The following is a 124,040-nucleotide window of genomic DNA, read 5'->3' as shown; positions in this document are numbered from 1 at the left end:
GAAATGTAATAAATACTTAAAAAAAAAAAACAGATCAGAGCAAAGTTGGATTGGATAAGTGGCAGTTAGGGAGAAAAATGAGATTCAATACACGTTGGCTTCCTTTATTTATGAGATATATCATGTTTACCACCAAAGGTCCATAATCCGTAACAAAATGCAAACGAAATTGGTTAGCAGGAGATAAAAAGGACACACAAAGGAACCTTTTGCGCAAGAATACCAGATATTCGATGCTCTTAAATCACCATTTAAATGGGTAGGCAAATTAATAGAGGACACGTTTCTCAAAAAGGCTATTAGCCATATTAGTTACCTTGGAGCCTCCATGTTTAGAAACAGGCAACAATTTCCTACTTGAGACTAGAGGCTCTTCGGAAGTGTCTGGCTGAAGGGGTGCTTGGTGTGATGCAATACAGTTCTTACTGCCCACCTAGTTCAACAGAGTTTTGTGTCTAAGCCAGAACGGGGAGGCTTGAAACTATTAAAATCAGTTGCTACAGTGTAATAAAAAGAATGTAGCTCCAGGACCTATTTTAAGCCCTGGCACGCATGCGATAGTAACAGCAGCAGCAGTTGCCTATAATAATAATTTAGAAAATGATTTGGGGCATATGCAGAATACTTTCCCTTCCGGGTTTGTAGCGACGTGGAAAAAAATTGGCGAGAGCTGCTGCGGGAAGCTTCCACCTTGCTTTAGGGGCATTGACACAAAGGGCAGCTCCTCCCTCCAGCTCTACAGCTCAGGGCCTGCTCAAGAGTCACTTGCAATCCCAGCAATTGGGACCTTCCCCACCACTGCGGGTGACCTCATATCTACAGTCCAGGCACTATGTGTATGTACAGCAGATCAAGCCTTGCTTGCTGGTCTTTAGTTCAATGGTCCAGCTTTAAATAAGCTTTTAAATAAGCAGACATGTTTGTCTGGCGAAGATGTTGTGGGTGTGTTAGGAAGTGATAACATATCACTCTGCGACAGCAACACACACTACTCCCCCCCTATCACGTAAATGCACTTTAAAAATATTCACTCCTTGGGTTCCTGTATTAAGGAAAAACATCCGCCCCCTCCCCACTCCGACTTCCCATGGCTAGACAGCTGAAATCGGCTGTCTAGCTGTGAATGCAGGGCAGTTGAAGGGAATGACCCCCTCCGCCCTGCTCCTGCCCTGCATTGGATGGGTGGTCGCCTCCAAGTTCGGAGGCGGCTGCCTATCCTGAAAGGATTGCGCCCTCCAATACACACTTGTAAAAGCTCAGACCTCAAGGCAAAGCTTTTTAAACATTAACAGACAGTCCGATAGCTTTTTGTTAATTGGTACTTTTACCAATTGGTACATTCCCCAGCCAGGATGGCTAGCTGGGCATGCTGGGAGTTGTAGGTCTTTATTCTGTCTAAACATGCATAGGATTAGTATATTTGATCAATAGGGTGCAAGATCAAGGAAATCAAGCATGGCAGAATTTATAAGTGGATTTTATGCACAATTAGGTAATGCGGTAGAATATTGTTTACATCCTAGAGATTTCAATTTCATTTCCCAAGACTGGTAAACAATCAATTTGTTCTGGCATAGCCTGTTCCCAGAATTCCTGTGGGGTAAGGAGATTAGTCAATACCTGAAGCATGTATTAGAAATGAATACATGTTCATTAGAGAGCACTAATTACAGAAATTTGTTGTTGTTGTTCAGTCATTCAGTCGTGTCCGACTCTTCGTGACCCCGTGGACCACAGCACGCCAGGCCCCCCTGTCCTGCGCTCTCTCCCGGAGCGTGCTCAGGTTCATATTCATTGCATCGGTGATGCTATCTAGCCATCTCAACCTCTGCCGTCCCCTTCTCCTTTTGCCTTCAGTCTTTCCCAGCATCAGGGTCTTTTCCAGAGAGTTTTCTCTTCGCATTAGGTGGCCAAAATAGTTGAGCTTCAGCTTCAGGATCTGTCCTTCCAATGAGCACTCAGGGTTGATTTCCTTTAGGATTGACTGATTTGACCTCCTTGCAGTCCAGGGGACTCGTAAGAGTCTTCTCCAGCACCACAGTTCGAAGGCATCAATTCTTCGGCGCTCAGCCTTCCTTATAGTCCAGCCCTCACAGCCATACATTACTACTGGGAAAACCATAGCTTTGATTATACGGACCTTTGTCGGCAGGGTGATGTCTCTGCTTCTTACTATGCTGTCTAGGTTTGCCATAGCTTTCCTCCCAAGGAGCAAGCATCTTTTAATTTCATGGCTACAGTCACCATCTGTGGTGATCTTGGAGCCCATGAAAACTAAAAATTTATTCCACTATGCTCTAAATAAAGCACAGTCCTATGAATAAAGCAGTCCTATACATATACCACACACACGCTACATTAATATGGTTATTAGACAAGATATGGTGTTTAAAAGCTTAAACACTAACTCTCAATACACGTATTCTTAAAGATGTAGTAAAGACTTGGGAAGGGTCAGCTTCTAATTTCTAATGCAAAATCTGGCAAATTGCAATATTTTTATGTTGTTTTATCGCTTACTGGTTTTACAAAGGGCAAAATATAAACAAACGAACTGCAGCTATAATAGAAAGCCATTATCTGCCCATTAGGTATTTCTGCAGGCAAGTAATCCCTACATCTAAGGGTAAAGGGGATTACAATTTATCACACATGATCACAAATTCCCGTACAACTCCTGCCATGATGTTTGAAATCCCAACAATATTTCACATGTCTGATGTCACCACTATAGAAGTTTAGCTGAGACTGAGGAGGATGGAACATGCCCTTCACCCCAAAGGTGGTGACGGGGGAGCACTACATTCAGTAACAAAATATAAAGACAAGACAGTAGGAGGTCAACATTTGGTGTGCCACAATTCATTGAATTGTTTCTCTTTATTTTTTCCATCATATTTTAATGAAGCTATACACAGTCTAATTACATTTAGATCTGATAATAAATGAGGTGTTTTAACAGTAGATTTATACAGTTCCAGAAACATTCCTGGACTTTAGAATTTCTATACATTTCTTTTAGAAATAAATGGAAACCACCACATCTATCAGTTCTTTTTGCTGGCTGAGAAGTACACAATGGCATTACTTTTCTTGCAGAACATTTTTATATGTGTTTATTACAGACAATTCCTTATGGACCCTAAGACTGCTGTAACTAAATAGACTGGACTTTAAATTAGAGATTAGTTTTGGCCTTTTTCCCAATTTGCGTGACCAAGTAATAGCAACATGGAACCAAAAAAACATTTTAACTAAAGTAAAGCAGTAAAGACTTGAGAACATGATGCTGACTTATTACCTTTCATCATTTTGCCATTCGTGCTTATAAGATCACTGATGCATATGCTGGCACACAGTTCTTCTACCCCTTGTTATGGAATATTTCCATGAAAACTAGAACTAACCATCAGGCACAAAGAAACCTTTCAGGGGCTCCCAGATCCATGTACATGGACCCAACAGGTTTGTCATGTAAAGCATACAACTGCCTTCACTGAACTCCGTGTTGTCCAAGAGCACTCCCATTCATTTCAACGGATTTTACACAGATTTTGTCTTGTTTATCCCACCAACTCTAACAACGTAAGATCATGCTGAAGTGAGGCTTTGTCTGTATACTGTACCAGATTGTCTTCAGATCACATTAAAATTAAACACAGACAGTTACCATAAGGGCTTTGAATACATAGTCAGTGGCTGCCCTAGAACTGCAAAGCTTCTTCAATATACGGCAACAGGGCTAGGAAGAATCAATAACAACCAGGAAGTGCGAAGCAGACTTATTCTTAAATTCTAGAATACAACTAGCAAGGTGCAACATACCTATTAAGAAAACACATTCAAACTCGGACTGGTGCATGCCAGCCTAGACCACGTAAGATACTGTAAAATCAGACATTAAAATGATGTCTTACCCCATTTGGGGGTGGGGGGTGGGGAATCTGACACAGCAATATTATGCTGCATTGCTTGAGCCAAAAAGCTACCTTGAGCTGCTGAAATGGTAAGCTCCCTGTTCTTAACCGCTTTCCTGATTAGTTAATAGCAACCTGGATATATTATTACTGTTCTAATAGACTTCTTGGCAAGCAAGAACACTGTCTCCCCAGCAAGTCCAGAGAATGTTATAATTCACATAACAAGCCAATACATGTTCAGCTTTCATGTTCTTTTAGCTGGTTTGGCAGTTAACTGTTTTTCTCTTTCAAGCTCTTTCTCCCGTTGCTGTTCTCGTTCTAGTTCCTCTTTCTGCCTCTTTTGCTGGAGTTTGAGAGCTCTTTTCTGAAATAATGAAAAGTCAGAAAATTATGTTACTTTTCTGAAGACAAAGAATTACATTTGACTGTACAGTAGCCATGATATTTGGCTATTATTGTCCCAGGATTCTTCAGAGAGATTCCCCCACCCCTCCATTAATATAACATTACTAGTGGGATCTTCTATAAATGTCGCAGCGTATCCTCCTTCCTAACAGGAGTCTTCCCAATTCAGTGTCTGAAACAGCCATTCCCTCCAAGTATGGTATGCCACTCTCTGCCCCCTACTTCCCGTTTTTCTTTTCCAATATTCCATGGCCACGGAGAAAGCTGTCCCCATTGGGTTATCGGGTGATGGCCCCTTTAGTTCTGTTTTTAAAGACTGTTCCATACTTCTGCAAACCTTGGAGTACCCCCAAGAATGTGGATATCTCCACTTGGTTTCTCAGTGGTGCTGTTTGGCTCACTTTCTGTCAGCACTTACCACCTGAGTTTGCTATTAGAGAGAGCGGTGTTGCTTTAGTCAAGGGAAAATTCTATGCTATAGACACTAACGCCTAAATGATTCGGAACATACATTTTGCATGTATTATAATTACCATTATCATCATTTATACTGCCTTATTTGATAAAAAGCCATCAAGGTGGTGCACTACAATTTAAAACAATAAAAAAAAGAAAAACAGTAGAACAATTGTTGTTCAGTCGTTAAGTCGTGTCCGACTCTTTGTGACTCCATGAACCATAGCACGCCAAGGCCTTCCTGTCCTCCACTCTCTCCCGGAGTGTGCTCAAGTTCATATTCATTGCATCGGTGATGCTATCTCGCCATCTCATCCTCTGCCGTCCCCTTCTCCTTTTGCCTTCAGTCTTTCCCAGCATCAGGGTCGTTTCCAGAGAGTTTTCTCTTCGCATTAGGTGGCCAAAATATTTGAGCTTCAGCTTCAGTATCTGTCCTTCCAATGAGCACTCAGAGTTGATTTCCTTTAGGATGGACTGATTTGACCTCCTTGCAGTCCAGGGGACTCGTAAGAGTCTTCTCCAGCACCACAGTTTGAAAGCATCAATTCTTCGGCGCTCAGCCTTCCTTATAGTCCAGCTCTCACAGCCATACGTTACTACTGGGAAAACCATAGCTTTGATTATGCAGACCTTTGTCGGCAAGGTGATGTCTCTGCTTCTTACTATGCTGTCTAGGTTTGCCATAGCTTTCCTCCCAAGGAGCAAGCCTCTTTTAATTTCATGGCTACAGTCACCGTCTGCGGTGATCTTGGAGCCCAAGAAAATACAATCTGTCACTGCTTCCATTTCTTCCCCTTCTATATGCCAGGAAGTGATGGGGCCAGATGCCATGATCTTAGTTGTTTTAATGCTGAGTTTCAAACCAGCTTTTGCACTCTCCTCTTTCACCCTCAACAAGAGGCTCTTTAGATCCTCTTCGCTTTCTGCCATTAGGGTGGTATCGTCTGCATATCGGAGGTTGTTGATAATTCTCCCGGCAATCTTAATTCCTACCTGTGATTTATCCAACCTGGCGTTTCTCATGATGTATTCTGCATATAAATTAAATAAGCAGGGCAAAAATATGCAGCCTTGTTGTACTCCTTTCCCAATTTTGAACCAATCGGTAGTTCCATGTCTGGTTCTTACTGTTGCTTCTTGTCCCTCGTACAGGTTTCTCAGGAGACAGGTAAGGTGGTCTGGTACTCCCATCTCTTTTAAGAATTTGCCACAGTTTGTTGTGATCCTCACAATCAAAGGCTTTAGCGTAGTCAATGAAGCAGAAATAGACATTTTTCTGGAATTCTCTTGCTTTCTCCATGATCCAGCGAATGTTGGCGATTTGGTCTCTAGTTCCTCTGCCTCTTCGGAACCCAGCTTGTACTTCCGGTAGTTCTCGGTTCACATACTGCTGAAGCCTAGCTTGTAGGATTTTGAGCATCACCTTGCTGGCATGTGAAATAAGTGCAATTGTACGGTAGTTTGAACACTCTTTGGCGTTGCCCTTCTTTGGAATTGGAATGTAAACTGACCTTTTCCAGCCTTGTGGCCACTGTTGCGTGTTCCAAATTTGTTGGCGTATTGAGTGCAGCACTTTAACAGCATCATCTTTTAGGATTTTAAATAGCTCAGCTGGAATACTGTCATCTCTGCTAGCTTTGTTGTTAGTAATGCTTCCTAAGGCCCACTTGACTTTGCTCTCTAGGATGTCCGGCTCAAGTTCAGTGACTGCACTATCATGGCTATCAGGGACTTTAAGACCTTTCCTGTATAGTTCTTCTGTGTATTCTTTCCACCTCTTCTTAATCTCATCTGTTTCTGTTAGGTCCCTGCCTTCTTCGTCCTTTATCATGCCCATCTTTGCACAAAACGTTCCCTTGAGATCTCTGATCTCTAGTCTTTCCCATTCATTTGTTTTCCTTGATTTCTTTGCATTGTTCATTTAAGAAGGCCTTCTTGTCTCTCCTTGCTATTCTCTGGAACTCTGCATTCAGTTGGATATATCTTCCCCTTTCTCCCTTGCTTTTCGCTTCCCTTCTTTCGTGAGCTACTTGTAAAGCCTCATCAGACAGCCACTTGGCTTTCTTGCATTTCTTTTTCTTTGGGATGGATTGAGGTGCTGCCTCCTGAACAATGTGACGGACCTCCATCCATAGTTCCTCAGGCACTCTATCAGGTCTAATCCCTGAAATCTATTCCTCACCTCCACTATATATTCATAAGGGATATGATTTAGGTCATACCTGAATGGTTTAGTGGTTTTCCCTACGTTCTTCAATTTAAGCCAAAATTTTGCAAGAAGAAGCTCATGATCTGAGCCACAGTCAGCTCCAGGTCTTGTTTTTACTGACTGTATAGAGCTTCTCCATCTTTGGCTGCAAAGGACATAACCAATCTGATTTCGATATTGACCATCTGGTGATGTCCATGTGTAGAGTCATCTCTTGTGCTGTTGGAAAAGCGTGTTTGCTATGATCAGCGTGGTCTCTTGACAAAACTCTATGAACCTTTGTCCTGCTTCATTTTGTACACCAAGGCCATGCCTGCCTGTTATCCCGGTGATTTCTTGACTTCCTACTTTAGCATTCCAATCCCCTATGATAAAGAGGACATCTTTTTTTGGTGTTAGTTCTAGAAGGTGTTGTAGGTCTTCATAGAACCGATCAACCTCAGCTTCTTTGGCCTCAGTGGTTGGGGCACAGACTTGAATTACTGTAATGTTGAATGGTTTGCCTTGGATTCGTACTGAGATCATTCTATCGTTTTTGAGATTGTACCCCAGTACTGCTATTCCCACCCTTTTGTTGACTTTGAGTGCTACTCCATTTCTTCTACGGGATTCTTGCCCACAGTAGCAGATATAATGGTCACCTGAATTAAACTCGCCCATGCTTGTCCATTTTAGTTCGCTGATTCCCAAGATGTTGATGTTCAATCTTGCCATCTCGTGTTTGACCACCTCCAGCTTACCTTGTTTCACTGACCTTACATTCCAGGTTCCTAAACAATATTGTTCTTTACAGCATTGGATTTTCTTTTCACCACCAGACACATCCACAGCTGAGTGTCCTTTCAGCTTTGGCCCAGCCGCTTCACTCTTTCTGGAGCTACTTGGAAATACCCTCTGCTCTTCCCCAGTAGTATATTGGACACCTTCCGACCTGAGGGGCTCATCTTCTGGCGTCATATCTTTTAGCCTTGTGATACGTTCCATGGGGTTTTCTTGGCAAGAATACTGGAATGGGTTGCCATTTCCTTCTCCAGTGGACCACATTTTGTCAGAACTCTCTGTCATGACCTGTCCGTCTTGGGTGGCCCTGCACGGCATAGCTTATGGCTTCACTGAGTTACGCAAGCCCCTTCACCACAACAATTTAAATGCTAGACTAAAATTATGTGTCCCCATAGTATTTCTAAAAGCCAAAGAGCTCCTGAGGATTGCATTCCACAGTTTGGGATCAACACAAGCCCAACTGTGCCCCCAAAATGGGCCTCTCCTGCAGATCTTAATAGCAGGGCAGGTTCTTCTCTCTCTCTCTCTCTCTCTCTCTCTCTCACATACACACACACACACACACACACACTCACACAATACATCCCGCAGCTTAAACTACACTTCCATTAGTTCCTATGTTAAGTCGTAAGAAAATTCAATATTTAGTTTCACACTTTTATTTTAATCTTAACGTTTACAGCAGAAAAGTGAAATAGGCACCATCTATAGATAACTTTGATACAGCCCAAGTCCAAGGGGACAATCCTATGGGGATAGGCGGCTGCCTCCAAACTCGGAGACGGCTGCCTATCCAATGCATGGCAGGAGTAATGCTGAGAGGATTGTCTCCTCCGTGCTCCTGCTACCCTGCATTCGTGGCTAGACAGCCAATTTTGACTGTCTAGTCATGGGATGTCAGAGCATGGGGTGGGGAGGCCAGACGACACATAGGAAGTGTCTTACTGGCACTTCCGCACTCCCCGCCCCTGGGAACAACCCCTTTTGCCCCACTCCGCACTGCTCTTACGAGCATGGGGATGATCTGCACTGCCTATGAAGTGGCAGGGGAGGGGGTGGGGAGACGGTTCTCTGGGAATTGACCCCTGAAACTGACCAATCCTATGGCCATCTAGCCACTGTCTAGCAGCCATAAGATTGTGCCCTAAGCATGCTGAATTGCAAGTAAGTCCTGCTTTGTTCAGTAGAGCCTACTTGCAGGTAAGCAAGCACAGCGTTACAGCAAGGCTGGCTGGAGAATGCTGGGAGTTGGAGGACTTTTTTCTGTCTCAACATCCATAGGATTGCACCCTTAGAATTCAAAAAGTGAAGATGTGTAGCCTGATGTTTACTAAGAAATAAGTCCCACTGAGTGCAGAGGAGCAGCCCAAGCATATTAATAAGACTGCAATACTGTAATATTAAGGAGAATCCTACTCTCTGGCAGCCATCACGCGTACAACAGAATCAGCGATGACAAGCTTTTCATAATATGAAGAGGTTAAAGTGAAGTTCAGAATAACCACAAGTTCAAACACTGGAAAATACATAATGGCAATGTAGCAAGAAGTATGTGAAAAATCAGTTTCAATTTGCAAACATCTCCCAAAGTCAGAAGAAATAAGCAGCACACACTTTTCAAACTTTGCTAGCCAAAATGAAACAAAACTCACTTTCAACTTTGATGTTTTCTCATGGAGCATCATCATCTCTTTCCTAATGTTTACCAACTTACTGTGATAATACTTTGCTTCTGAAAACTTAAAAAAGAAAAAAAATGGAATTCAGTGCAATTAAACCTAAATATATTTACCCATCTAAAACAGACACAAGTAACTTCAAAATAACAAAAAACCCAAACAACTGCCTGAAGAAACTGAAATGAGCGTAAAGCTTTAATCCTATGCATGCATACTGGGTAGTAAGTACCACTGCCTCAAGTGAGAGTTACTTCCAAGTAAGCATGCATATTATCAGGCTGTACGATGTCTCCTGTGATGGTAGGGCCCACTAAAAATGGGAGCTGTGACCCTTCCACAAATTTTGAATGGCTGTAGAATCCCAAGAGCTGCTACTGAAGGCCTTGCAATTTTCAATACATATAATCACTATTTCAGGTAGATTACTGGAGCCCAGATGCAAACTTCAGTAATCCCTTTGGGCTTGTCCTGTCAAGGTCCAAACATTTCACCCATGGATCTTATGTAGAGTTGGTTTCAGGGGCTTAGGCATGCCTAACTCTGCATAGGATCAAGCTGCTAAGGGGGCAAACAAGCCTCCCTTGCAGTCCCATCTAGGTATGCATGTTTAAATCTCTTGACCTTTATTTCAAAGCAATTTGGTTTTATAGTTTTCTTATTTGCTGCTTCTTAAGGTTTGTCTTATTATAATTGTGTTTTTTAATTTATTTTCACTTTGTACATCACCCAGAGAACTTGGGCAGCTGATAAATTGAATGAAGGAAGGAAAAAAACCCTCAAAAATAAGACCCCCTGTGTTCATTGGGGATTACTCCCAGGTTAAGTGTGCATAGGATTGCAGCTTTCAGGGAGACAACCTGAAATACGACATGTGAAGTATGAAACTTCTGAATGAGAAGCTAGGTTTTCCCTGTAACTACGTCAAGTTGGCTATCCTGTGTGTAGGGTTTCCCCACTTAGCACAGATTTTCTCCAAAGAGAAGATGCTAGTTGTAGTGTTTTGCATAAAAATGGAAGTGAAACATGTCACCTTTTAATTAAACTAAAACAAACATCTGACAGAGCACACTTACCAGCACATTGATATCAAGAACAGAATTGCATTCTTTAAACTTTGAGATTTCTTGCTGTAGAGTTTCTAACAGTACTTCTTGGTTCTGTCTGAAAGAACAGCATGATTGTTTACATGCGCTTTGAAATCAAATTACATATAGTGTTACATGTGAACATGGCCATTTCACAGACCTTGGGTGAAACACTGACCCGGTTCGCACGTAACACTGTTTAATCTATGGGTTGTCGGGGCTGCACAGGAGCACACAAGTGTGTTGCCTCCTGCCCACTTGCCGCTTCCAACTGTTGTTGAGTTAAAACTCTGGGTTGTTTGCCCCTCCGTTACCCAGAGTTCTGGGTTCATACATCATGCCAAACAACTCAGGAGCAGCGTGTTGTTTTCTAAACCAGATGCAAAGCAGAAGCGGTGAGTGGGAGGAAGCAGCATGCTCATTTGTTCCTGGGTGGCCCTGACCAACCATGGGCTCATAAATTAATGGTGCAATCCTACGCACGTTTAAACAGAAAAAAAATCCTACAGTTCCCAGCATTCCCTAACCAGCATGACTAGGTGGGGAATACTGGGAGTTGCAAGACTTTTTTTCTGTCTAAACATGCATAGGATTGCACCCTTAGTTGGTCATTATGTACAAACCAGGTCATTCTCTTTTAGTAAAACTGAATGCTGTCTGCTACTGAAGACACTGCAGCTCACTCAGGTGTGTTACTCCACCCAGTTCCATGGGCAGGGATGACCCTCATTTGGAGAAGAGTAAAGAGCAGTACAATGCTGCATATCTAGATCTACACTAAAGAGATTAAGTGTGCAAGTAGTTCTTCTGGTGACCTTTGAACAGAAATAAAAAGGGAGACTCGTTCTACTTACAAGCAATCCATTTAGGATTTGTATCAAAGACAAAAAGATACTCATGTAGGTTTTTTGTTTTACGTACGTTAGTTCTTTTAAGGCTAGTTTTGACCGTTGTAGATCAGGTAAATAATGAGAAATTAGTCCTTCAGTAAGTTGCTCCACAGTTTTCTTATCTACAACAGTGAAGTCTTCTATTAATCCTTCATCAGGAGAATCTGCAACAGACAGCAGGTTTATAAAAAACATTAAACATTTTTAGTGATTGACATCTAAACAACTATATGGAACATTAAGTTACACAATGTAAATAACTTAATTTTCAGATACCCTATAAAAAGTCTGATACTATTGGTGTGCATGTTCGTAAATGGAGAAGAATTCTGAAGATACTTATCCATCTCTTCAGAGCAGCTTGAAAAGATTAATAATAAGACAGTCTCTGCCCACAGTCTAAAAGATATGAATTTGCAATTAGTAATTACTCTCCATGTGTATTCAAATAGGAAACCTCATGTAGCTTTTTGAGCCTTGGGGCTCTTTACCATTGTAATAAAACAAGTCCCTATTTCACCAACCTACCACGAAGTCCTAGTCAACTCCTGCCTAAAAAAAAAAGAAAGGAAAAAAAAGCAAGACTTCCATACTACACAAGTATACATCATGAATGTGGATAATCCTTTACTGAAAACCCCACTAAGAACTTCTTCCATAACCTCTCTTGGTCATTTTGTTTCACTACTAAACAACTCTGATAGTATAAAATGCAGTTCTAAATTCATCTTCCTGATTTAAACTACAATCAATTTGTACCACAAAATGGGACAGTGTGTGAATGAATACCCACTATAGACACTTCCCATCAAAGGAATGCACCAGAACCTCCTTTTCATTGCCAAGAGTGAACAGGTGCAATAGAAGACAGGGTTCTTTTACTTTTAATATTAGTGTAGGAGAGAGAATTTTGGCATGTGCAGCCTGTTATGCCACAGTACTGCAATGGAGATAGAAAAGCTGTTCTGCTACAACTCCCACTTTCTGTACAAATATCAAAGGAATCTGGAGCCCTTTCTAACACTTAGGCTTGCCAGTTTTTTATTGGTCGTCCTCCTGTGTGTTAAAACACACGGCATACAGAAGTTAAGGCAGTGAAGCTTTTCTCAAAATTGACAGCAAGTAATGGGAATTTCACTTGCTTAACTTATATAGATGTACAGAACAGAAACAGGGCCAGAAGACGACTGAAAACATCCCTAGTCACAACATATTTAATGTCTAAGATTGGCATCTTTGTTCTGGCCCCCATCCCATACTTCTTAAAAATGTTTAAGGATTTATTAGACGTAACAACAATAAAGCACATTATCTGTTTGCTATTTCCAGGTACATAGTGGAGAAGGTAGTGAAGTGGTTGGACTCGATGATCTTATAAGCCCCTTCCAAACTTACTATTGTATGACTTTGGGAATACACATGCTTGTCTTTTGAGATCTGGGCATTTTACATCAAAGTTATCCATTACCATAACAATCACAATGCATCATTATCTAAACAGAACATACAAACCAAATGTCATCTAAATGTCATTTGATGGGACCAATATTTGAAGATATCACATTCGATTAGAGAATCAAAGCCATCTTGTTAAATCACAGAAACTTTACTAGTTCTGAGAATTTTATAAGCAAAATGATGTACCTAGTTTAGAAATATCCCACACTTTTAACAGCAAGCTGATCAGCAGAAGTTGAGCTGCTGCAGCTTTTCCTGAGCATGGTGACAAAGTGATTGAAAGGGAGGGGGAAATCTGTACCTACATGAAGCCCAATCCTGTGCACAGTTATTCAGAAGTAAGTCCCACTGCATTCAGTGGAACTTACTCCCAAGTATGAGTAAGCATGCATAAGGTGTTGCGGCTTCAGGCTACTGTGGATACTTTCTTGGAAGTTCAATCCCATTCAATAAAGTAGGCCTTACATCTGAGTAGTCATACTTAGGACTGCATTGTTCTTCTGCTTCTCAGTACCACTGGCCGGGGAGGGGTGGGGGTGGGGGATGGCAGCTCTACTTGCATCGAGCTATGTCTTATCCCGCCTCCCAACCCATTAACTAATGGGTTTCCTAGATACACACAGAATTCTCTGAACACCCCGCCCCAATGATCACTAGTCACATGCACTTTTGCCATTTTTAGTTGAAGAACAATGCTATTCAGCAATTAGCTGGACATTTGAAATGAAACATTAATACACACTTAACTACAGTGTAATTTGGCCAGTGTCTATGGGTGCTTCCAGACAAGGCTTTTACTGTGAAATTGCCTCGCCTCATCCATGAAATTTTATTGGGGTGTGTGTGTCCAGATGACACACAGTCTCCCATCTGTAACTCTATTTTTCCCCACCACAGCTTCTGTGGACAGGAAAGAATAGCAACAGAATGTCTTAACTGGAAGTGCTAGGAGCTGTCTGTCTGGAAGCACTCTAAGAGATTATGATTAGATCATGGAATAACATCTGAGGGACAATGAACAGCTTATGCAAACTCATCTTTGAGAAACTACCAGGCCTGTAAGTACTGAATCTTCAAATATGCGGGAACAGTGACTCCGGGCACTACCACAGTGGGCAGACGGAGCGACCGTATCTCTGTGACAGAGCACCTGTCTTGCATGCAGAAAGTCCCAGGTTCAATCCACAGCATTTCTAGGTAGGGTAGGAAGCAATCCTGCCAGAAAACGCGGAGAGCCACCACCAGGCTAAATGGACCAATGGTCTGACTAAAGCAGCGTCCTATGTACCTATGAGTCCAAGGCAGAAGCCCTACTGCTTGATTGCTGGAAGGAACTAAGCAGAGCACTTGCTCTGCATGCAAAGTATCCTGGATTCAGTCCCTGGCTTCAGCAAATATGGTTCGGAAAGACCCCTGGCTGAATCCTTGGAGAGCTACTGCCAGTCACTGTGAAAATACTGAGCTAGATGGACCACCAATCTGATTGGGTATAAGGCAACCTCATACATTCAAGTAGTTACATAAAATGAAATTGAAAGATTAGAACCAGCAGACGTTAACTGTAGAGGACCACACTGCATTCAGGAAGTTCCTTAATAGGACTGTGCAAAGCTATAGCCAAAAAGGATCAGATGCAACTAATTTTAACTTGTGCAATGGTCATTACAATATGAGTTAACATCCGGAGGGGTAGCCATGTTAGTATGTTGCAGCAAAAACAACAAAGAGTCTTGTGGCACCTTAAAGACTAATGACTTTATTCTGGCATAAACTTTTGTGGACAAGGGATGCATTTGAGTTAAAAATTAGTTAAAGGGTAATGATCGTGAAACATTTCTCCTTCTCGTTCTTTCCTTGCCTTACAGTCTGACCTATCCATATTTGTCCAGAGCGGGGAGGGTGCTCACCCTCAATCCTTAGAGAAAAGGGCAACCAAAATGATCAAAGGGCTGCAGCAATTCCCATAAAAGAATTCCCCTAAGAGAATGTCACAATGTCTGGGCCTGTTTAACTTAGACAAAAAGGCAAGTAAAGGGAGACATAATAGGGATGTACAAAATTATGGATGGTATGGAGAAAGTTGATAGGGAGGGAGACATTTTTCTCCCTTTTTGAAAATACTAGAATCCAGTGGGGTCATCCCATGAAGCCGAGTGGTGGGAGATTCAGGTCAGAAGAAAGGAAACACTTCTCCACAAAGCACATAATTAAACTGGAATTTGCTTCCACAAGATGTAGTGATGGCCACCAACTTGGATGGCTTTAAAAGGGGATTGGGCAAATTCATGGAGGAGAAGGGTATCAACGCCTACTGTCATGATGGCTATATAATATCTCCAGTATCAGAAGCATTAATAGGCCAACAAATTTGGAACACTCAACAGTGGCCACAAGACTGGTCCATGGGGTCACGAAGAGTCGGATACGACTTAACGACTGAACAACAACAGTCAGAAGCATTATGTCTCTGTATGCTGCTTGCTGGGGAAAATGGACAGGAAAGGCTCTTGCGCTCATGTCCTGCTTGTTGGTTCCCCACAGTAAGTTGGTTGGCCACTGTGTGAACACAGAATGCTGGATGGGATGGACCCTGGGTCTGATCCAGCATGGCTTTTCTTATGTTCTTACCCACATTCTCCACCGCTTTTCTGGGTTTTTGTGGGAGCAGCATCATGAGCTGAGCATTCTGGCAAGAGATGGGTTCTGTCAACAAGCCCACAGGGCCTGTGCTGATTTCTTCACCACGTTTAGGGCACGGAGAGCAAGCGGTAAGATGGTCTGCTTTCCATCACCTACCCTCGGGGCAGACAAAAGGAAGTTCTCTTTCACACGGTGCAGAACCGGTTTATGGAATTCCCTGTCGCAACGTCGGGGCCTAGACAGAGTCGTGGAGAAGGCTATGGATGGCTACTAGCCCTCATGGCTATATCCTGCCTCCAGTAATCAGAGGCAGTACGCCTATGCACACCAGTCGCTGGGGAACATGGGCGGGGGGGTGCTGTTGCCCTCAAGTCCTGCTTGCGGGTTCCCCACGGGCAGCTGGTTGGCCACGGTGCGAACAGAATGCTGGACTAGGCGGACCCTTGGTCACCATTCCACCGCCGCAATTTCCACCATTTTTTCCGGAGGAAAGACGGAGAGCGGCGGCCGGCTCGGCTCGGCTCGGCTCGGCTCGGCCCGGCCCGGCCCGCTGTCAGACTCAACCTACCTACGCCGGGATCGCTCACGGCTCGGGCCCGCAGCCCCGCCTTCCCGTCGAGCGGCTCCTCCAGGCTCATCGCTGCCTCGCGAGAAAACAGAGCACGCGCAGGCCCACCGCCCCTCTGTCCGGCCCGAAGGTGGGGAGACGCGACGCGCTCAGCCGAAGCTCTCCCCCGAGTGGGCGAGGAGGGCCGCGGCCGCGAGGCAGCTCAGATATCCTGCTTTCCTCGTCGTCGCCGGGAGCCCCTGAAGCGGCGGGGGAAAGAAAAAAGGCCCCGACTTGGGGGGAGAGTAGGCCTTCCGGTGAAGGCCGGAACACGGCTGTCGATGACAACCATAGAGATAGGGGATAGAGTAGTAACGGTTTTAAAGTTCGCCGATGGAACCCACGGGTTCTTTCAGGCCCGCCCCCCTTCCCTTCCCTTCCCTTCCCTGGGATGAACGTGAGAGCTGCCCATAGAAAGCAATGGGTAAGAACATAAGAAGAGGCTTCCTTCCTTCCTTCCTTCCTCCCCCCCCCTCCCCTTTCGTCCCTCGGGGCGAATGTGAGAGCTGCCCATAGAAAGCAATGGATTAGAACATAAGAAGAGGCTTCCTTCCTTCCTTCCTTCCCCCCTCCCCTTTCGTCCCTCGGGGCGAACGTGAGAGCTGCCCATAGAAAGCAATGGATAAGAACATAAGAAGAGGCTTCCTTCCTTCCTTCCTTCCTTCCCCCCTCCCCTTTCGTCCCTCGGGGCGAACGTGAGAGCTGCCCATAGAAAGCAATGGATAAGAACATAAGAAGAGGCTTCCTTCCTTCCTTCCTCCCCCCCTCCCCTTTCGTCCCTCGGGGCGAATGTGAGAGCTGCCCATAGAAAGCAATGGATAAGAACATAAGAAGAGGCTTCCTTCCTTCCTTCCTTCCTTCCCCCCTCCCCCCCTCCCCTTTCGTCCCTCGGGGCGAATGTGAGAGCTGCCCATAGAAAGCAATGGATAAGAACATAAGAAGAGGCTTCCTTCCTTCCTTCCCCCCTCCCCTTTCGTCCCTCGGGGCGAATGTGAGAGCTGCCCATAGAAAGCAATGGATAAGAACATAAGAAGAGGCTTCCTTCCTTCCTTCCTTCCCCCCTCCCCTTTCGTCCCTCGGGGCGAATGTGAGAGCTGCCCATAGAAAGCAATGGATAAGAACATAAGAAGAGGCTTCCTTCCTTCCTTCCTTCCCCCCTCCCCTTTCGTCCCTCGGGGCGAACGTGAGAGCTGCCCATAGAAAGCAATGGATAAGAACATAAGAAGAGGCTTCCTTCCTTCCTTCCTTCCTTCCCCCCTCCCCTTTCGTCCCTCGGGGCGAACGTGAGAGCTGCCCATAGAAAGCAATGGATAAGAACATAAGAAGAGGCTTCCTTCCTTCCTTCCTCCCCCCCTCCCCTTTCGTCCCTCGGGGCGAATGTGAGAGCTGCCCATAGAAAGCAATGGATAAGAACATAAGAAGAGGCTTCCTTCCTTCCTTCCTTCCTTCCTCCCCCCCTCCCCTTTCGTCCCTCGGGGCGAATGTGAGAGCTGCCCATAGAAAGCAATGGATAAGAACATAAGAAGAGGCTTCCTTCCTTCCTTCCCCCCTCCCCTTTCGTCCCTCGGGGCGAACGTGAGAGCTGCCCATAGAAAGCAATGGATAAGAACATAAGAAGAGGCTTCCTTCCTTCCTTCCTTCCCCCCCTCCCCTTTCGTCCCTCGGGGCGAACGTGAGAGCTGCCCATAGAAAGCAATGGATAAGAACATAAGAAGAGGCTTCCTTCCTTCCTTCCTTCCTTCCCCCCTCCCCTTTCGTCCCTCGGGGCGAACGTGAGAGCTGCCCATAGAAAGCAATGGATAAGAACATAAGAAGAGGCTTCCTTCCTTCCTTCCTCCCCCCCTCCCCTTTCGTCCCTCGGGGCGAATGTGAGAGCTGCCCATAGAAAGCAATGGATAAGAACATAAGAAGAGGCTTCCTTCCTTCCTTCCTTCCTCCCTCCCCCCCTCCCCTTTCGTCCCTCGGGGCGAACGTGAGAGCTGCCCATAGAAAGCAATGGATAAGAACATAAGAAGAGGCTTCCTTCCTTCCTTCCTTCCTTCCCCCCTCCCCTTTCGTCCCTCGGGGCGAATGTGAGAGCTGCCCATAGAAAGCAATGGATAAGAACATAAGAAGAGGCTTCCTTCCTTCCTTCCTTCCCCCCTCCCCTTTCGTCCCTCGGGGCGAATGTGAGAGCTGCCCATAGAAAGCAATGGATAAGAACATAAGAAGAGGCTTCCTTCCTTCCTTCCTTCCTTCCTCCCCCCCTCCCCTTTCGTCCCTCGGGGCGAATGTGAGAGCTGCCCATAGAAAGCAATGGATAAGAACATAAGAAGAGGCTTCCTTCCTTCCTTCCCCCCTCCCCTTTCGTCCCTCGGGGCGAACGTGAGAGCTGCCCATAGAAAGCAATGGATAAGAACATAAGAAGAGGCTTCCTTCCTTCCTTCCTTCCCCCCCCCTCCCCTTTCGTCCCTCGGGGCGAACGTGAGAGCTGCCCATAGAAAGCAATGGATAAGAACATAAGAAGAGGCTTCCTTCCTTCCTTCCTTCCTTCCCCCCTCCCCTTTCGTCCCTCGGGGCGAACGTGAGAGCTGCCCATAGAAAGCAATGGATAAGAACATAAGAAGAGGCTTCCTTCCTTCCTTCCTCCCCCCCTCCCCTTTCGTCCCTCGGGGCGAATGTGAGAGCTGCCCATAGAAAGCAATGGATAAGAACATAAGAAGAGGCTTCCTTCCTTCCTTCCTTCCTCCCTCCCCCCCTCCCCTTTCGTCCCTCGGGGCGAACGTGAGAGCTGCCCATAGAAAGCAATGGATAAGAACATAAGAAGAGGCTTCCTTCCTTCCTTCCTTCCTTCCCCCCTCCCCTTTCGTCCCTCGGGGCGAATGTGAGAGCTGCCCATAGAAAGCAATGGATAAGAACATAAGAAGAGGCTTCCTTCCTTCCCCCCTCCCCTTTCGTCCCTCGGGGCGAATGTGAGAGCTGCCCATAGAAAGCAATGGATAAGAACATAAGAAGAGGCTTCCTTCCTTCCTTCCTTCCCCCCTCCCCTTTCGTCCCTCGGGGCGAATGTGAGAGCTGCCCATAGAAAGCAATGGATAAGAACATAAGAAGAGGCTTCCTTCCTTCCTTCCTTCCCCCCTCCCCTTTCGTCCCTCGGGGCGAATGTGAGAGCTGCCCATAGAAAGCAATGGATAAGAACATAAGAAGAGTCCTTCTGGATCAGACCAAGTACGGCTATGTACACCAGTTGCTGGGGAACATGGGCGGGAGGGTGCTCTTTCACTCATGTCCTGTGCGTTTCCCTTTGACAGCCGGTTGGCCACTGTGTGAACAGGATGCTGGACTAGATGGTCCCTTGGGCTGACCCAGAAGGGCTCTTTTTATGTACATAGGCATTTTTGGTTTTAATTTTTGTGAACCGCCCAGACAGCTTCTGCTATAGGGCGGTATAGAAATAAAATATTTATTTCTAGGTGGTCCCTTGGGCTGACCCAGAAGGGCTCTTTTTATGTACATAGGCATTTTTGGTTTTAATTTTTGTGAACCGCCCAGACAGCTTCTGCTATAGGGCGGTATAGAAATAAATAAATAAATAAATACTGCCTCTGATACTGGAGGTAGCATAGAGCCGTCATGTAAATAGCTGTATGTGATTAAGTAGGGGAAAAAGACAGGAATTGTTTTCTTTTTTTTTCTAACTCAGATTTGTACACACACGCATTGTTAATGTCAGTTATACCCATATTGCAGGTTGGGAGGACTGATGCTGAGAATGGCTTATGACAGCCTTACTCCCAGGTAAATAATGTATTTTTGAATTGCCCCTGCACTCTTATTGTAACCCTTATTGTAAAAAATAAATAAATAAATAAATAAGGGTGCAATCCTATGCATGTTTAGAAAGAAAGAAGCCCTACAACTCCCAGCATGGCCCAGCCAGCATGATTGGCTGGGGAATGCTGGGAGTTGTAGACCTTTTTTTCTGTCTAAACATGCGCAGGATTGCGCCCTAAAAAATAAAATACAAAAATCACCAAAAAAAGGCTAAAACAAGGCCAATAAAATACAGAGATTAGACTAAGACAGAAGAACCTCTCAAAATCAAGGAGCAGGTCAAGAGAGAGGGAGATGGGCTTGATTTGGATTTCTAGCTTTAAATCCTCTATAGAAAATAGTTTCCTGATTGAAGCCAAAAGCCATCTACTTACATTCCCCCCCCCTTCAGAACCCTTCCCAGCCCAAATCCAGCGTTCGCAGGCGGTGTTGCACTTTGAACAGTGCAATCCTGTACACATTTACTTGGGAGCAAACGCCATTCAATACAACGGGGATTACTTCGGAATAGACGAGGATTACGCTGCAAATGTCTGGAAGCTATTATCACACGGAAGTTTCCAAAGTTTAAAAAGTGGCAAAAGGAGCTCAGAACTAAAGCGGCTGTGCGTATCTACCGTGATACATCTATACTGACCGTGAAGCTGGAGGGGACGATTGCGCACTCACTCTCACGGTGGTTTGATTGGCTGCGCACGCTCACCTGACCAAAGAAATAAAGCCAAGGAAGGGCTCCACAGAATGGCGGAAATTTACAGGCGGGAAGGCTCTTGCCTGGCACAGAGCCCGTAGAGATAGTGCCGTAGTCTTTTAACGGAAGTTCAGGCTGTTTGTTACTCTACATTTTCCTATCTCTATGGCCCAGCCTTAACCTCTATGGCACAGAAGAGTCTGGTTGCTAGGCAGGGTGGGTGGATTACCTTAGCAACAGCAGCAAAGCAAACAAAAACAAAAAACCACACCAGGGGTTTTAAAAGAGCATTGTGTCGGGTCTAGCCCATAATAGAATTGTAGAGCGCTTTCTTTCCCAGTGCTAAACTGGGTGCCCAATACAGGTGGCACATTGATGGTAGCAATCCAAGTTCTTCTCCTGGGGTCCTCCCCTGCCCACCCAGTTGAGTCTGGGTGGCTTGATAAGTTGCTTCGCCAGGGCTGCTCAGCAGAGGAGGAAAATGACTGACAGGTCAGCCAGGTCACCCTGTATCCTGCATCACATTGTCAACATCTGAAGGGTGCTGTGGACTTCACTTCTAGGGTGGTGATAAGACAAGCTGAACTTGTCCAACTTTTTAGCCATGTAGTTGTTAAAAGTAAACAATATGGTACAGGATCTATCTTTGGCTCAGGAACTAAAGCATGGTAGTTGTCTCTGGCCGTTCATAACTGTAGTGGTGCCAAAACAGCAAAAGACGCAAAGTATTGAGGCACGCTCTGCTTTTTGGCTGGCCCTTGTAGGGAGATAAAAACGTACCACAACGCAGTGTAAAAAAGTTGCCTTCTTACAGGAAGGGGGACATCTTGGTTCATCTTAAGAGACTGGACTCCTAAATCAACCTTTTAAAAAACAGTCTCTTGCCCAGAGTTGCATTGATGCTACTGGAAAAAGTGCAAATGTATGCAGGTATGTATGGGATTGTTTAACAAGGTAGGGTAGGGTGGGGAGGAACACTATGTGGGAAATAGACTCTACTGGGGGAGTTTCTCAGCGATGTACAAGGAGATGACATGTAGGACTGAAATATTTCTGCAGACCCTAGTGGTGGGACTGCCTGCATATCTGGGTGGATGGGGTCTTCTACTGTCAAAACAGGGCTTTTCCCTAACAGGATAAGTCCTGCATGCCTGTATGGGGTTGCCTTGCTGGATCAAGGCTATTATACAACACTGGTATAGGAGCCAAAGGGTTTCTAAGCCCAGTCCCTGAGTCCAAAAAAAATCTTCCAAATACCAACTCCTGGCTCACATAATGTACAGCAATGGATGCTGCATGTCATAAGTGGTGTAGTGGCAAATTTTGAAGTGCAGGGGCTCATCATGACGGTCCCCACAGCCACGCCTCCAGGAGAGTCCAAAAAATATTTTGCATTGCAACAAGCATAACTCACAACAATATATAGTTGCTGGGGAAATCAATTTCTCTCCCCCCTACTGTAAGGATTGCAGCTAAACTCACAGGGAATAGGGAAGTCTGAGGTGGGTGACAGATGATGTAATCATCCCTGCTAATCAAAAGGACCTGGTACGTTGACTCTGCCCGCCCTGGCCCCACTACACCACTGCTTGTCATACAGCAGGGGTGCAAGCCTCAGACCCAGGGTCAAATCTGACCCTCCTGCATTCCCCAGATGGCCCCACCCCCTTTCCCTCTGACCGTTTTGTGGTTTCCCAGGTTTTATCTAGTTTTTTCCCCCTCTAAAAAACCGAAATGCCTCTCCTAAGGCTTAGTTACTTGGAGCAGGAACGTTAAGCTTAAACATACTGGTATTTCTGCCATGTCTCTTTTGCCTTCCGTCCCACCCACCACTGAAATGTCCCCCACTCCTTCTCTGAAATGGAATTCAGGCTGAGAGTGGTTCAACACCTGTGTCATACAGTGATGAAAAAAGCTGAAGCTGTGTAAATTGCCTCTTTGACACACAGGAAGCCTCCTTATATCATACCATTGGTCCATCTAGCTTAGTATCTCTATACTTTGAAAAGCTTCAGCTGCTGATTTTTACATATCAAGCTGCTCTTAGGGTTGTGCTTTAAAAAGCTGCAGATGGCAGTTTCTAAGACAGCGTAATATTTACATGCCCAGTTATTTTTTTAAAAATGCGCTACAATGCTGGTTGAATAGTTGCAACCCTATATTGCTCCAGGAAGCTGTACCTAGAGAGCCAGTTGATGTACAGACATTAGGTGATGGTGTTTATTTCTATGACTTGAAAAGCTTCACCTGCTGAAAAATAACTCACAAGCATCCATATCCTGAAACCAAGCTAAAACAAACCCCTGTCCTGACATTTGAATGGATTTGGAATCAGTTATGCAGATTTGTTATGTTAATCTGCATAACAAAATTTGTACACCGCAGCCCTGTATGTCTCATGTAAAAGGAATTAGTTGTCAAAATGTTTTATGGCCTCCATGGAATGCAGAATTCCAAAAGGTTTATAAGCGAAGCATACAACCTCTCAAAAGGCTAAAGACTGCATTCACAGATTTAAGAAACCATTGTTCTGTTGGACGAGGAAATCGGGAGTTTTCATCCACCACAAATAGAAACCAAAATGAAATAAACCAAGAATGTGAAACTTTAATTAAAACATTTCCAAAATGTTTTTTTCTTCTGCTGCTGGCTCATAGCCCTACAGTGTGGTACAAAAGACATTCATGAAATTGATAGCCCAGTCCTGTTATGTAAATATAAGTTCCAATGATAGGTATAACTGAGACTTGGTGGGATGACTGGAATACAGCAATTGAAGGATATAACTTGTTCAAAAAGAACAGGAGGAACAGAAAGGGAGGTGGGGTTGCACTGTATGTGAAAAATACATATCTCTGCACAGAAATACAGGAGGATGAGCTTGGTAGCCCCATCGAGAGCATCTGCATCAAAATAAATGGAGCAAAGAATAAAAGGAACCTGGTGGTCGGAGTCTACTACCGGCCACCCAATCAAGGAGAAGAAGAGGATGAAACTTTTGAAAAGCAAATAGCCAATGTTTCAAGGAAGCATGATGTAGTAGTAATGGGGGACTTCAATTTCCCCAGTATTTGCTTGGAGACAAATTCTGCAAAACATGGCCCCTCCAGGAAATTCCTGACTTGTGTGGTGGATAACTTCCTCCTACAGAAAGTAGAGGAAGGAACTAGAGGATCGGCTATCCTTGACTTGATCCTAACCAACAGAGATGACTTAGTGGATAAAGTAGCAGTTACAGGAACTCTGGGGGAAAGCAACCATGTTATACTTGAGTTCTTGGTTCTAAGGGAAGCAAAAGCCGCGTGTAGTCAAACGCGTACCCTGGATTTTAGGAAAGCTGATTTTAATAAACTCAGAACAATGATCAGTAAGATCCCATGGCAAGTGACTCTAACGAGAAAGGGGGTCCAAGATGGGTGGGAGCTTTTAAAAAGGACATTCTCAAGGCACAATTACAAACAATTCCAACAAGAAGAAAAGGTGGAAGACAACAGAAGAAGGCAATGTGGCTTCACAAAAAGCTTAGAGATCACCTGAAAAGAAAAAAGGACACATATAGGAAGTGGAAAGAAGGCCAAGTAACAAAGGAAGAGTACAGGCAGGTAGCACAGAATTGCAGGGATGGTGTCAGGAAGGCTAAAGCTGAGAACGAGCTGAGGTTAGCGAGGGATGCTAAAAGCAACAAAAAAGGCTTTCTTCAGCTACGTGCATAGTAAAAGGCAGAGGAAAGATGGTGTTTCAGCTATTAAATAAGGATGGCAAAATGATAACAGATGACAAAGAAAAGGCAGAGGTGCTCAATTCCTACTTTCCCTCAGTCTTCTTCTGAAAGAGGGTCTATGACCCCCCTGGCAAAGGCAAAGTACAGGCTGAAGGGGCATGGTTCCAGCTTGAGATTGATAGGCATATGGTCAAGGAACACCTCATTACTTTGAATGAGTTCAAATCTCCAGGGCCAGATGAACTGCATCCTAGAGTAATAAAGGAACTGGCAGAAGAACTCTCAGAACCGCTGTCTATTCTCTTTGAGCAGTCATGGAGGATGGGTGAAGTGCCAGATGACTGGAGGAGGGCTAATGTCCCTATCTTCAAAAAGGGTAAAAAGGAGGAACCTGGGAACTACAGACCAGTCAGTCTGACAGCAATCCCTGGGAAAATTCTGGAGCAGATGATAAAGCAATCCATCTGTAAGCACCTTGAAAACAATGCAGTGATTACTCGAAGCCAACATGGATTTGTCAAGAACAAATCCTGCCAGATGAATCTGATCTCATTTTTTGATCAAGTAACCTGCCTTGTGGACTGTGGGAATGCTGTGGACATAATATACCTTGACTTCAGCAAAGCTTTCGACAAAGTGCCCCATGATATCCTGATGAGCAAACTAGCTCAAAGTGGGCTAGATGAAACAACGATCCCGTGGATCCACAGTTGGCTACAGAATTGGACTCCAAGAGTGCTTATCAACGGGATCGTCTCAAACTGGGGAGAGGTAACAAGTGGGTTACCATAAGGCTCAGTCCTGGGCCCAGTGCTCTTCAACATTTTTATTAATGACTTGGAGGAGGAGGTGCAGGGAATGCTGATCAAATTTGCAGATGACACAAAATTGGGCACGATAGCTAATACTTTGGAAGACAGAAACAAAATTCAAAGTGATCTTGATAGACTGGAACGCTGGGCAGAAAACAACAGAATGAAATTTAATAGGGATAAATGCCAAGTTCTGCACCTAGGAAAAAGAAACCAAATGCACAGTTACAAGATGGGGGATACTTGGCTCAACAACACTGCAAGTGAGAAGGATCTCGGAATTGTTGTCGATCACAAGCTGAATATGAGCAAACAAGGTGATGTGGCTCCAAAAAAGGCAAATGCTCTTTTGGGCTGCATTAATAGAAGCATAGCTTCCAAATCCTGGGAAGTATTAGTTTCCCTCTACTCGGCACTGGTTAGGCCTCATCTGGAGTACTGTGTCCAGTTCTGGCACTGCACTTGAAGAAGGATGCAGACAAGCTGAAGAAGGTTCAGAGGAGGACAACAAAGATGATCAGGGGACTGGAAACAAAGCCCTATGAGGAGAGACTGAAAGAACTGGGCATGTTTAGCCTTGAGAAGAGAAGATTGAGGGGAGATAGGATAGCGTTCTTCTAGTACTTGAAAGGTTGTCCCAGAGAGGAAGGCCAGGACCTCTTCTCGATCATCCCAGAGTGCAGGACATGGAATAATGGGCTCAAGTTACAGGAAGCCAGATTCCAGCTGAACATCAGGAAAAACGTCCTGACTGTTAGAGCAATACGACAATGGAAACAATTCCCTAGGGAAGTAGTGGGCTCTCCCACACTGGAGGCATTCAAGACGAGGCTGGACAGCCATCTGTCAGGGATGCTCTGACCTGGATTCCTGCATTGACCAGGGGATTGGACTCGATGGCCTTGTAGGCCCCTTCCAACCGTACTATTCTATGATTTTATGAGTTCAGTAGGACTTCTTTCCAGGTGGTACAAAAAGTTTCTAATGGAGACCAGCTGCCAATTACACAATACTGGTCTGGATGGGCAAATAATCCAGGCTGGTTCAAGGCAGCTGTCAGTGCTCCAGTATAGCTAGTGATACATTTCTCTTTTTTAGTTTTTGTATGGAACGACTCCCATCATACATAGATACGTGCACACACACATCAGCACATTATTGAGGAAGGCACTTTTATATAGCTGAAAATACTCAATTTTTCAATGTGCCAGTTAACTCTTTCCCTACATCTAGGGTGGCCACTTACACATGGGCGAAAAAGAAAATGCATAACCCAAAACAGAGGATCAACGAGATATAACATAACATTTGCATATATATTCAAATTTAGAAATAATTACTAGATTTTAAATAGAAATGTCATACATCTCACCATTGTGGAAAAGACAATGACCACCCTTTTTCCTCCGCACTCTGTGTATTTCTTAGTTGTAGGGGTATCGCGTGACTGTGAACTTGCACGTGTATCCCACAACTGCGAAATAGCAGCTGACTGTCCTTTCTCATTCTGCTCTGTGTGTTCATTATTGTGCACGACATATAAACTGGCTGCTCCGCTATTGTGAATGGAACAAGGCTACTGATATAATGGATGGGAAAAGGAGGTTACTTAGTGTGGAAGCTGCCCTACTGCAAATGGGGGGAAAAGAAGGAATGGCGGGGAGGGGAGAAGAGGCCTCACCCCTTGACGACCTCACTGCCAGGTCACAGCCACATCACAGACGCATGCCCAGAATTTAATGCAGAGAGACAGGGCATACTGCAGGGGAACCGCCTGGGAGCCAATTTAAGTAAAAAGTACGGAGTAAAAGGCCTTTAGAAAATGCGGCTTTTCAAGAGGGATGCAGCGGGTTGGCTGCGGATTGGCCACAACCTCATGTGTCCCTAACAACCTTTAAGCCACAGCAGCATCAGAGAAAACCTGCCATGTAGACTGGCCCCAGGTGACCTGGGTGCCTGCCCAGTCTGCCATACAGGTATTATTGAAGGGCAACTTCAAGGGCCCTGCTCTCCCTTCTTATCATCCTTGGACCAGATAAGCCTTCAAATAGAGGATGCCTTTAAACAGAGTACTGCCCTATGTAAAGTAGGACACACAGGCACTCTACTTACATCTACATAAATCTAGCCAGTGCCTATGGAAACTAATGGAAACACATAAGGAGAGGTATTGTATATTGTGAATAGCAGTATAAAAAGAGGGATTTCACAGGTGCAATTTCTCCCCCAGCCCCCACTTGACAAGCTGCTAAACTCCCCCTTCTGTACAACTATAAAGGGTACAGGAGCTGTGTTTCCTTTTGGTTTAACATGGTGTGAAGAAGGCACATGATACAAGAAATCTGCTGAAGCTAAGTAGGTCTAAGTGTGGTCAGCACTAAGATAAGAGAACTTGTGGTAATTCTTGGCATGCTGCTTCTGTGGTGGGGCAAGAGAGAAACAAATGTCATATGTTGATTTACTGCCTTTCATGCAGCTCTTGAAAGCACAGAACCTCTGTCCATAAAAAGCAGCACCTCGATGCTAGTGAAACAAGGAATATAAGAAAGCTGTAATTTTTATTTTTGCCTAAGCTGCCAGAATGGCTAAAGACAACTTTCCTTTACCCTCCCCATGCTTTTCTTCCCACAGCTTGTTTGCTGTCATGTAAAACCTTGCACCAGGATCCAGGAATCTCAGTGGCAAGATGATAGAAATGCCAACAGCAGCCTGAAGATGCAAGCCATTGGTCAAAAGACCTCAGGAGATTTTGCGAACAGGTTTTGTTAGTATTGCCGTTTTTTTACGATGAGACATTTTAGGTCAGGAAGTAACAAGCTCGAGGGATCTCTGCTCCATCTCCCAACCACATTATCTTACATTACACCAACAAGCACTTCCTAGCACTCAAAAGAAACCCTGCAGTGATGTGTTGGCAGTAGCCACTGGGACATAAACCATGCCACTGTGAAATAATATAGCTAATGCACACCCTGTAAGCAATTTGAAAGGTATCTGACAATGTCTGCCAATCAGCTATAACCCTCAGGCTTAGGTTTCTGTACTGCTGTGTCAGCACCTTTTTTTCTTCCAGAGTACTGCTTTTCCAATCCTCTTAAAAGAGTTGTAAAATGTGCACTTCTACTTATAGCTAAAGGACCATTGCAAAAACACCTCTATCCTAGTTTTTCTAGTTACAAGATAAAGCTGTAGCTATAGTATACACACAATGTGACTTTTCTGGTGTTACGAAGTATGGCAAAATCTCGAGGGGTAGCGACCTTGCTTCTCATGAGAAACTACAAACAGTTTTGTTAGATCATTGGTGAAAAACTCTATGGAGTACAATTTAGAAGGTTACTTGCTGGTGACCTAGCAACCTGAACAGATGAGGAAGAGTGCCACCAACTGGCACATCTTTTAAAACAATAACTTAAGGCCCTATCTATAGAGTAGTCCCATTGATTTCAGTGGGACAGAGTAAAATATGCATCTACCACAAGGTGGTTAATGGTGACCAGAAAGAGTTTTGTTAATTATCTTTTTTAAAGTTAGCATTATAGTATTATAGAGCAACCATGCTATAATGCTCTTATTCAAAGTAGCATTGCAGGAGTATAGTGCTATAACGCTATAATGATAATTTAAAAAAAATCTTTAAAAAATACATTTTCAGTTACCGCTACTAACCACCTTGCAAAAATGCAGTTTTTTAAAAAAAAATATATGTAGGGGTATAGCGTTGTGACACTCCCTCATTTAAGTGGTACTCCACTATTTTAATTTTTTTTAAACTATGGCTAGAAAAAATGTTTTAGCTCTACTTAAAAGTTAAAAGTAAAATAAACAAGAGATACAGTGGCACCCGCTGCAAAGGCTATACTCATAGTGTGCTGAGCTTTGCCAGGTTCACCTTGATAAATTCCAGAGGGGTAGCCACATCTGTTGCAACAGAAGTCTTACGGCATGTGAACAGCTGCACAAATTTATTGTGGCATAAGCTTGGCGAGAACCATATAGACCGCTTCAGCAGAGAGGTGAAGTGTCATCCTTATTTGGCAGGTATATATTCACACATTGGTACAAATAATAGAAGGCTGGATAAGCAGGGTGGCCCAGAAGACCAGCTATGCAAGAGATAGGTGTGTTGCATTACTATGCAGAGCACAAAAGAAAACAGGATCCAGTCAAAAGCAAACTCAATAAATGATCCAATCAAAAGTTGGTATGACCCACTCCTAAATGGTGATGAACTGGCAAAGCACATTGAATAGTATACATAATGAACTGATAGTTAACTTTTATTAATCCCAGACTGAAGCTTTTTTGTCTAATGTTGTGCAACCAGAATTCTCACTACTGCTAAATAATTAAAAAATATGCTTGATCACTCATATTGTTCAAACCACTTTAAAGTATCACAGAGCAAAGGGGCACATTGTCATTATTTTTGCAATTTCTTCCCTAAACTGTTACCTCTGAAGAACTTTGATCGGGATTAACATACCATGACTGAGTTTGCATGATATGACAACCCATGGTGGGTAACTAGCCACAGTGGGTTGTCATGTCATCCGAACCAAGACCACTTCCTGCAGCGTGGCTTATTTTTCGGCAACAAGCCACCCTGATAATCCATGGCTTGTTCTAGGGTTTGTTCTACCCAGCAATTGGGCACAGAGCCATTTGGCAAGAGCAGCAAAACCCCTTGCTGCTCTTCCCAATTGTGCATGCCTGCGCCGCCTCAAGGCTCCCTCACCAGTGACTGCGCCTCCAGTGATGCCCAAACAGCACTCTGGAAAGGCTGTCACTTGTTTGCCAACCCCCTTAAAAAAGAAAAAATTAGGACTCAGAAATTTGCGCAAATGGAGTCATAATTTTTTTTAATTATCTTTTGTCGGTCTTTCAGAGGTGCACAAGCGTGCACTTACGGCTGTCCAACATGTATAGCCTTGCCTTGTCAATGTCCTTGTAAGTTTCAGCTGTCAAAGGGAGCGAGGAAAGATACAAGGGAACTGACAAGGCAAGACTGCATAGAGGCTGCTTTGCACACCATTGACAGGGACTGGGAGAAGTAGGTGTACCTAAAGGGGGTGGGGACAATATCTCCCCCTTGGCATGGTGATCCTCTGGGTTTAAGTGTTGAACTGACACTCATCAGTGTCCTGCTTCTATTCAGCACTTCCCCAACTCCCCAGGTACTCGAGAAAAAGGAGATCTAGGCTCCTCTGCCCTTTTCGTGGGTCCCATTCACAGCAACTGCAGCAGTAACTGCTCCAAAAAAATTGCAATCCCACGTGTACTCATTTCTGGGCTGAATTTTTTTTTAAAGTTAAGATTCTATTTGCAAAAATTTCTAGGGCCGAAAAAGTAATATAAATATTACAACCCCATTTGTGCAAATTTGGGGGGCAATTTTTTTTTTAAGCTGGGGAATGAAAAGGGTAGTGATCTAAATAGAGAGGGTCAGAGAAGATGGGTTCCGCTGCACAGGACACTGGGATACCGGGTGAAAGACCAAGGGGGAGAACATCTCAAGGCAAGTCCGATTGTCTGTTGGGCGCACCGTGGGTTGTTCTGCAAACAACCCACACTGCATAGCATATTCGCAAGGTGGGTTGTTAGCTCTTATGGCTCTACGTCACTAGTAATTGGATGAGATAGTTCCATAAACCCTTTTCAGCCTCCAGGGAGTCAAGCACCACCTTGAGATTAAAATATTCTCAAAGTAATTATCCATTAAACTAACAGGCGGAAGTCCTCCTTCACATATGGTCTGGTATCTCCCACCAAAGATCTTTCTTCCACGTTTGGAAGTAAGACTTGCCTATAGGGTCATCTGCCTTTAACAAGATCTGATATAACTGTTAACGGCAAAAGAAATATTAATTTTTAAAAGTCGTGAGCATGAACTGAATAATAGTGGCAACTCATTTTGGTAATGGACCAGAATTTATTTTTTATCAGAGACTACAGCTCCTGAGTCTTGAAAACTGGAACATGGGATATATTAATTTCCAGAGGGGTAGTCATGTTAGTCTGTTACACTAAAAACAACAAAGAGTTCTGTGGCACCTTAAAGACTACCAAATTTATAAACAAATGTTCATGCATCTGATAAAGTGGGCTATAGTCCACAAAAGCATATGTCAGAATAAACTTGTTAGACTTTAACGTACTACAAGATACTATTTAGCATGTGTAGAAAACAACTCCCTTACCACTGAGTAGTTACAGCATCTCATCAAAACTTACAGTGCCATTCTTGTGCATGTTTACTTGGAAGTAAGTCCCACTGTATTTGATGTGGCTTACTCCCAGTTAAGTGTGTACAAGGTTGTAGCTCTCAGTTTGAGGAACAGGAAGGGACCAGTGCTTAAATTTCTAAAAATTGGTGATGCTGAGGCTCAGGCATACCTGTGAGTGCTCTAGTTTATAAATCCTCCCACCAATCTGTTTGTGGGTTACCAAGATTTCTTCCCGCAGGTTTCTTATGCCTTAAACCAAGCAGAAATTCAGCAGATAACACCAGCCCTTTCCCCCAGCATTGCATCTGCATAGTAGGAAAAGCTTAGGCTGGTAATTATGTTAAATTACTCACATAGCTAGTCAAGCACACAAGACCTGCCCTAAAACAGTAGGCATAGCTGCATTGTTGTTTGTTGTGCTTATTCACTGGTGAGAGAAATACTATCTGCACATGCTCAGACATCCTATTTTTAGCATATATTCTTTAGTTTATCTCATGTTCCAAGACTTTGGTACCGAAAAGAGGTTTTGGGACCCAGCATGGGGCTCATGCTATGCACTCATTCAACATGATTTTGGCAGCATGTTTATTTCCATCACTTTTCATTCCATCCCATTCTGTGAAGTCTGTAAACAAATTCAGTTTATATACATGGAAGAGAAGCAGAATAGACTTGCAGCCTGATCTTATGCAGATTTACTTGGAAGTAAATGCCACTGATTTAAAGGAGACTTACTGCCAAGTAAGTGTGCATAGATCTGTGGCAGCGAGATGGTTTCAGACCGTGGTCTGAAGGCACATGAGGCAGCCTCCTTGCTGAAGCTGAGCGGGTCTGGATCTGGTCAGTGCTTGGAGGGGTGACCACATGTAGCCACTTGGAGTGCCATGTGGGATATAAATGAAATGAATGAAGATGGTGGTTGGCCTGACTACCTCCCAGAGTTACTGTGAGGATAAAAAAGGGGGATGGGAAGGTAGCCATGTATGCTGTTCTCAAGGATAAAAAGTGAGTAAGTAAATATCTGAATGGAGAGGGGCAAATTACAAAACAAAATATTTTTTTGGGGGGGGGGATTAAGAACAAAGCAGCGAACCTCTTGCACAGAAAGCCATGCAAACCCACCCTAAGATTCTCTGCTGCCTACAATTCCCGGCCTGCTCCAGGCCCACGGCACGCTTAACCCTTTCGAAACCTCGGCCTCGTTGCTGCTCGATGTCAGCGAATCCGGGCACGTGAAGCGAGCGGGCCGTGGGCACGGCATCTCGGCGAGCCGCGTGATCCTGGACTCTGGCGCCGTGAGAACGCGGCCAGCCAGGACTTTGGTTGTTCGTTTGGCACCGAGCGGCTTCAGCCAGCTTTCAAAGAAGACGGGAGGGAAGGAAGGAACTGCTGGGGAAAGCGAGGCAACAGCCGGGGCCGCTAGCTAGAGCGGCTGCGAGGGCTGGCTAGGGGAGGGGGAAAGCGAAAGCGATTCTTCACAAAGGCCTCTTTCGGCAGCCCGACGCCTCCCCGGGGGCGCAGGCGCGCGGTTTGGCCACGAGCAGAAGCCGGCGATGGAGCAGGCGGCGGAGACGCCTTCCCGTAGTGCCGCCGCCGCTTTCCAGCGGGAGGAGGAGACGGCTTTGTGAATATTCAGGAATGCACAGTCTTCCCGAGGAGCCCGCGCCCTCTTTCGCCGGTCCCCTCGCCAGCTGGCTCTGCCCCAGCGCTCGCTGGCTCGCGGCGGCGCTGCGGGGCGCGCAGGAATTCCGGGCGATTCGCTCGCGCTTGCCCGGGGCTTGGCGGAATGCCCTGAAGAGCCGGATCCCGGGCGCAGGGCAGCCGCCTCCTCTGCGCGCGCAGGTAGATCGCCGGCTCTCGCTGTGTCTCGAGCGGCTGTTGTTCCCCCCCCCGCTTTTGGGAGCGTGCAGCCGAGCGCGCCGCGGCGCCCTAAGGATGCCAGCGTCTCGGTGCGTGCCGTTGTTTCTGTTCTGCGTGGACGAGCTGCGGTTCCTTCCCTTGCCAGCTTCGCCGCCGCACGCTTTTGCATTCGAGCTGCAGCCGAGAAGGGGGCCGCCGGGCTGCTTCCAGCCTTTCCCGAGCGGCCTGAAAAGACAAAGCGAGAAGAACCATTTAAAAATGCCGTACACAGTTATTACTGATGATTCATACAGCGCCCGCAACATTCATGGTGCTGCACAGGGCGATTAACAAAACTGACAGGTCCCCGCCCCCAGGCGCTTACAATGATCATTTTGGCAGAGGGGAGGGCGGAAGGGAGAGGCAGGGAGGAATCTGAGCAAAGGCAGTCGCACCTTCGTAGACTTTGTAACCTATCAGGCTGCACAGGGCCAGGTTGCGAGAAAGAGCTGGCATGGTATTAACGGAGGGGAAAGTTTTTTAATTTGCTTCCTAACCGGCATCTGTTTGCATGTTGCAGCTTTGATCCGCCAATGAACTGGGCTCGGCACACATCTGGCTTCCCCGAGATGAGAGATGACCCCAGCGAATAGCAGAATGAAGTCCTCCGGCCTGCCAGGGGAAGTTGCTTGAGGAGAAAGACCCGTGGTCTGCGTCCAGCTGCGTCCCTTGCCAGCAACCTACCATGGCCCGTTCCAGCATCTGGAACAGCCTCAAGTCCGTGCTGAGAAAGAACGACGACCCCTTGTTCTTGAACGACTGCAGTGCCTTTGATTTTTCCGATGAGGTTGGCGAGGAGGACTTCCCCAGGTTCAACAAACTGCGAGTTGTGGTTTCTGACGACCCGGCTGACGCTTCTGCCAACGGGGCTCGTGTGGGCCCTCATTCTGATGATGAGTCCTTGCTGGACAGGGACATTGCTCTGCGGAGCGGCCAGACTGGACCCAGTACTACAGACCCTTGTAACAATTGCAGCAAACAAAGGGAACTGTTGAAGCAAAGGAAGGTGAAGAGGCGCCTGGGTCTGGCAGCTTCTCTCTATCTCCTCTTTATGACAGGGGAGCTTGTAGGTAAGAATGCTGAAGTCTTGTAATTGCTGTGTAAAGTTACAATGCCATGGGGGGGGTAGCCTTTTAATTATTTACTCAGTGGGACAATATGCAGCTGATGATACTGTGCTGCAAAGAGGCAGCAAGTTTGGAGAACATCTTGAGTAAGCAAAAGCAGCATGCAGAGGAAGGGGGAAAGGGTGCATAAAACGATACTGCCAACTTTATGCACGGCTGTTGTGCTAACTGATTCTACTAAATAAGCTGGTTTCCATTTGCAAAGAAACAAACAAAAAGCACACCCCACAAACCACTGGATTTTATTTCCCTTCGCTGATATGTTCAGGATGTTTTTTTTGAAAGGGATAAATGTAAATTAATTTTTAAAAAATCCTAAGAAAACACCAACCCATTACAAAGTGTTACCAACTGTTCTCTTTGCATGTACAGGACAATTGAGCAAAAGTTTAACTGCAGCGAAATCCTATGGAAATCAGTGGGTCACGACTTAGCCCCATTCCATTGCTCTAATTGGGACAGTCCCAACGGATTTTTATTTTTGCTGAATTGTGCCCACTGTGTTGAGTGCAAACTGTGTATTCAAGAGCCATCCCATGGAAATTTGTGGGATTGCTGTGGAACAGGTGAAATAAATATACAAAACAGCAAAGTCTTGTGGCAACTTAGAGTCTAACAAATTCATTCTGGCCACAAGACTCTTTGTTAGTGTATTACTGCAACACAGCTACCCTCTGGTTGGGGGGGGGGGATCTCCAACGGAACAAAAACCACAAAAACTCCCTTATACTGAAAGGTTGTTTTTTTTGGATGTATGCTAGCTACAGATTATTTTAGACATTATTACATTTGATTGCATAATACCTGCATATATACAAAGGTCAAGATTTATAGTCCTGAATATAATCATGGGTTCTTTTGCTTGTTATAAGTTCATAAGATCATCAAAACATACTGGCCACAATCCAGCAGGCATATTTACATCCTGTTAATATCAGTGGGACTTAAAGTGTGCACAATCATGGACTGGCCAGTGGCTGGCACAGATATAGATGCCTAATCTTTATGAAAGCCCTATGCCACTGCAGATTGTAATCCAGCAATATAATCACTAGTACTTGCTGTTCCCTCTATTTCTGATGTTCAGAGTGTGAGTGCTGTTGATTATGAAGCCAAAATGGCACTACATGCATAAGAGGGAGGTATCAACAGGCTTGAGGGACCCCCAAGGTTTGCAGAAGTATAGAAAACTCAGGTGAGGAAACCCTCCAAACAACCCAATCAGGACTGAGCATACTCAGTGGCCACGGAATGCTGTCTGCCCACTTGGCAGGGCTGGGTGTGTGTGTGTGGAAAACTAGGTGGTGAAAGGGGAATGGAATGGAGTGGCTGGAGTCCTGAACAGGAGCACTCCATACTGCAACACTCTGTTGCAGTCCCCACTTGTTCTTCCTGCAATACTTTGGATCCCTGGACTTTCTGTTTAGACTATTATCCTTTGGATGAATTATTTCTACATTCTGAATTGTCATAATCAGCACCTTTTAAAAGGCAACCAATTGGTATTGTTAAGAAAGCTATTGAACTTCTGCAATCAGATACATTACAAAAAGTAGGAGGACTTAATTAAGGGGTGGGGAAGTATAACATCCTGCTTCTTTCAACGTATGTGTTTTTCCTCAGTATGTTAAGGGCGATCCTATGCATGTTTCGACAAATCCTACAACTTCCAGCATTCCCCAGCCAGTATGGCTGGCTGGAGAATACTGGCAGCAGAAGAATCTTTTTCTGTCTAAACAGACATAGGATTGCGCCGTCACTTTGGCTGCAGTCCACAGACTGGATGCCATGCTCACAAATGGACCAGCCCTGTTGTTGGCTATACGGACTCAAGAACTCCACAAGCGTGTGATTTCCCTCCCCTATCTGCCATAGCCAGCAGTGGGAACCAACTTCCAGTTTATCTCTACAATAGTAAGACTGCAATCCTATCCAGATAGGCCGCCGTCTCTGAACTCGGAGGCGACCGCCTTTCCAATGCAGGGCAGCAGAAGCACAGAGGGGATCATTCCCTCCGCACTTCTCCTGCCCTGCATTTTCGGCTAGACAGCCAATTGCAGCTGTCTAGCCGTGGGAGGGCTGAGCAGGGGAGGAGGCATTGGATATGTCGTACAGGCATTTCTGCCCTCCCCGCCCTGGAACACCCCCAGACACGCCCCTTTTCGGCCACTCTGCGCTCCTTTTGTGAGCATGGAGGACGGGGCTGTTCTGCCCTGCCTCAGGTGGAGCGCGGAAGTGCGGGGAGGTCGTTCTCTGGCAACCAACCTCGGAGTGCGGGCTCCGACGTTGGTTCCCAGAAAACAAGATACCCTATGGCCGTCTAGCCGCTGTCTAGCAGCCATAGGATTGCTCCCTAAACCAATTATGGAGAATGCTGCTCTGTGGGAAGCCTTGACAAATGTTTGTGTTGGTTTGTAACAATGTATAGCTGGGTTCGTACACAACGCTAACTCATGGTATGGGTTGTTGAATTCTGGGTTGTCGTGTTGTATGAACCCAGCTGCGCTAACAAACCATAGTTTGTTAACCACAAACAACCCCAGAAAGAGAACCCATGGTTGTTGGGTTGTGAACTCTGGGTTGTTTAAACCATGGGTTGTCATTACATGCAAACTCGGAACTATGGGTTGTTCATGGGTTGTCACCAGGCTACGGAGGCAATCGGCAGGAGTGGTTAAAAAAAACCAGACGCTCTACGTGCCAGTACTACAGCGCCATAAAGTCATGTGGGATACAGAGAAGGAGCAGGTAAAGGAGGAGAGGAACAAACAACCCAGTGTTGAGAAAACAAACTATGGTTTGTTTGATCATCTGCCAGACAAACCCTGGGTAGAACAAGAAACCATGGGTTAACTGTGGATTAAATAAACCATGGGTAGCATAATGTGCAAACTAGGCTTCAATCAACAGATAATTCCCATTGGTGAGCCCTGTTAATATGCCATTTAGATCTGTTGTATCACCTCATACCATGTACATGGTGTGAAATAAGGAAGCCCCCCAGTTGAAAGTTCACAACTCGCCTCTACTGTAAACTTACTAGGTGACCTTAGGCCTCAGCTCTCCATCTGCAATAAGATTAAAAATATTCATTCGCTTTACAGGGTTGTAAGCGGTGAGGGACAAGGTTCTTTACCCCCTAATGGTGGATTGTTTCAAAATGTTATGTTACATATAGTGTTGTCAAAGCAATGCATCCCCATTATAGCACTGTTGTGAACTGTTGGTCACCTATGGTGAACGAGGACTGCTTCCAGGCAACCAAAAGTTGCTGATGTGATTTCTAAAATGGATATAAAGGTCTATTTTGACTGGAAGAGGGTTTTTTCCCCCTTTTTAGATCTGTAGTGTGTCATAAATGACTAGCATATATTTGGTGTGGGCAGATGTGGCTAATGAAACCTTTGGGAGGAAGTTACCTTCTGTGGACTTATTAGCAAGGCTGCTTTATAGGACATAGTTCTTGCATTGTTGAAGGTGGTTTCTGAACCATGTGTGGGAGAGGAATCTGAACAAAATTGCATAGTAGTAGAAGTGAAAGGAATTCAGCGGTCCAGAAATCCTCAGGCAGTCAAGTTAACCAGAGAAGGCCTAGGAGTATTGACTGATTAACTATCAAGCTTCTGGTCAGATAAAGAATGGCTGAGCTCTCCACCGCCACAGAAAGTGTGCTGGGCATGGCTGGCCTACCCTCTATTCCTGCCTCTCTCAAAATTATTTTGAGTTCTGACTATCTGAAGCCGCTTGTGAAGGGGTTTGTGATCAGTCACCCATGAGATGGACCTTTGTCCTTCATGGCTCACTGAAGACAGCAACGAGATGTCAGGCTCATTATTGACTGGGATGTTAGCGTGCCTTTTTGAAGTCTCCCCCCTCCCCCCACTACAAAGGGATGATAGGAGACTTTAAAAAAAGGAGGAGAGGAGGGACGGTATATGAACCAGATGTCAGGGTGGACACTGAGCCCATAGAATCCCAGAGTAGTTCTGATTTGGAGGAAGAGCAGTCGCTCCTGGGAGAGGAGTGCGCCCCTTTTTCCCAGGGCCCGCAGCTGACAGAGATTCCTCCCACCCACATTCCTAGATTAGAAAGCAGTCCAGGGAGTGACCCAGCACCGATAGCAGACTGGTTGGATGCGCGGCGCAGACGCAGAGAGAGGCGCCAATGGAGAGCGCGGAAAGGAGGCGTAGCGCCCGGTTGGCGCTCAAAGAACGGTTGCGCCCAGAGGATCCAAGGGAAAAGGGGAGGGATTCTCCCTAGTCCTTATATTCAGGGGTCTGCCAGTAATTGCCCTTCAAACGGGGACCAACTGTTCTAACTTAGGGCATAGGGATGCTGCTGCTCAGATCTAGTTGCTACCTGTAGAGCTGTTAAGTTGTAAAAGAAGAATAAAGCTTTGAAAAGAGTCCCTTTGTCTGGACTTGGCTACTGGATTAGACTGAGAGCCCTCCAAGGAGCCCTTGACACCAGGCATTTCTACAGAGCTGGATTAAACACAAGGAGGATGGTGTGGAACAATATTCTGGGGATCTGTATCTTTGTGGATCCAGATGGTACTATGTGCACTCTCTCTTCTGCCTACACTCACCCAGGTTCAGCCATGTAGTCGCAGGGGCAGGATATACCCATTAATCCCACACGATAGTTCAACATGTGTGGTCAGCAGCAGCTGGTGACTCCAGTTCCAGAGGGGCCATGATTCCATTCTGGGTTTTAGTTACCACTAGCCAGAACTCGAAGGGTGCTATCCAAAGTGCTGAACTTTACCCCCAAAATGGGCTCAGCACCTTGGATAGCACCTTTAGTGCTTTGGCTGGTGGTAACTAAAATTCAAGATGGAGTCACTACCCCTCCAGAACTGGAATCACCAGCTGCCACTGTGTGTGGTCGGTGTAGGTTCTGGGGCTGAGTCCAGAAAAAAAAACGAATCTTCAAACATAGAGAAAGCTCCATATGTTCCAGGGCTGCTCTGAAGACTTTACTGGTTGGTTTTATTTACTCCAGAACAAGTGCTCAAATTTGTGTGTGGCAAGACAGGGGACCCTTTTAGCAAAAGCATGTAACCCAAAAACAGTACCTAAGGCAGCTGTCACAAAAGGTAAGAGGTGTGGGCTCCCTCTACCCCCCTCCCACCATAATTCAAGCAATACACAAGTCTTATTATCATCTGAAGTGCACAGTAAGAATTGTAGCTCCGATAATTTATTAAAATGATATGAATTCCTTAGGAGATTGCTTGTTTGAGTAAATCTTTCTGAGTTGGGACGTGTCTGTCTAATGCTAACTTGTATACACTTGGATGTCAGAGATTCTTAAAAACAGCCTTCTCCAATCTGGCTGCTTCCAGATGTGTTGGACTGCAAATCCCATTATCAGGCAGCATGGCCAATGATGACTGGGTGTGATGGGTGCTGCAGTCCAACACATCTGAAGGGCACCAGGTTGAAGAACAGGGTGGCCAGATGCAAAATGGGATAGGGCTCCCATGCCATTAAAAGAGGGAATTTCAGCAAGTGTAGCTTGTCTTGCAAACTACACCTGCTGAAATTCCCTCTTCTATAGACTATTAAAAGTGCAGGAGCCCTGTCTGATTTTGCATCTGGCCACCCTTTTGGGGAAAGTTGTTTCAAAATGCATCACTGCTTATTCAGAAGTGGGCTATGACTCAAGCTTGATATATGTGAACTACAATATATGATGAGATATATAGGGTAATAAAGGCTTAAAATGCATGGTCTAGAACAGAAGTAGGCAGCCTTTTGGGGGCGTGGGCACATTTGTCAATTTGAGAAACTGTCATGGCCACCACCTCAAACTGGCTGCTGTGGGAGGCATTGAAAGGACAAGTAACCTGCCCAAAAGACTGAGTACAAGGCAGAGGTCTGGGCTGAGCCCCAACACACTAAACAACTCCTTTGAACCCAGTTTTCAGCACCAACAGAAACCTATTTCACAGCAATCCCAGCTGCTAGGAAGAAAATGTTTTAATTTTTTTTGAGGAGGAGGAGGAGTTGGGCACCTTTGCGGGCTCCAAGAATGTCTAGAACTATTATGACCCTATCGTACATGTAAGTGTATACCTTGAAATATAACGTCTGAAGGTGACAAGTGCGCATTATACTGGTACACTTGTCAGAGCACTATCACTTGCTCCAGATCCTTATTGAGCGTACACTTGGTTTTGCCTCCATGTAACATGTGTGAAAAGGCCTTCAATAACCATATGCCTAACGCTTTTCCCCCCCTTTTAAACTTCTACATTAAGGTGGATACATTGCCAATAGTCTAGCAATCATGACCGACGCGCTTCATATGTTAACTGACCTCAGTGGCATTATTTTGACCCTGCTTGCTTTGTGGCTGTCTGCAAAATCACCCACAAAAAAGTTCACCTTTGGATTCCATCGCTTAGGTAGGTGACAGTTTCGATTTTTACTATTCTAACTGGGCCGTACATGCCAATTAACAGTTAAGCCTATATTTTAGGTCAAAGGGCAGATAACTGCTAGTGTTAAACCAGCTTTCCCCAATGTGGTGCCCTCCAGATGTGCTGGACCACAACTCCTGTAATCCATAGGAATGATGGGAGCTCTAGTCCAACACATCTGGAGGGAACCACATTGAGAAAGGCTGCTCTAAATGGTCTGACCCATCACAGCTGGCAGCTTGTGAGAACGGTTTTAAAAAGTTGATTTATGAACTCAGAATAAGCAGTTTGAAAGAAAAATGTAAAGCCCCCTGCTTTCTGTATTTACAAGACACATTTTTGAAGACACGTTTGTTGCTCTCATGCTTTACCTCCCCGTCCTCACGGTAGGTTCAAAACATCTTTGGTGTTCACCTCAAAACATAATATGCATTGCAACCCAAACAGGCTAATTGTGGCATGAGTTTCTGCTACTTCAGCAGATGCACACAGTAGATATAATCCAGTGTATAAGGCTGCAATCCTAGGTTCACTTCCCTGGATGTAAACCTCATGGAGTCCAATGGGATTTATTTTTGAGTCGAAATGTATAGGATGTGCTGTAAATCTAAAGCAGTACAGAAAATACTCCGCTCCCTAATTTTTATTGAGGCCATACTGTCCTCCATTTTCCTCTTCCCCCAAGTCCCCATGGGCCATATAGCTTTATCCATGGGGTGACTGGGAAAATCCAAGTGTGTTTTGGGAGAACTGATTTTTTTAAATCCAAAGCAGATGCTAGTGGGAATATAGGAAGCTACCTTATACCGAGTCAGGCCATGGATCCATCTAGCCAGTTCTGTTGACACTGACTGGCAGTGGCTCTTCCAAATTTCATTTCATTTCATTTATTACATTTCCATTCCACCCAGAGTTTTTCCAGCTCTACGTGGAGATGCTGGGAATTGAACCTGGGGCGTTCCGCATGCCAAGCATGTGTTCTACTAGTGGAGGCTGGTGGCTCCGATTTCAGCGGGGCTGTAAAGCCATTCTGGGTTTCAGTCAGAACTAGGCAGAACTCTAAAGGCGCTATCCAAAGTGCTGAACCCAATCCCCAAAATGGGTTCAGCACCTTAGATAGTTATTTTAGACTTCTGGCTGGTTCTGACTGAAACCCAGAATGGATTTACAGCCCCACTAAAATTGGAACCACCAGTCTCCACTGTGCTTTGCCACTGAGGTACAGCCCAGCCCTTCCCTTCCCTTGGGGGAAGGAAGAGACAGATCACGGCTTGAATGCTGCTTGTTGCCTTTTTTATCGGGTGATTACTTTGACTGGTGTTCAGCGTAGTAGGTCCTACGGCTGAAACCTGATACAAAATTTCACCCAGTGATCGGCACGCTGGCCAGTTGGCAAGTGGGTGGTTGGATTGTATGCGATCTCAGCATTCCAGCCCTGACCAAAACAAACACCCCCCCCCCACCTGTGGTTACAAGAGCGAGGCAGGCTCATACACGAGAGCCAGCGTGATGTTGTGGTCAGAGCAGCCTTCCCCAATGTGGTGCCTTCAAGGGTGTTAAACTACAACTCCCACTATCCCCAGTTGTAGTCTGACACATCTGAAAGGCACCAGGTTGGGGAAGGCAGATTCAGACTATGTTGGAACCTCCACTCTTGGCCTAAAACTCACAGGGTTGTTTTGAGGATAAAATGCAGGGCATCAGGGAGAACCATCTACACAGCCTTGAACTCCTTGGAGGAAAGACAGAATTATTAATAATACGTCAGCAGCATTGATTTTAGAGGGGCCAACATGTCCATAGCTTGTACACAGCATTGTGAATGAGTTGACATATCCTTAGAAACCATTACAGTCCATCTCCCAAAATCGGAACAAGTCTCCCCCAAAAGTTTTCTCAGTATATAAGAAGAGAAAGCCAGTAAACAAAACAGTGTTTTTCATTTAAAAACCCACGAATACAGCTCTGCTCTTTCATGCCTCTGCTAGGCTGGTCTCTGATCGCATTATTCAATTTGCTGTTCACAGGACTTTTTTTTAAAGATATAATTAGATTCTTCAACTACTTTTTTTGGTTCTTTGATGTCCCATGGGAGCTACATAATAATGCTAAGCACCGGGGTGTATTTAAATGCCTTTGAATTCTGCTCTTGGCTTCAGTGGGTTGTATTTCGGTCATAAGGATACTCATTCCACAAAATTAAAAACTCTTGAAAGAAAAGTTTCATTGCTGCCAAACTCTTTATTGTTTGAGCCCCAAGAAGATTTGATACTATACAGTGTAGTACAGTATGGCTTTAATAGTGAATTGCTACTCTAGGGCTGATGTGGAGGAAAATGTGTCTATCTAGGAACAGAAAGCTTGGCAGACTAAATTATGAAATTTAACCTGCCTCGTGGATAGAGTAAAAGGAGACTTTGGCAATATTTTCCCCCTTCCCCTGCCTCTGCTAGCATTTTAATGGTTTTACTCCTCCTACAATTCGTTTGATGTTGCTTTTACACTGTTTCTTTTTATTAAATAGTTCTAAAATGCAACCCTGCGTATGTTTACTTGGAAGAAAGTCCCACTGGCTTGCTTCCAGGAAAATGTGCTTAGGACTTACAGTGTCTTCCGATGCACTTCTACTCAGCCTTAAAGTTGTTGTTGTATTTTTATGAATGTATTTACACACACCAGGCTACCCTGGGAAAAACTTTTTGAAGGGCAGAGGGAAAAACAGCTAATAAAGTCATGTTAGACTCATAAAATTGTAAGGTTGGGAAGAAGCTGAAAATGTTTGAGTTCAAGTTCCCATACTGAAGCAAGACCCTTCCAGTTCAAACCTTCCTAATGATTTAGCCCATGTCAGTCCATCATGCTGTTCTTGTTAACAACATCATTGTTGTTGTTATTATTAATAGTAACAAACTGTGATAGCTTTGCACAGTGCCGGTATTGTCGCCATTGAGGTTAATCTGTGGTGCGGTTAATTAAAGAGCCAGGGACTGCATCCAACGGGAACGTTCAAACTTTGTTCCAGGGAATCTTGGAATTCCTCAAAAGCTTAACTGGGATTGCTTAGTAATAAGATCAATAACGGTGGACAAATTTCCCTTCTAGAAAGCTTTCCCACCATTGCCAAAGGTCTCCTGCAGCGTTCAGCTGTGGGGGAGAGATTGGTATGTGATCTCAGGTACACTTAGTTCATGTGGGGCAACAGCAAGGCACAGCGGGCCTGGCCACTGAACTGAATGTCCTGGAATGCACTGCACCTTTGAATCCTCTCCCCACATATAGGAGTTCCTTGGCACACAAGTAAGTGCAGAAAAGTTTTCCTGAAGGTAGAAAGTTTAAAAACTACTGGTATACATCTAGGATGGCCAGATGCAAACGAGGACAGGGCTCCTGCACTTTTCACTTATAATGCGCCAAAAGCAGGGGAGAACCTAGTATGTGTATGTTAGCATATCCTGCCCTTCTAAAAACAAGAAATACTCAAGGCGATAAACAAAATACAAGATTTAAAACAGCTAAAATGTAATAAAAACTAAGAATGCCATAAGCGGGCAATCCTGTACATGTCTCCTCAAAAGTAAGCCCCATTCAGTTCAGTGGGACTTACTCTCAGGTAGGTATGCATAAGATTGTGCATAAGAGGCTCCAATCTTAGGCACACGTATTGGGGAGTAAATCCCACTGAACTAAATGGGACGTAATGAGCGAGCCATGGTTAGGACTGTTTTGTAAAAACTCCAGTGAAAAGTCGCAATTGGTGCCACGGGCAGCAGCAGTCAAATTGTGTCTCAAAATGCTTGCTGGAAAAGGAAAGTCTTGGCAAAGCTTGTTTGCCAGGGCATTCCACCATTGTGGGGCAACTACAGAAAAGGCCCTGTCCCTCATGCCCACCCACCATACCTCAGATGGCAGAGTTGCGCTTGGGGGGCGGGGGAGACATACAGAGCAGGGCCTCAGTAGATAATCTCAGGCAGGGCTGGGGAACCTCCAGATGTTGAAGACTTCTACTCACATCATCGCTCACCATTGGCCAAGCGGGCTAGGACTGATGGAAATTAGAGTCCAACAACATCTGGAGGGCTACAGGAGATCCTCCAGGCCTGATCTCAAGGATCAGGCAGATTCATATGGTGGGAGGCGATTCTTCAGACACACTAGTCTCAGGCTGTTTAGGGCTTTAAAGGTTAGTAGCAGCACTTCGTACTGAGCCCAGAAACAAAATGGTAGCCGGTGCGGATGATACCATCTCCAAGTTATATACTCCAATCTGCCAGATCCAGTGAACATTCTGCCAGCTGCGTTCCTGCTCAGTGAATTGTAAGGCAGTTGCATTGTGCTCGTGGCACTGAGAAGCCTCACCACAAATGGCACATTTGTCAGCCTAGGAGGAAGAGGGGGAAGTGAGAAGGAGAAGTAGACAACCGCACAAGAGGGAGAGGGAGAGATGTGATATGTGTGCAAGAGAGAAACTAAAGCCTTGTTCAAATGATCACCTAAACTTGGTTTAGATCAGCCTTCTCCAGCCTGGTGCCCTCCAGATGCATTGGACTGCAGCTCCCATCATTCCATTCAGCATGCAGTCCAACACACCTGGAGGGCACTAAGTCAGGGTAGACTCTGCTAAATTATACTATAGGATGTATGTCCGTAAACCATGCTAATAGTGCAGCTGTCTTTTCTGTTTTCTATCCCAGAGGTGTTGTCCGCCATGTTCAGTGTGCTGCTGATCTATATCCTTATGGTTTTCCTCTTGTATGAAGCTGTTCAAAGAACCATCCATATGGACTATGAAATCAACGGGGATGTCATGCTTATTACTGCGGCTGTTGGCGTGGCAGTAAACCTCATGTAAGTTTTCTCTTTCCTTCTGTTAAAAAGTGTGGAATCTTTTGTTGTTGGTTCTGCATAGCGTCAAATTTGCTTGGCTGCAGTCCAGCCTGGCTGCTGTTGGAATCTTACGAACCAATTTTGCTGGTTCTTAGTGGCGTGGTTGCTGCCGCCACACTGTTTTGCCGTAGTTGCTTCCCTTGTTGCTCCAATAACGTCTAAAAGTTTCTGCCCATGTGGCTTGGCCATAAAAGCATGGCTGTGCCTCCACCGATGACTGCTGCCATGCAGTATGACTTGACAACATGCTGCTAGAACAGTGTGACTCAGCAACAGTGAAGAGGTGCAGCAGTGGAACCACACTGCTGGGTAATGTGCTATGCCAGGCGCTGCTGATCTTTCCTTGGCCCCACTTTGTTTATTTTCCCCTCCTGTGCTCCTTCCCCTCCTAGTTTTCAAACCACTTCTCTCTCTTCCTTTCGAGTCTCTTGCTGAAGGCCAATTTCTTCAACAAGGCCTTTCAGGCACCAACCCAGTCTTGCACTTGGTTGGTTTTCTCCTAAGCTTTCCTGGTTTTCTCCTAAGAAAACCAAAAGTTGGTTTTCTCCTAAGCTTTCCTGCTGTTGCTTTGTCAACATTTAAGGTGCAACCCTATCAGGATGCCCATCAGCTTCTGAACTCGGGAGGCTGACCGGCACCCTATGCAGAGCGGGAGGAGCGGCGGGGGTCATCTTTGCATTTTTGCTAGATGGGCAGTTTTGCCCGTCTAGCTGGGGCTCTGCAGAGCAGGAGGGAAGGAGTCTGGGGATGCTGGAGGATTCTTCGTAAGCCAGCCTCCCCAGTCCCCTCCCCACCCATAGAACCTCCCCCTTTCTCTCCTCTCCAAAGTCAAAAAGGCAGCATAGGCTGTCCTCTCCGTGCTGGCTGTGAGTGGACGGGGGTGAGGAGCTTTGACTCCTGGGTCCGAGTGCTGTCTCCATCCTCGGATCCAGGAATCTGAACTATCCGATAGCCCACCAGAGGCTGTCTAGGGCTGCAGGATTGCTCCCTTAGCCTCTCATAATCTCTGTCGCATTTTGCATCCTTGGTCTCTTTGTTTTCCATCTGGCAGCAATTATTATTATTATCATTTTGAAAACATTCTTGGCCGCCTTTCAGGGCAGGAACCCTCCCGAGGTGGCTTACAGCAATAACAATCACACAATAAAAACCGATACTGCAATTAAAAAGTTTTTTTTAAAGCAACAGCAACAAACATCCTAAAAAACAACAAAAACCAGCATAAAAATAAAACCTATTACATACAACTGCAGTGCCACCCAGTCTGATAAAACATAATCAGGGGAAGGCCAGCATGAAGTATAGGTTTTTAGGGCCTTCCTAAAAGCCTACGATGATGGGGCCTGGCGAACCCCCAGTGGCAACTTATTCCAGAGGTGTAGTAATGTTCTTTATTATACCGTGCATAAGTAATGTTCTTTATTATACCGTGCCAACTGTTGGCCTCTAGGCTTATTCCTGCCCTCTAAAGGGTGACACACACACACAGCTGTCAGCCCAGTCTGTTCCTCCCAGGCTTCTTGAAACTGATCTGAGGGAGATGCAAGCAGGTGGAGAAACCCCACTGGAGGACAGCAGGAACTAAAGGAAGAATGTGGGAGAGAGAAGCCAGACAGAGGGGACCATGCCAGTGGGAAGAACAGTACTCCTTTTGTTCATATGCCGGTGTCTCCCTGGGTTTCTCTTCTCACCCACATACTGTGGACTCTGCCCTCCTGTTGTCAGAAAAGCCTTCTTCCGTTTACGGTTTAGGGTGTGAGACTGCCAACAGGACTAGATTCCATCCTTTCAGAGGATCAAACATACAGACAGGGATGGTCGATGAGGAGGAGGCAACCTTGCTGCCCGTCATCTGTTGTTATATTTAATTGTAGCTACTGGTAACTAGCATTAGTGGCTTGTTCTTCGTGCTCACAAAAGCATATTAAAATATTGCAATCTCCGTATACTTTTTTTCATTTGGGATTCAAACCTGGCAATGTGTGGGTTTTGATTTTTCCTTCACTTAAAAATAAATACTGGGCAGTCTCCTTTGCTGCCCGCAGAACCCTCTGCTAGCACAAGGAGGAGCTAGCAGTTCTTCAGGGAACCTTGGAAACAAGAGGAAACACTCATCTCCAAATCAGGACAAGTCAGCGGAGCTCCCTTCTGCGCTCTCTGCTGACCTGTCCCGATCTGGAAACAGGTGTTTCCTCTTGTTTCCAGGGCTCCTTTACAAAGCGCTAACTCCCATTCTGCTGGCAGTAGGTTCAGCAGGGGCAATGGAACCATCAGGAGTAGGGATGCATGGATTGTTCAAAATCCACTCTGTTTCTGTTCCCTGGGTTGTCAGGCGCAGACCGATCCAATTTTTTTTTCGTTATGCAGAAAAATACACAAATACCTCCGTAAGAGGATTCCAAACAATTCACATAATTTACCTTAGTGCATAGCATTTCGTGTATTGTCCCCCATTCCATTCAACTTTTCCCTGTGTATATTTACCAGCAGAAACGTGTGTATTTCCCTATGAATAAATATGCATACATTTCAGGAAAGTAAATAAAAAGATCTGAAAGTCCATGGACTCGGTTTGCAGTGGATTCTACAGGTCGGATTCTTAGAAATCCAAGCTCATTTTAGTCCGTCTCGAATTTCTCCAGCATCCCTAATCAGGAGTGCAGCAGCAGTATTGGATACTGCCCACTAATTTCTTGTCCTCCGCTTTACATTTCAGAATGGGCTTTCTGCTGAACCAGTCAGGTCACCTTCACTCCCATTCGCATACCCCTGCATCCGTTCCTCCATCCAGCTCTTCTACTACGACATCTGGGCACAGTCATGGCCATGGCAGCCTGGCGGTGAGAGCTGCTTTTGTACATGCCCTGGGAGACTTGGTACAAAGTATTGGTGTGCTGGTAGCTGCATACATCATTCGTTTCAAGGTAGGACTTTTCCCACTAGGCCTGTGAACAAGGCCGTTTCTGATCTTGGCTGGCTCGGCACACGAATGCTGAATACTCTTGGTATGGCGTTTACGTAAATGCATCTGACCCATTGCTCCACGTGAACTCAAATGCACTCGCATCTTTTTCAGTGGAGGATTCAGCTCTGTGCATGCAAGAGACACGTGCACAGAGCTGCTACTAAATGGGGAAACCCTTGCACACTGAACCTTCAACCCATTCAAGAACTGTTGAGTTGAACTGAAAACGAACAAGGTCCTAGATATTGTTTTCTGGTGGGGGGGAACGGTGTGACCCTCTGTATTGCCCTGGCCGTGGGCGTTGAACTCTTAGGTTAGAGGTGCCAAGATAGTGATAAATCAGATCCATAGGTTTACTTACAAGGAGCACTTTATTGGGTAATTTACAGCACGCAGGTGTACCCAATGGTTGGATCAGACAGCTTCTCTGAACCACGAGCCATGGGGTCAAATGGGTTTTATGCAATACATGTTGGCCATGAGGCAACACAACACTAGCAAGTGCCCCCAACGTTCATTCCCAGCGTAGACTAACAGCACTTGGTTCTCAGCACAGCCACCTGCATCTCAGCATAAACACACAGCTTCACTTCACAGGCACGGCCTTCTAGCATTCATTAGTAAGGAATGTGCTGAGAAGGCTGTTATTGGCCTTTTGACTCATCTGCACATGCTCAGAGGCTTACCGGCAAGGGAATTGCACCCATAATGAACTTAAGCAAGCATTATGGATCTCTAGGCCCCTCTAACACTACAGATGACTTGGCTATGCTCCTGGGGCCAATACACCCTCCCAGTGTTGTTGGCTGCAATTTCCAGCAGCCCTAGTCAGACCTATCTACTCTGAGTAGCAGTGGTTCTCCAAGGTCTTGGTGGGGGTGGGAGGACTTTTAAAGTCCTCCTTCCCACAATTATTTAACTGAAGATGCCAAGGTTTGAAGCTGGGACCTTTCTGCATACAAAATATGTGCTCTGTGATTGAGCTATGCCCCTCCCTAAAATACAGATGGATTGGAGAGGGGAAATAAGAATGAGTGAATGTTGGGATCAGAGACGGCTCTATATTTGGGGCAAATGGGGGAGTGACCCCCTGCCTGTTCCCCACCTAATTGTAGCAGAGATATCCCCCTACAATCAGGTACATTTGCCCCACTACTTCCAAGTACTACACATGGTCTTCTCCTGTACTCAGGAGAACATTGACCATTTGTCCTCTCCTCTGCCCCACCAGCCCCAATGGGCACCAGCCATCACTGCTTGGGATACAAGTCTCCCATAAGCCCTACCTGTTCTAAGTAGGGTTGGACGAATCAAGGCTATTTCTGGTCCATGTCAGTTTCACAAGTATTCAATCATAAGTCCATTCCAACCAGTTTCCACAACTGCCAGGGTTCCTCTTATGACCTGGACTCCCTGAGTAACTCCGTAAGGATCTCTTGCCTCCTTAAGAGTCCCACCTTCCTTCTTTTACCCTCCCCTTTCCAGTAATGTGGGGTTTAGGCTGTAGGCATGGGGTGATTGACACTCTAGACGCAGGGTTTAACCACAACAGTTTACTGGTAAATTAAAGCAAGCAATTCGCAACTAAAGGTATTTTACACAATAGAACTGAGTGATATAAAAGGCATTAAGAGAAAATAAAAGTTGCAAAATGCAAGGTCCTTTACCATAGCTGTACTTAGATTTCTCTAGGCTGCTTCTTCCTGCTCCCTCTTCAGGCTTTGATATCTCCGACTCTGTTCTTACTGGCCTGGTCTTTCTGATTCTCTCTTTTTATACCCTCCTCCCCCAAAACTGAAAGTACTGCTTCAAACCTGAAGAAGTTAATCTTAACTGGGGAAATGAAACTGAAACTTAACTGGGGAAATAAAACTACTCCTCTCAGGGATACCCCCTTCTGACAAAAAAAACCCTCCAGACCTCTAGGCCTGACCTTTTTCCTTGCCTCTGGGGGTCAAGAAACAGGCCTCAAACTTTCACAGCATTGTTCTGAGTATTAAAAAACAAACGAACATGCACAAACACGTGCATTTATTTCTATACACAACTGCTTGTGTATAGAAATTGAACTGCTGTGGAAAATCTGGAGAAGTGCACAGTCCAAAGGCTAACGGTGTTCTGATCCACATATTAACCCAGGAATTGTGAATTAGGACAATTTTTTTTAAAAATGCACAGCAGTCAAAATTGTCAGGATTTTGATCAGGCCCTTTCCTAGATGCTGTCTTACCAGGTGTTAACCTCTTTTGTTTCAGCCAGAATACAAGATTGCTGATCCTATCTGCACATATGTATTCTCAATTCTTGTGGCTTTCACAACATTTCGGATCATACGGGACACCGGAATAATTGTACTTGAAGGTAACAGCTGTTAGTGTCCTTACTTCCTGAGATTGTCATTTGAAAGCAGTCACAAGCCACAATTACTGTATTTCTTCTTCAATTTATAGAAGATCTTTAAGTTTTTGATCAATAATTTGATTGGGGAGATTGATACATTCCACCATATGTGTTGGTCTGTAAGATGATCAAAGTCTACTGGGAATAAGTCATTTCAAGAACTTAGTGCTATGCTATCTAAATTTGTGATACCTAGTGCCAACCAGATTTACTGAACATCTTTGATGATGATTTCAGTTGTGCTTCACATGGAGAACTTGTACGTTTCTTTATGCTGGCAGTTGAGATGGAAGTATCTTTCCACTGGGAGAGTCCACAGTTGTCAGCTATCAGCCAATGGTATTGGAGGCTTCGAAAGTTGGGGTTAATGGATATACTTACACAGCAAATCCATGTCCCAAATGATTGTGTGGATTCTGCTTTATCAAATGTTGGTTCTTTTTTATATTACAAGTTAACAAAGATCTATCCATCAGACAGATAGACAAATACCATGAATCATTTTGATCTGATGTACTGACCTCAGACAGTTCTCGGGCTATCCCAGCCTCATCTTAGGTGCTGCCTTGCATCTCCCACATGTCAGTCATATTGCCCTCAGACCTTCTTTCTTTATGTTGTCTGGGATATGTTTGTATTTTCCCTTTTGGATGTAATTTTTGTAACACACAATTCAAAATATAGGGGTATTTTTTTAAAACAAAAATTGTAATCATAGTGGATGAGGTTCTTCTGGGAGAGGCAACTGTTCTACATTATATAAGCACAATTTTTAAATTGCTTTTTGAGAGCTTGTAAAATGACTCTGTGTGTGTGTGTGAGAGAGAGAGAGAGAGAGAGAGTGAGTGAGTGAGTGAGTGAGAGAGATGTATATGTATATAAATAGGCTACTGCTGTGGATTTCCAACTGCATTCTCGGGAACCTTTGGGTTTCCTTGGTATCTTCTCAATAAGAAGATTTTTTAAAATTGCAATCTTCTCCTGAAACAAGTCTGGGTAGTAAGAACCTTGCATGACCTGAGCACATACCGTAGAATAAGAATGGGCGGGAAAGGTAGATCTGAATCTACTGGGAAATCACCCAGAGATCTACAGTAGATGGGCAAGAATTTCTGACTACCAGTTGTTTAACAACAGCAGCAACAAAATGACTCCACCATCATCGCCCAGAATTATACCACTGAAATGAAGAAAGCTTGCAGTAACCGAGAGTGGATTTTTGACTGTGAGTGCCATTCAGTTCTGCTACTCCAAATAAACTCCTGGGCTAAGAGTGATTTAATTCTCAGTGTGGGTCTTTTGCACCAAGCGCCAACTGGTGGATTTGAAGGTTCAAGTAAAAAGGGGGAAAAGTAAACTGCCAAGTCTGCCCACCCGTCCCGTACAACATACTTGAAAATGATTCACTAAGTCCTTGTTTTTTTCAGCAGATGTGAGTAATATGGAAAGGGTTCCCTGAGGACTGAACATTTTGAAAACCAGTGTATTACTGCTTCCAAATAAATGTATACATTTCAAGTGATTGAAAACATTTGTCAGTTAGTGGAAATGTAAGACATAAAAATGGTTAGGATGGTAGTTGTATTAGACGAGAACATTTTGCTTTAAGTTGGTTGCCCCATATGACTTTTTATAATTTTTACCTTTTATAATTGGTTCAAGTTCAAGCCTAAAAAAGAACTATTTCAAGCCTAAAAAGAATAATTCTAAACCTGATCCTTGATCCTTCTTTTATTTGTAGGAGTTCCAAGGCATTTGAATGTGGATCTCATGAAGGAAGAGTTAATAAAAATTGAAGATGTGTTTTCAGTGGAAAACCTGAATGTTTGGTCGTTAACTGCAGGAAAAATAATTTCCATAGTCCACTTGCAATTAGGTAAGATGGGACTTGCACATAGCAAACCACTATCCTAATGAAGTAGAATCCTGTGATTAGACTGCATTTATTATAATTTTATTATTTTTGAAGGCCCTGCATCAACTAAGTGCTGTACATAAACAAAATAAAAGACACAAAGCCTAGTTCGCATGTAATGAGAAGCCACCATGGGTAAATTTCCCCGGGCTTCTTGTTGCAGCAGTGGCCATTTTGAATATTCTGGATGGGGGGGCACACCTTAGCTTCTTGTTACATGTGCACCCAGCAAGGGTGGGTTGACGGGGTGGCCGACAAGCCACCCAAAACCCTAAGACAGCCCATGGTTCTGGGTGGCTTGTCAATCACCCCACCCTCACCAGGTCCGCATGTAACGAGAAGCTGCCTTGGTGGGCGCTTGGATTACCAACTTGGCATGGGTGCCACAGTCCATCATAGCTAATAAGCCATGGTGGGCTGTGGTGATCATGCGAACCAGGTCATAGTTTTAAAATCTAAAAGAAATGTGCATGTGAGTGAAGATGGAAAAAGGCAGAGGAGGAGAGAGATTAGTTTGACAATGCCAGAACAAAGTGGCGAGTTTCTAAAAAGACATTTACATCCAGTTGTGGCCAGGCCGATCTCTGCTTTCTGGAGTTCTAACTGGGATAGAAGGAAGTACAACTACACTGTGACTGGGTACACCAAACACGACAACCCATCCTCAGGGTTGTCGTCGAACCATGTGTTGTGTTGTGTGAACCTAGCCACGCTAACAAACCATGGTTTGTTAACCATGAACAACCCATGGTTGGTTGTTGGGTTGTGAACTATGGGTTACTGTGCTGTGTAAACCCAGTCAGTGGGTCTTGGGTAGTGGGCCACTCCTGCCTCTGTAACAGCAGAGATATTTCGGGAGAGGTTCTTTTGGGTTCTCAATGTGGCTTGAGAAAATAAGCCATACTGCTTATGGGTAACAAGCCATCCTAGCTGCATTCAGACACACTAACCCACGGTTCAACAAACAATCCACGGTTCAAAACAACCCACACTCAACCACTAAGCGTGGGTATGTGTGAACAGCCCCTTAACGTTTCTGCGGTTTTCTTGATTTTCAGTTCCTGGTAGTTCATCAAAGTGGGAGGATGTCCAGTCGAAGGCCAGACGACTGTTGCTGAACACATTTGGAGTCTATCAATGCTCCATTCAGCTTCAGAGTTACAGGCGAGAAGAGAACAAACCCTGTGCAAACTGTCAGAGCTCCAGTGCCTAATTTTCCACGCTTCTGGTGGTGGTGGGGACTTGCTGTCTTATTCTTTTTATCTTGCAGCCAAAAGACCACAAAGCAATAAATGCAAGATCTACAAATGGAATGGGCATCCTTCTAGGTCTGGAGTGGTACTGGCAACCAGGAAGACTGGAACTGGCCAAAGCACTGGGTCAGGATCACCCTTTTAACAAAGACAAGTTATTGCTCTTCTCTCACTGTTAATTTTTGCTAGGGTTTTCTTGCCAATGTATTTTTCCAACAGGTTGTTTACAGACCACATTATGGTTGGGCGGATACGCTCCATGTTGCCATTTGTTAACTGTGTAGCAGTACTTGCCCTACCCTCCAGAAGGGGCATCAGGAATTAACTAGTTGAGTTTAAAAAGAGTTGACAAGGTTGATCATGTCCATAATCTATGAAGTTAATGATCTCTGAACTGGTTACACAGTGTTTACCCCATTAAAAACAGCCAGGTTTTTAATACCTTGCCTAAAAAGATGCTGCAGGGAAAACACAAACCCTTCATACAAACTTGAATCCGTATTGGGAAGTATAGCTTTTACAGTAACCAGTCTTGGAAATAGAGCTTTAAAACTATACTCCAAACTATAAAAGGTCTTTACCTGGGACAAACTACCGGTTGTTTAACTGAAGACTTTGGGGCTGGACCCACCACGTTTTTAAAGATCAGTAGTCTTTCATATCTTTCGGCATAGGACTTCTACCATAGAAAAGTATATATTTAATTTCTCCAAATCTATATGGTTGACTCTGAGATTATTCTTACTGATCATCTTGAATATCTAACATTTTAACCTGCTCCAAGAAGCCATTTGGTCAGTGTGAATCTTCAGTCTAGTAAATAAAGATGCCGTAGAAGTGATTGATTTGCCTCACTGAAAGCGAAGGGGCCTTATAGAAACACATTAAACAAAAAGATCAAATCAGTAGACATAATATAGACATTCCAGAAATAAGAAAACAAAGACTTTGGATACACTGCAGTCCCTGAAGGTTAGAATTGTGAGAATCTGGTTTTCATTTCACCTTTGCATTTCCTTCCAATAAATTTATGGTTTTTGCATGATGATGTGCTGAAGTGTGCCAGTGAAATGTTAGTGATTCGGTGAACTGTACTGCCTTTCTGTCAAATGGGAGCACACCCACTGTCTTTTTAAGAAATTTTCTCGTCTAACAATCTAAAAGTAAAACCTTCTTTTCTGACCTTTGTGCTGAATCATAGGCTTTAATGGCTGCATTGCAGGCACCAAATTACTGGATTCTTCTTAATTTTGAGCATGGAGAAGGGGGAAACTGGGGAAACCCACTATAAAACAGAAGTGTTGCATTTGGATCATAGATAATCCAAACCAGATTGATGGTAGATTTTAATGCTGCAAAAATATTTAATAAAAAATACTAGGATTTGGCCTCAATTTCTTTGCATCTACACTACATTGATTACTCTAAAGAGATCTCCCATCAGAAACAAACTAACATTTTGGTGTAAGAAACATGGTATGGCTAAGACTAGTAGCTTTGGTCTTCAGCTCTGAAATCTGAGGCAATCGGCTTTTAAAAACATAGCTAGCAATATTGTATTTTCTTCCAAAATATTTGTATTGGCTGCAATTAGGGCTAAAGAAGCCAAAAAAGGATAGTTCCAAGTTATCACAACTGACAAGGGAAATATGTATCAAAGTTACCAATTGCCAGTATATTTTGACAAACTGAATATTTATTTAGGACATATAGTTAGAAATCAGTATCCAGTTCCTTCATGAAGTGATTTTAATATTTTTTATCTTCTGATGAAGAGTGATTTTTTAAAAAATTAATCATTACATGAAAGCAATTTGGATATTTAGAACATATAATTCTAAAGAATTATTCAAATATTTCGTGTAAATAGTATAGTATTGCATTTTTAAAGCTATCCCTTGATGAAGAGTGAACTCATACAAAGTATGTTGGTGGTTGGTACCCTGACTGAATTACTTTGCCCACTTGTTGGATTTCTGGGTTCGCTTGTGACTGGGACTAGCCAACACTTCTCCCCTTCTACCCACCCCAAGTCAGAATTTCAGTATTAGTTTGAGCAAAGTGCACTATATTATATATTTTTCTTCCACAAGAAGAGTGGAAATCCTACAAAACAGTATGCTTGCATTTCCAGCTCAGAGATGAAGAGCTGGGATCTTTGGAAACCTGTTGTTTTGCTACATTACAATATAACACAAAGCCATATCACAATTTGTGAACAATTTGTGTATCCCTTCTATATGACCTTTCTGGAAGTCAGGTATTTTTGCACACAATGGATATTCATAATGGATATTTCATGAAGCTAGGATTTACGGCACACATACTTTGAAACGGGGGGTTTGGTAGATCTGTACTGTACTTGGAGTTTTAAAAACTGTAATTATATCCTATATATTTGTTTAATGAAACAAATGTGTTGCTTTACTGTGGATTTATTAAATCAGTTATTAAACTGCCCGCTTCTGTATTATAACTGGGATTTTTGATAGCTTAAAAAAGTTTATTTGCATTTGGATTCTGAGGTTTTCTTGCTTATGCAAATCCTCCATCTGAACTTGCTCTGGACTGTAGGTGAGTATGTCATTATGTACATCTTTTTCTTTTTTTTTTGCCTAGCCAAGTTTATGTCGGCACATACCACATTTGAGAGGTAAGCAGACTGCAAGATATGAAAAGACAGTTCCATCTCTGTGTAACTATAGCAATGGTAGTAACATAAATTAAACAGTTAATTTCTTACCCCCCTTCTTTTTCTCATCTACCCTCTCATTACCTGCTATAATTACTTCTGCACAACCAGCTAGGTGAGGCTTTGTAAAACCGGCAGAAAGTTGAACATAATGGCTAAGAGTCTGAACGATGAATAGAGAAGTTCTCACTTGGAAAGTTGCCTCTGTTATGAACTCACAAGTCACTTAGGCAAGCCTCTCTCTCAGCCTGATCTGCATTACGGATATAATACTGGCTTATCTTACAGGGTTGTTATAAAGACTGCAGTAATGACATATGAGAAGAGCTTTGATTACTCTGAAGTGGTATATAAAAATGGGTATTATTTCATAAATAATACCCATTTGGATATTATTTATCCAAAATAATGGGATTCCTGCATTGAGCAGGGGGTTGGACTCGATGGTCTTGTAGGCCCCTTCCAACCCTACTATTCTATGATTCAGGTTATTGACATGCCACAAATGTCTCATATTGGTACAAATAGGTCAGTAATCTTTGCAGAGTTGTTGTTACGTAGATACGTAGTATGTAGGTCTATTTAGGGCGCAATCCTATGCATGTTTAGACCGAAAAAGGACCTACAACTCCCAGCATTCTTCAGCTAACCATGTAGGACTCTTCCCTCTTCCCACCCCCCACCCCCCCGGTCTAAACATGCATAGGATTGTGCCCTTAAATAGTTAAAATAGTCACTTGGTATATTGAACTAAAATGGAGTGTAGGGGAAGGAGGCAAACTCCCTTCCCTCCCCACTCCCCCCTCTCTAAGTGGTACCTATGCATCCTTCCTACCTCTTATCTACTCTGAGGCAGGAGTTGGAGAAAGGCAGACATGCAGTTATGCAATAGACAAAGTCTGTTCTAAGCAAGTGGAGAAATCCTCACTACACATTCCAAGTATTGGGGGGCGGGGGGAGCATTTGCACGGCAGAGTTCCCTGCAATTTTCAATGCATGGACTAAATGGACAAGCGGGGTGCAGTGTATACTGCAGGGGCTGATGGAGAGGAGCTGGTAGTTCTTTAAAAGCTGGTCTCCCCCAGCCTCGGAAGAACCAGGGCAAGGTCTGGAAGAATCACAGAAGCAATCCTGAGAGATGGTTTGCCATGGCTACTACTCTTGGCTCACGACCCATCCTGTGGGGTAGCACTGGGTGTATATTCAAACATCTAGGGCAGGGGTATTGAACCTCTTTCACCCCATGGGCTGAATTCTATTTCAGAGAAGCTCTCTGGGGCCAAGGCAAAAGGAGCGGGGTCAAAATGCCAGCATATTGTTAGCTTAAAGCTCTTCCTGCCTCACAAAGCCTTAGGAGAGGCAGTTCAGCTTTTTAGAAGGGGGGGGGGACTGCTGTATTGGGAACCTGCCAGAAGATGAATTGTGCCTCGAGGAGTCAGGTGTGACCTATCACAGCTTCCCTTCATGCCTTTGCTCCCGAGGAAAAAGCTTGGACACAGCAGCTCCTAGAAGCTGCCAAGCTCTAGGGCCGCTTGCTATGAGCAGCCATGGGAATATCCCTTTAAGCAGAGACTGCTAGGACTGGGTGGTGACGCTGCATTTCCCACAAGTGTAGGCAATTGGCACAGGAGGGATGGATTAAGCCTACAGGACAGACTGCTGCAAGGCCCGCTAATGGACTATAAAAGACAGCTGGGGAACCAGGGAGGAAGGTTGCCAGTGGATGCCTGCCATGAGAGTCCACTACCAAAAGGGGCTGACTTCACTGCTGCCTCTCTCCTTCTTGCCTCTGGGATTCCAGACCGCTGAAGCCAGAGAGGTGCTGTGACTACAACCTGGCAAAAGACCCAGTCCACCAAGGGAAAGAAGGTATCATGCCTTTGCCCTGGGGACACACCATACTTTGGGACCAGTTGAATTAATTGCTGGTGTTCATATATGCCATGGATAAAACCCAGTGGGTCTATTTTGTAATATTTATGTTGGCCAATAAAGCCTTAGGACAGCTGCCTGCCTTGAGCTGCCTTATATTAGATAAACTCAAGAACCAAATCACTTTAGCAATACAACTGCAAAAGCTACGAAGCCACCCAATTCTCAAGGGAAAGGGGCTGGAGCCACAGGAAGGGGGCATGGTGGTCCCCTTCAGAGGGCTGGATTGGGACCCTGGGCTTGAGGACCTGTACCCCTGTTGTAGGCCAGCGGTGAGCAATGTCTGGCCCTCCAGATGCTTTGGCCTGTAACTCCTGTCATCCCTCACCATTGGCTATAACAACTAGGGCTGATGGGAGTTGTAGGCCAAAACATCTGGAGGGCTGGATTAGAACTCCAGACAGGCCAGATTTGGCCCACAGGCATGAGGTTCAACATCCCTAGTCTAGGCAGCATGTCAGGAATGAATCTGTGTGGAGATGTTTGGCAGCTCAGGTTTGGAATCAGAATGGGAACAGCAAGAACAGAGGGAGGCATCCTCCCTAGTGAGCCCAGATACAGGAAGACTTTCTTCCCAAGACCTTGAAACACAGATGGCCCAGCCTGAATGGCTCTCCCATTCCTCCACCATGAATTCTCAAGTTTTGGAGGGAGAGAAGGAGGGCAAGGGGCATGACTTGAGGGGCACTTGGGTCCATCGCAGAATGAAGTGGGAGAAGTTAGGGGCAGGGATCAGATGCACTGCCAGGCTGGCCACTCATGGAAGTCAACGTAGGAGGGAACCACCCTAAGGCATCCCTGTGAAGCAAGTCTGACCAAGAAGTTCATGCCCAGACCGCTGGCAACTTCTCTTAACTTCCACTTCGGCTCCTCTATTGAAATTCGTAGATGTGTTCTATGCAGTCAGAGTTTCCTAGAATCTGCATTTGTAAAGAAGCTGTTGTTGTTCAGTCGTTCAGTCGTGTCCGACTCTTCGTGACCCCATGGACCATAGCACGCCAGGCCTTCCTGTCCTGCGCTCTCTCCCGGAGCATGCTCAAGTTCATATTCATTGCATCCGTGATGCTATCTAGCCATCTCATCCTCTGCTGTCCCCTTTTCCTTTTGCCTTCAGTCTTTCCCAGCATCAGGGTCTTTTCCAGAGAGTTTTCTCTTCGCATTAGGTGGCCAAAATATTGGAGCTTCAGCTTCATTATCTGTCCTTCCAATGAGCACTCAGGGTTGATTTCCTTTAGGATGGACTGATTTGACCTCCTTGCAGTCCAGGGGACTCGTAAGAGTCTTCTCCAGCACCACAGTTCGAAAGCATCAATTCTTCGGCGCTCAGCCTTCCTGATAGTCCAGCTCTCACAGCCATACATTACTACTGGGAAAACCATAGCTTTGATTAGACGGACCTTTGTCGGCAAGGTGATGTCTCTGCTTCTTACTATGCTGTCTAGGTTCGCCAGAGCTTTCCTCCCAAGGAGCAAGCGTCTTTTAATTTCATGGCTACAGTCACCGTCTGTGGTGATCTTGGAGCCCAAGAAAGTAAAATCTGTCACTGCTTCCATTTAGAAAATGGAATTATTAGTAAAGAAGCTAGTCTTTACTAATAAAGTAGTGTTGGCCTGAAGCCTTGTTTCCTGGAGTGTGATGATGGCCAAGGGAGAGGACAAAGGAACATCCTCTTATAGATGCAGTAAGGCCCCATAGGATGAGCCAAGGGCTCTGCAAAGCTCGGTAGACACGGTAGACACGTTGATGTAGAAAGTGTTTCCTAAAGACAGAATGTTTGGAGGCATACCAGGATGACACAAGGCCAGGAGTGGATGGCAATCTCCGTGCAAGACAGCTTCCTCCCTTATGTTCTACTGTGATCAGCAGAGGAAGGCAACAACAGCATTTAATGTGCCAAAAGCACCCTGGGGTGGGGTGGGGTGGACACGGCTGAAGCAGTGTGCAACCTGAGGCGTGTGCTGTATGATCCCTGCCTCAGAGGATGCTGCTTTGGTACACCCTTTGGAATGTGTAGTGCAGCCAGTGGCAAGAATCCAGAGGCATTCTCTCCCTGCTCTTCCTTGTAACAGTTGATCCCATCTGGGTTGACCACCCAAAATGGTGCCTTTTAAAAAACAACAACACGACTGTTTTCTTTTATTTCAGCTGATAGCAGGGTAAAGGACCAGTCCCAAAGAAACTGGTATTTAGTTAATGGAACACCTAATCCTAGCAAAAGCAAGTGTTTCCATGGGAGTTCTTTTGAACTAAATTCCAGGAAGTTCTTCACACTCAAGGAGATAGATGTTCTGCCAGTTTCAAGTCATTGTTTTATTTGAGCAACAGCAGCTTAGCATTCAACATCCCGCTTGGCTGGGAATACCTGCCTAGGCTGTTTTTGCATTAGTTTTTCTGGAGTGTGTATCTTCAGTTTTGCAGAATATTCCCCCATGCCAAAAAAAATGATGCCTTTGGCACTGGCTGTTGTCTTAAAGATCAGCGCTGAACAAAGTAGAAGGATCGCTTGGCCTCTGCATGTTTGGCCGGGGGTGGGGGGATGGGGTGGGGGGAGGCAGCTGGCAAATCCAGTGGAGGCTGGCGGCTCTGATGTCAGCAGGGCAGTGAATCTGCTCCAGGTTTCAATCAGAATCGTGGATAGCTCCTTTAGAGTTCTGACCGGTCCTGACTAAAACCCTGAGTGGATTCATTGCCCCACTGACATTGGAGCCACCAGCCTCCACTGGGCCACTCTCCATCGGAACCCAACATCCTTGGGTACCAGTTGGGCGGTGCCAGCTCCAGGCTTCTGAGGTCCCCTGGGCACGACACTCCCCATGAGCCCACTCCCTCAGTGGTCTTAGCATCTCACCACCGTCATAACCAGCTGCTACTGCGCCTCACCCTCTTCCTCATCATTGCTGCCACTTACTTGCCTGACATGGAGAGACCCAATGAGGAAGTAGGCAGGGGCATCTCCTCCTCCTCGCCACTACCTGAAAGTGAGAGAGAGGCAGGTGAGCAAGCAGGTTGTAACGGTGAAGAGGAGGATCAAGTCCAGGGGACTGTTCTCAGTGGGCCCTTCCTGGGGTGTGGGCCCTTGGCAGGCACCTGGCCATGCCTACCCTTGACACTAGCCCTGCTTGATCACGTGTAGGGAAGGGGATTAGCCTCACTAACATTGTCTGGGTGAAAGCGACAGGCAGGTAGCAATAGCGAGGAGTGGCAAGTTCAGAAGGCTCTTGTCAATGGGCCCCTGCTGCGGTGTGGGCCCTTGGCACATGCCCAACCATGTCGACCCTTGACACAAGCCCTGGTATAGACCTGCATAGGATTGCACTGTAAGAGTGTCAAATTGTTCTACAGAACAAGGTGTGAAATCAAGGGAAACTAAAACCACAGTGTGTCTTTCCTGTGCCAGCCACTAGATGTCCCAGTAATCATTAGTCTTTACAAAAACATCTAACATATCGGGAATAATTTGCTCTTTCATTTTCTCTTTCAAGTTTTAAAGTTCAGTTAACATTGACCAGTATGACATCTTGAATCTGTTATGAGGTTGAAGGCAAAAGAAACCTTCAATTTCTTTTGGATAATACAACAAGTAAGGTTCCTATTAGAACATAAAATAGTCTTTATTGTGAAATACACTTACGGACTAGAGATTCTAAGGTTTCACCTTTGGTCTCCTACACCTGAAGAGACATTCATTTTAATATATTTTCAACATTTTCAGATAATATATTACTCATGATTAATATTTAAAACCACACACACAAATCTATCAAGCTATACAAAGGTGAGGAGAGGAAAAGGGCATGGCATCATGTCCCAATTACTACCCATAAAATTAATATTTTAACTACATGAAGATAAAATGAGAAATAACATTATTTCTTCCTGTAATTGGCTTGATGGAATACTATGCAAAACTTTCAAAACTGTGAAGAAGTTGTTTAAAAGTTATATATATTCCACATTTAAAAATAACCGCGAAGGAGTTGGGATTGTTTTTTAAGATTTCCTGTACCTGGGCAGGAGCGATCTGAATTATCCCTCCTCTTTTCTGTTCTTTCTCTCACCTTACTGGAATATGCTACTTCCATTTGCACCTTCATTCCCCCCAGGTCAGCACTTTTCCTAAGCCTCAATGATGTTCATACTTCTTACGACAGGGTTGCAGAATTTCAGGCCAGATACAGAGCAGATAAAGCTAGAGAAATCTATTTTGTCTGTGCAAAGGGAAGAGAGATGTTGCTAGACCCAGTCTTAGGATGGCCGTGTGTCTTCTTTTACAGAGGACACTCCTCTATTTCAAGGGCTGCCAAAGAACTGTCATCTATTTTGAAGGTGTCTTCTATTTGAAGGGTAGTCCAGTCTAAGCCCAATACAAAGACAAAGAACCATCAGAAGGAAGAGCTGGGCCTTAAGCAGCCCATCAGCAGCACCTGGCCAGCACACTGAGCAAAGCACACAGGTCACCTGATCACAGTTTTCCCCACTATTGTGAGATGTACTAAATTTCTATTTAAATTACAATACTTATTTCCAAATTTGCACTTAATATAAATTAGCATGTGCAAATTTTATGCAAATCAGTGCCATCTTTATTGGTGATGCATTTCCTCTTCTTTGGCTATTCACAAGTGGCCCTCTGGTACCCTCCAGATGTTTTGGACTAAAACTCCCATCGGCTCCAACTAGTATGGTTCATGGTGAGGGATCATGAGAGTTGTAGTCCAGAACGTCTGCGGGACACCAGGTTTCCTATCCCTGGGCCTAGCGACAACGTCATCTCTCTTCACTTTGCACAGACAAAACACTAGGTTTGTCTGGCTTTATACGTTCTTATTTAATTTCTTGCTGTATTTTCTCTCTCTCTCGCGCGCGCTCTCTCTGTTTTTTACTATGCCTTTCTACCAAAATGGCACTCAAGGAGGCTTTGTGTTGTGATGATTTATTTGTATGTTTTCATTGTTTTAAAACGTGTTTGTAAGCCACCTCAAGGAAGATAGGTGGAAAAATCTGTCCTATTTTTAAACATAATATGAATGCCAGACTAGGAACCTCTAAAGCTGTTGCTCCCTTCCTGAAAACACTCGTCTCATTTCCTTCATGTTCAAGGAGTTACACAACCCTGGATTTTACCCTGCTGTGGAAACCCAGGGCTGTTACAGGAAAAACACACCTTATATAGGAGAATTAATTGCACAATCACAGCACAGGGATTGGCCATTTGGTGCCGGGGTGGTGGTTTTCTTTCCCTTATGAACTGGGTGGAGCAAATGCTCTCAACTCTTAAGCTAGTTGAATAGATTTGACCTGATAAACTGCTCTGACAGGCTGTGGGTCAGATCTCTATATTCACACATTAATAGAGACTTCAGGGAATTTTTGCAAGATTTTCAGGAACTACTTTGTCAAAATCTAGATACTACTGGCATTAAGGGTAAACATGGTTGGGCACCTGCCAAGGACCCACACCCCAGCTGTCCACGGGCAAGAGCCCCCCTGGAGTTGCTCCTCCTCTTCACCATTGCAACTTGCTTGTTCTCCGGCCTCTTGCTCTGGCCCAACTGGCTCTCTGCCTGTCAAGCAAGCAAGAGGCGGCCATGATGAGAAAGAGTAGCAGGAGCAACTGCCGGCAATGGTAGTGAGAAGGAAGACTCAGGGGTCTTCCTGAGGACCCTGAACATCCCAGCAACAAACCATGGGTTCTCAAGGTGGCTTTTTCAAGAGCAATAAGCCTCACTGCATGGTTAACAAACCATCCTGCAGAAAATGTCCTGGGTTCAGACAAAACACTAACCCATGCTGCAACAACCAACCCACGGCTCAACAACAACCTACACTCAACCACTGAGTGTGGGTTAGCACATTGTGTGAACCCAGTCTCAGGGCAATTATAGCTGGGCAAGAATGACAGCACGTACCATAGCAAATTTATTATTAGCTTTCAAATTGGGAATCCCAGGAGGGCAGGTAGACAGGCAGAACATACAAACTTCCTGCATATGATAGGACTGAACAAAGGAAGTGCCACACGCATGCCTGACCAATAAGACTGGCTGCTTTGCAGCCTTTGCTGCCTCCCAAAATGGAGTTTAGATGCTTGGCCATGTCACGGAAATGCAAGACCAATATTATCAGTTTTCTTTTAACAATAAAGGTCTTCTATTTGGCTTCTAAATGATGCAAAATCACTGAGGGACCCTGGGCTGGTCACCCTGGTCTCTCAGCATGACCTACTTCACAGGGTTGCTGTGAGGATAAAGTGGGGAAGTGGAAGAACCATACACACCACACCCACTCCTTGGAGGAAAGGTGGGACAAAATACACTAAACAAGGAAAATACTATTAGAAAGGGTGAGGATGATGATTTACATCCTACTTTTTGATCATCATATCCTCTGGAGCAGGTTACATTTTAAAATACAGATTGAATTTCTTTTACACACACACACACACGGTTCCCTTCCCATTACCAAAGCCCTCACTATGGGGTCATGGTTCTGCCGTAGCATGTCTTATAACTTATATCCCCCACCATTTTGTACCTGATTTTAAAAAAACCACCCTGCACAGTTATCTTCTTGCTGTCTATTACTGTGTCCCAATAGCCCATCACATATATACTGCTGAGCTGTAAGAATGTGGTGGGATGGTGATACATTGAAAATTGCCAACTCACTGTGTCAATAATTTCTCCCACAGTTCTTAATGCCTTTGCGACACTGTGGCTATCAGGCACCTAATGCAGTCTTTTCAAAGCCAGATGCTCTCTGGGGGATTGATAATAATACTCATCTCTCTCTCTCTCTCTCTCTCATTTTTCCCCACTCCAGAGGACTCCGCAAGGTGGAGAACACAGTAGCAAAAACAGCAAATACTAGACTATAATGTAGTAATAGATCTATTTGCCTGCCTAATGGTGACATCTTGCATCAGAAGAAAGTGTTCTTGTCTGTTATCTAAACTTTCCCTCTAAACATTTGCAAAATTACCCACAATAATTTGAAAGGATGCTGTCACACACTTTACAAGTGTGTCCCTCGGTCACCCCAACCTCACTGAGTTGTAAAGTGGTTCTGGTCCTTTCTGGAGGAGTGGTCTCAGAAGGTGGTGCTGGGGGACTTCGGGTCCACTCCATGGCCATTAGCCTCTGGGGTGCTGCAAGGTTCTGTCTTGTCCCCCATGCTTTTTAACATCTGCATGAAACCACTGGGGGAAGTCATCAGGAGGTTTGGGCTGAAATGTCACCAGTATGTGGATGATACTCAGCTCTACCTCTCGTTTCCATCCGCACATCCCAGGGAGGCTGTGGAACTCTTGAACCCTGGTCTGGAGGCTGATTCGGGATGGATGAGGGTGAACAAGCTGAAACTTAATCCAGACAAGACGGAGGTACTGTGGGTTGGGAAACCAACTACTTTGGATGGAGGTTTACATCTGGTCTTAGAGGGGCTTGCACTCCCCCTGAAAGACCAAGTGCGCAGTCTGGGAGTCCTCCTGGACTCTGAGCTAACTGGCGAAGCCCAGGTGGCTGTGGTGTCCAGGATGCTTTGTACCAGCTTAGGGTGATACACCAACTGCAGCCCTATCTGGAGAGGCTGGACCTTGCCTCAGTTATCCACGCACTAGTCATGTCCAGGCTGGACTACTGTAATGTGTTATATGTGGGGCTGCCTTTGAAGACGGTTCAGAAACTCCAGCATGTGCAGAATGCGGCTGCCTGAGTACTGGTGGGGGTGAGGTGATTTGATCACATAACACCTATACTGCACCAGCTGCACTAGTTACTGATGCGTTTCCAAGTCCAATTCAAAGTGCTGGTTTTGACCTTTACAGCCTTAAATGGTGTGGGACCAAGTTACTTGAAGGACCGCCTACACCCATATCTGCCTGCCCACACTTTAAGATCAGAAAGAGAGGCCCTTCTCATTTGCCCACCCATGAGAGCAGTCAGGTGGGTGACCACATGTGAGAGGGTCTTCTCTGCAGTGGCCTCACACCTTTGGAACAAGCTGCCATCGGAGGTCCATCATGCTCCATCACTGCAGACTTTTAAGAAGGCTTTGAAAACATACTATTTTACCTTGGCCTTCTCTTGATATGACTGCTATTTTTGCTGGTACTGCTGTTAACATTGTTGCTGGTGTGACTGTTGGCTTTTGTTATTGTTTTTATTGTTTTTATGTTTTTATCACTTTTAATATTCTAACTGTTTTCATGTATTTTATTGCTGTAAGTCGCCTTGGGAGGGCTTCTGCCCTAAAATGCGGCCAAGAAATATTTTAAATAAATAAAAATAAACTGTACGAAGTAGTCACGCAGCACACGAAATATTGTGCTACTGACAGGGATGTTCTCTTGACCACCTGAATGCGAGAATGCTCATCCATCATGATGCAGAACTGTCTTCTCCCCTTCCAGCCTCTATCCCCATGTGAGCTTAGCTGTTTCTCTTCACCTAAGCTCACATTTCAGAGCTGGGCTCTGCTGAGCAACAGGTGCTTTGGAAAAGGTGTTGGAAGGGCTCGGTGCCACTCACCTGCCCACCCCTTTTGCTGCTAAAATGGGACCCTCATCTCCCTCTTTCTACATAACTGGGGGGTAGTTCTGTGTTTAAATATACGGAACTGCTCCCAGCACAACACGTCTGATCCTAAGGGAAACCAAATTATCCTTGTTGCAAGTTATGTTTTAAGGCTGAAAAGGCACTACAGAGAGGAGGCCAGCCTTATCTCAGTGGTAAATGTTGTTATATCACAAGGAAAATAACTTACTCATGTGTTGTACTGTCAGGCACATATTCCAAATACACCGCTACATTCTTGCTGGTCTTGGGGAAGTGTTATAATTGTGTTGCAAAAGTGGGTATCCAAACCACAAAAGTGCTTTCAACTTCTGTCCACCCACAGGGCTCTGATTAATCCACTATATCTACTTTTGCTTTCATTGCAGAATTGAAATCCGAGCACTACATGTAGAGCATTTCCTTTCCTCCTTTTCTGCTATATAACCTCTAGGTGGCACTGTGGTAAAGTGGAATAGAGCAAATACATAACAGGAAATCATGCTTTCTTTCACTTTCACAATTAAATGCCATATTTTCCCTGCTCTAAAAAACCCTGCCAATCGTGCTGGTTAGATACAGGAGTGAAGCTGGAGGGTCATGATGTTTTCTAACTGTAAACAACGTGAGTAGGGAATGACGAGTGCATGATAAATGCCTTGTGTAGAAAAGCCCTGGAAGGGTGATTGTATATATGTCATGATTCAGTACTGAGCTACTGACTTGGTAGAAGGCAGGTTCCTACGCTCCTATGAGTGGCAGCTGAATTTCTGAACTGAATCCATGAAGGAAGCATTTTGTTTGGGGTGATGTGAGCTGATATCAACATTCTGTCTGTGAGTTCTTTCACTCATATGCCACCGTTTGATGTTAGAGCTATCAAGTGATACACATGTCCTTATGAAACAGGTGTAGCCTTACAATTGTTTCAAACAATAGTTCCAGAACAGAGAAAGATGGACCAGAGTTGATCAACTCTGGATAGGTTGGCTACTTCCACATCACCAAAAAAGAGGACAGATTTGCATACAACTTGCAAATGCTCGTTTATAGGGACAACTGCAAATTTATAAATAATGACTATTAATGAAAATACAATCCAACTCCCCACAGTTGGAAAGATTATGACCAGGAGCATCTCTACACCAGCCTAAAATCCCACATTTAAAACGGGACTTTCTCCTTCCATTTTAAATGCAGGATCATGACGGACTCTGTCATTTTGCACACATTTCCTTCCCCCACTTTTCTCCCTTATCCAAGTCTTCCATATGTTTCATTATACAGCCTCTAGATGGCAATGTGGTCTAGCTCTTCTTGTTGTAGGTTTTCCTCTTTTCATGAAGGAACTCAAGCGCTGTAATTTGATAGCTTTTTATCTCTGAACTTTTATAAAATGAAATAAAGGTCATTTAGTGTAGGAGATGCCCTGGAGGTTGACGACATCATCTAAAGGACCCGCAAACTTCTGTGAGTAACCAATCTCAACAGCAGGATAAAAGCTCCCTGTGAAGGTGGCCTGTGTGCTCGCTGCTCAGTCTGCTGTCCAAGTGATGGACAACGTCAAGGCTCCTGCTCTCCCGGCTTCTTAAAGTCCTTTAAACTGGACTGACTGGATAGCCATTCAAATAGAGGACACCTTCAGGAAGAGGACTGTCCTCTATAAAGTAGGACACATGGCCACCCTATGCTCTCTAGAAGCTCAAGTCATTTTAGTAAATACTCCTGGGATCATACATGGAGGCAGGACACACTATATGTTGCTGGATAGAAGAGACCAGCTTCTCCTTTTCTGAATCATCCCCCATTCTGATCCAAGATGAAATCAACAATCCAGAAGGTAAGGCGGCACCCCTTGCTCTTCCAAACCTTTGCCAGATGTGCCCCCATCCCTCGTAAATCCCTCTGCCTTTTAAATGCTTTTTGCAAACAATATTTTTGCTGGCTCTTATGTGCATAGTCCCTACAACAAGACAGTGCGGGCATATTAGCAGTCTCCAGTCGGAATATGAATCAAACTGTCTAAGAGTGACAAGGTGGGGCAGAAGTCTGCATTTATTTAATGTGAAAGCTTTACTGGGCACAGTCCAAGAACCATCAGCTGCCAGAATCAATGAATTATTTCCATAACTGCTATCAGTGTTCCCCAGCTAGTTCTAAAGCAACAAGTGCGCTTTAAAGAGAAAACCAACAGTAGTGAAGAGTGGCATATTCTAATGTCTTTGCTGGGCCTCCTCTTACTGGGTATTTTCTACCTAAGCCATTTAAAAAGCACCAGGCCCAGGGATGTTGGCTAGCAACACCTATTACACACACAAACACTGCCATTCCAGCAGGAAGTAAATATTAATGCCAGAGTGGTGCGACTTGTCCAAATTGATAACGCGCGCTCGCTTTCTCTCTCTCTCTCTCTCTCTCTCTCTCTCAACAACCTATGATAATAAAGGTTCCCAGGAAAATATATAAGGCCGTATATTTGAGAACTATTATGATCGAAAAGAGTTCTACAAATATTTTACGGAAATAACATAAGTCTATAAGGAAGTATTCATACTGGCTAGCAATTATCATGTCTTCTTTGTGGGCTTCCCACAGGCAGCTGGTTGGCCACTATGTGAACAGAATGCTGGGCTTGATGGACCCTTGGTCTGATCCAGCAGGGCTCTTCTTATGCTCTTATCAAACATCAAGACAGAATAAGGGGAAAAATAGGGATATGTCCTATCATACATGATCACCTCTTCTAATAATAGTACTTGGCATGTATATAGTGCTGTAGAGCGTACAAAGTCTTTCAGGCAAGGTATCTTGTTGTAATCTTTACAATTGTATCTTCTTTGAACTCCCGGTCATCTTTGGCCATTTTTGGTCATATCCGCCCAAACACCTCCTCCTAGTTGCCACTCATGCTCAGGGCTACACTTCCCCACCCAACTAGCATCGAGTAGGGACATTCTCTTATCGGCAGGTGTACACCACGAGATCAGAACAGTACTTTTCCTCTTCTCAGTAGGTATCTGAGCATGCTCAGTTCTGCTGTTCATCTCACTTAGACACTCTGCCAGCATATCATGGCCTTGAGCAAGCTCTGTGAAGCCGCTTGTAAAGACAGCTGCATTCCCCCCCACCCTTCTTCAAAGACAGTCCTGAAAAATCTCAGAGTCTCAGTTAGTGAAATAACATAATTTAGTATAGAATCAAACTTCATGGTCTTCTCGCCCATGGGTCAAGAGTCTGGAATATAAAGCTGGTTACAAGTCTGGGGTCTTCTAGGGGCTCTTGTAGGCCTCTCCCAGATTAAATCAGCCATTGTTATTCTTTGTTAACCCTTCTGAGTACAAGATTAACAACAATAACCCTGGAAAATCCATCTGCACCGGTGAATACCACTGGCATTGTGCTAGAGGTTGCTTACGCTAGCACAATATAATTTATGTTAGCAGCAGCGTCGACTTGGATACTGCCCAGAGATTCTAATAGATTAATTTAGAAGGGGGAAGCATTTGTTTTGTTATGAGAGAGAGACAGACAGACATGTTTGCTGATGTACTGCAGATTATCCAAAGATCTTATGGTAGATCCCAATCAACCTTCTGCCTGCCTGTGCTGTATGCCATATTATGGCTGTTTTTATAAATTCCTTTTCCAGGTGTAAAGTTATTCTTCTTATAAAATATCTGTTTTACCATACCTCTTCTGCCTTTAATTTTGGCTCTAGAGCTTCCATCCTCCAGAATGGCTATGCCTTGTTTTCCAACTGTATGTCTTAGACCTCTATCTATTTAAAAGAACAGATAACTTATCCTAAGAAGCTCTCCTCCAAATCATATACTGAACTTTTCCCAACAACCTAATTAGTCCTTTCTACATCCAATACTAAGTCATTAACATGTGCAGGATTTTGCCAAGCATGTCCTTTCCTACAGCAGTGCTGCCATGACTGAAGAAACTACACCTGGAGGATTTATATTTTCCTTCTATGCACCTGATAAAGGTACATTATACCTCAGCAAAGGTAACCCCCCCCCATTCTATTTAATGTTTCATTCAATAAATGGCTGCGTGTGTTGCTACCCGTGATGCATGATCTGTATTTTGTAGTTAATAATTGAACAAGATTCCTCTTGTGTGTACTTCGTTTTACGGGTGTTTAAAATAATTACCTTGGGTGGATTTGTTAACAGCTTTGTGTGTGTGTTCTCCAGTGTAACCTTTGAAATTCTCAGAACCATCTGCCATGCCCCCCCCCCCATTTTCTGGGGAACATAATAGTGAAGCAAACTCATGTGTGCAGAACCCATTCACAAAGCTTTCCTCTATGGGGAAATGTCCAGTATGGAGCCGATGTAAATGAGGGTAAAAACCAAAGTGTTCATTTGGGGTTGTACAGGGAGAAACTTTTTAGAGAGAAACAGGGCAAGAGGCTGGAACCCAAAGCAATAGCAAGGGTTATACACTGTGCTTTTAAATGTACTAATTCAATAATAATACATTATGATTCTAGGCTCCAGTATGCATCATTTTCATAGGCTGCCACAGCAAATGTTACAGCCCTGAGCCGATAGCAATAATCACCAAATGAGGAAAGAATAGGAACAGGTTGACACTACAATATTTAGGGTGCAATCCTATGCATATTTAGACAGAAATAAGTCCTAGAGTTCCCAGAATGGAAATTGCTGGGAGTTGTAGAACTTCTTTCTGTCTAAACATGAATAGGATTGTGCCTTTCAAGTAGTTTTAGACCTGCTTAGTGTTATGGCTCTCAACCAATGAGCCCTGGGTCTCCAGTAAAGAATTACTGACTGGCTTCCCTATTCCCTGTGAGTTTAGCTGCAGTCCTCACTTTGACTGGGGCTGCCTTTACATTAACCCCCCCTCCCCGCAGTCCTCCTGCTGTGGGGCCTTTCCATGTTTACAGCAGTGACCATGTGAGAGGGGAAGCTTTTAATTTCCAAGGTTCCATAGAACTCAATGAAACAGCGCCATCTAGTGGCTGTTTTAATAGCACAACATCCCAACTTAAATAGATACTTCATTATTTCCAGATCTTGTGAGGATGGAATAACCAGGAAATACCTCTGGGTGTGCCCTGGAGGTTGACGTTATCATGAAAAGGACCTGCAAACTTCCATGAGTGAGCAATCTCAATAGCGGGATAAAAGCTCCATGTGAAGAAGCCCTGGGTTCGCACAACACGCTAATCCACATTCAGTGGTTGAGTGTGGGTTGTTGTTGAAATGTGGGTTATTGTGGTGTCTGAACACAGCACGTTTTCCGCATGGTGGCTTGTTAACCATGCAGTGTGGCTTATTTTTCTCAAACAAGTCACCTTAAGAACCCAAGGTTTGTTGTTGGGTTGTTCAGGGTGGTTAGCAAGGACGACGTGTTGCATTCAGTCAACACGATAACCCACAGTTCAACAACAACCCACTGTTCAACAACAGCCCACACTCAACCACTGAGAGTGGGTGAGCATGTTGTGTGAAGCCAGCCACTGCCTGCTTAAAGCTATAGTTCCCATAAATCTCAGCTGGGACAGCTCTGAATTGTCATAGTTAGATCGATTTCAACCCAGCTTCAAACTGGCTTAAATGTGTCATTTAGATGCATCCCATGGTTGTTGTAATCCTAAACACACTTACTTTGGGACTAAGCCTCATTGAAGACAGCAGTACTTTCTTCTTAGTAAAACTGCAAAAGATTGTGCCTGGGCCGGCGTCAGACTTCAGGATCACAGAACTCCTGCCGAAGCCCACACCTTAGCCGGGGGATCACTGCTAACCAGCAAAGCCCCCCTGTCGGTGCACCTCTGCCAGCTGTTCACCCACTCTGTCCCTCTAGCCCACAGCAAGCGCACTTGCAAATAAAGGAACAGCAGCTGCTACTCCCTGCCTGCCTATTGTCTCGGCACTGCAAGGGACTACAACCAGAGGCCGAAAGCAAGCCAGTGGGCAATTACAGGGAGGCGATAGCATCACTCCTCTGCTTAAACTGTCCCCGTGTTGGTTCTTCCGCTTTCTCCATTTTGCACCCCCTGCAGCTGAGTGCGTGACAGCAACATGACGTCTCATCCCTATCAGAGCACGCAGCATCAACAAGTAATCAACACGTTGTTTGGCCTGACAGCTTTTTAGCACCTCCCTCCTGGGCTGGCCCAAGACACTGTACTGCCCGAAGCAGAGCAGCAAATGGCGCCCCACCCCACAAGTCAAAATGCAAAGGAGAGAGAAAAATGCAAGTTTGAAGGGGCCAGACAGGCTGCTCAACAAGATCAGCCTCGGATGGCCTTCTCTCTGTCCCATCAGCCAGGACAGCTAGGCTGCTGAGGACGAGGGAGAGGGCCTTCTCTGTGGTGGCCCCCACTCTGTGGAACTCCCTCCCTAGGGAACTCCGCCATGCCCCCTCTTTAATGAGCTTCCGCCACGCATTGAAAATGTGGTTGTTCAGGCAGGCATTTGGGGTGGGTTAGGGTATTTTTAGAAATATGTTTTAATGTAGAATTTTGTTGTTTTAAACTGTTTCTATTGTACATCATCCAGAGTGGCTGGGTGACCAGCCAGATGGGCGATTAATACATTTAATAAATAAAAATAAAATAAATAAAAAGGGGGAAGCAGTTGATGTGAGAGAAGAGGAGGAGGCAGAAGGAGAGTGAAGGTCAGTCAAGTTATTTGGGCACCCCTGGCAGAACATCCCACAAGTACCTCTCCCTAGCAGTAAAAAAATACAGCCATCATAAATGAAATAGCTGACACTTTGCTGCCCATCCATGACATACAAAATCAGTTGCCTGAGGTGATTGTCTCACTCTGCCAATGGCTGAGCCGGTTCTGCTCTCTTATCAGTTCTCAACCTTTGGATTCTCTGGATCGTTTACCTAGCTGCAACCCTGGCTTCTCCTGACTCTGGATCTGGTTGGTTTCCCATGGTTGGCGGCAGTTCCTGTGTCCGACCTTGGCTTCCCATGGGCCATGCCCTGCCTTGTCTGGCTGCACAGAATACCTCTGTTTTATGGATCTTGACCCTGCAATAACATTTGTAGGGAACACAGGAAGCTGCCTTAGACCAGGTCAAACTACGGGTCAAACTGGACATAACATTAATTGTGTGGACGCAATTAACATGCGTCTTTGTTTTTTGTTATGTCAGGGCCAAAACAGACATAACTTTAAATCAGACGTTATCAGGAAAAGGCCTGCAACTTGTAGCCCTCCAGATTTTTGGCCTACATCTCCCATGATCCCTCACCATAGTCTATGCTGGCTTGGGATGATGGGAGATGTGGGCCAAACCATCTGAAAGGCCAAAAGCTGCCCACTCCTGCTTTAAATCCATATGTACCAGCTACATCTTTTTTATTTTTACTCTACAGTAGGCATGGCAGGGCCAATCCAAAACTTTAAAAAAATCCCCTACCCCTCATGCTAGGGTCCCAGTCCAGATCAGGGTACCTGCATCTACTCTAGAGTAAAATGCAGGGAGGAGAGAGATGTAGCTGTCAGATACAGATTTAAAGTGATGCCTGTTTTAGCCTTAAAGAGCAGTCTTCGGGAACACTGAACGTCTGTGTGTGTGTGTGTGTGTGTGTGTGGTCTCTCTGCCAAGGTCCAGACAAAAATTCCGTTTCCAAAGCTGCTGCTTGACTATTTACATGAGGGGGTGAGGAGCTCAGGCTCCTGGGTCGGAGTGTTGTCTCTGACCTCGGATCCAGGAATTTGAAGTATCCCCCCCTCCACGCTGTGTAGGGGCCATAGGATTGTTCCCAAAAACTCTTGTAATGTTTCAGGTTTTTATAACTAGGACAAAGAGCAGCAGACTGCAATCACTTCAGAGACAAATAAATATTTAACAGTATTTACTTTAGAAAGTTTGGCAAATAATAATATTAAGAAAATGACCAATAGAACTATAACTCAGATATAAACAACTCTAACTTTAAGCCACAGTTAACTATAAACTGTGTTACTGTTGTTAGACCAACACAAATTGCTTGTCTCAGTTCCTTTAGTCTTTTGTTGCCTTTAGTCTTTTGTTGCCGGTTTCTGCTGTGGAGGTTCACTTTTTCTAGCTGAAGGCTAGCTGCCGTATCTGCTCCTCTCTCTTCTTCACCATGCTGCTGGGTTCCCTGGATTTCAGCTCTCCTCTTTCCCTCTTCTTCTCTGGCACCAGCAGCCTTCCCTTTCAAAATGGGATTTTACTCACCCTCCAAGCCCCTCCTAGTTTGTACAGCCCACATACCAATGCCCTTAGAGGCAGGCGTGTACACTTTTACTGCCAAGAACTAAGCCTTAGGAGAGGTATTTCAACCTTCTATAACAGGTACAAGATTGCAGGAAAGCCAGGGAAACCACAAAACAATTGGATGGGGGAGTGGGTGGAGCCAAGAGAAAGGGGCGTGGCCATCTGGGGAGTACCTGAGGGCCAGATTTGGCTTCAGGGCCTAAAGTTTCTACTGGGGCTGTGTTTCCACCAGCAATTTACTCCAACCTGGCTGCGCGGTGAGGTCCCTGTGTTTCCATGACATCGTGGCCGTTCAGCCCCAGCCCCGCATTTTATCATTTTATCGTGGAAAAACCGCTTCTTCTGCGACTGGTTAAGAATCTGACTTTTCCTGCTTCCTTCGGCTCCATTACTGAGCTGTTTCCACAACCGCACTGGGTTTGGTATCGTAGTCCTGCCCCGGGGCCCTTGTGGGTGTGTCGCTCACCTGCCCCCCGTCCTCTGGAAGCAGCTGCGTATGAAGGAGAGGGGGAGATGATACTGGAGGGAGCAGTCAGGCAGAGATGAAGGGATGCACTCGTAAGCACCCCGGCACACAATTGCAGCGTCCGCCCACCCTGGGCATCCCTACGAAGTTCCCAGTCAAGGTGGTGGCAGGAAAATCAGGAGAGCTGCAAGTAGTTAAGGGGGGTTCAGGGACAGTCACTCAGAGTCGTTAAGTCACATCCCTGCTTTTGTTGTTGTTCAGTCATTCAGTGGTGTGCGACTCTTCGTGACGCCATGGACCATAGCACGCCAGGCCTTCCTGTCCTGCGCTCTCTCCCGGAGCCTGCTCAAGCCCATATTCATTGCATCGGTGATGCTATCTCGCCATCTCATCCTCTGCCGTCCCCTTCTCCTTTTGCCTTCAGTCTTTCCCAGCATCAGGGTCTTTTCCAGGGAGTTTTCTCTTCGCAATCCCTGCTTTAGGGGAAGATAAAAGGGGAGGCGATGCTGCACACAGCTCTTTCCGCTCCTCCGCTAAAGAGAAAGTGCGCTTTAAAACTCACTTTAAAGGGGAAAAAAAAAGGGCTGGAGCGGAGCAGAAGGGGTGCGCCCCACGGAGGCAGAGATGAAGAGATGCACAGCTAGTATATCGTCCACTGGCTCTGTTCACCATTTCCTCCCTGTGTATTTCACCTTTAGCGCTTTGTCCCACTTTGTGTGGGCGTGGGCTGGGGAGTTACTTCTGAGTAAACTCATTGGCTGTACAGCTTTCCTTTGCTGGGAGTAAGTGCCACTGAAATCTGTGTGGCTTGCTTCTGAGTAGGCATGCATAGGCGTGCATCCCCTTCAATGCATTTACTTGGGGCCTCCCTTCTCAGCCACACGGGAGAAAAGCTTGACAGTTAGGATTTCAATGGGTATAAAAAGTGCCTTCAATTGGGAAGCCAGCCAGCCACTACTTCTTCTTCTAGCCCACCCGGCAGGGTTGTTGGGAAGCCAGAATAAGGGGGGAGAACAACAGGGCCGGGGGGGGGGGGAGCCAGCCACTATCTCTACTCCTAGCCCACCTTGCAGGGTCGCTGGGAAGGCAGAATAAGGGAGAAGAGCAACAACAGTGCCGGGGGTGGGGGGAGGCAGCCACTAACTGGAGGGGACGAGGGAGGAGGAATCAGCAAGAGGAGGAGGCGGGTAACCTGACCCAACCCAGCCATCAAGAAAATAATTCGATTAGAGCTCAGTGGGAACAGCACAGAGACCCAGGCTACAGCAATGATAAGCCGGGTCTTTAAGGGCTGTGGAAACAGGAAAAGGAGAAGATGCGATTGGAGAAACATCACAACAAAATTGCAAACAAAGTGAAGCCAATAGGGTGGAAACGCACCCTCTGACAATAGTTCAGAGTTTCAGGCAGGCCCCCCCCCCCCATCACTCGCTACTTGTTCCTTTTAACTAGAGTTGTCGGGGATTCAACCTGGGACCTCCCCCATGCAAATCATGTGCTCTACCACTGAGCTATGGTCCCTTCACAAAGGGATTAATTAAACATAATAAACTAGGAATTACATCTAGTAAGCTTATATAATGATGCGAAGAAGAACTGAAGTGGATGAATGCAGAGATGACAATGTTTTGCCCTTTCTTACATAGCTGCCTTCCACAACCTGGCACCCTCTGGATGTTTTGGATTACAAATTCCATCATCCCCCATCAACATGGCTGATGGTCAAGGGTGATGGGAGTTGTGGTCCGAGACATCTGGTAGGCACCAGGTTTGGGAAGGCTCTTGTATAGCTTTCACTGTAGTCAGTTTTCTCATCTTAAAAAAGCTTCCCTTTGTCTGTTTGGGCATTATTGTTTCAAAATTAATTCCCAGTGTATTTTCTCGGTAGTACAGAAGGAGAATCTATTATGCATGACTCTATCCATAGCCTATCCAATAGTTAATGGAGTTGGGCAGACATTATTACTTTCTTTTTTAAAGGGCTTTTGATGGAAAAGTACAAATGGAGCAATTAATGGCTTGCATTAGTGCCCTCACGAGGAGACACATCAGAAGTCCTTTGAAGTTTGCAAGGGAAGCAAGTCTTAACACTTCTAAAAATGTACCCATTTAACGTCTGGAGAATATAAGATTTATCTGTTAAAGCCGGAGCAGTGGCGATCATAGCTGCAACGACCCAGTTTTATCCTTGCTAATTGCACTGTCATATCTGCTCCCGAAGAAATGGAGACAATGTCGAGGCAAAAAATAGCTGATCTCTGGAGCCTTGCCATGCATCCACCTTCTGCCAAAATAAGCCTCCAGAGAGTTAAGCTCAAGACTTGACTCCTACTCCAACAGGAAACGTGGTTCTTCCTGTGTGCAACCCTTGGCTTCTTCAAGATCTAAAGTAAGGCTGCATATTATAATAATAGGTTCCAGGCATAAAGGGAGGGTCCATTTTTGTAGATTTGTGGTTCAGACTGATGTGTCACTTGCTCGCCAACAAACGAGAGTGAAGGTAGACATACATTTTTGAAAGAGCTACATCACCATGGGTCCCCCAACCACAGTGTGACTTTTGCTTTGCAATTTGTGCTATTTTTATTTATTAATATTTATACCCTGCTTTTCAGCCAAGGTTGGCTTGCAACAATTCAAGCCAACCACAAGTATACAAGAGTCATCACTGGGGTGTGTTCATCAAAAAAGGAGGAAATGCACCACTTAAAATGGGGGACACAGCTTTACATAGATGTTGCATGTGCACGACTTCTACAATGAATTTAGAATTAATCATTGTAACTTAAATAGAAATACAATACATCTCATCAGAGTGGGGGATATCTGACTAGGTGACTTGTGTGGTACTCAGTTGACTGTACAGAAGCTAAATATTGGTGGCCAGCTTCAAGGCCCCTTTGTTCTTCTTAAGGTTCATTCCCCTTAAACAAGCCCGCCCTTCAAATGTCAGACACTTTCAAGTAGACCACTATCCTCTGACAGGCCTTCAAATAGAGGACTGTCCTCTGTAGAACAGGACAAGTGGCAACCCTACTTCTGGTATAGACATACACATTTCTAGGCACTGTTTGTTTCCAGCACAACTCAAAGCGCTGGTGATGGCCTTTTAAGTCCTGAATGGTTTGGGACTGGGATCTTTGAAGGCCTGCATTCTTCCATATGAGCCCACCCACTATTAAGATAATATTTGGAGGCCATCCTGTAGGGTGGCCATTTATGCATCGTCCAAAAAAGAGGAAATGCATCACCGCAAAAGAGGACAGCAATTTGCATAACATTTGCATGTGCTGATTTATACATTCAGGTGGATATAAAGCAGGTCCCACTTGCACGACGGAATCAGTGGGACCCGCCGCTTGTTGGAAGGGAATTGTCAGTGGTGTAAGTGCCCCATTGGATTCTGCCCATAGTTTCTGTTAGCACAATGGCATTGGGTCTAGCGGAATGAGACAGTTGGATACTGCCCTTAGTTTCCTTCCCCTTCCCCAAAGTAAAAAAGAAGCAGCAGCCCCAAGTGCTTTACCCTTTCCTCATAATGAAGGTGCTTCAGTCCTTTGATCATTTTGGTTGGCTGCACCTTTCGCAGTGCCCTTTTTGAGTTGGAGCAACTAGAACAGTACAAAGTTCCACATGTGGCCACACTGTAGATTTATATAAGTTTGTCGCTTCCTTCATAATTCTTTACATGGCATTTGTTTTCATCACTGCCATTTTTTCCTAGGGATGGTTTTTATCTTGTCTCTCCCATTTCCTGCAGCTGGTGGTTTTGTCAAAAGTCACTGAATTGCAAGTAATTTCCCAATAGTAATGGTGGGCATTTCAAAAGCATTTCCGTTTACAACATTCAAATTATAGAGTCCCCTATCCAGGCAAGGAGTTTGACATACACCGATATATGAAACAATGTCAGACAGAAACACAAGCAGTAGCACATCGCACTCAAACATGTACAATTGTGCATAGAATCATGTGCAGCAACAGGCCACACATGTACCAAGACACCACAGGCAAACCTGTGCAGCAACACACAGCTGCACGCTGGACACAGACACATGCCACATACCCGCACATGCAAACATGCACAGCAGTGCACAATGTGCCATGTGTAAATACATGTTGCACACAGAGAAACAAACTGTTCTACATGCAAACGCACATACAGCTGCACACTCTGCACAAACATGCACAAAAATACACCACAGGCACAGCATCTCCTATTGCCCCTTCTACAGGCACATACCATTGGTGACAACCATTTGTCTTTTGAAAAGTGGGTTCTGCCACAGAAACGTCAATCTGCCAAAATGACATGAGTTCCACTATTTGCATTTAAAATAGGAACTTCAAAATCTCACAACGTTACGAATGTGTATGGGTTTTCACCCAGCCCAACCAAAGGCACACCCTTGCAACAACCTTGAATTTTTGACATGCTCTAAACTTCCCAACAAAGAAATTTAGGAGACTGTGGGAAGGCAAAAAACAGTTGAAAACACCTGCCATTCAGAACAAACGTTTAAACCTATTAAAACTCAGAAATCCACCACGAGAATTTTCTGAAACTTGGCCAGGTTGTACTTCTCATTATGCAGATCATCCTTGCCAAGATTCCTAGTCATAGGAGAAATTGTCTTGATTTTATGACGCATATAGAATTGTCAGGTTTTATAATGATACAGTGCTGGAAAACACCACTCACCTTATCTATAAAGCCACTCCTAAAGCTCTGTTACATACATGCAGGCTTAGCTTTCAAAACTATTTTGCATTTCCCATAGAAAATCCTAAACGGAACATGAAAGATGATTTGCTACCGCTAAAATGCCAATGTGTGAGTACTGTCATAGAATAACATTTGGAGAGCTTTGATTATAAGTGATGAACCCCGCTAACTGTTAAACTGAATAACTTTCATATTCCACCACATTTCAAGCAGAGTCTCAGGATCTTCCCATAACTGCCCCACCTCCAAAGCTATGCAAATCAGAATTACCTTCGTTGAAACGATGTCATTTGAGTCAGATTGTTGGATTGTTGCAAGCGTAGTCATGAAAGCCAGGGAGGGAGCTTTGGGTGGAGTGTTTTGCTTGATATTTGAAGGGTGAAATCCCATTCTGGGTCAAATTACTATTTCACAAAGTGTTTCCGCTTACATTGGTTTCTGTGTGAAACGAGCACATCACAGTCCTGCTATTCTCAGAGCACAATGTAGGCATGGGGGTGGGGGTGTCAAAACCTCTTAAGCATGGGCAGTGGTGCAACTAGATAATTTTAGACCTTGGACTTAAAATGTGCTTAAAATGGCTATTAATTCAGTTGTGAAGCATACAACTAAAATTTATCTTCCTTCCACAGCCACTGCCATTATGTTTTACAACTGCTCCTACATTCTTGATATGTTAAGAGTAAAAACAAGACCCCTGTTTACTAGCCTTGATTTAAAAAAAGAAAGGAAGGAATACTCTGAGCATGTGCGGTTTTGCACTTTAAACCCACTTAAAGCGCAGCACCATCATGACCATGGGAATAAATGGAGTTTGCTTCTGCTGCCCTGACGTTTACTTGGGAATAAGCACCATTTTGTTATAGAAAGGAATAATATATACCTACAGTGAAAAAAATAAAATTAACATTTGTAACCATGTACATGCTTGGATGCATGCTCCCCTGACAAGAATTAGAATTAGAATTAGAAGAAGAAGAATTAGAATTAGAAGAATTAGAATTAGAAGAAGAAGAATTAGAAGAAGAATTAGAAGAAGAAGAAGAATTAGAATTAGAAGAAGAAGAATTAGAATTAGTAGAAGTAGAAGAAGAAGAAGAATTAGAATTAGAAGAATTAGAATTAGAAGAAGAAGAATTAGAAGAAGAATTAGAAGAAGAAGAAGAATTAGAATTAGAAGAAGAAGAAGAATTACAATTAGAAGAATTACAATTAGAAGAAGAATTACAATTAGAAGAATTAGAATTAGAAGAATTACAATTAGAAGAAGAATTAGAATTAGAAGAATTAGAATTAGAATTAGAAGAAGAAGTAGAAGTAGAAGTAGTAGAAGAAGAATTAGAAGAATTAGAATTAGAATTAGAAGAATTAGAATTAGAAGAAGAATTAGATTTAGAAGTAGAGGTAGAAGTAGAAGAAGAAGAAGAAGAATTAGAATTAGAAGAATTAGAATTAGAAGAAGAATTACAATTAGAAGAATTAGAATTAGAAGAATTACAATTAGAAGAAGAATTAGAATTAGAATTAGAAGAATTAGAATTAGAATTAGAATTAGAAGAAGAATTAGATTTAGAAGTAGAGGTAGAAGAAGAAGAAGAAGAATTAGAATTAGAAGAATTAGAATTAGAAGACGACGATACTCGGGTAGGAAGTGTCAGCCCTGGCAAGCCCATACTAGCCCAGGTGCTGATAGTGGGTTTGTTTGCTACTGCCCTATCACCTACTGCTCTCTGGGTGGTCATGGGGGGGGGGGCTGGGCTGTGGGACCCTTGACCTCAGCCCCAAGGTCCAGTCCAAGCTGCACCATGAAGCATGAATTTCACAGAGTGGCCAGATGCAAAAAAAAAAAAAGGGCAGGGCTCCTGCACCTGTAATAGTTGTGCAAAAGAGACAATTTCAGCAGGAGTAGCTTGTCATACACCCGTTGACATCTTCTGTTCTACACAGCTCTTAAAGATGCAGGAGCCCTGCCCTCTTTGGCATCTGACTACCTTAGCTCAGTTTCACCGACAACTACCCAGGGTTAACAACAGGCAGTGTTCATTTGTGGAGCAATGAAAACAAATTACAGTGAACCAGAGTCTGGGATGTGATTAGGGATAGTTGTCTCCTAAATCAGCCTTCTCCAGCCTAGTGTCCCTCCAAATGGTTTGGACTACAGCTCTTAGCACTGCTGACAATTGGGTATGCTGGCTAGGGCTGATGGAAGTTGAAGTCCGAAACAACTAGAAGGCACCCATTCTGACCCAGCTAATTCTCTCTACCATCTAGCCTTTCCCTCTTTTCACCATCAAACGACAAAATTTCCACCACTAGAATTGTGACTCCATGCTCCCTTCAACTCCTCCTTTTGCTTACTTTAACATTCCATACTCCAGCAATTTCCTCACTCCTCATCAGACACAAACCCCAAACATGGTTCATTACAGATCTACCTTGCAAATGTAAAAATCTGTAGCACATACCTTACACTTCTCTTCTTTGTTCTGACTTGTAATTAAAACCTTCCACACCTGGCACAGAGGTTGAAAGATATTTTTGTGTCATTAATAGTCACTGTATATGCAATGACAATATTAATACCACATGCAAAGTACTTCTGTATCCTATAGAAATGATTAAAAGATCAGCTTCAGTATTTTTTCCTGGCTGAAACTTAGGTTGGCCAGCTTAGGTGTAGGGCATTTGGAAAAAAGATTCCAGAGAAAGTGTGTTTTCCTGCCTACAACCTCTCATATAAACAACATAAAAATTAACTCCTATCCAGAGCAAAGGGGGCATCCTTTTTAACTTTCTGCTTCTCGGGTATGAAAATATCTAAGACCAGGACAGCGAATAGCAACATGGACTGAAAATGTATTGATTGATTTATACTACTTGCATACCACTTAATATCCTAAAATCTAGGAGAGGGCAAATCCTATGGCCGCTAGTCAGCGGCTAGATGGCCATAGGATATGTGGTTTTCCGGGAACTGACCTCAGAGCCTGTGCTCCGAGGTCGGTTCCCAGAGAACTGACCTTCCCCTGCTCCCCTGCCGCCTCGCAGGCAGCTCGGAATGGCCCTGCAGCCCACTCTCGGAATAGGGGCGGGGAACAGCGAAAATGGGGCATTCCGGGGGGCGTTCCAGGGTGGGGAAGGCAGAAATGCTGGTATGACACATGTTGTCCAGCAGCCTCCTTCCCTGCTCTGTCTACCCGTGGCTAGGGCAGGAGAAGTGCGGAGGGAACAATCCCCTCTGCACCTCTCCTGCCCTGCACTGGATAGGCAGTCGCCTCCTAATTCGGAGGCAGCTGCCTATCTCCATAGGATTGCGTCCTGAATGGTTCACAATACACATACAACACAGTAAAAAAAACAAAATCCCAATATAAAAACAGTGTAGGAACAATATAAAATAATAATTAAAAAGTTATAAAGACAATGATAAAACAAACAATGAAACAGAGCAGTGTCATAACCCACTGCAAGACAGGGAAAGCCCATGTAAATAAATACCTCTTGAAAAGGCTTTTAAAGTTCACCACAGCTTCTGCCTCTCAAACAACATGTGGGACACCGTTCACTATCACTGTGGCTGTTTCCTTTTTTTTGGTGATCATGGGCAGTTTGTGTGCCATTTTCTAGAAACAGACACACCAACTGGAACCTTCCCTACCACTTTATATCTCCATGCTGGGGAACTCTCCCCTTGCCAAAATGTCTGTCTCAGGTGCTGTTAAAGGGCCCGGGCCCAGAAAAATAAGTGGCAACCTTCATTCAGCTGAAGATAATTAAGGTAAGGGCAGGCAGTGCTGCCTCCAGGATTTTTGGACAAAGCACCTTCAATGGGCCCCCTCCCTCAATGAGTCCACCTTCTCTCCACCATTGCCACCGGTTGCTATTGCTCCTCATCCTCTTTCTCATCAGTGCTACCACCTGCTTGCTTGCCTGACAGGCAGAGAGCAAGTTGGCAGTGGCATCTGGTGGTCCTCCTTCTCACCACCACTGTTGTCTGAGCCAGAGCAAGAGGCAGGTGAACAAGCAGGTTGCAACGGTGAAGAGGAGCAGCAGCTCCAGGGGGGTCTTGTCAGTGAGCCTCTGCTTTGGTGTAGGCCTTCAGCAACTCCCCAACCATGTCTACCCTTGATGCTGGCCCTCATGGCAGGCCTGTGCAATGTGCTACTTGCTGAGCACTACACAGCCCATGACTTCTGTGTGGTGACCCACCAGGCCTTCAACAAACCTATGTTTTTCCTGTTTGCTGAGGCCTGCAAAAAGGGAAGTTTGTTAAGTACCTGCAGTCCTGGTTCCAGGTTGCGGGGGGGGGGGTGTCCTTGGGCAAGGTGCCCTCAGTGGGCTCACCTCTCCCTCATCACTGTTATTGCTGCCCATTCCCTTGTCCTTTCCCTTTGGGCCCAATCCATACAACCACTCAGAGGGAGAGCACAAGGCAAGTGGAGCGTGCTTTTTTGTCTCCTGTTTTTACTGCTTGCATGTTGAGAGAGTGCACGTGAACATGAAGTGTCTGAGCTGGGAGTAGGGTATGTACTGCATTGCAGTGGTTTTACTCCTGCTTAAGAACATAAGAAGAGCCCTGCTGGATCTGACCAAGGATCCATCTAGTCCAGCATTCTGTTCACACAGTGGCCAAACAGCTGTTGACCGGGAACCCACAAGCAGGGCATGAGCACAACAGCACCCTCTCACCCATGTTCCACAGCAACTGGTGTACATAGGCTCTCAGCCTCTCGTTCTGGAGGTAGCACATAGCCATTAGGACTAGTAGCCATCAATAGCCTTCTCCTCCATGAATTTGTCCAACCCCCTTTTAAAGCCATCCAAATTGGTGGCCCTCAGTACATCCTGTGGTAATGAATTCCATAGTTTGACTATGCGCTGTGTGAAGAAGTCTTTCCTTTTATCTGTCCTGAATCTCCCACCAGTCAGCTTCATAGGATGACCCTAGGCTCTAGTATATTGAGAGAGGGAGAAAAATGTCTCAGCATCCACATTCTCCACACCATGCATAATTTTGTACACCTCTATTGTGTCTCCCCTTCAGGGGTGTAGTGGTGGTGGTTGGGGGTCTCACAGGGATGAAGACTTTTTTAAGAGCCAGGTCTCAGCCAGGTCCCTCCCACTCCCAGCCTACTGCTGTGGGCCAGGCTCTTCCAGCCGTCTCCTCCCCTTCCCTGCTGCTGAGTGAGGGTGAAGCTTCCATAGAGTATCATATTTGAAAACCTAAAAAGTTTGTGTTTGAGAGAGTAAGTGAAAAAGATTTTAACACCCCTGCATTTTTTCCTGAGACATTCCAATTGAAATACCATTGTCTTACTCTCAGCTGCACTGTTTTTGGATCCCAGTTGAAGGTTGTATATCTTACAAGGTTGTGTAATCTTAGAAGGGAGCGTGGCTGTGACTGTCATAAAGGGACCCTGCACTTCTGAATTTGCCACTACGCTACTGCTCCCCTTACCCTCCTTTTATCCAAGCTAAACAATCCCAGCTGTTGTAATCTCTTATAGGGGAGATACTCCAGCCCCTTGATCATTTTAATTGCCCTTTTCTGCACTTTTTCCAGCTCTACAATATCTTTTTTTAGGTGTGGAGACCAGAACTGGACACAGAATTCCAAGTGTGGCTGCACCATAGATTTGTATAGGGGAAGTATGATATAGACAGTTTTATTCTCAGTTCCTTTTCTAATTAATCTTAACATGGAGTTTACCATTTTTATAGCAGCTGCACGCTGGGTTGATAATTTGGCATCATCCACAAACTTGGCTTAGATGGCCAGCTCCAGAAAATGATGCTTGGAGGATGTGGTGCGGCCCCATGTATTCTCCGGTATGGGTGCTGTCTAACATCTACATGAAACTGTTGAGTGGGGTTATCCAGAGTTTTGAAGTGCATTGCCACCCAGCTCTATTTCTCATTTTTATCCTGATCAGGTGAGGCTGTGGATGTGCTAGTTCAGAACCTGTCTGGGACAGTGGACTGGAATGAGGGCTAATAAACTGAACCACAATCTAGACAAGACTAAGGTGCTCTTAGTGGGTGGTTCTTCTGACCAGATGGAGGATGCTCATCCTGTTCTGGATGGAGTTGCTCTCCCCCTGAAGGAGCAGGTTCGTAGCTTGGACAAAGCTACGAAGCTACCAGGAGAAGTCCTCCTGGACCCATCTTTGTCACTTTCGGCTCAGGTCGCCTCAGTGGCACAGAGTGCCTTCTACCAACTTTGGTTGGTGGCTCAGCTATGCCCCTATCTGGAAAGGGATAACCTGACTTCAGTTGTCTATGCTCTGGTAACCTCCAAGTTAGATTACTGCAATGCGCTCCACATGGGGCTGTCTTTGAAGACAGTTCAGATGCTGCAGCTTGTGCAAAATGTGACGACCAGATTGATAACAGGACAAGAAGGTCCAAACATATAACACTAATTCTGTTTTTGAACATTAAAGGTTTTATGTTACGTTTCATCATGCTGTGAACTGCCCAGAGAGCTTTGGGTGTTGGGTGGTATAGAAATGGAACGAATAAATGAATGAAGTGAAAGCAAGGAGGCGCACTGGGAGGGCAAAGAAGGTATGGAGGCCAGCAGTGGGCACTCCGCAGGGGTGTGGGCCTCAGTATGTGCCTGGTCATGCCAACCCCTGATATTGGCCTTGAGTCCATTCAAGTGGGCTGCATTTGGCTTGGTGGGTCCAAGTTAGGGTGACTAAAATGCAAGGAAATATAGCTGCAACTATAGTGCTCTTCTTCTGAATCACACAGCATGGTATTTTATTTTTTATTTTACACACACGCACACCCATGTACACACTGTAAATTACAAAAAGTCAAGGAAAGGTTGCCTCTGTCTATTCTTCTGCAGCACGTAGGCAAACGAAACTCTCATGAGTCATTAGACTAAGGGTAACAAATACACGGCTGCTTTCCACACCCAAAGGAGGAAATGGAGTTTTGCTAGCTTACAGCTGCCTTTTCAGAAACACCCAGATGGAGGGGCAGCTATCTTCCTTGCTGAAACACCTGCTGACACCTATAACACAAAGGGAATACTTTACCTGCCTCATAAAAGCGGTATCATGCATTTAAATGTGTACAACTCTTCCTGGGCCGATCGACGACATCCAAGGGACTTTTTGCCCCATGGCTGCATTGTGTGTATGTGGGGGGAGATAATGGACCACAAGGACGAGGTACAAACTAACGTGGGGTTTGCACAGCAGTAATTGTTTTATGAAAATGGGAAGCTGCCTTATACTGAGTCACACCATCTAGCCCATTATTGTCGGCAGGGATTGGCAGGATTTTTTTCCCAGCCCTACCTGGAGATGCTGGGATCGAACCTTGAATCTTCTGTATGCAAAGCATGTGCTCTGTCACTGAGTTACAGTGTTCCATCCTGTGTTCATGCTGCCCAAACTGATCCTGCCACGCATGATTATTTTCCAGCGTTTCTTTGGAAAGCCAAGACAGCCACGTTCTAATCAGTGAAAGGAAACTTGAAGCATGGACAAAACCTTTAGACCTTGCTGTGCTTTGCTCTTGCATTGCTATATATCACTAGTAAATTTAGCAACAACGCATCCCTTCTCAAACGGCTTCTTCAAAGAATGGTATATTTTGAGCAGAGAAAGTATTGATTTTTGACTGAAAGATGAACTGAAGATAATGGATAGTTGTCAAGTCACACAGCTGAGTTGCTTCACTGGCCCTCAAGGTTTTTGCTTTTCAGAAAAGAAAGAAGTCCCTTCATACCGTTGTTCAGCAACCATATTCACCAGTGAATATATGACATGACATGTGAGTCAAGAGCCCATGTCTCTGTCCTTGTATCTGCCCAATTCCTGCTTCAGTACAAACTTACAAAACTGCTCCCTACGTTCTCATCATAGTTATAAACTCTTTGCTTGCATTGCCTTTTCTGAGTTGCACAACTGATACCCAGCTACAATGGTTTGCCCTCTCAATTGAGAGATATTTACAAGGTCAACAAAAAGCAACAGTAGCCGTGTTGACCATCAGTAAAATTCCCCAAACCCTTCATAGTGTAATACTTGTATTAGGCCATCCAAAAGGGGTCTCCAGATGTTCATGTTAGGCTCTGTCGGCCATGGAAGCTCACTGGGTGACTTTGGGCCAGTCACACACTCTCAGCCCAACCTACCTCACAGGGTTGTTGTTGTGAGGATAAAATGGAGAGGAGGAGGATAATGTAAGCTGCCTTGGGTTCCTTGCAAGAGGAATAAAGGCGGGATATAATTGCAATAATTAATAAATAAAATAAATAATGGTTACTGTTTGGACCTGCAGCCGCCTCTAGGGCTGCTGAAAGCAAGAAAGAGGAAAATGTTGGATTCTCCATTTTTTTCTTGTCATCAGTGGAGGATATGACATTTTCTCTCCTCCATTCCATCTCAACAGGGCTGGAGACAAAGATAGGCATGGTCAGGCCCCTGCCCACGGCCCATATCCCAGCAGGGGCCCCCTGGACTTGCTCCTCCTCTTCACCAATGCAACTTGCTTGTTCACCTGCCTCTCACTCTGGCGCAGATGACAGTGGCAGTGAGATGCCACTGCCTACTCACTTACTGGCTCCATGCCTGTCAGCAAGCAAGTGCCAGCAATGGTGAGAGGCAGATTAACATGTTCTCAAGAAGGAACTACACATTATGCAGCAAAAACATTCCTGACCCAGTTTGTTTGCCAGGTAACACTAATGTGGAGGACATAGTGGGGGGGGGGGATGATGCTGGACCCTTCTCCCATCCAAGTCTCCCTTGCAAATGTTCTCCCCACTAGCTCAGTTTATGAACCTGTTTTTTCTTGCCTACAAGAATGGAAATAACCTTGCCTGGGGAGGAAATGGCCCGAGGGACATTTGCAGGGGGAAATCGGCAAGTGCAAGGAGGGTGAAAGATCCCTTCCCTCCCACTGATTCTCGCCCGCAAATGCTTCCCCCTGCATTTGCTTTACCACAGCCAATGAGGGAACAGGAACTCACATTTGTTGAAGTAACATGTCATATCCCCTCTTAAGCATATCGACTGATTCAGAGGAAATTAGTGGTTCCTGTTGAAAACCAAGCACAGTAATTAGGTCTCATTGATCATAACAAAGGTCAGGCATTTTGCTGCCCCAGATGGCTGTATCACACAACTCAAGAGCTGTGCCCACGATTCCTTGCAATACCTCAGACGATGCTGGCATATAATATTGGGTTTCAGCATTTTCTCTACTCAGCAAATGCAGGTGACGTCATCCAAGAGAGGTACAGGTTCTGATTCGGCACGGCAAGGAAAGCAACAAGTTGCCCAGACTGAGGAACCAGGCTTGAAGCAACAGGTATATAATTCTGGCCAGACTCCTGTTAGTTCCACAGGTCACTTGGCCCATCTGGGTGAGAGCAGCAACATTGGGTCTGGACACGGTATGTGTGGTGCTGCAGCATTGTGCAGAAATCAGGTCAATAACTCCCTCTGGTATGGTACATGGGGTGGCCATATGTCCTCTTTTACAGAGGACGGTCCTCTATCTGAAGGGCTACCAGAGGACCATCCTCTGTTTGAAGACATCCTGTTTCAAGGGCTGTCCTGTCCAATTCTACTTTAAAGGCAGAGAACTAAAAGAACCATTGTTGCCCATCAACAGATAGGCCCTGGGCAGGCAGACACACTGATCACAGTCTTCCACACTATGATGAGATGTATGGTATTTCTATTTCATTTACAATAATTATTTATAAATTTGCACATATACACAAAAATTAGCGCATGCCAGTTTTATGGAAATACGCTTCCTCTTTTTTGGCAATCCAGAAGTGGCCACCATATCTGGTGGTGCAGGGAGTAAGGGGGGCTGACCCATATACTAGATCTCTGATGCCTTACACTGCCCCCGCTCCTGAGCTCCACACACTTATCTGTTTGTTCGTACATGTAGGTGTGATTCCAATAAACTCTTATTTAGTCTTCTGTGAAATGTACTTTGAATTTATTCAGGAATATGATAATCTGTGTTTACTTTAGATCTGCTGGGGTTGAGGTATGGCATTGAAAAGTTGGCTTAGCCTTGTCACAGATTAATCCCCGTATGGAGGATTAGATGCGTTTTTTCCAGAGAGTCTGTGTCAGACATTCAGCTGCAAACTGAATGTTGTTGACTAATCTACATGTGTGAACCTACACCACATAACCACCATATGACCTTTCTGCTAACTTTCCCACTTGAAAGTAGTTAAGAAATTGTTTATATGCGTACGGGCTTATAAACAAATTTTTCAGAAATTAGGAAGGGCGGGTGTTATCTATGCCTGTGCAGTGCTCGAATTCTGCTGACTCATTCTTATTTCTAAAAAAAACACCCATGAACCCAATCTTGTTAAAGTTGCTACTGGATAAGTTAAAAAGCTATCTTTCCCTTTTTCAAATAAAACATGATTTAGAAAGAAAACCTCCTCACAACCACAGTGCTCTCAATTTCAGAAGCATGATTATTATTTAGTGCCCACTTTGTGCTTCAGATACCTATCATACAGCACACTTATTACTTCTTTTTTTTTAGTCTGATAATGCATCTTTTAGTGACAGGGGTTCTGACATGATGTAATGGTTCTGGTTTTATCTCACAGGTGAAACATATAGGTACTTGGGCTGGATCTAGATTTAGTCATTCTTAGGGCCAGTTCACACAATGGTGGCTTATTTAAATTGTGGTGCGCACCGGAGGCGTGATTTCCATAATCACAGTCCAGGCACAGCTTGTCATGTCATCCACACCAGGGCAGCATGGCTTGTTGGAGGGGAAACAACCCTCCAATAACCCATGGGCTGTTGTAGGGTTATTGGAAGGCTGTTTCCCCCTCCAACAAACCCCTCCCCCCAATTCCACAGTCCTGACAAAAAAATCTCCTCAGCCCGGCTGTTATTAGCCACAGGAGCTTTCTTCCCAAAATTCATAGCTGCTGTGGGGAGAAGGGACTTCAGTTGGGACTACACCAGCAGGAGGAAAGGGTTAAGCTGCATTTATATGACCAAATGGAAACAGTGTTGGAGTTTACATACTAGATGCATATTAAGAGTTTGTTTGTTTCATTGGGGTTACTGCTGTGTAAACATAGTTGGACTAATTAGCTTTTCCCTTGGGTACATCTTACTGGAACTGTTCAATTTCTCAAGCTGTAATTTAAATATACCATGGAAATATGCATTGTAGATAAATTAATAGTTTGCATCTGCATGAAGGCCTCAAAGAAGAGAGAAAATGGATAGCCCTTTAAAAAATTAATAAATCCAGAATTGCAACAACCAGTTTTTGTTGTAAAAGGAGAGCAGGGGGCTGAATCCAGTCCCACTCAAGAACAGTTGACTGGCAGGTTTTCAGCTTTTTCAAAAGGGTTGTGTGTATATGTATAAAGCCCTAGATGCTTGACAGAGCTGAGGAACAGAGCCTAGCAATCCCTTTGTGTACTCCAACTAGCCTACTTCCACATGCATATATAAAGGACTGGCGTCAAGGGTAGGCATGATCGGGCACCTGCCGAGGGCCCATTCCTCACCAGTGGCACGCTGGCACCAGTCCCCTGGCCTTGCTCCTCCTCTGCACCATTGCAACCTGCTTGTTCCCCTGCCTCTCGTTCTGAGCTAGACAATGGTAGTGGTGAGAAGGAGGAGCAACAGATGCCACGGCCTCCTTGCTCGCTGGCTCTCTGCCTATCAAGCAAGCAAGTGGTGGCAGTATTGAGCAAGAGGATGAGGAGTGGGAGCCACTGGTGGCAATGGTGGCGAGATGGCAGACTCACTGAGGGAGGGGGCCCATTCAGGCTGTCTTGCCCAAGGGCCCTCAAAGATCTGGAGCCGGCACTGCATATATAAAAGGTGTCCCCAACCAGTCGTGTCCGACTCTAGGGTGCGGTGCTCATCCCCGTTTCTAAGCCGAAGAGCCAGCGCTGTCCGAAGACGCTTCCGTGGTCATGTGGCCGGCATGACTGAACACCGAGGTGCACGGAACGCTGCTACCTTTCCCGCCGAGGCGGTACCTATTTATCTACTTGCAATTTCTTGCTTTCGAACTGCTAGGTTGGCAGAAGCTGGGACTGAAGACGGGAGCTCACTCCGTCACGCAGCACTCGGGTCTCGAACTGCTGACCTGCCGACCTTCCAGTCTGCAGTTCAGCGTCTTAACCACTAAGCCACCGCAGCCCCTACTAAATACTGCATATATACTGCATATATAGCCCCTACTAAAACCATTACAGGAATAATTTCTTTCAGCATCCTGAACATATAATTCAACCATAAAATATCCTGCATTCACAGCATCTTCCCTTTGAGCTTTTATGTTCAAATATGCATTACCATTTCTCACTTAAAAATCAGCTGGCAGAAGCTTGTGAGGAGCATATTTTAGGATCACTATGACCAATTCAAACTTCCCTTAGTAGTGACGCCAAGCAATAGAATATTTGATAGTTTGGCTTCCCTTTACCTGCTACTCAGAAGAAAAGGGCCGGAAGGAGCATTAGTAGACTACTAAAATATTGATCCATGTGCATGCACTTGGATAATGACTCCCAACACAGAATGAATTGAGGAAAGAGTTATATATTTTACCTCACATTCTTCACCTTGAGCAATATCAACATTTTTTTTCAAAATGACTGTGCATTTTTGTAGTACATTACATTTGTTTTCTTAAATATGTGAAACAAGTGAGAGAACAAGATAGTTATTCTTAAGTATTTTGCAAAAATAAAAATGGGAAGATATTAACAAAAGCAGGTGGAAAGAAATGGCGTAGTGGCTAGAGTGTTGGACTGGGATCTGGGAGATCCGGGTTCTAGTCCCCACTCAGCCGTGGAAGCTCACTGGGTGACTTTGGGCCAGTCACAAACTCTCAGCCCAACCCACCTCACAGGGTTGTTGTTGTGAGGATAAAATGGAGAGGAGGAGGATAATGTAAGCCGCCTTGGGTTCCTTGCAAGAGGAAAAAGGCGGGATATAAATGCAATAAAATAAATAAATAAATAAATAAAATCCAGATTTTTCTCCGAAGAAGAGAAGGTTAAAGCAATATTGACTCCAGTGCTCCTACTCCAGGCTGAGTAAAAACTGCACCACTCATGTCCATATTGAACAGAAAGGAATTCTGTTCACTGCACCAACTTTAAATTTAAATTCCAAGTTTATTGAAAACATAAGTTATAGTATTATTTCAGACAAAAATAATTCAACTCTTTAAGGCTCACAAATGGATGAAAGCTGTTACATCCTCCTAGAATATAGAATGTTGGGCACCATTCTTCAAAGCAAACGTTGCTGTTATGACTGCAAGCCAACCTCTTTATTTTTGGACTGTGTGGATGTGTGCAGGGCAACTTCTAAAGCAAACAGTATCGTCCTGATCCAGAGTCCAAAAAATTGGAGGGAGACCCTAAAAATGTAGCAGAAGCATTTCCGCACACTGGTTTCGATAATCTAGTTTGTGCAGAAGTGATTCCACTAGATTCATAGAGTGGCATTTGGAGGGGGTGGCACCTCATCACTTTGTTATGTTTCGGACTTTCTCCAGCTCTTCTATGGGCTTCCATTCCTGGTTGATTGTTAGCAGCTACCAATGATTTGAGACAAAAAGACAAAGAGCAAAATATTACAAAACACCAAATTAGTAGCGATTTCCCCTTAAATATTGTTTTAACTTGCACATTTATGATTTTCCTTACACAGGTATCTATATACATAGCTATTTACTATGCAAACTCTAATAACTATGGACATTATGTAACCAATACAAAGCTGTTCTAATGGGAAAGAGCTAAGAGCAACATTTTACTGGACTGTCCCCTATCTATCCTTTAAAGGCATGGGGGCAGCCAAATGTTTGTGAACTGTATGTCATCTCGGTCCTTTCTGAATGGAGAAGGAACTCACACATTTTAGAATAAAATTATCATGATTATGACTAAATTATGTTGCCAGACAACACAGTTTACAAGTATGGAAAGGGTCTTAATAATCACCCCTACCCCTGAAAATGCTTTCAACTGATTTTAACATGTTGCATCTACTTTTCTTGCTGCTCTCAAAGAATCCTCTGCTCAAACATGCAAGGCTTACGAATAACACTATCAGACGGTGTTAATTAACAATATACAAATTAAGCTTTGTTACTCCTTCTAGAACTAAAACTTCCACTTGAAATAAGTTGCTGAATTAATTCTAAAATGCAGGTGCAGGTAATAGCGAAATGGATCTATGAGCTATTTTAAGTTAATGGTGATTGTCTCCTATATATGCTAGAGCTCTATTTATACATTAACCCATATTCAGAAATATTAATGTTTCTCAAAAAAAAAAATGTACAATACAATGCAGGAACAAATTGCTCTATAAGCAATTCCTTTGTTGGTTAAGTGCATTCATTACCTTCTGAGGTTGGGTAGGATTCACATTTTGCCAAGGCTCTGGGTTGCCAACCTTATTAAAACTAAAAGTGAAACATTGTGTTTATTATGAAAAATACAGATATATCATCCCAGCTAAAGAGCAAGTCAGTTTAAGAAACAATTTATTTCAATTGTACAAAAACTGGACCTTATGCTCTAATCCTAAATATATCTACTTGGAAGTAAGCCCTATTGATTTCAATTTATCTTACTTCCTAGAAAATATAGTTGAATTATTAACCAATCCATATATAAAAATAGGAAAAATATATAGCTTTGCAATTTACTGCCCTGAATTAAAGGCTACAGTAAGTTAGTGCTGAGATCGTTTACTGATTTAAAGTTAATACAGGAATAAAATGCCTTAAGGATGGGTATGTGAAAGAAGATGAAAGCATGCTTAGATACTGTTAATGGAAACATTTCACTTACATTTCTTTCATCTATGTGTATTAAAAATATATGCCCTGTAAAGTCTCTTGGCCACAATCCAGATAAAGTTAAGCATTTTTAAAATCCAATTATTTCATTCATGTCCTTAACTCTTCCTCTGAAATAAATGAGCCTTAAAATGGTTAACTTTGGCTGGATTGTGTCCTTAATTGTCATTAAAACACAGAAACTAAACAACAGAATTACGCATTAAACCAGAAAATGTTTCTGAATTATAAGGCATAGTTCAAAACTCTGCACAAAGTTGTCAGAATTAAAAAAAATCTTAATTCATAGAATTTTAAATACATTAAAACTTGATTAAAAAAAAATCTTAATTCATAGAATTTTAAATACATTAAAACTTGATTCCTCTTTGGGAAATGTGCAAGACAAATTGAAAATAATTTTTCATTTCCAAACCAGGTTGACTGAATTTACTCCATGCTACCAAGTTCATCCTTGTCCTATATACCCAATCCCTCAGAAAAGTAACTTCCTCTTCTCAAATAGTTTCCCTAAATTCATTTAAAAAACAACAACAAAGAGCCTACAGCTGGTTTAAGATGAATAACATAGAGAGGTCACTTACACTACTTCGGGTTTTTTCAGAGCGTGGTAGCAAGCAAATATTGCTCCGAATCCAGCAAAGCTCACAAATGCAACCAGAGGAATGAGCTGGAAGACACAAGGAAGTCGGGGTTTTCCTTAGCAAGAAGATGTGTGCCAAGCCCGAGAGATGCATAAACAAAACATGAAAGTTAAGCTCCATCCCTCCTTTACAGAATCGATTTTGAGTTATGAAGAGGGTGAGTGACATCCCTTGCTGCAGGTCTTTTCCTCCCAGCATCTCCATCCTCCTTGCTTGTTTACAAGGAGAAGGACTTCTTTTCCGAGGATGCTCTCATGTTCTGCTCATTGCCTAGGCAGAGGAAGGGATGATCACCGAGTCCTGATCTGTCTGGTGTCAGTGTAAAAACAAAACAAAAAACTTACTTCTTTCTTCTTCATCATCAGCTGGAAGATTCCCATATTCGCCATGGCAACAAGCAGGTGCAGACCTGGGAGAAAAACCAAGTTCCAGAGTTACCATCAGAAGCATCCTGGGTACCACTCAGGGTAGAGGTACCCCCAGCCCTGGGATCTCTATTACACTCCCCTCTCCCTAGGATTTAATAAGTCAGTTCTACTGCACACACACACACCTGCCCCCGCGACGACAACCTGGCTGTCCGGATCTGGACTGGAGTTCAGCAGGAGGCAGTTTCCCCTTTATATAGCCCGCTAACGCCCAAGGGCTGGATGTGTCCCAAGTCACGTAGCCCGGACGAGACACCCAGCGCAGGAACCGCACCGGGGACCTGCCAATGTGTCCCGCATTACGCGGGACAGGGCCGCCCCCTGCCGGGCGTACGCAATAATCTCTATGCTCCCGGTGGAGGGGGCAGTCCGTTCCTAAACTGGGGGGGGGGGGAGATAAATTATTTACATGGGAGGGGTCGAGAAGTCAGGTGCAATTGCCTAGCTAGTTGCTCTGGGGAGGGGGAGAGAAGGCTTTGGAGGGAGGCTTAAATTCTGGCCCGTGGTTTAGCGTCAGGGCTCACCCTTCAATTATGTAGAAGCTCTTGAGTATGTGCAGAGTGCCTTTCCCTCAATGTCCAGCACAACCTACCAGTCACACTATCTGAGATTAGGGGGATTGGGACAAGGGCAGAGGGGTTGATTTTAGGGGCAGATTAACCCACCCACACTTTTTAAAAAAGTTGAACACAGCGGCCCTGGGTTCAATTGGGGAAACAGTAGTGGCTTTGAGGCTGCTTAAGGTATCTATTGGTACATTGTCCATCCTGTACCAAGGATACATCTGAAATATGCTTGTCAGGGTGAGAAGCCTGCCAGCTTCTCACCCCCACAATTTTATTTGAGCCACAGTTTAAGCCTTGGAACGATCCTGTAATGATCACCCCCAACGTACCCCTGAGCATGAGAAGAATGCCTTTCACCTCATCAAAGAATAACATAAGAGGCAGTTAGTTCCTTCTACATCTGGAATGATGGGGCTGGTTTCCTAGATGGCAAAGCAAAGTGTGGCTTTTATGCAGGTCGAATCCCAGCAGTGATTTCTGTAGACCCAGAAGGATGGACTGATATTAGGGCTGGCCAAAAGCAACTCAGTCCAATAGGGACAACACTGTTCAAGAGGTGCAGGGGCAGCTGAGAACACCCTTGAGGGGAGGGCAGAATTTCCCCCTCCGTGCCACAGATCCTAGAGACAAGAGAGTCTAGGGCAGCTTTCCCCCACTTGGGACTCTCAAGATGTCTTGGACTCCGACTCCATCAGCCCCAGCCAACATAGGCAATGGTCAGGAATGCTGGGAGTTGTAATCCAAAAATATGGAGATCACTAGTTTGGGGAAGGCTGGTTTAGGGCAAGGGGCATTTGTGTGCCACACCCCTCACATTGTTGTAGGGGATTATGGGTGCATTCTCACTTTGAGACACCCAGATGCAGGAGAACGGAGCCACGGGGGGGCAGAAGCCCTGCCCTGGAGACAGTGGGCAGTTGGTTCCATCGTCTGGTTCCCTTCACCATGACAATAGCCTGCTTGTGAGTAAAGTCTGGCTCAAGACAAGGGTGGCTGAAAAACAAGGGTGGCTGGAGAGTCACATATAAAATGAAAAGGATGGGATTATGTTTGAACATTTATAACCCACCGTTTTTCCAAGGAGCTCTGGGGAACATACATGGGGCTCCCCTCCCCCCTTTGTCCTCACAACAGCCCTGTGAGGTAGGCTAAGCTGAGAGAGAATCATTGGCCCAAAGTCCCCCAGTGAGCATCATGGCTTAGTGGTGGATTGAACTCCTTGTCTGACACTCTAACCACGATGCCACACTAGGTTAGGCTTCTCCATGGACAGGGAACGAGGTAGCTAGGAAGGGGGACAGGAAGTAACCCCCTCCCCTCCTCCTCACTTCTCTGTGATCCCTTCCCCTCCTTTCATTTTCTTGTATTGAGCAGAGTTAAACATTTGCAATCAGACATTCCCTGAGGAAGGGATGCAATTACACCCCCACCCTTCCCCACAGGTACATGCAGGGAGGGGAAGGGTAGCAAAATGCATTTTTGCCAGGCAAAATATCTTGGTTGGACCCCATCTAATTGGATCCACATGCATAGCCAGAAGACATGGCTAATGAGGACATTTTTAGTTGTTAGATGTGTGGTCCTCGGACACTGGAAGTCCAAGTCCCCACTAAACCGTGAGAGGTGTGTCGAAGAAGCACTAATGCAAGCAGCCTCAGAGCAAGTAAGAGGCAAGGAAATGTGAAAAAATTCAGGAGTGTTTGTGGTGGATTCTTGGAGCTGTACATAGATTCCACTTGGACAATGCCAGAGGGGATGTCAAATGTGTGCATTTTAGCTATAACCCAAGAGTGTTTTGTAGGACATATGTTTGATATATATATCAAATATATTTATATATTTTATATATTTTCATTTTATATATTATATATATTTTTATATCTTACTAATATACATGTTATATATTACACACGCACGCATGCACATGCATGTGTGTGGGTGGGGAAGTAAAGTGATAGAGGGAGAGGGGGAAATGGGGTTGTATGTATGCAATAAGATATGAGAGCCAGTGTGATGTTGTGGTTAGAGTGTTTGACTGGGACTCGAGAGACCCAGGTTCTAGTCCCCACTCGGCCATGAAGCTCACTGGGTGACTTTGGGCCTGTCACTGCCCCTCAGCCTAACCTGCCTCACGGGGCTGTTGCTGTGAGGATAAAATGGAGAGGAGGAGGATAATGTAAGCCGCCTTGGGTTCCTTGCAAGAGGAAAAAAGGCGGGATAAAAATGTAATAATAAAAAATAAATATGATATATTTAAATAAAATATTAACCAAACAACAACAAACAGGGACAACAACTTGAGCTCACCCTGATTGGCACACATTGCCCAAGTCCATCTGTTAAGAACTGTGGCAGAGCAGAGATTTAAGGCTAAGCCTCCCACATCCAAAGCCAACAATGTATTCACTAATCCCCATTCACTAAAGTTCACTCCACTGTTACGATTTTCTGTGTAGGAAGGGCGTAGGCAGACGTATTAAACCTGCAAGTAAACCATAATGCATGTAATCTATTGTGTATTAACATTCTGGGGAATATAATTTGCCATGGTTTCCAGCTTAGGGTCACTAGTAGTATAAGTAGTGATTTACATGTAGATAGGATGTATGAACCTCAGGTATGATCTTAGTTAACAGTCTGCACATGGGTTTCACATGTTTTTCTAGAGGAAGTACTGTCCACATAGCAAAATACAGAAGGACTGTGGCCCTGTTCAATGGCACATAGGAAAGCACAGGGTGAGGTTAACAGTCCAGTGTACGGTTAGGTAATTTTAGTTTCTAGACTTAATGGTCCTACAGGCCTCCCTATTTTACACAGTAATGTCCATTATTTCAAAATTTGGTAAGCCAGCCCTGTAGTGTTTGGGGGCTGTCCTGCTCATTTTGCTGTGTGTGTGTGTGTGTGTGCGCGCGCGTGCGTGTAGCGGGGGGGGGGGCTGGACCTCTGCCCCAGAGTCCTGCCCTGACACCACCACTGCAACAGTCTGTGCGGTGAAGTTTGCACCCTTACTTGAAAGGCGCTGCAAATGGGTGAATGGGGCAACATTGTATGGAATTTTGGAGAGGGAGGCATTTTGCTGCCCCTTTTGACTCCCCTTCCTTGTCTTCTTCACTAGAAGAAGACAGAGGGGATTGCCTTTTCCCTTCATCTCTGCCAATTTCTCCTTCCCATCAATGGTATTAGAATGGCTCAAAAGGGCAATGATGGGGCAGAGAACTGGGGGCAATTCTTTTGCATCCTCTCTCTTTCTAAACAATCCCACCGGGGTATGTATGTACTGTGGTATCTATGATCCCCTTTCTCTTTCTATTATCTTCGGACTATTTTAAGCCTTTGTATACCCCACATACACAAGAGCTCATACACACACACACACACACACACACACATATATATATACACACACACACACACACACACTCAGGGCTTGAATTACGGGCAGAGGGAAGTATGGAGTCCTGTAACATAGTCCAAAAGCTTCATCCTTGGATTGTCCTCAATTTTAGCCAAAACATAGTCCCTTCTGTAGCCTTCCAAAACAGTAGCTAAGCAAGCCATCACAAAAGGTAAGGGTCGGGAGCCCTCTGGCTCTCCTGTAACTTGAGTGCTGCATATACCAAGAATTAATGTCAACTAAATCTAAAGCTAAGGAAAAAACAGAAGGACCAAAAGAAAATCAAACCCAACAAGAAACAAGGATCAACAGTCAAGTTGGAACGTATAATATATATAATGAATATCACAAATATGTTATGAATTCATGTAACAAATTTTATAGCCACAAAGTTTAAAAGCAAGCAGCTTGATGCCTCTCTGGAGTAAGTAAACGTGAAATCCCTCATAAATGACAGACACCGCATGTGTTTCAGCCAAGAATTGGTCTTCCTCAGTGGTCTAGTAGTATTGCTCTAATCCCATTTTTTTCATATGAATGTAGAAAAAATAGTACTCTGCATGTCAGCCTAAGCTACCAAATATGGTGGAACAACAATGGTGAAACATTGGTGTCACCAGTAAAAGAGGTAGAAGCTGAACATCAAAAATGATTAGAATTGACATTAAAAATAATTTTAACTTAAGAAAAATATAAAGAAACTTTTAAGTATTCAAATGGTCAAAAATAATCTCATCACCTAAAAAAATGCTATCATGTCCATATCAAAGGTGAAGGTAACGAACAATCTTTTCAGTCCTGCAGAAAGGCTAAAAGAAGATAGATAAATAAATACACATACCATACAGCCACTAAGGGTGCAATCCTATGCATGTGTAGACAGAGAAAAGGCCTACACCTCCCAGCATTCTCCAGGAAGGCTGGCTGGGGAATGCTGGGAGTTGTAGGGCTTTTCTCTGTCTAAACATGCATAGGATTGCGCCCTTATTCACCCATGCTGTAAAGGAACACCACTAAGAACTCGGGTATCTCTAGATGCTAGCAGGCTTGATAACCACTTATATAGATCACTCATATCACCAGTGTTACTCTAATGTTAACTAAAACAAATATGGCTGCCCTTGACAGGCATCTACCAACAAGGAAAAAGAGAATAATGCGTAACGGCTGCTTGTCAACCCACTGACAATGGTTTGGCAATATAAATTTTGTACAATTTCCTCTGCAGGAGTTGATGATGTAACTGAGGTCATTTAGCATTAACTTTTTTCCAACATCAGGTCAGTCTTATTGATCTGGTTTGGCCTATATGACAGCCCACCGTGTGTTAATTAACTCTTGGGCTGTCCACCATTATAAATATGGAGCGACAGGGAGTGGGACAGAGGCCGAGAGTGCCGGAGCAGAGGTGAATACCGTGATTATGATAGGAACCGGCGGGAACGGTTCTCTCCCCCCCGCCATGAGCTGAGCCCTCCACAGAAACAGATGCAGCGAGACTGGTAGAGCACCCATTTATTGTCTCTGTGTTGCTTCTTTCCTTCTTATCCTGCGTTAGGTAGTTCTTAAGTTTCTGGTTCCGAAAGGGGAATTGCAGTGAAACATCCACTGGTCTAGACCAGTTGGCCATGCAGGCTGGGGGTGATGGGAGTTGTAGTCCAAAGTGTATGGATGGTACCAGGTTGGGGAAGGCTGGTTGAGACCAAAGGTGGTCCATTTGTATTTTTTTAGAGATCCTGGCCCTAGGAAGCTGGCAAGCGGAGCATGAAGGAGTTGCACTGGTTACCAGTTGCTTCTGGGCCAGATTCAAGGTGTTGGTTTTGACCTTTAAAACCCTATATGGTTCTGGCCCAGCCTATCTTAAGGAGCACCTCCAGCAACACCAGACAGGCCGCTCAACCAGATCAGCCTCGGATGGCCTTCTCTCTGTCCCATCAGCCAGGGCAGCTAGGCTGGTGAGGACGAGGGAGAGGGCCTTCTCTGTGGTGGCCCCCACTCTGTGGAACTCCCTCCCTAGGGAACTCCGCCATGCCCCCTCTTTAATGAGCTTCCGCCATGCACTAAAAACGTGATTGTTCAGGCAGGTATTTGGGGTGGGTTAGGGTAATTTTAGAAATATGTTTTAATGTGTAATTTTATTGTTTTAGACTGTTTGTACTGTTGGACATTGCCTAGAGTGGCTGGGTGACCGGCCAGATGGGCGATCAAGAAATCGAATAAACAAATAAACAAATGCCACCAAGGCTGGAATTTGTGAGCACAAAAGCTGTATCAGAAACTGCCAGCCGCCATTATGAATATGCCCATGGTCTGTTTCGCGGTTATGTGCGGGTTTTTTAACCCTCAAATAAACCCTACCGCCTGGGTTCAGATGACATGACAAGCCACAACAAGCCCGGTCAGGGCTTGCATATTCGTAATGGCGGCTGGTACACACCGCAGCTCCTCATGAGTAAATTAACCCACGATGGGCTGTCGTGTCGTGCGAAATTCACCATTATGTCCGTGATGGTGCGCAAGAGGGGCTTCTCTCCTATGGTTTCTGATACAGATTAAACTGGTGCCCTCTAAAAAAATTTAGGACTTCAACACCCACCAGCCACATGGCCAATGGTCTGGAATGCTAAGAGTTGTAGTTCAAAACATCTGGAGGGCACTAAGTTGGGAAAGGCTGCTCTATTGGTATCTGAGCTCTTTTTGACACCCTTTACAGCTTGTGTGAGTAGGAGGGGATATGGTAAGTGCTTTTTCAACCACAGTGTTTACTGGCATATGCTTTTCTTTTAATCCTTTTCCAGGACTGTGGATATGAAATATTTTTTAATTGTTTGTTACCTTTTGCTCTTGGTAAAAATCATGATCCTGGTTTTTAGCTGATGACTTTGTTTTTGACCATACTTAAGAGTTTCTTTAAATTTTTCTTAATTTTTAATTTGTAAAGCCAATTTTACTTATCTTTAACAATCAGTTCTTGACTATTTTGCAGGTGACACCAACGTTACATCATTGTTATCTCACCATATGTGCTAGCTTAGGCTGACAGGCAGGGTATTATTTCCCATATGTTTATATAAGAAATTGTGATTATAGTGATACTACTAGACCACTAAGGAAGATTAATTCTTGGTCAAAACACATTTAGTGTTTTGCCATATATGATGGATTTCTTGTTTACCTACTCTAGAGATGCATCAAGCTGCTTGCTTTTAATTTGTGGGGCTATACAATTTGTTGTATGAATCTGTAGTTTTGTGAAATTCATTATTGTTTGATATCGCACATCCAAAATCAACAACAAAGATTTAGCAACAAGGACTAGAAGGGCCCTCTTCGCATAGAAGGAAAGATAAACATCCATCCTCAAGCCCCCATCCTCTAATATGGCAGTGTGACTAAAATGTATGGAAAAAAAAAAAAAAGTAACATTGAATATTCTTGAGTGTGCTTCAGGTACCAAGAGACTAAATTTTGCTAAAATGCCACTTTGTGAAGGAGATTGTAGGACTGTGGGCCAAGCCTCTTTTCCTTGTCAACATGGCCTACTGGAAAGTTTGTTGACATAGAGCCTTTCCACCTCTGGGATAGCAACTGACAGGAAGGCACGGCTGAACTTGAGGGGATGTGGCCCGGGGATGTGGCCCGGGGACCAGGCCTTAATCTAGTCCCAGCTCCCAGTCACAAGGCAGGCCGCCAGCCCCACCACTTATTAGGCCCAGAGAAGCCTGGTAGAAATGGATGACCGATCTCTCCCATCCCCTCAGCTTCTTGAGCTCCAATTGAATTATGGCGCTACAGGCCTTTAAACACCGATGTGTGGTAGGCAATTGAACTGAATCAGGCCTTTGGTCATAGGAGGCCTGGGAGCATCATGTCCGTCCGTCCGTCCCCCTCAGTCATTTCAGTTTGATGATGCCCTCCCTATTGTCATTTCTATTTCTGTCTTCACTTCCACACAGATGACTTCCTACAATTCGGCTTTCTTTCCTTTCCATAGTTGTCTGTTCCCTCTCGCCTACCCTTTAATCCCTCAGGAGAACAGGCCAGGCTGTCTTTCGCACCCAGTTTCTCGTCATTTCCTGCCCTCCCATTTCTCCCTCCTTTCGTAACAATCCCAAGACGTGCTTTATTACCCTTTACAGGAGTGGTGGGAAGGTACAAGGTGGATGGCCTCTCTTTCCTTCTCGTGTTCTCTTCCCTTCTTGCCTCTAGAGTCGTCCACAGCATGAAGCGGGTACAGCTATTTGTCCCAACGTAATCCTCTGGAGTCAGGAGTGAGAACTACAAAAGAAAATCCTGTAGAAACTGGAGGGGACGTTCAGTGCAGTGAAAATAACCCACCCAGTAGTTTGGAGCAATGGGAGTTATATATGCGCCCCTACAAAGATAAGAGAACTCTTATCTGTGTGTCCTATTAATTTTTCTCTGGTCAGTTGGCTCTAGAACATTAGATTTGTTCACCTGTATTTTAGTTCTTCAGGCGGCCTCCCTGAAAAAGGGGTTCAGGCATGAGGTATGTGTCTAACATTCAGTGACCTGCACTGAAGACTGATGCAAATAATTAACTAAGCTTATACATTTGCTCCTTCCTTCTTCAGTAATCCTTTAATACATCTGTCATTTCTCTGGCTGGTTTCTTGATTCCGATATATTTATTTTTTTTTAAAATTGCTTTAGTGTATTTAGCAATATGCTCCTCAAATTGTGTTTGTACTTGCCTTATTGCCATTCTGCATGTTTTACCTTTGTCCTCATTTGGGCGAGACTTCAAATTCTTAATAAAAAACAAAAAAAACACGACTTTTTGCCTTTTTATAGCTTCCTTCACCCCACTTTGTTAGCCACACAGATTCTCTTTGCCTTGTGTGTACCTTTCCTAATATGTACATTTTATCTAAGCTTCAATTGTAAGTGCTTTTAGTAACCTAAGGAACCTGAATCCCCTAACTCTCCCTTTTACCTTCCTACCGATTGATCCTCGATGTTTCCTTTTATGAAATTCAGTGTGACCAATACCGGGCATATGATGATGAAACTGCAGTTAACCAAATATGCCATAAGAAGAGCCCTGCTGGATCAGACTGAAGGCCTGTTTAGTCCAACAGGGCTAGCCAGATGCCTCTGAAAAGCCCACAAGGAAGACATGAGGGTAATAGCCCTCCCGTATTTTTGCTTCCCAGCAATTGGTACCAAGAAGCATGCTGCCTCTGAACCTGGGAGTTCCATCAGACCTATCCCTGCAAATTTGTCTAATCCTCTTTTAAAGCCATCAAAAAGTGGCCATTTCCACATCATGTGGCAGCGAACTCCGTAATCAACCATGTGCTGTGTTAAGTAGCACTTCTTCTCCATTCTGAATCTCCTGCTGACCAGCATAATTTGATGACCCAGGATCCTAGGATTATGAGAGAGGGAGAAAAGCTTCTATTTTATCTTTCCATATCATGCATAAGTTTATAAGCCTTGATCATGTTCCCTCCCCGCATGCCTTTTTTCTCTCAACAAAAAAGCTCCAAACACCAATTATTTTCCTAGGATTCACTTTATACTTAAGTATCGGTCAATTATAACCCAATATTTGACCAATTACAAATATTTCCCCTCCACTATCTGTTCGTCAAAGAGCCTACTCAAGATGAAAGAAATCTGCCTTCTGATTATGTTTCCAGCAAAAGGAACTGTTTGTTTTGCTCAAAATATATGGAAACAGACACACACAGAGGGTGTGTATGTATATGTATATATATATATGTGTATGTGTGTGTGTGTCTGTGTGTGTGTATGTGTGTGTGTGTGTGTGTGTATGTGTGTATATATATATATATATAAAGTTTTGCTCAAAATATATGGCAGATACATATACACACACACCAAACTATAAAGGTAGTTTTATATGCACTAGTAGTAATAAAGCTACAGGCCATTTTTATTACTCACTGTTGATTGCCAAGGTGGTTTTTTTTTTGTTAAATATAAATGAATAGGGCAATTTTACAATATTAGTTATAGTGATTTGTATTTGAAATTTTATGTTAACTCCTTTGGATTAATTTTTTTGTTCACATGTATTACGTTTTGTGATTTATATTGCAATGGCTGTTGGCTATAAACAATGCAATCTGACAACACCCTAATGACAAAATTGACAGACTATATAATGAAAGAGAAAAGACAGACACTTATTACAAAATGGACACATTTTATTGAATATCGTAATAGGAATCAGTTATATTGATTACAAAAACATTCTATTTTATTATGACAAAGTGAGATAAACAGAGGTTAAAAAGAGAGAAATTAAATGTGACTTTAATAGACTTTTGGAGCAACTTTTCATTTAACACTATGCTGAATATGGTAGCACTGTGGTCAGTATTCCTGAGCAATTTGATAGCACTTGTATTTCACATCTGATCCTGGTTAATACTCAGAGTTAAGCTAAGTGTTGCCTGCCCTTTAGAGTCAGTGATATGGCAATGTGTTTTAAAGTACAACATTTATTGTACCTAGCCCTATTGGGTGAATAGATATACCTAAACACATAAGTGGGTCTGCTATAATAGAACCAGCATTTTTGTTCCGATGTACAATCTTCTTCCAGGACCAAGGAATGAGGAAATTGGTTCTGCTGCTTTGGCTGGTGTCCATGATGTCACCAAGAAACTGCCCCCCTTCTCCCCAGAGCACAGGAACTAAGTTCCATTCTAGTCGTGACAGAACTCCTGCGATGCATATTAGCTACCTTGAACAATTCTGGATCATATCAACATATCAAAGAAATGCATACAATAAATAAATAAATACCATGGCCTCTTAGTTATTCGCTCTTCTCTTTACAGACGTCTTGAATTAATCACCACAGTAGATTATGCCAATGTAGATTAGTTTTCCCTCCTCCAGCTTTACAAGGTTCAGTCTCGATTTCTAAACAGTTTTTCATAAAATTCCAACTCTTTGTGGGATAACGATGGTTTTACAGTCTCCAATGATTTTTCAAAATGCTTGTGTTTCACAGTTGTAGCTTCAACATTATTCTCTTGCAATGCCAACAAAGCAGCCTTAGAGATGGGGGGAAAACGCCCACCATTAATTAAAGAACAGGAACATCATATATGTGCTATATGTATATACACACATGCAGATGCCAGTTCACTAATGTCTCTTGGTCATAATGGACTTCTTATGCCGTGTACTTTCCATCCCTGTATACCAGGTGTGTTGAACTTCAGGCCCAGGGTCTCAATTGGCCCTCTGGGTCTCAATTGGCCCTCTGGGTCTCCCTAGCTGGCCATGCCCACTATACCTGGCCCCACCCCCATTCCCCTGACCACCAATCATGGTTTTCCAACTTTTGTGCAGTCTTTTCCCCATTCTAAAAGGTTCAATTGCTTCTCCAAAGGCTTAGTCACTGGCAGTAACAGCTCAACAACACCCCTGCTATATAGAATGCACACATTTCAGAAGCCTAGCATGATCAGATCTTTTCCCTGCAATGGAAGAGACATGCAGAAGACTCATGGGTCTTCTGCCACTTCCCACAGCCTTGAAATGCCCAAGAATTATGCCAAAAGTGGTTGCATGATTCTCAGCTGGCAAAGGGGGAAATAGAATATGGTGTCGTAATCCAACTGTTGGAACAGGACTGCAGAGATCCAGGGTCAAATCCAAGCCCTGCCATGAAGCTCGCTGGGTGAACTTGGGCCAATCACACTCTCTCAGCATGTCCTACCTCACAAGGTTGCAGCGAGGAGCGGGGAAGAAATCCATGAATACCCCACTGAGCTCTTTGGAGGAAGGATAGAATCAAAATGTAGACCAGTCTAACTCATTTGTAGCTAGAAGGAGGGATTATGAAGACACCATAACCGCCTCTTAAGTATGTCTTAAAATTTGCTGGAATTATGCACCTTTTTTTGTACCAGATGTTAAATTATATAGAGAAGTAATTTAAATTATCCAGCTTAGTCCTATCTGGTGAAAACACTCAATATATGATGACTGGCAATTCTAGTTTTCATCTCTTCCTTACAAATACAAAATTAATTTCAAATTGAGATTTTACTTCTGTTTTACATTTGACTCTCAAACATATTATTTTCCACCGGAATTGGGAAAAATTAGAACATTTCAGAAAAATTTCCCACATTTGCCTTAAATCTTGTAACTCATTAATTAAAAAACAACAGCAAAGGTCTCACCTCCTTGCAGAGATTTTCAAGATCAGCTCCAGAGAACAGATTAGCTTGAGCTGCTATATCCTCCAGTGAAACATCAGAATCTATTGGAATTTTTTCTGTGCAGATTTTCAAAACAGAAAGCTTTTCCTATTGCAGAAGGCAAAACAAAGGGGCAGTTATTTGGGTTTCCAGCTTATGCCTGTAGCACTAAACCATGGTTTAGCATTACGTGCGAACATTGACAGTACTACATGCACTCAGGCATAATGACCAACCCATGGTTTGTAAAGCCAACCTATGGTTGATGTTGTGTCTGAACCTAAGCTAGTTTGCAAACCGTGGGTTGTCCTGGTGCTGCAAAACCAGGATCTCAAGCCATGGTTTGTAAGCTATAGTTTGTGCTAATTACTCTGCCTCAAAAGGTTGCTGCACCATTGAGACAGGACTGACCTTATGAAGCTGAGTTCTAGCAGATGGAAAACAAAAGCAGACATGCAGCTCCACGTTATGGTTTGTCTGCTGCATGTCAGGAAGTTCAAATCATGGTGTGGGTCCTTAATACTGTTATTACAAACCATGGTTGGTGTGATGTCTGAGATAAGCCACACTATTGTAACAGAATGTTTCTTGCTAAAAATTGAATGCTCGGATTTACCAATTTCTTTGGTTTAAAGTTCACAAATGGATTTATGACATACCTTCTGATCAGGTGGTGGAACATAGATGACCTTGTCTAACCGCCCAGGACGCAACAAGGCATCATCCAACATGTCCGGTCTATTTGTTGCAGCGACAACAACGACTTCTTTATTAAAAACCTCCTGAAGTTCCAACTAGTAATTTGACAGAAATTAAACAGTTAAACAATAATCACTCATGAATTCAATTTATATCCTGCCTTTTCCCAAAACGTTGTAGGTGGCTTTAGAATACTCCACCAACATGCTTTACACATAAAGTAAACTAAAAAAAAGAATTAATCACAAAACTGTTTATTTAGCTCCACTGACAGAACTATACCATATTACAAGAAAGGAATTCATGAATGTATCCAGAATTCTTCAGAAATAAAACCCAGATGGAGATAATCACTGTTGTAATATACAGATTACAGAATTTAGAGCATTTATATCATAATAGGAGGCAAAGCAAGCAAATGTACCTAAAGCCATGATTTTGCAAAGATTCCTCCATGTATTGCTATATTTTACCTAATACAAGTAGGCAACTTGTGGTCCTCCAGATGTTTTGGCCTACAACTCCTATCAGCCCTAACCAGCATAACCAATGCTGAGGGATGATGGGAGTTGTAGGCCAAACATCTGCAGTCACAAGTTGCCCATCTCTGATCTAACAGATCTCATTTTGCCAGTCCTGGTATTTATTGAATGGGACTGGAAAATACACTCAAGAAGAATAAAGCATACAGAAAAGCAAACAATTCATCAGTTTTCAAAACAAAAAAAGCTGTTTAGTATCAAAACTATTACTTTAGTAGGAGATAAACATCTCCTACCTACACTGGAACAATAAAGCTACAAGTAGTGAAGTACTAATAGCGGAGTACCCTGTATGTGGAACAGGGCTACCATACAGGACGTGCGCGCACACATGTGCGCAGGCTGCTTCAAAAGGCCTGCAGGAACAGCCCTGTCCACCTAGGCCCTCTACAGACATGATTACCACTAACCAGAGCTTTCCACCTTAACTTAACCATGGTTACCACTAACCAGAGCTTTCCACCTTAACTCTGGTTAAGTTCCTAAAGTGAAACCATGGTTTACCTTGTTGAACTAAGCCATGTCTCCAGGGGCATGTATAGGGTATAGCCAGCAAGACTTCCATACTATCTTAGAAGGAGAGTGGTGGGAACACTGCCTTAACCCCAGTGGACCAATGTAACACTGAGCCATGGTTAACATGAACGTTGATTTGCAAATCTTTTTCAAACCATGGCTTCACAGCCTGATTTGCAGCCAATTTGTAATCCAGGTCTAGGTATTCAGAGGAAAAACAAAACCATGATTGCACAATATGTCTGTGTCAGATGAATGCTTGCCATACTAAAGAAACTGTGGTAGCTGTTGTGGTGTACGATTCTGTGCTTATTGCACAAATAATTCAGAATCGATACCTCTTTATCACTTTCAGTTTGTTCTCGGCTATCACCTTCCAGCTCTGCTTTATTTCCTCTTCTCTCAGTTAATTTAAGTCCAACACCATCCAATTCATTGAGAAGGACAGAAAGAACTCTCTCCTGGACACTGTGCCCAGTTTTACTGACTGATCGAGATCCTAAGATAGCATCAATTTCATCTAGGAATACTATTGCTGGAGTATTTGCTCTTGCTTGACGAAATACCTTGAAGAGGAAAAAATAAGAGAACAATCATGTACATAATGTATGTCAAACGCAAAGAAACAAACAAAACCTTTCTGTACGTTTTGTCCGGCATTTTTGAAGTCAAAATAATTTTCAAAATTCAGATGAAGACTAATAATCTTTGCACTTAATGAAACCACATTTTAGCAACATCAACTCTGCCACTTTAAGAGGTGCATAGAAAATCTTGAAAATGTTTCAATAACACAATTTACCACTTCAAAACAAAACAAATGACCACCAGTAGTGCATGTTTATAAACAGATTTAAAAAAGTAAAAATTTCAAAATGTAAACATTTACAATCTATACAGTTAAAAATTTCTACACACACACACACACACAAATATATATATAAAAAAACACAGATTTTAAAATGTGAAATGTTCCAGTATAAAAAACAGCTTCAGTCACAAAGAAGAGTATCCTAAAATACCAGCTTTTAAGTGGATTGTAACACACTCTTATTTGTGACTGAAGCAGGTATTTTACACTGAAACAATATTTGCAGAAATTTATAAATTTTAAAATCTATAAATTTATAAAGTGGATGTGCTACTAGTGTTCATCTGAACTGTTCATTTGTGTTCTAGTGTTCATTTGAATTGAACTAGTGTTCATTTGTTTTGTTCTTTAGTGCTGTATTATCTGCATTGCATCACCTGCATATCAGTTGATTGTCAATTTAGCATCAAGTCACAAGGTAGTTTAATTTAGTGTGCCTTGACTGAGGTTACAATGCTTAGAGAGTGAGGCTATAGCTTTAAAAAATGAAAGCATAGGCATGGTCATTTAGACACCGGCTGCATTTGCCCATAACTATAAGCCAGGATTCTTGGCTTACTGTGACTGAGCAGTGTGCTGGTACATGCAGCACGTTCACTTGCTCTTTGTGTAGACAGGTAAAACTAACCAGGAAGGGTTAGCTTATTGTGATGCACAAACTGGAATCCTCGTTAGCTGCTTCTAAACAAGCTAGTTTATGATCTTATGATTCATGCTAGTTTATGATCTTGGCTTGTTTGCGAGCAACAAACCAGGTTCAGATGTCACAATAAGCTATCCCATCTTGGTTAGCTTTATTCACTCACATGGAAGGAGAAGCAAATAGACTGCATGCACCAGCAAACGGTTCATTCACAGCCAGGATAAGCCAGGAAGCCTGGCTTATATTATGTGTGAATGTGCTTGCCAGTTCAGTTCCAGTGATGTTAGTCTAATTAACCTGGTTTTATTAGACCAAGAATGAGTCTTGTGCTTGAGTGTTCTCTCCTTCCTTCTCTTGTGTGCCAAACTTGAAAACCTCTGGGGGTTATTAAACCAGTTTCCTGTTATATTCAAACCGAGAAACTGTGTTTTAATCTCAGACTACAAATCAGGATATGAAACCAGGAATTGACTATGAGTTATTAGACTGAGATTGTTATGTCTGAACCAGCCCAATGGTTAATGTGTTCCCTTTCCACTCCACTGACTATGGATTATGAGGATGAAAACCAAACCTGAGACAAAATCTTCTCCGAATCTCCAACATAAGGCGAGAAAAGGTCAGCACCGCTCACAGACAGAAAAGAACAGTGGCAGCTTGTGGCCGCTGCTTTTACAAGTGTTGTTTTGGCACAACCCGATGGACCATACAAAAGGATTCCCTTTGGACGGGCCAGCCCCATCCTAACAAAAGCCTCTGGGAATTTTATAGGCCATTCAATGCTCTGCAAATACAAAAGGAACATTAACTTCCATAAATTCCTCATGTGATTCAATCATATAAATCAACACACCTTCAGGTCATCATACTGTTACACATGCCCATGATCCAGAGAGTAACCACCTCCTGCTAAACATTTCTGTCTTTCCTTTAAGGATTAAACAACTCACTCACCAAATTTACAAACTGCTTTGTAAGTGTGGGGGAGTGAGGGAGGGGGAAACACAACTTAATCTGTTTTTCCCCAGGTTGCATGGGGAGCAACTAAAGCCACTGAACATCGTATATTCAGACAAGTAAATACTTCTTAGTGCTACTGCATATCAATAAAAATGTTTTTCCTTACATTTTTGAGCTAATAACTGTGTTTGCATTGCTACGTCTACCTGTGTAGCCTTGTACTCCTTATCACATCATTAGTAGGATTACCCCAATATTTTTACAGGGAGAGGAGGCGGGGGGGGGGGGGGGACAAGAAAACCTCACCAATACAGCCATATGTCAAACCTACAAGCTGAATTTTAAATTCTCCCAACAGGAAATGGGGAAAGTTTACTTCTCCATTGCCACTTGTGAGAGTCTACAATGCAGCTTGGAGGTTTAGTGGGGGAAGTTCAAGAGAATTCAATCAAATTACTCCAGGTAATGTGAGTAATTTTAATCTAGTGCAGGCACAAGCTTTGGGTTTCTACCCAAGATCGTTAAGGATATTGTATGAATTCAGTGAACTGTGGTTTGTTCAAACCAAAGTTAATTAAAAACCACCAGGTTCAAAGTGTGGTTTCAGATGCTAGTTTGTTATCCAACTTTGTCTTGAACAGACCACAGTGCCCCAAGTTCAGATAATGCATAACTATGGTTTGTTCTAAAGTGAAAGCAGAAGCTTTCACGCTTCTCTTGCACACAAAGGAGGAGGAGAAGAGGAGAAGGGAAATGTGCTAGCCACAGAATTGCCACAGCTCATTTGCAATTACCTAAACCATGGTTTAGGTGGTCATCTGAATTAAGCACGTTATCTTTTCTTGCAGGTTAACCTTTCTCACAGGGCTAACGTTGGACAGCACCATGAACTTTAGTCTTGAGTTCCTTGGGAGAAGAGGTCTACAAATGTGATAAATAAGTAATAATTTCATCCTTTTAGACTAATGGGAGCAGTTTCCCTTTAAGACTCTGCTCTGTCACACTACCTGTTTTAACTTTAATTTCGCATCTTCAAGTCCACCAATCTGGTCCCACATGACAGGCTTGAAATCCATCAGCCCAAGTCCACTTCGAAAAGAGGATGGTTGAATCTTTTTCAAAGCTTCGTAGAAGTCAGACATATGAACGGTGTTAACTGAATCCTGAAGAAATGAATATACAACTAGAAAAGTTTTGTTTGCTTTTATTGCCAGAATCCTGAAGTCACTGAGCCGGTTTGCACAACACACTGGGCTCATCGTGGGTTGTTTAACTCACAATGAGCTGCGGCACATGCCAGGCATGTGTGGCTGTCATTAAGAATATACCACCCCTGATGGGGTTGCATCGTGTCATCCGAACCCAGCCATTCTGGGTTAATTGAGGGTTAAACAACCCTTGCATAACCCATGGTTTGTAGTAAGGTTATGCAACGGTTGTTTAACCGTTAGGTACAAGGGACATGCTGCAACCCCACGCGGGGTTGCATATTCATTATGGTAGCTACATGCAGCTGGCGCACCCTGTGGCTTATTGTGGATTATACAACCCACGGTGAGCCCAGCATGTCATGCAAACCAGGTCACTTAGTTGTGGGCATCCCTATCAATGAATAGTCAGTTCATATACACCTGGGTCCTCAAGTTATTAAGTCTTACATTCTGATTCTTCAGAGATGTGTAGCTCTGCTAGTATATACAGAAGCTTGTGATAAGATAGCTACAGAAGCCTCTTAGATAAAGGAATTGAGGTGTCTTTATCCTGATATGCTGCCTATTAATGATTACTAGAAAAATGCCCATTATTGTCAGTGGAAGGTGATGGTTGTGGAAGGGTTTACTATCACAGAGAACTGGGGGAGAGAAGGGTGCACTGTGTTTCTGTGGGCATAAAGATGTGCTATACTGCCCTCCTCCCCCAGTGAAATCCCTGTCAGAGAACGCTGGGACAGTGTTACCTTGGATCAGGTTTTCTCCCTATTGCAAAGGTAAACTTTAGTGCACCCATTCACGGATAGGGCAGAAAACAAAAGACAGTAAAGAAGGGGCTAAACCTGTCCCTAGTTTATCAATCTCTAGAGCAGATTTCCCTGTACTCTCCAAATAGCCTTAAGAATTTGGGACTGTTTACTTTTCCCCAGATTAAGTGTGAGCCATTAACTTCCATGGAACCATATAAATGGGCTGCCGCAAACAGCACAGCACACAGGATAAAGCTGCCCAGCCTTTAACACAAAGCGGAAAAATCCGGCGGGGGGGGGGGGGACAAGACTTGGGGGTGGAGTGTGAAATGGATTCTTACCGAACAGCTACGAAACACAGCCTGCATCGCAGCCTCCCTGCAGAGTGCCGTGAGGTCAGCCCCGACATAGCCGGTTGTTATTTCCGCAAGTTCAAGCAAATTAACATCATTTGACACAGGCATGTTATGAGTGATCAGCTGCAAAATAGACCTCCTCTGCTTAAGGGTTGGTGTTCCAATGATGACCTAAAACAAGGAAACAAAGAATGGAAACTAATATGAAGGCTCTGCAAACTGGCTACCACTGCCTTAGGTGGCTTTAAAAAGGAGAATTGACAAATTCATGGAGGATATAGCTATCAATGGCTACTAGTCATATACTACCTCCAGGATCAGATGCAGCATGCCTCTGAATTCCATAGGAGCATAGGAAGCTGCCTTATACTGACTCAGACCATTGGTCCATCGAAGCTCAGTGTTGCCAACACTGACTGGAAGCTCTCCAGGGTTTCAGGCAGGAGTTTACCCGGAGACATTGGGGACTGAACCTGGGACGTTCTGCATACAAACCAGGTGCTTTACCATCGTGACTCGCAAGCAACCCCCCCCCCCCCAAACTGGACTTCTGAGCAGGGGTGAAGTAGCAAGGAATTATCGCACAAGAACTACAGTTCCATGGTCTGCAAAGGCATGGGCCTTTGAGGAAAGCCACGACACTACCGAAACCGAAGACGCGACACTACTGAAAGCAACAGCAGGTGTCCCAAGTCTTCTGGTAAATAGTCTTCTCCGCTCTCCCCAACCAAAACTGAAGCAACCAAGCACAGTGAAGACATAACAAATGAAGGGAAAAAAATTAAATCACCTCACGGTCAATTCTGCCTGGCCTCCTCAGCGCAGGATCAAGGGCATCGGGCCTGTTTGTCGCTGCTACAATCATCATGTCATTTCCTCCACCAACGCCATCTATAAGAGTTAGCAACTGAGCCACCAGACGATTTTCAGGAGCATTACTTGAACTTCCCCGTTTAGGGCACAATGAATCGATCTCGTCGATAAAGAGAACCGTTGGGCCTTCACTGGATACCTCTCTTGCTTCTTCAAACACGCGTCGCAGGTTTTCCTCGCTTTCACCAGGTCGTGAACCATAGATAACAGGGCCGTTGATGCAAAGCAGGCAGGCACCAACTTCCCTGGTGACTGCTTTTACCAGAAGGGTCTTACCCACACCAGGAGGCCCCACCAAAAGCACTCCTCTGGGGACAGAAAGGCCTAGCTTCTGGAAGGTTTTCGGAAAGCGTAATGGCAAGTCAATCATCTCTTTTAAGGAGCTGCTGATGCTGTCCATTCCTGCCACCATGGTGTTTGCACTGTCCTCCGTCAAACGATTATACCAGTCTAGCGTAACCGCCTCTTTAATGGTTACGTTGGTTTTGAGGGTGACCAAGCCAGCTTCTTCTGTAGTGGCAGGCTCCGTGGACAGTATTTCAACACATGCCACTGGATTGCCCAGAACTGGGCCAAACGAGACAACGTGATGAAGGGAGACGCATGCGTTTCTCAGAAGCTCTTTGACCACTTCCTGCAGCATGACGGCTGGAGTGGATTTTTTCAAGGCGCGGTTTTTAAAGACAACTTTGACTGTCACTCTTCTTAGCCTGTGACAGGCCAGGAGCTTCAAGCAACTGATGCTCACAGTGAGATTTCTCAGCTGGCTCTCCTTTAAGCTCCGAGTTCTGCATTTGAGGTCAAGCTGCAAGTAGCCATCAGCCAAATCTTGCCTAGGCCAAGCTGTACACAAACAGCAGCTGGCTGGTAGGGTGATCCTAACAGGAGAGCCCAGCGTGGCCCCCAAGGAGGAAAAAGCAGCAGGCCCTAGTCTGCACCTCTGTGTGCCTTCGTCTTTGGGATCCTGTGGCAGCAGCTTTAATAAAGCCATCTTCACAGCCAGTCCCAGAGGCACGAATAACACACGTGGACGTTTTTCTGAGTAGCTTAAAACAAAACAACAACAAAAGAAAGACATTTTATTCCATTTAAAATGGTTCTTAGGCCGCCTTTATGGGCAGAGCCTTCTCAATGCGGCATACAGGATGAAAAACAATGCAAAACTGCACAAGTACAAAAAGGCAATCAATATACAATAAAACACTACAACAGATAAGAGCAAAAACCTGCAGCCCAGGTTATAAAAAGGCCAGCAAAATCAAATGGGCCTTCAGAGCCTCCCTGAAGACCAGCAAAGAAGGGTGGCCATCACTGAAAAGGCCTTCTCCCTTCTACTCACCAGCCTAACCACCCTTGGTGGCAGGCAAGTGAGAAGGCCCTCCGTTGATGACCTCAGAGCGTGGGCAGGCTAGTATGGGAGAAAGCAGTCCTTTTAGTAATTTGGGCTCAAACCTTTTCACCTAGGCCCCTTTAAGAGAGATCTAAGGCTATTTCACACAGATTAGATTTTCCCCAATCAATTACAGGTATGCACCAGTGTTTCCCCTTCATGGATGACTGCCTTGTTGTGGTGAAGGGGCTTGCGTAACTCAGTGAAGCCATAAGCTATGCCGTGCAGGGCCACCCAAGATGGACAGGTCATGGCAGAGAGTTCTGACAAAATGTGGTCCACTGGAGAAGGAAATGGCAACCCACTCCAGTAGTCTTGCCAAGAAAACCCCATGGAACGTATCACAAGGCTAAAAGATATGACATCAGAAGATGAGCCCCTCAGGTCGGAAGGTGTCCAATATACTACTGGGGAAGAGCAGAGGGTATTTCCAAGCAGCGCCAGAAAGAGTGAAGCGGCTGGGCCAAACCCGAAAGGACACTCAGCTGTGGATGTGTCTGGTGGTGAAAAGAAAATTCGATGCTGTAAAGAATAATATTGTTTAGGAACCTGGAATGTCAGATCAATGAATCAAGGTAAGCTGGAGGTGGTCAAACATGAGATGGCAAGACTGAACATCGACATCTTCGGAATCAGCGAACTAAAATGGACAGGCATGGGCGAATTTAATTCAGGTGACCATTATATCTACTACTGTGGGCAAGAATCCCTTAGAAGAAATGGAGTAGCACTCCTAGTCAACAAAAGGGTGGGAAAAGCAGTACTGGGGTACAATCTCAAAAATGATAGAATGATCTCAGTACGAATCCAAGGCAAACCATTCAACATCACAGTAATTCAAGTCTATGCCCCAACCGCTGATGCCAAAGAAGCTGAGGTTGATCGGTTCTATGAAGACCTACAACACCTTCTAGAACTAACACCAAAAAAAGATGTCCTCTTCATCATAGGGGATTGGAATGCTAAAGTAGGAAGTCAAGAAATCACCAGGATAACAGGCAGGCATGGCCTTGGTGTACAAAATGAAGCAGGACAAAAGCTAATAGAGTTTTGCCAAGAGAACACGCTGATCATAGCAAACACTCTTTTCCAACAGCACAAGAGGCGGGCGACTCTACACATGGACATCACCAGATGGTCAATATCGAAATCAGATTGATTATGTCCTTTGCAGCCAAAGATGGAGAAGCTCTATACAGTCAGTCAAAACAAGACCTGGAGCTGACTGTGGCTCAGATCATGAGCTTCTTGTCGCAAAATTTCGGCTTAAATTGAAGAACGTAGAGAAAACCACTAAACCGTTCAGGTATGACCTAAATCATATCCCTTATGAATATACAGTGGAGGTGAGGAATAGATTTCAGGGATTAGACCTGATAGACAGAGTGCCTGAGGAACTATGGACGGAGGTCCGTAACATTGTTCAGGAGGCAGCAACGAAATCCATCCCAAAGAAAAAGAAATGCAAGAAAGCAAAGTGGCTGTCTGATGAGGCTTTACAGGTAGCTGACGAAAGAAGGGAAGCGAAAGCAAGGGAGAAAGGGGCAGATATATCCAACTGAATGCAGAGTTCCAGAGAATAGCAAGGAGAAACAAGAAGGCCTTCTTAAATGAACAATGCAAAAAAATCGAGGAAAACAACAGAATGGGAAAGACTAGAGATCTCTTCAAGAAAATCAGAGATCTCAAGGGAATGTTTTGTGCAAAGACGGGCATGATAAAGGACAAAGAAGGCAGGGACCTCACAGAAGCAGATAAGATTAAGAAGAGGTGGAAAGAATACACAGAAGAACTATACAGGAAAGATCTTAATGTCCCTGATAGCCATGATAGTGCGGTCACTGAACTTGAGCCGGACATCCTAGAGAGTGAAGTCAAGTGGGCCTTAGGGAGCATTAGTAACAACAAAGCTAGCGGTGATGACAGTATTCCAGCTGAGCTATTTAAGATCCTAAAAGATGATGCTGTTAAAGTGTTGCACTCAATATGCCAACAAATTTGGAACACTCAACAGTGGCCGCAAGACTGGAAAAGGTCAGGTTACATTCCAATTCCAAAGAAAGGCAATGCCAAAGAATGTTCAAACTACTGAACAATTGCGCTCATTTCACATGCCAGCAAGGTGATGCTCAAAATCCTACAAGCTAGGCTTCAGCAGTATGTGAACCGAGAACTACCAGAAGTACAAGCTGGGTTCCGAAGAGGCAGAGGAACTAGAGATCAAATCGCCAACATTCGCTGGATCATGGAGAAAGCAAGAGAATTCCAGAAAAACGTCTATTTCTGCTTCACTGACTACGCTAAAGCCTTTGATTGTGTGGATAACAATGAACTGTGGCAAATTCTTAAAGTGATGGGAGTACCAGACCACCTTACCTGTCTCCTGAGAAACCTGTACGAGGGTCAAGAAGCAACAGTAAGAACCAGACACGGAACAACCGATTGTTTCAAAATTGGGAAAGGAGTACGACAAGGCTGCATATTGTCACCCTGCTTATTTAACTTATATGCAGAGTACATCATGAGAAACGCCGGGTTGGATGAATCACAGGTCGGAATTAAGATTGCCGGGAGAATTATCAACAACCTCCGATATGCAGACGATACCACCCTAATGGCAGAAAGCGAAGAGGATCTAAAGAGCCTCTTGTTGAGGGTGAAAGAGGAGAGGGCAAAAGCTGGTTTGAAACTCAACATTAAAAAAACTAAGATCATGGCATCTGGCCCCATCACTTCCTGGCATATAGAAGGGGAAGAAATGGAAGCTGTGACAGATTTTATTTTCCTGGGCTCCAAGATCACTGCAGATGGTGACTGTAGCCATGAAATTAAAATACGCTTGCTCCTTGGGAGGAAAGCTATGGCAAACCTAGACAGCATAGTAAGAAGAAGAGACATCACCTTACCGACAAAGGTCCGTATAATCAAAGCTATGGTTTTCCCAGTAGCAACGTATGGCTGTGAGAGCTGGACTGTAAGGAAGGCTGAGCGCCGAAGAACTGATGCTTTCAAACCGTGGTGCTGGAGAAGACTCTTACGAGTCCCCTGGACTGCAAGGAGGTCAAATCAGTCAATCCTAAAGGAAATCAACCCTGAGTGCTCATTGGAAGGACAGATACTGAAGCTGAAGCTCCAATATTTTGGTCACCTAATGCGAAAACTCCCTGGAAAAGACCCTGATGCTGGGAAAGACTGAAGGCAAAAGGAGAAGGGGACGGCAGAAGATGAGATGGCTAGATAGCATCACCGATGCAATGAAGATGAACTTCAGCACACTCTGGGAGGGAGCGCAGGACAGGAAGGCCTGGCGTGCTATGGTCCATGGGGTCACGAAGAGTCAGACACGGCTGAACGACTGAACAACAACAACAACAACAGAGTGGCTGGGTGACCAGACAGATGGGCAAGTAATAAATTTAATAAATAAATAAAACCGAGTCCAGCATTCTGTTCACACAGTAGCTAACCAGCTGCGCACTGGAAACCCACAGGCAGGACATGAGTGCAACAGCACCCCCTTGCCCATGTTCCCCAGCAACTGGTGTACATGGGCATACTGTCTCTGATACTGGAGGGAGCATACAGGCATCAGGACTAGCCAGACTGACTTCTCCAGGGATCTGACTAACCCCCTTTTAAAGCCATCCACATTGCTGGCCATCACGACGTCTTGTGGAAGCGAATTCCACAGCTGAACTATGCGCTGTGTGAAGAAGTCCTTTCTTGTATCTGTCCTGAATCTTCCCCGCAATCAGCTTCACGGGGTGACCCCACTGGGTTCTAGTACTATGAGAGAGGGAGAGAAATGCCTCCCTATGCACTTTCCCTGCACCAGGCATAATTTGGCACACCTCTATCCTGTCTCCCCTCGCCCGCCTTTTTTCCAGGCTAAACAATCCTACGCAGGCTGCCCATACACATATCAAACAGCCACACCATTCCCCAGTTTTACTTCTGACAGTATTACCAGTAAGCGCCTCCCTCCCCTTCCAGTGTGCCCCAACCCTGTTCATCAGTGCCTCTCAAACTCTACTCAGACTTACCCAACCGTGCAATCCTAGTCGTGCCTACTCAGAAGTAAGTCCTATTGAGTCGAACACGGCTTACCCCAGGGTAAATGGGTGCAGGCTCGCAGCCTAAAAAAATCCCACCATGCAGCAGCACCTTGGCGAGGAGGGGAAGGTAAACTACCTTCTTCTCTTGCAGGAAGGGAGAGAAGCAGCGGGGGAGGAGCCGGGCTCGGCTGAAGAGCAATGCAGTAATTGGTGGGCAGCTCTGCCAATCAGCCGAAAAAAAAAGAAAAGATGCTTGGACGGATCCTACGATGGAGTGGCTTTTCCTCTGGTCCAATCGGAAGCGGGAGTAGGCGGGAGGGGGGAAAAAATACAGTCAAGAGTCAATCAGCCTGGAGGGGACGGATAAGGAAAGTCCAGGCTTTTGATTGGACGTCGTCCTGAGATGGGTGGAGCATAGTAGCAAAAGAGAGAGGGAGAGGAACTGAAAAGCTGTTCCTGAGCCGCGTGGTGGAGTTCGTGTGTTCTGTCAATAAGGAGAGCGAGGCGTCAACGAAACACGTTTATTTACTAGGGAGAAAATCCCATTGGACTTAATGGGACTTACTTCTGAGTAATCCTGTCTAGGATTGTGCTGTACCTGAATTAACTTTTTTTGTATAAAGAATAGTACTTATTGTTGTTATTATTCCTTCCTGCTTCACTTTTAGATGGCAGTCGCTGGGGCTGGGTAAGATGCGGATCCATGGAATCAAAAAGGGATCCTCATGATTTCGTATGATTTTTAAAGGGGAGACCAACAACACCACCATGCAATCAAAGGGCGCATCCGCCTCCATGGACTGAATCAGAAAAACCACGGATCTGCCGCTCTGGGCACAGCCACGGTGCAAAAACAGGGATCCCCAGGGATCCTCATGATTTTTACAAGAAACAGACCCCCAAACACCATCATATCACAGAGCAGATCTGCTTCAACAGACTGAACCAGGAAAATCATGGATCTGCCACTTGTGGGCACAGCCACAGTGCAAAAACAGGGATCCTTGGCAGGGAGCCTCTTGATTTCATACGTTTTTTACGGAGCAAATCCCGCAAACCACAATCAAATCACAGAGCACATCTTCCTCCATGGACTGAACCAGAAAATCACGGATCCGCCACTCATGTGCACAGTCATGGCACAGAAACAGGGATCCGAGGCAGGGATGCTCATGGATCCTCATTATTTTTACAAGAAAAACAACAGCAAACAGCATCATATCAGAGAACGCATCTGCCTCCTTTGAACTACAAAAATTATGGCTCTGCCACTTGTTGGCACAGCCACAGCACAAAAACTTGGATTAAAGGCAGGGATCTGCAGGGATCCTCATGATTTTTACAGGAAAAGGCCCCCCAAACCATCATATTGCAGAATACATGTATATGCAGGGAATTAGTGACAACAAAACCTAGATTTAGGATTCATAGTTGTTGTTGTTCAGTCGTTCAGTCGTGTCCGACTCTTCGTGACCCCATGGACCATAGCACGCCAGGCCTTCCTGTCCTGCGCTCTCTCCTGGAGCGTGCTCAAGTTCATATTCATTGCATCCGTGATGCTATCTAGCAATCTCATCCTCGGCCGTCCCCTTCTCCTTTTGCCTTCAGTCTTTCCCAGCATCAGGGTCTTTTCCAGGGAGTTTTCTCTTTGCATTAGGTGGCCAAAATATTGGAGCTTCAGCTTCATTATCTGTCCTTCCAATGAGCACTCAGGGTTGATTTCCTTTAGGATGGACTGATTTGACCTCCTTGCAGTCCAGGGGACTCGTAAGAGTCTTCTCCAGCACCACAGTTCGAAAGCATCAATTCTTCGGCGCTCAGCCTTCCTTATAGTCCAGCTCTCACAGCCATACATTACTACTGGGAAAACCATAGCTTTGATTAGACGGACCTTTGTCGGCAAGGTGATGTCTCTGCTTCTTACTATGCTGTCTAGGTTGGCCATAGCTTTCCTCCCAAGGAGCAAGCGTCTTTTAATTTCATGGCTCCAGTCACCGTCTGCGGTGATCTTGGAGCCCAAGAAAGTAAAATCTGTCACTGCTTCCATTTCTTCCCCTTCTATATGCCAGGAAGTGATGGGGCCAGATGCCATGATCTTAGTTTTTTTAATGTTGAGTTTCAAACCAGCTTTTGCACTCTCCTCTTTCACCCTCAACAAGAGGCTCTTGAGATCCT

At 44.4% G+C, this 124,040-nt stretch overlaps 5 protein-coding genes and 1 long non-coding RNA gene across 23 annotated transcripts; 2 read left to right on the top strand and 4 right to left on the bottom strand.

Moving 5' to 3' along the window:
- Positions 1-2,834: 2,834 nt before the first annotated feature.
- On the bottom strand, positions 2,835-16,371 carry BLOC1S6 (biogenesis of lysosomal organelles complex 1 subunit 6). 2 transcript variants are annotated; one of them, XM_084817189.1, is made up of 5 exons: positions 16,094-16,371; positions 11,459-11,591; positions 10,526-10,613; positions 9,426-9,512; positions 2,835-4,284 (listed from the first exon to the last, which is right to left on the bottom strand). In XM_084817189.1, the coding sequence occupies exons 1-5, from the start codon at positions 16,161-16,163 to the stop codon at positions 4,165-4,167; spliced, it is 498 nt and encodes a 165-aa protein (XP_084673315.1). In that variant the 5' UTR covers positions 16,164-16,371; the 3' UTR covers positions 2,835-4,164. The 2 variants fall into 2 exon arrangements, with proteins under 2 accessions (XP_084673315.1, XP_084673316.1); XM_084817190.1 differs by having other exon boundaries at positions 2,848-4,284; positions 15,514-16,161.
- Positions 16,372-16,468: 97 nt separating this feature from the next.
- Positions 16,469-29,306, top strand: LOC146337140 (uncharacterized). The gene is made up of 4 exons (XR_014785366.1): positions 16,469-16,556; positions 19,862-19,909; positions 21,451-21,566; positions 27,801-29,306. It is a non-coding gene; the product is annotated as an uncharacterized LOC146337140 (long non-coding RNA).
- A 1,170-nt stretch (positions 29,307-30,476) lies between these two features.
- Positions 30,477-91,437, bottom strand: LOC146337138 (uncharacterized). 14 transcript variants are annotated; one of them, XM_084817175.1, is made up of 5 exons: positions 89,874-89,961; positions 83,347-83,394; positions 81,152-81,319; positions 61,802-61,865; positions 31,092-33,484 (listed from the first exon to the last, which is right to left on the bottom strand). In XM_084817175.1, exons 3-5 carry the CDS (start codon positions 81,269-81,271, stop codon positions 32,823-32,825), a joined length of 846 nt encoding a protein of 281 aa, XP_084673301.1. In that variant the 5' UTR covers positions 81,272-81,319; positions 83,347-83,394; positions 89,874-89,961; the 3' UTR covers positions 31,092-32,822. The 14 variants fall into 14 exon arrangements, 11 of the variants coding, with proteins under 11 accessions (XP_084673305.1, XP_084673301.1, XP_084673309.1 ...); XM_084817183.1 differs by lacking the exon at positions 81,152-81,319 and adding an exon at positions 62,525-62,564; XM_084817178.1 differs by lacking the exon at positions 81,152-81,319 and adding an exon at positions 62,525-62,564 and having other exon boundaries at positions 61,806-61,865.
- Positions 32,601-56,630, top strand: SLC30A4 (solute carrier family 30 member 4). Of its 3 annotated transcripts, XM_084817171.1 has the most exons (8): positions 32,604-33,241; positions 33,819-34,368; positions 40,691-40,837; positions 45,544-45,697; positions 48,453-48,660; positions 50,957-51,062; positions 52,843-52,977; positions 54,075-56,630. In XM_084817171.1, exons 2-8 carry the CDS (start codon positions 33,984-33,986, stop codon positions 54,227-54,229), a joined length of 1,290 nt encoding a protein of 429 aa, XP_084673297.1. In that variant the 5' UTR covers positions 32,604-33,241; positions 33,819-33,983; the 3' UTR covers positions 54,230-56,630. The 3 variants fall into 3 exon arrangements, with proteins under 3 accessions (XP_084673300.1, XP_084673297.1, XP_084673298.1); XM_084817174.1 differs by lacking the exon at positions 40,691-40,837 and having other exon boundaries at positions 32,601-33,241; XM_084817172.1 differs by lacking the exon at positions 32,604-33,241 and having other exon boundaries at positions 33,659-34,368.
- A 2,014-nt stretch (positions 91,438-93,451) lies between the features above and the next one.
- Positions 93,452-96,989, bottom strand: COXFA4L3 (cytochrome c oxidase associated subunit FA4L3). The gene is made up of 5 exons (XM_084817191.1): positions 96,950-96,989; positions 96,741-96,805; positions 96,337-96,422; positions 95,293-95,353; positions 93,452-94,477 (listed from the first exon to the last, which is right to left on the bottom strand). Exons 2-5 carry the CDS (start codon positions 96,783-96,785, stop codon positions 94,409-94,411), a joined length of 261 nt encoding a protein of 86 aa, XP_084673317.1. The 5' UTR covers positions 96,786-96,805; positions 96,950-96,989; the 3' UTR covers positions 93,452-94,408.
- Positions 96,990-106,897: 9,908 nt separating this feature from the next.
- On the bottom strand, positions 106,898-122,023 carry AFG2B (AAA ATPase AFG2B). Of its 2 annotated transcripts, none has more exons than XM_084817154.1 (9): positions 121,854-122,023; positions 116,338-117,466; positions 115,533-115,718; positions 114,239-114,394; positions 112,846-113,055; positions 111,096-111,323; positions 109,660-109,794; positions 108,983-109,108; positions 106,898-107,842 (listed from the first exon to the last, which is right to left on the bottom strand). In XM_084817154.1, the coding sequence occupies exons 2-9, from the start codon at positions 117,409-117,411 to the stop codon at positions 107,696-107,698; spliced, it is 2,262 nt and encodes a 753-aa protein (XP_084673280.1). In that variant the 5' UTR covers positions 117,412-117,466; positions 121,854-122,023; the 3' UTR covers positions 106,898-107,695. The 2 variants fall into 2 exon arrangements, with proteins under 2 accessions (XP_084673280.1, XP_084673281.1); XM_084817155.1 differs by having other exon boundaries at positions 121,918-122,023.
- Between the last annotated feature and the right edge of the window lie 2,017 nt (positions 122,024-124,040).

Source organism: Heloderma suspectum, chromosome 11 (assembly GCF_057233095.1).
Source record: "Heloderma suspectum isolate Gila_16-S chromosome 11, 16-S_ref, whole genome shotgun sequence".
In the NCBI taxonomy this organism is placed as follows: Eukaryota; Metazoa; Chordata; class Lepidosauria; order Squamata; family Helodermatidae; genus Heloderma; species Heloderma suspectum.
Note: the sequence above shows the minus strand (reverse complement) of the source record. Positions and strands in the feature narration are given on the sequence as shown.

Coding starts and splice junctions, on each gene's coding strand:
- BLOC1S6 (XM_084817189.1), bottom strand. CDS start 16,163: ATGAGCCTGGAGGAGCCGCTCGACGGGAAGGCGGGGCTGCGGGCCCGA. Junction 11,592..16,093: donor CGTGAGCGATCCCGGCGTAG/GTAGGTTGAGTC, acceptor TGTCTGTTGCAG/ATTCTCCTGATGAAGGATTA. Junction 9,513..10,525: donor TTCTTGATATCAATGTGCTG/GTAAGTGTGCTC, acceptor TTCTTTTTTAAG/TTTTCAGAAGCAAAGTATTA.
- SLC30A4 (XM_084817171.1), top strand. CDS start 33,984: ATGGCCCGTTCCAGCATCTGGAACAGCCTCAAGTCCGTGCTGAGAAAG. Junction 45,698..48,452: donor GGCGTGGCAGTAAACCTCAT/GTAAGTTTTCTC, acceptor TTTACATTTCAG/AATGGGCTTTCTGCTGAACC. Junction 48,661..50,956: donor CATACATCATTCGTTTCAAG/GTAGGACTTTTC, acceptor CTTTTGTTTCAG/CCAGAATACAAGATTGCTGA.
- LOC146337138 (XM_084817175.1), bottom strand. CDS start 81,271: ATGGGATTTCACCCTTCAAATATCAAGCAAAACACTCCACCCAAAGCT. Junction 61,866..81,151: donor ATGACATCGTTTCAACGAAG/GTAATTCTGATT, acceptor TCTCACTTTCAG/GTAGTGGCGAGGAGGAGGAG. Junction 33,485..61,801: donor GGTCTCTCCATGTCAGGCAA/GTAAGTGGCAGC, acceptor TTGTCTTTTCAG/GCCGCTCGGGAAAGGCTGGA.
- COXFA4L3 (XM_084817191.1), bottom strand. CDS start 96,785: ATGGCGAATATGGGAATCTTCCAGCTGATGATGAAGAAGAAAGAA. Junction 96,423..96,740: donor TGATGATGAAGAAGAAAGAA/GTAAGTTTTTTG, acceptor TGTGTCTTCCAG/CTCATTCCTCTGGTTGCATT. Junction 95,354..96,336: donor CTGAAAAAACCCGAAGTAGT/GTAAGTGACCTC, acceptor TTTCACTTTTAG/TTTTAATAAGGTTGGCAACC.
- AFG2B (XM_084817154.1), bottom strand. CDS start 117,411: ATGGCTTTATTAAAGCTGCTGCCACAGGATCCCAAAGACGAAGGCACA. Junction 115,719..116,337: donor CAGGCAGAATTGACCGTGAG/GTGATTTAATTT, acceptor TCCTTGTTTTAG/GTCATCATTGGAACACCAAC. Junction 113,056..114,238: donor CGAAATTAAAGTTAAAACAG/GTAGTGTGACAG, acceptor TTGTATTTGCAG/AGCATTGAATGGCCTATAAA.